The 144,179-nt window shown below is 42.6% G+C and overlaps 3 protein-coding genes and 1 long non-coding RNA gene across 4 annotated transcripts; 3 read left to right on the top strand and 1 right to left on the bottom strand.

The window, feature by feature from the left end:
- Window positions 1-27,334: 27,334 nt before the first annotated feature.
- DUSP5 (dual specificity phosphatase 5) lies at window positions 27,335-46,077 on the top strand. Its single transcript, XM_061162616.1, has 4 exons — window positions 27,335-27,886; window positions 32,515-32,663; window positions 35,703-35,922; window positions 38,655-46,077. The coding sequence occupies exons 1-4, from the start codon at window positions 27,508-27,510 to the stop codon at window positions 39,059-39,061; spliced, it is 1,155 nt and encodes a 384-aa protein (XP_061018599.1). The 5' UTR covers window positions 27,335-27,507; the 3' UTR covers window positions 39,062-46,077.
- Window positions 46,078-47,647: 1,570 nt separating this feature from the next.
- On the bottom strand, window positions 47,648-51,001 carry LOC133069898 (latexin-like). The gene is made up of 2 exons (XM_061161343.1): window positions 50,969-51,001; window positions 47,648-48,468 (listed from the first exon to the last, which is right to left on the bottom strand). The coding sequence occupies exons 1-2, from the start codon at window positions 50,999-51,001 to the stop codon at window positions 47,854-47,856; spliced, it is 648 nt and encodes a 215-aa protein (XP_061017326.1). The 3' UTR covers window positions 47,648-47,853.
- A 2,142-nt stretch (window positions 51,002-53,143) lies between these two features.
- LOC133070421 (uncharacterized) lies at window positions 53,144-77,449 on the top strand. The gene is made up of 3 exons (XR_009696145.1): window positions 53,144-55,859; window positions 56,870-56,972; window positions 61,614-77,449. It is a non-coding gene; the product is annotated as an uncharacterized LOC133070421 (long non-coding RNA).
- Window positions 77,450-81,134: 3,685 nt separating this feature from the next.
- Window positions 81,135-119,153, top strand: SMC3 (structural maintenance of chromosomes 3). The gene is made up of 29 exons (XM_061162617.1): window positions 81,135-81,289; window positions 82,272-82,347; window positions 88,067-88,105; window positions 89,605-89,672; window positions 93,957-94,028; window positions 94,629-94,708; window positions 94,975-95,053; window positions 96,185-96,302; window positions 97,284-97,459; window positions 97,973-98,053; window positions 98,277-98,441; window positions 98,742-98,863; window positions 99,984-100,197; window positions 106,175-106,278; window positions 106,743-106,842; window positions 107,465-107,625; window positions 107,951-108,092; window positions 109,687-109,837; window positions 111,605-111,757; window positions 113,004-113,155; window positions 113,886-114,044; window positions 114,661-114,768; window positions 115,278-115,386; window positions 116,025-116,272; window positions 116,358-116,570; window positions 116,842-117,033; window positions 117,206-117,383; window positions 118,002-118,108; window positions 118,746-119,153. Exons 1-29 carry the CDS (start codon window positions 81,275-81,277, stop codon window positions 118,815-118,817), a joined length of 3,654 nt encoding a protein of 1,217 aa, XP_061018600.1. The 5' UTR covers window positions 81,135-81,274; the 3' UTR covers window positions 118,818-119,153.
- The last annotated feature ends 25,026 nt before the right edge of the window (window positions 119,154-144,179 follow it).

The raw sequence follows: 144,179 nt of genomic DNA on the forward strand, positions 1-144,179 counted from the left end.
AGCAGAGGTGTTTCCTAAAACGTAATGGTCTTGTTAAAATGTACCTAATTCAGTTCCTTTTTTCCCTTGGGGATCCACCCCCTGTTCTTCAGGCCCTGACCCCGGGGCCAAATTCGGATCTGCTTCTCTAGTGTATTCCACCCTCATCTCATGTGCCACCCCCAACTCCTTGCAGCCTCTGGAATAGAATATTCACCCCACACACGCCCTTGTGTGGATAAATTCCCACCAAGGTGTTAGAGACTTCGTGTCACCTCCCTGCAATGGGCTTGACCCCAGTGTGTCTCCCAAAGGAACAGTGGTAATGGGGAGACTGGAGGTGTCATTCTGGGGGGTAAGGATGAGGGGCTGGACCTCGCCCAGCGCATCTTGGGAGAGGGCTCCTGGTCTGCTTCTGAGTCAGGAGCTCTTTACATGTGTGTTGTTTCCCCTCAAAGGGGCTTGGCCCCTGGAACTTGGCTCTGGAGGAAAAACCTGGAGGCTGGGCTTGTCCCACAGCTTGAAGATTGGGATTTGAGGCCTGGCTCCAACCCCCCGGAGGTGAGGATAGGCCTGGATCTCCAGCCCCAGAAGACCTGAGGTCCCAGTGCACAGGATCCTGCTTCACGCATCTGTCTCCGCTCACTCCTGCTGAGCCCCCTTCCCGAGGGTTCAGCCTCCTTCGGGGCCTCTTGGAGATTTAGCTGCCTTGCCTCAGTGCTGAACGGAGGTCCTCGGGATTCGGCCCTGGCTCCCCTCCTGACTTAGCGGCCCTCTGGCGTCCATCTCGGATTCTCCTACAGAACCAGGGAGTGGTGCCCTGTCTTCTTTTCCTAGCCCTGTTCCACCCCCCTAAGAAGCCCACAGCCTCTTTTCATTTCATAGTGGCTGTTTTACTGCTGATAACCGCAAGGAAACAGATAGGGGCGAGCAAAAGTAAAGAATCCTGGAAAACTCCAAGAAACCTCAGACTTGTAGCAGGAAGAGTCTGAATTATTTAATTCCTGGAGCTGCAGCCACGTGTGAATTTGAACAAGACACCCTTGTCTGCACCTTGGTGGCTTCAACTCCAAGTGGGGGGAAAACACGAGTGTCTGCCCCACAGGGCGGCTGTGAAGGTTAATTGGGGCAGAGGGAGGACTGCGAAAATACACCATCTGAGATTGTTGGTCTGGTTCTTCTGAAGCGTACACAGTCTACTAAACAGTAAAAATTAATCACAGTCACGTGCATTATTCATTTAGCACTTTCTGTGCTGACACAATGAGTGTCAGACATTGTCTGAGGATGTGCCTCCCATAAGTCTGTGTTCTTTTACCCCAGTCGTTCTTCCCACACTTTTTCAAGAGACAGTTCAATGCCTCCAGGGGGGCCCCCTCCCTCCCCCTGGGTACTGGGATATTTTCCAGGCTAACCCTCTCTGGAGGAGAGTCTCCCGGGCACACATGCTGCTTCCCAGAGCAGGAAGGTGGGCAGAAAACGGCCCCAGCTGGAAAAGCAGAGTTTGTGTTTCTGCACAACTTCTTCAGAATAATAGACTTGTAGAAAAAAAAAAAAAAAACAACACAAAAAGCTTCACTCAGAGAACAGCAACCTGTTTTGCCCAGGGTTCTCTAAGCCTGTCCCACTTCACAGCTACAGAAGTTGTGATATTTCCTGAGGCCACGCAGCAAGTAACCAGCAGATATTCCACCAACATTGAGCATCCGCGACATAGCAGGTATTGTATCCAACAGGGCAGCTACTGTATCCATCCACTTGGTAAAGACCCATGGCACCCACACCAGGCTCCAGGGAGGCAGGGATGGGAATGGCATTGATATTCTATGGAGAGGGATCAGACCTACACAAGTCAAAAAGGTCATTGCTGAGACGGATAAATTCTATGGAGAAAATAAATCTGGGTGCCAGATGGAATGGTGGGTGGATTTAGGAGAGGAGTCACTCTCTACCTACTGTAGTCAAGGAGGCCTCTGAAAAGTGACATTCTTTGACATTTTGAAAAGATGAGACACAGGTATGTGAAGGGCGAGAGGAAGAGGCATTCAGCTGAAAAGAAGAGCAGGTGCAAAGGCCCTGGGGCAGGAATGTGCTTGGGCTCTTCCAGGAACACAAAGGCCAGAGTGGCTGAAGCAGTGACAGAGAGGGGGCAGTCAGGGTGGCGAGGAGGAGAGGGAGTCAAGAGGCCCCACAGCCATGGAAATGAGCCTGAATTTTATTCTGAGGGCAACAAAAAGCCATAGGAAGCTCTCTAAGCAGGGCAATGACGGTCGTGATGTGTCATTTACAAAGATCACTCAGGAAGCTGTGTGAAGGATGGATGGAAGGGTGGCAAGGAGTTGTGAGGAAGCTCCAGTGGCCTGGACAACCACGCCCGTTGTGGGGGTGGAGCGAAGAGGAAAGCACATCAATGCCGGATACCAACACCTGTGAAGCACTGAGCATTGGCCTGGCACGCTCCAAGAGATATTCAACATAGAGCTGGGGGCCCCAGAAGAAGGGGTGCTGGTGGCTAGCTATGTGGTCAAGGTTAGGAGACTGGGGGCTGTTTTTCCTGGGCTTAAGGCCACAGGAGACCAGCAGCCCTGGGTGGGAGCCTGCAGGGACAAATTCTGGGGATCTCTCATCCTCCTTTCAGTTCCCTAACATGTATGATGTCTTTCTCTTCTTAAAAGGCCATTGTCAGAGGCACTACTTGTGACAGATCAGTGTTCCAGAAATAAGAACCTGGAAGCAATTAAAACAGGAGACAGCTTACTATATTTGTTTTTCTATTTCAAAATTGTGTTTAACTTGCACATACACATGATAAAAACCTTCAGAGTACAGAGCACATAGCAAGAGACAAATCTCCTTCCACCCTATCTCTATCCCTAGAACATATTCTCTGTTATCTATTCATTTTTAATTTTTCAGAAACATTCTCAGCATATAATACATATACATCACACATCCTATTTTTAAACATGGAAATCAATTCAGTTCAGTCGCTCAGTCGTGTCCAACTCTTTGCAACCCCACAGATTACAGCATGCCAAGCTTCCCTGTCCATCACCAACTCCAGAAGCTTGCTCAAACATGGAAATAGAATAGTAAATTGTTTCGTATCTTTTTCCCCCCCAAGCCATATGCTCAGAGGTAAAGAATCTGCCTACAATGCAGGAGACACAGGAGACCTGAGTTCGATCCCTGGGTTGGGAAAATCCCTTGGAGAAGGAAATGGCAACCCACTCCAATATTCTTGCCTGGGAAATCCCATGGACAGAGGAGATTCAGTCCATGGGCTCATGAAGAGTTGGATACAACTGATCACAGAGCATATGAATCACTATTTCATTCTTTTTTAGTGGCTGCATGTTACACCATCACAAAGCTGTATCATATAGGAAAGTGGGTATTTAGATGGTTTCTAGGTTTTGGCTAATACCAACAATATAGCATCAGACATCTTCATATGTAGGTCTTCAGTATTTCTACTGGATAAATTCATAGAAATGGTATTTTTAGCTCAAAGGATAATTACATATTTCCAGTTTGAATAAGTATTGGCAAATCGCTATTTAGAGCAGATGGACCAACTCACTCCCTACTCTTAGCTTCTGCTGACCCTAACAGTAACCCCCTTACAATGTCAATACAAGGCATCATCCAAAGGTTTCATTTTTGCCAATTTCATGACACCTGACAACTTGCATGTGTCAAGTGTGAGTCCACCTTCATTGGTGTGGTGGGTCTTATCACCCTCATTCTGCAGATCAGAGAGCATAATTCACTCACTCCAGGACAGAGCCAGTGTCCCAGCACTGCTGTGAACCAGAGGGATGACAGAAAGTCCAGCTGGGAACAGGATAGGCAAGACCAGGAGGGAGGAAGCTAAGGCCAGGCAAGGTTGTGGTTGCCTACGCAGACACTCAGGCTCTGGCGATCAAGATGGGGAAGGGAACCTGCAGGTCAGAAGCCAAGAGACCCTTCAATGATCAGGTTTATAAACCCATTCTTCCAGGACCTGGGACAAAATGCTCCCTCTTCTGTGCGCATGCCTGGGCCAGCCTGAGCCCTGGATGTGGGAGTCAAAGAGCCATATCAAGGCTATGGGAAGTAGGTCAGCCACTCTCTGAAGGAGTAGGGAATTTAGGAGCAGAGATAAGAGTGGATGTTGACATCTGGGACTAAAGCCCCAAGTTTCCTCTCTTCCCACCATGAAGGTTGGCGGTTGCAAAGCAGGAAGATGCAGCCTCCATTAAAACTGAGAAAGGTCCCTGTCAATAAGCCACAGTAGCCAAACGAACCTAAGTTTAGCATCACACTCTAAGCCTGTTTGGGAGCCTCTTGACTTTTCTAATGGGCTCCATTTCCGTGAACTCAAAGGTAATGGAATCAGCTTCAGAGAAAACAATGTTCTAAATAAAGAAATGCAATCAGAGCTGCTGACCTTCGACAAAAACTCTTCTCATAGGCCTTGGATTTGAAGTAAGGAATGTGCACTTTGAGAGGGTGTGTGTGTATGTGTGTGTATGTGTCTGTGAAGATTGTGAATTTCAGGTGTGACTGAAACCAGAGAGAAAGTCCCAACATGTAACTAAGATTGGCTTTTTTTTTTAAACAAAACAAAAACAAACCACAACAACAAAGAAAACAAAAAACTTTAAAGAAAAAATTAGAGTAAGGGGGCAGGGAAGTGTGACTGTTTTGAAACTGACATTAGGGCCCATCCAAGTGTAGTGGGTATTAGACAGAGGTAGGTTGCCCAAAGGAGTGGATTTCCAAAGATCACCCTCTCAGACTCACTGCACAGCAATTTGAAAACATGGAATGTTCCAAGATGGGAAGGGCTAGGCTCTTAAAGCAGGCTCATCCTTGAAGCTTGTGTGCATAAGGTGAGGGTTTGCTAAGCCATGAAGGTCAGACTCAGGCAACCATGAAGGCCTTCAAGGGAGTCCTAGGGCATCAACCCAGAGAAGCCCAGAGTGTGGTCTGTATCTAGCACTGACTCTCTGAGATACTAGAGTTTCCAGTTCATCTTTCTGGATGAAGATGGTCTCTACTCCTCCAATTTTCTGGAAATTTCCACCATTTTCCATACCATCTACCCATCCAGCCCATCCATTCCTCTGTCTCAAGCAGTCAGTAAATAAACCATTTTTTGAGCCCATGACAAATCAAAGACCACGCTAGGCGCCATGTGAGAATCAGAGCAGGGCTACTGGGTGCTGTTGGGACACTGGCAGTGGGGGGTCTTATACTGGTCATGGGGAGTAGAAGTAAGTGTGACCACTGTGGAAAATAACTTGGCACCATTTGCAAAAGCTGAACTTGCACACTAAGTTCCTCTCCTAGCTATGTACCTCCAAAATTCTTGCACCTGTGTGAGAGATGTGCATAATGATGTTTAAAGAAGCAATGTTCATAATAGTAAAGCTATGAAAAACTCAGATGTCCACTACCAGGAGAAGGAATACTTTGTGAGTTATGGGTTATTCCCACAATGTAATATTATGCAGTGCGAAATGGAATGAACTATATTTATATGCAAAAAGATGGATGAATCTTAGAGACAGCTGATGAGTTTTTAAATAGTTTCAAATTAACAAAACTATAAATCAGATATACTTTAATAAATTGTTTAAAAAGCAAGTTTCAGAAGACTACATATACTATGTCATTTTTTTCTAAAGCTTAAAAAGAAGCAGAGCTAAGTAATATTTTTTAAGGAAACAAAAAAATACATCTTAAAATTTTTTTAGAGTCAGGAAGACTGAGCATAAAATTTAGGATCGTTGTTACCACAGGGGGCAGACAGTTTACAAAAGAGGGGAGGAGCCCACAGGTAGGGCCAGTGATCTCAGTCATGTTTTAGTTCTTGGACCTCATAGCAGTTATCAAATGTTTGTTTTGTTATTATATTTTATTCACTGCGTATCAATGCATATTCTTTGATATTGAAAACATTTGAAGGCAATAACTCTTGGTCTGAAGGAGATTGCCAATCATATGAAAAAAACAGAAGCACAGACCCCTGAAAAGGTATTTTGTATGTCATAGTACAAGAAAGAACCTTATGAATGAATGACTGAACTCGTTGCAAGTGACCAAAACCAAATGCAAACTAGTTCAAGCAAAAGTAAGTAGTAAGTAAATAATACCTAAGTAAATCTGGCTCATTAATCCAGGTGAGGCCAGAACCAGGAACTCTAAAAACTCAAATAACGAGCAACTCACTTCCTCACTCTCCCTGCCTCTCTCTGTGTGTTGGCCTCTTTCTTGGGGCGCTTCCATCTGGTAAGAGGAAGAGAAGGGATGAGGACCGTGCCAGCCTGGCTTGCATCATGTCAGTTTGGCAAACCCAAAGGCAGAGGGGGATTTTCTTCTCCCTGTATATCCCATTCATAAAGTCCCAGGCAAGGATTCCAATTGACCTGTGTTGGGGTCATATGTCCACCCCTGGGCCAATCACAGTGGCCAGGAGAAAGGGTATTAACGTGATTGGAGGAAAACGCAGGTGGGGGGCGGGCGGGAATGGGAGGGTTAGCCAGAAAATATGGAGTCATGTCGTCAGAGGAAGCAGAAGAAGGTTACGACAGGACAGACAGCCATGACAGGTGTCCACTCCCAAGGCTCAGACAGCAAAGGGAATAAGAGTTGGGGTGTGGGGAACACAGTGAGGCTCTTTGGAAGAGAAAGTCCTAACCTGGAGGCTGCACAACGGGCAGAACTTGAGGCCTTAGGGAGGAAGGGAGGCTCCGCCAAGGCCCTGGAGGCAGGAGGCTGACTGTAAGGCAGCAATGGCTCCGGGGGATCCTGGGGGAGCCATTTTAATTGTTCTGTGGGCTAGTCGGCTCCAGGGTGTAAAAACAAACCCTGATGGGAGGGATTCCCTGGAAATGGGAAAAAAAGGTAGGTAGACGGCAGAACACAGGATATTGCGGAAGCCCAGCGGCCGCCCCCACACAAGGCTCGGGCTGAGTCAAGCGGACGTCTGGGGCCGTGGAGGGGGCAGGCTGGAGGCAGCTGGGAACAGAGCGCAGCGTGGGGCCAGGAGCTCTTCCCTCTAGAAGGAGTTGCCTAGAAGGATGTTTCCAGCCCAGCTGATCTGGCTCACCATCCCCAAGTCGTAGCTCTCAGGAATCCCACACTAGTTACATGGCAGAGGGGCGACCCTCAGTGTAGGACCAGGGTCTAGCAGGCCCAGAGCCCATGTTAGTGGCCTAAGAGGAGGGGGGCCTGCAGGCCCAAGAGTCCCTGCCTCAGAGGAAGTAGGAACAGGGGCAGGGGGGTCTAGTCACATCAACTCAGCAAGTGCCACATATCCACCATGAGTCCGGGGCTCTGGCGTTTGCCCAGGATACAAATCCTCATTCTGACATTTGACACATCCGGGACCTGGGCCACGTGCTTCACTCTCTGAGTCCCAGAGTCCCAGTCAGGAAAATGCCCATAACACAGTGTCATACCTACCTGAGAGGCACCCATCTGAGGGGCGAGTGTGAGGCCCATGTGAGAAAAGGTCATGATTGGCAGGAGGTTCTGCATCAGTGTTTGTCATAGTTACAGGCAGTGTGAGTCGGCTGTCCTTTCTTTTTGCGATCCCCATACACTGTAGTTCTCCAGGTTCCTTTGCCCATGTGATTCTCCAGGCAAGAATACTGGAGTGGGTTGCCAGTTCCTTCTCCAGGGGATAACGACATGATTTCATAACCTAGAGCCCCTGAGGTGAAAGCTGTGAGCGCCTGACAGTGCAGACGGTCACACAGAGGCTAAACGACCCCACGCTGAGGACACTGTAGAAGGCACAGCGCCCTGCATTTGAAGCAGTTTCCCACCTCATGGACTTGGCTTGGAATACGCTTCCCTTGGATCCAACATGGCTCACTCCTCTTGATCCAGGTTTTGGATAAATGTCATCTCCTCAAAAAAACCTTCTCTGATCACCCTACTAAAAATGTAACCTCCCTATTCTCCATCCAATTACTCTCATTTATGATCTCCCTTTCATTATTGTTGTTGTTCAGTCGCTGAATCATGTCTGACTCTGCGACTCCATGGACTGCAGCATGCCAAGCTTCTCTGTCCTTCACCAACTTCCGGAGTTTACTCAAATTCATGTCCATTGAGTCAGTGATGCTATCTAACCTTCTGTTCCTCTGCTACCCTCTTCTTTTGCCTTCATTATTACCCTTTTATATTAATTTATATATTTTATTTGCTTATATTAATAATCTGTTTCCCCTCTGGAACATAAGGTTACTGAGTACAGACACCTGTTTCGCCACTGTATGCCTACCCTAGCATGGCACACTGACAGGTACTTAAATATTTGTGGAATGAATAGATAAAGAACACCCTTAAAAAAACTCAGGCCATGCATTTCAACTAAGGATCAGAGAGGTTCGCTCTCTCTCATGGCCTTATTTACATCCTGCTTCTCAGAGTTCCTGGGCATGAGGTGCTGGTTCAAGTCAAGCCATGGAGTCACCAGAACTGGGTACCACCTCTTGTACCCCCATACCAACCTGGTCCTCCCTGGGGTTCTGTGGTTCACCCAGAACCTGTGTGGGGGACTGGAGTTAGCCAGTTGGAGTTTAGCTAGATAGACCATTGATAGACCATCATGGATAGGTCTATTGATAGACCATCAATAAACATTTGCAGAGTCCCTTGCTACCTGTCTTTGGGGAGTATCCTGGGCTGGCCTGGGGAGACAGAGCCTGTTGGATATCCTCCTTGGCTGCTGTCCTGAAGCCTTCTCCATGGCATCTACTGGGTGAATGACAATTCATGATTTTATACTGAAAAATGTCACTGACATACGAGTCTGACACTCCGGTTTGCTGATTGGCATGATCTCTGCCTGCAAGCCAGTGCTTTTCAAGACATGGTCTGTGACCCATCTATAATGAATCACGAGATGCTTGGGAAAACAAACAACCAACCAAAAAACTACACAGGCTCCTAGCCAGCCTGGACTTGTTAGATCAAAATCTCTGCAGCAGGTTTTGAAGTCAGCACTTTTCTTTAGAGTAAATAACTCAGGCATGATCACATAACTTGTGAGTAATGGAGGACCAACCCAGGCAGTGGGGCTCCAGAGCCTGTGTGTGCCTGAGTTTTGTCTGATGGTAGCTCTCTATTCCCCACAGGCCCACGTCTGCCTGTCACACCAGGGACTCAGCAACAACTGTCTCTAAACTCCATTTGCACACTTTCAACAAGCAGGTCCAGCCCCCCTGCTGATGGCCACCTCCTTCCTTTGATGAAGTCTGTTGTGAGCATGCAGGTCTGTCTGTCTACCCCATAAGTTTAGAGGGTAAACAGTTATTTAGATCATTTCTGTATCCCTGGAAGCCAGGACAAGGCCTTGCCCAGACCAACTCCAGTCTCTGTGGGTTGCAAATAGGATATATTCACCCACCTAACACTTCTATCAGTAATGCTGTGAGAGGCCCTGCTTTAGGGAGAACCTTGTGGGATGTTCACCAGGAGTGGATTAGAATTAGAAAGAGAAACCAGAGGAGGCTGTGAGAAGGTGCAGATCTGCAGGTTCTGCATCTGCTGATTCAACCAACTGCAGACTGGAAATATTTGGGAGAAGAAATTCCAGAATGGTCTTAAAAAGCAAAACAGGAATTTGCTACCCTCCAGCAGCTATTCACGTAGTATTTACATTGTATTTACAATTATTTACCTAGCATTTACATTGTATTAGGTATTATAAATAATCTAGAGATGATTTAAAGTCTACAGGAGGATTTCCTTAGGCTATGCAAACACATCACCATTTTATAAATAAAAAGGACTTGAACATCCACGGATTTTGCTATCCAGGGGTCCTGGAGCCAGTCCATTGTGGATACTGACAGATAATTATATTAACATGCCCTAGACTAACATGCGGAGAACGCAATGGCACTCCACTCCAGTACTCTTGCCTGGAAAATCCCATGGACGGAGGAGCCTGGTAGGCTGCAGTCCATGGGGTAATAAGAGTCGGACACGACTGAGCGACTTCACTTTCACTTTTCACTTTCATGCATTGGAGAAGGAAATGGCAACCCACTCCGGTGCTCTTGCCTGGAGAATCCCAGGGACAGGGGAGCCTGGTGGGCTGCCGTCTATGGGGTTGCACAGAGTCGGACACGACTAAAGCGATTTAGCCACAGCAATACTTCTGTGCCTACCCTGTGCCAGGCCTTTTGTGGTTGCTCAGGATGCAGCAGTGTAAAACCAAACAAAAACCCCTTCCCTCTAAGGAGTTTATATTCTATGTACAAGTGAAGTGATAATGACCTCTGCAAGGCCTGCCTGGAAGTGAATGAAATAAGCTGCAAGTTGGAAAGAAAAGTAAGAACTCTGGGGACTAATGCAATCAAGGGGGACTTCCTGTGAGAGGTTTCACTAGCATCACCTTCCTTGTGATTGAAGTCACCTAAGATAAGTCTGTTGAAGACTTGGATTTTCTCTGTAGAGCCTCACTCCCAGTGGCCAATGCTAAGGACGTGGTGTATCAGGCACAATTCCCACAGTTCAAAGCACCTTGATCAGGGTCTGCAGGGAAGGTGTGGGAGTAGGGGAAATGAGGATGGAGGGGCAGGGGGACGTTTATTAATAGTGATGTTATTTTGAGTGAAATCTTTGCGCTGGAATCCAATCCCAACTGCTTCTCTTGGGCTGCTGTGAGGATTAAATGTGTAACTCAGACAAAGGAGGAGAGGTCAATTAATGGATGGCATTGTTGCTGTTTTGGGTAGAAAACACTCTCAAGTAGTCCAAGCTCATCTATCTAAGTGGGCAAGAGGGAAAAACAAGAGATGGTCTGGAAGACTCCCAGATTATGTGTGGCCTTGCAGACCAAGGTGAGGAGAATGGATTTAATTCTGAGATGGGAAGCTACTGCAGGCTTTTAAGCAGGTGAAAGATCACCAGCTACTTAGGGAAAGGACTACTGGCTGGATAGAATGGAGACAGAGACCAGTTAGAAGGCTACTGCCAAAGTCTAAATGAGGGACAAAGGGGGCTTGGATGAGGGTAGCAGAACAGGAAACGTTTCTGTGGAAGTGAAAGTGTTAGTCGCTCAGTCATGTCCAAGTCTTTGCAATCCTATGGACTGTAGCCCACCAGGTTCCTCTGTCCATGGGATTCTCCAGGCAAGAATACTGAAGTGGGTAGCCATTCTCTTCTCCAGGGGATCTTCCCAAATCAGGGATAGAACCCAGATCTCTTGTATGGTAGAAGAGGAAACGTTTCTGTGAAAAGACACCTATTTTGGATATGTAAATGTGGCGGGGGTCGGGCACAAGAGAAAGAGGAATCAAGGAGGACCTCAGGTTTTGGGTTGGTAAATGGGGGTATCATATTCTTAAATGGGGAAAGTAGAGGAAGAGCAGGTTTAGGAGACAAAATCAAGTGTTGCTCGTGTTGGTGGGAGTAGCTGAGGAATGCCCCCCTCATGACAGAAACTGTGCAAGTATAACCTGATGTGGCAGAGACTTTGCAGATAGGATTAAGCTGAGAATTTTGAGGTGGGCAGATTGAATTATTTTGCTGCGTGTATGCATGCTCAGTTGCTCAGTCATGTCCAACTCTCTGCAAGCTCATGGACTGCAGTACCCAGGCTTCCCTCTCCTTCACCGTCTCCTGGAACTTGCTCAAACTCATGTCCATCGAGTTGGTGATGCCATCCAACCATCCTCATCCTCTGTCATCCCCTTCTCCTCCTGCCCTCAATCTTTCCCAGCATCGGGGTCTTTTCCAATGAGTTAGCTCTTCACATCAGGTGGCCAAAGCACTGGAGCTTCAGCTTCAGTTTTTCCAGTGAATATTCAGGGTTGATTTCCCGCAACTAATATAATATTGTAAATCAACTGTACTTTAATTTTAAAATAAATAAAAATGAAAAATGAATGTGAATTAGGAAAGAAAGAAAAAAAAAAAACAGTCCTTGGTATATGGCCACAAAAATCTAGAGTCTGAGTGCTATCAACCAGCTCCCCTTGAATTCACTAAGTCTACTATGTACTATTTCATGGGAGGCAAATGGGGAGAAGCCAGCCAGGAGCTAGCTCACAAACCAGGAGGAACTCATCGAAGGGAAGGGAAGAGAAGGCTGAAAACTCAAATACAAGGCCCCAAGCAGAGAGAGTTGAGTCCCAGGAGCTCAGGGAAGACGGGCTCTGCTTAGACAGAGGGAGGAGGAGGAGACACGATTACAGGGGCTAAGGGTTCAATAGCTGGGGAGAAAGGTAAGAGGATGCTCTTTTAGCTGCTTCTGAGAAGGAAAGCATGGTTAATTCAAGAAAATTCTGCCTGAGAAGTGCAGGCAGCCTAAGAGCCAACTTTTGCCCCAAGCAGTTTGCAATCTAGCTGTTGAGAGGAACTTCGGAAGTGACTAGCGGAGCCTCAGAGCGATGCAATGCAGCGAACAACTTCCGGACTCAGTTTAGCGTCAGGCAAGCCTAGGTCTTTGCCCCATTTCTGCCACTAACCACTGCGCCTGGGCTTCAGTGTCCTTATGGGAATTTTACCTCCTTCACCAAGTTGTTGTGAGGCTTAAAGGAAGATAGTAAATCTGAATTGCTCAGCAAAGAGCCCTGCACACAGTGAGTGCTCAATAAAATGCAGTCATTATTATTAAAATAAGTAGGTGGTTCACTGGGTGGGAATCTCAGTATTTTTAAGATTCCAGACTTCTGTCTGGGTCATAGATAATTCACCCACCTGTGTTTTTCCAGGTGGGGTCCCCAGCAGACCACCTCAGAGACTGTGGTAGGATCCAAACGCCACAGTTTAACAACCCTTGCCACGCCCACTCACTTCACCCCTGACATTCAGGCCACTCAAGGCCTGCTTCAGTGTGAATCATGCTCAGACCAGACTCCCCTGGTTTTCGCCTTTCAAAGCAGCGCGTGGATGGCTTTCTCCTGGGAGCATCATAGAGTCAGAGTGCCTGACCTGGCCTTCAGTTTTCCCCAAGCCAGGGCTTTCCACATACAATCAGAGAAATGCCTGGTTTGTGATCTCCGATGGGACTCAAGGAGACTCTGAATAAGGATGGGGTTCAGAAATCTGCAGAGACTTGAGCTCCCAAGAACACCAGCTCACTCACTCCCCATAGTTTACCTCCTGGGTAACTCTCCCAGGAACCCCTACCACTTTCCTTGTTCAATTTTTATCCATGGCATTTACAGCGGCTCCACAGGCTACAGGTCTTACTCATTTTGTTTCGTGTCTATCTATCTCCATTACAGTGTGAGCGCTCTGATGATGAGCTTTTGTTTGTTTGTTTGGTCTTTTGTTCTGCTTTGGTCTTCTCTGTACAGGCTCTATCCCTGGGCTTAGAACTACTGGCTGGCATACCACCAGCCCTCAGTAAATACTCACTGAACGAGCAAATGAGTTGGATAGCTCTACTTCCTTCCTGCCCCAGAAGCTCCCAGTTCAGGAGACAGGACAAACCTGTGTCTCTTCTGCAGCCCTGTCACCAGCTCGTCCCTGGGGCAGTGTTGGGGGTGGCCTGTAATCGTTTTGCTGGACTCCTATTAAACGTTACCTCCTCTCCCATGCCAGTGTTTTCTTTAACTGCTCCTCTTGTGAGAACAGAGAACATTGCGTGGGGTAGGGGGGCTTTCAGAGCTGGCTGGTTAACAGGCAGTCATTCCCTATTCTTTCTTCCTCTCTCACATTACTTTTTATGGGGCTGAGTGTATCATAGGAAGAAAGGGGCCGCCTCAGAATACCCCTGTCCTACATTTACATATATAAACATTTACATGTGTGTTGTTTTTGGTTATACAAGTAATAATAACAGCTGACCTTCCCTGAGTGTTTGCTGAATGCCAGGCATGGTGCTAAGCATGTGCATCTCCTGGTTTAACCCTCTCAACACTCCTGTGATGTTGGCTGTGTTACTGCTCTTGTCTCACCTTTACATATGTGCTGCAAGAGCTTCTGTCTGATCCACAGACACATATCTGAGTTTGAAGGCAAACCAGATGGTCTGATTCCAACCTATCCCTCATTCCTCACTGCTGCAATAACTGCCTTTCTCAAAAGATGTGTTCATTTTCAGAAAGTCAAACAATAAAGTGGTTAAGACTACATGCTTCCATGGCAGGGAGCATGGGTTCGATTGCTGGTCAGGGAACTAAGACCCAGCATGCAGTGCAGCACAGTCAAAACAATTTTTTTAAATACATTAAAAAAAAAAGTGAACAAGAAGAGTGTCCCCCAACCCCCTCAAAGAGGCTGCTGTTAGCTGATAATGCTTTTATACTAGGGAACTTCTTATACCAGCAGTATGTACGTGGGCTTTTTCTTTTCCTACAATAGTTGTCCCAAACCTTTTGTTTCACTTAATTTTTTCACTCTCTAATATTACAATACGTTTTGGACCAGATCTTCACTAAGTGATGCCTCCACTCTTAGAAGCTTTAGTTGATGTTCTGGCTGCAGGGGCTAAGGATGGAGTGATGTGATGAAGACAAATCTATGGATATAGTAGGAGATACACAGGATGCTGGCCAGACAGCAGCTGGATGAATTTGGACTCTTACAGCTTTAGGAACTGCCTTTAGAAGTGGGAGCTTATTTGTTTAGTTCTTGCTTTTTAGCTTAGTTAGTTCAGGGTACCATCCCATTGACTGGGAAATGAATAGGCTTCCCTTCCATTCCTTGGTAGCTCAGTCAGTAAAGAATCTGATTGCAATGCAGGGGAGTGGGGTTCGATCCCTGGGTCAGAAAGCTCCCCTGGAAAGGGAAACGGCAACCCCCTTCAGTATTCTTGCCTCGGAAATCCCATGGACAGGGGAGCCTGGCAGGCTACAGTCCGTGGGATCACAGAAGAGTCGGACACAAGTTAGCGATTAAACCACCAGCCCTGAATCAGAGGATCTCAAAGATAAGCTCTCCTGGACAGTCCTAGGTAATCTCAACGCAGGCTGGGCTAAAGGGAGCCAAAAGGCTTGCCTTCTTAGGATCCTTAAGGATTATTATGCCCATAACTCATTGCTGAGCTTCCAGGCATAGTCACTGTGCTAGATGCCAAACTCATGACAGTGTTCATTTAATCTGCACAACACTATCATGTAGGTCTCACTGCCCCCACCTGACAGATGAGAAACTGATACTCAGAGAAGTTGTTAACTTACCCAGGATCACACAGATAGTCAGAGTCAGCCCTGTGTTTTTCTCCCTAAGGCCTCAGAGAATCACCAGAGAAGGTTGGAGCTGATTGAAACTCTGGGCCCTGATTTCATGTAAATGAAGCACACAGCCCAGAGCCCTAACGCAGTTGGCTGCCGGCCACACAGCAGGTGTAAGGAACTGGCTGAGGTTCCGGTTTTTCAAACTCTATTTGTTATAAAAGACCTCCAGGGAAGTTGGTAGAAGTGAATGGAGTGGAGTCAGTCCTACATCCTGGTAGCCCAGAGGCATTGGAATAACTGACTTCCTGAAGAGGATTTGCCCACAGCCAAACAGAATGAAGCTGCATGTCAATATGAATCCAAGGCAGGAGGGATCTTAATCTATAACTTCCTCCAGAGACAAAACCCTACTTCTGCCAAGGGGGGTCAGCTGATAGAACTGCCCCGAGGGTAAGTGTCGGGATATTATTACTGGAAACCAAAGACTGCAGAGAAACTCATCCTTCAAATAGAACTGCTCACTCTAGCCAGTCATTTTTACCAACAGGGATTGTCCTCAAATCTGGAACCCCTAATTAAATCCCTCCAACTCCAATCTGCCAGAGCCACCTAGAAGTACTTTCCCCCCTAGTTTATTCTTTTCTGCTAAAAACAAACAAACCACCCTCTGTCCAAAAGGGTCTAGATTAGGATGGCCCTCAATAGGAAATACAGATAAGAAAAAGTATGCCAAATCTGTACCATGGAATGTTCTAAGACCCCTCCCCTCCCCACAAAAGAATAAAGGACATCTGAAAGATGTTAAGATCACTGAGATCTACTGGTAAATGGAAAAAAAAAAAAAAAAACGTTGCAAAATGATAAGCAGAACTGTTGCTTAGTAGCCAAGTCGTGTCTGACTCTTGCAGCCCCCTGGACTGTAACTCACCAGACTCCTCTGTCCATGGGATTTCCCAAGCAAGAATACTGGAGTGGGTTGCCATTTCCTATTCCAGGGTATCTTCCCGACCCAGAGTCTCCTGCATTGCAGGTGAATTTTTTACCGTTGAGCCTCTGGGGAAGCCCTGATAAGCAAAATGAGTAACTGAAAATATGGAAAAGATACAAAAAGCATATCATACCTACATAAGGAAAAATTTGGAAAATACAGAAAAGTAGGGAGGAATCACCCCCCCCCCAGACCTCCCACCCCCAAAAAAGAACCATTGTTAATATTTGATATATTGCTGTCAGGTTTCCTGGCTAGAAGCGGTCATGTTACATCAGGCAGTGGTCAGCACACACTCGAGTGTGACCACAGCTCCAATCCCAGCTCTTCCACCTCTCCCTGAGAGAGCCTCATGCAGCGAAACTGTTCCATGAAAGTCATTCCACCCCCCTGGAGTGGTGGTATTGATTAAATGAGGCCAAATATGGAAAGCTTGAGTGCCTAGGAAACAGCACTCAATAAACGCAGCCACTGTTATTATTTGTAACGGGCCATTTCCCTCAACATTGTAACATAATTGATTTTGAATGTTCAGAATCTTTGAAAACATCCCATGTAATGGCTGTTGGATATGCCGATTTCTTCACTAGCCTCTTGATTTCTTCACTATTTTCTTATGAGAAATGTTTTGGCTGCTTCCATTTTTACCTTCGTATAAATAGCTCTGTGATGAACACTGTTGTGAATATAGCTTTACCTCCCCCGTGTTTTGGAGATTTTAGTTAAGATCATTTCCCAGAAGTGGAATCACTAGGTCAAAGGGTAATCACCATTTTTAGACTTTATAGGCACAGGACCTGATTGCACAAAGCAGGCGTTATTTCCTAGACCTAACCTCCTTATCGTTCCCAAAGTCTTCCTGCCCCCGACTGGGATGGCCTCCTTCTCCCTGGAGAGGACACCTGGCTGCCTCCACCTGCCATTCCTGCCTCCTCCTCTCTTGTTCCTCCTGCAGTGGCGGAGCCTTTTCAACTCTGCCTGTGTAAATCCTCTATGGTTTCAGTTCTTACTTCTCCCTTCTCCCTGACCCACCCTAATGGCTGGCCCTCTGGATATACCAGCCCCTTGAATCTGTAATCAAACCTAGCCTGATTCAAGGACCCTCTTTCCCTTTCAAGATTTGGATTTGGGTCCATAACAACCAGACAATAAGCCCCTGAGGTCAGGAATAAAGTCCTGGGCTCTTCTTCCTTCCCCTCTCAGCCTCAGAATGAGCCCTAAAGTGCCAGGACCTGAGTTCCCATTTCAAGTATTCACTGAGTAAAAATGTCTTACTAGGGTCAGCTGTGGGTCAGGCTGGGCACTATGGCTACAGGGTCCTTAAGAGCTGGCTCATCGATCAAGGCGAGAAAAGAAAATGTCAATAATCAAGAGTAACCATGAAGGTCGGGGCTTCTGATACAGGTTCATAACAGAGGAAGGGAGGGTGTCAGGTTAACCTGGGCTCTGCCCAAGGTGTGAAACTTGTTGAATGTCTTGCTGTGTGGCCCTGGACCGAGTCACTTAACCTCTCTGAACCTGGATGCCCCTATCTGCATCAGGCTTTCTTCACTGGGATGCAATGAGGTTAAATTGGTTATTCAGGTGAACATGCTTAGCAGGTACTCAATAAATGTTTGCTCATGGTGAGGGCTTAATGTGGACTCATGGGTTAATAAAGGGGTTGCACTGGCAGGCTGCTTACAGCCTTGGAACTCAAGCATCTCTATTCTCGTTTAGGAACTAGGTTGCTGGATGCCCATTTCTTCCACTGAGGGGCAAGTTTCTTGTAGGTTCTGGCCCCCTGGTTTCCAGCCTGGAGTCTGGAGGGATATGAAGAAGGGCTGGAGTCTGCTGCGTGTGATATATGCTTGCAAGGAGCTTGCTCGTGAATTACCTTCGCCTCCAGTGCAGTGAAGCAGTGGGATGGAATGTTGAAATGCCTCCTTTTATATCCATTTTCTGAGCACGCAGCAAGCCTGCTCCCGTTCAGGCTGCAAATCATCGCCCCCCTCCCCGTTCCCCCTGACAAGCAGGCAACACCTTGCATGAGGCCCAAGGAACAGAGGCTTCCGGGGGTGATGTCACTCAGAGCTCAAGGAATGCCAAGCTGGGCTCTCCAGTTATTCATCCTCCCTGCAATCAAGGCAGGCTCAGAGCAGACCCATCCCTGTGACACATGTGGCTCAAGGTTACGGCCAAGGTCAAGCCTATTATGTGTCCTTTAGTGGTGGGGGTGTGCAGAAATTATTGGCCTCAAGTTTGGACTTAAAGCTGAGAGAATTCTTAGACACCATCTAATTCAGTCACCCTTCCCTTTGCAGAGGGGTATTTGGAGGCTCAGAAACGTCAAGAGATCTGGCCAAACTCACCTCACACAGCTATGGCAGAGGTCATAAAACTAGGGCTTCCTTTTTTCAAACCCACAGTTAAAAGAACTCTCATCATCCTCTGCTCTATCTGGGCTTCTCTTTTGGCTCAGACGGTAAAGAATCTGCCTGCGATGACAGAGACATGGGCTCGATCCCTGGGTCAAAAAGATCCTCTGGAGAAGGGAATGACTACCCACTCCAGTATTCTTGCCTGGAGAATTCCATAGACAGAGGAGCCTGGAGGGCTACAGTCCACGGGGTTGCAAAGAGTCAGACCCGACTGAGCGACTTTCACTTTCATTTTTTTTCCTGCTCTATCTGGGGTTACCTCTCAACACCCTCCCCCCCCAACCCCGCGCGCCATATACACCAATCACTATAATATTGACATCTATTGCATAAGTCCCTGAAGGAAGCACTGGGCTAAATGTTTAGGGTGTATTGTCTAATTTAAGCCTTTCAAAACCTCTAGGAGTTAAGTACAGTAACTCCTTGATATTCCAAGTGTGGGCTGTGGCCGGCAGCATCAGTATCACCTGGGAGCTGGTTGGAAATGAAGAATCTCCAGTCCTAGGAGGAGAATTTGCATTTCAATAGGCTCCCAGGCGACTGAACAACAGGTGATCTTATGCACAATCAAGTTTGAGAAGCACTGCCATAACTCTTCCCACTTTAAACAGGAAATGGAGCTTTGGGGCAGAGAAGGTGTGTGTGTGTTCAGGATGGGGTGGGGGTGGGGTTAGGAGTGACTCCCATAAAGTCCCACAGGAGGTCAGGTGCGGAGCGCTGGTAGAACCTTGGGCACTGCTCTTGCTCTGAAGTCTGTATGTTTTAGGAATGTTTTTCCACTAGTTCTAGCCCAGAGGAGGTAGGATACCAGGCCCCACCTTCCCCAGGAGCAAGGAAGTTACTGATAAAAGGAATAGCCCAAGCATTTTACAAGGTACTTGCACTTCTATTATTTTGTTTCTGCTTTACAACTTCTTAACTATCCCAACTTTACTCAAGAAGCAACTGTAGCTTGGAAGAGTTTAAGCCATTTGTACAAGGCTACACTGCTGGCCACTTCCAGAGTCTGGGCTCGACACCAGTCTCCTTTATTCCAGAACCCAATCACTGTTTCTCCATGCACAAGTTGGCATCCTGGTGGCAGGAGAGGAGACTGTTAGGTGGTATACAGATGAGAGTTTCCCATCTGAATTGTCATAGATTTTAATTTCTACTACAAAAAAAATTGAATTAGGTTATTAAACCTCAGGGACGATAATTTAAGACAAAATGTGGGCTGGTTTTTTTTGCTTATTGCTTTTAATGAGTCTCTGTAAAGTCGATTTCAGGATGATAGAGGAGGTTCACAATACTCAGGTATTGTGAAGTCCATGAAGGTGGTAAAAGACTGGAGTCTGGAAATCATCTTCAGGAACCACATTGAGAGGGAAGGGGGAGAAACCAGCAGCCAGAGATCTCTACCCAGAGGCTGTGGGCTTTTCACTTATAGGTGGTTTTCTCCCCACAGTTTTCCCATCTTCTTGCCCCCAGGGTCTTAGTATAGAGCATTTATGATGCTCACCTAAGGGTAAACACTCCCCATTTAAAAAAAAATAATAGTAAGTTTTACCAGTTATTTATCTTTCCAGCCAGAATCTTCATGGCAAAGCTGGAGAGACCACAAACTTGCTCCTTCTAACATCCTCTCACCTCCGACCCACTTCCTGTAGTTTCAAGAATGCACCCCCTCCCCACTCATTTAGACCAGACTTGAAATACTGCAAGGGGGAGGCTGGGAGTGGGGAGGAAAAATCCCCCTCCCATTCCTTCAGATGGGACGACAGAGGAATTGATGGTTGGATGGCATCACCGACTCGATGGACATGAGTTTGAGCAAGCTTCGGGAATTGATGATGGACTGGGACGCCTGGGGTGCTGCAGTCCATGGGGTTGCAGAGTCGGACATGACTGAGCGACTGAACTGAACTGAACTGATTCCTTCAGAAATAGTCTGTGGCTCCCCAATGGAGAGGACGACCCGCATCTTTGCTTTCAAGTATTGGCACTCTTCCATCTCTTCCTTTCTCTATCCATGTCCAGGGACGTTAATGGGTACTCTTTTTCAGTTGGACCTTTGATTTTGAGTAAATGAACATTCTCTGTTGCACCCCTGTTTCATTCAGGGATCACAAGTAAAGAGTTCTGGCAAATAAATGAAAAGTCTTCCAGGAATCTGGAAAACAGTTATGTAAAGAACAAGGACTGTTATCTTAGAAAAGATAAGGTGGGGAAGGGACAAGATAACCATCTTCAAATATTTCAGAGAGTCTAGATTTACACAATATTTCTCCAGACCTGGAAGCAAAGAGTAGGAGATACGGAAAAGTTGGCTTCAGTTCTTTGTCCTTAGAAAGTAAAGTCGCTCAGTCATGTCTGGTTCTTTGTGACCCCATGGACTGTAGCCTACCACACTCCTCCATTCATGGGATTTTCCAGGCAAGAGTACTGGAGTGGGTTGCCATTTCCTTCTCCAGGGGATCTTCCCAACCCAGGGATCAAACCTGGTCTCCCGCATTGCAGGCAAACGCTTTACAGTCTGAGCCACCAGGAAAGCCCTCTCTTTGTTCTTGGCCCTCTCTCTTTGTCCTTGACCAACTGTAAAATTGGGGCAATAGTACTTCATCATAGGGTGGCTGCGAGGATTTAGTGACGTGCTCAGAACATACCTGGCATCTCATAAAAACCCCAGGATATGCTTGTTTCCTTTTTTGGCCTTATTCAAAAATGCCTCATGAGGCAGTAAGCTCCCTCTCTGGAAAATTTCAAAATAGAATTACAATTCCATACTGCCAAGATTCTGTGCTTCCGTGCTGCCCGTGACTTTTCATAAAGAAAAATACTGGTTCACACGGAGCCTTCACCATGCTCCAGGCACGCAGAGAAGAGCTTTTCATAGGTACTCCGTTTAATCTTCTCATCAGCCCTCGGAGGTAGGTACTATTATTATCTCCCCCCAATCCACTTTTTTTTTTTTTCAGATGAGAGAACTGTGGCTTAGAGAAGTGAAGTAACTTGCCCAAGGTCACACAATCAGTAAGTAGCTGACCAGGGGCTTAACTGTTACACTCCAAAGTCCTTGCTCTTAGAACTGGAAGAGTTATTTACCCCTCTCCCAGACTCACCTGCTCTAATGCTCCTGGCTTTATTGATCTCTCTTCTACAAAGTTTCTTAGGGTCTCAATATCAAAACCATCCAATTTAGCACTTATTAACTGAATGGCTTCTTGTCACTTCTAGTTTACTGTAAGTTGGTCTGGAGATTTTTACTCTTAAAATATCCCCTCGAACTCAGTAAGCCTGGAGAACAAGTTCAAGGGCTTCCAATAATTCTTTCACTGCCAGCTGAATTAAACAGCAAGTACCCCTCTTCCTCCCTGCCATGCCTATTCCCATCTTATTTTTCCTGCACCATTAAAAAGTCTTTTCTTGGCTGGAACAAATATTACAGTCTGTTCAACTAGTTAATGTTTACTGAGTTCTTAACATGCACCAGGCATTCTAAGTAGCCGTCCATTCTAAGTAACTTAACCCACTGAATCCTGATAGTAACTTATGAGCTAAGTCCTATTTTCATTCCCATTTTACAGAGGAGGAAACAGTGTACCAGTGTATCGGGATTTGGCTGAGTAAATGCTTTGCTGATGGATATTATTATTATTAGCAACAACAACCATACAAATACCTTATGCTTACATCATGCTATAGCTTTATGTACATTATGTCATTGTCACTCACCATGTACAGATAGACGCCAATGCCCCTACTTTATAGAAAAGGAAACCATGACAGGAAACAAAGGGTGAGTGATTCTTAACAGTCACACACAAGTGCCTATACCCTGAAGTGACCTTTGTATTCACTCCACTCCAAGGTCCTGGGGGTGAGGGAGATGGGAGGGCCATGGGGAGAAAAAACACCTACACACACAGAAGGCGCTCTACAAATATTAAAGAAACAACAAAAGCTGGTCATAGCAGAGGCTGAACAAAAATCCAGCTCTTTGACTCCTAGTCCAGTGCTCTTTCCTTTTTGCCAAGATGGTGTGAAGCAAGTCTTGGGTCCAGACCCAATAGCAGTCTTGAAGAAACCAGAGAAAGTAGTGCTCTTAAAGAAAAAAAACCATCATTTTCACATCTCTGCTTTTCCCACATTTTCAATAATGAGCATGTGCTACTTTCATGATGAGAAACAAAAAAGTCAATGAAGTGAGGTGGCAAAATGCATCCACTGGAGGGCTGGGGCTACTAGTGGACCCTTGGGTTGTCTTCAGAATGACTCTGGGCCCCTGCCCTGGCATTCTGGGGTACCCTCTGATCCACTCCCACAGGCCACCTGGCCCCACTTTATGGGCAAAGGAAGGCAGCAGGGGCAGACATAGGTGTTCCCAGGTCTGTGAAACTTCCTAACACTGGAAGCTGAAAACTGTGTGTGCACTTTTCCAAGGAACAGGCCTACACTTTTTAGAAAGGGGCACTATGACCCTCCACCAGGTAATAACATCAGATCGCAATAATGAATCAGGGCCTGAGGGCTAAAATGACGGGTCAAAGGAGGGACAAGAAACACAAAAATTTTCTTGCCCAGCTCAAAGTAGAACTGGCATCGGAGAGAGAATGACAGATAGAGCAAGGTCTTGTCTCATATACTCATGATAATGTAAATTCTGCTTTTTTTCCTGAAACTCCGCCCCCCCCCCCCCCCCCCCCCCGCCCCGCCAGTTACTCCCATTCCCAAGCAGTGGTGAGGCTGGGGGTGGGGAGGGGTCAGACATCCTCCTCTTCCGAATTTTACTTCCTGATCCTAGGACCTGTGGGTCCACAGCTTCCTGTCTTGTCTCCTGATCCAGGGTGTAAGGCCCTTATTTATGTTGTGGCCAACTTTTTCCCCTGCATGCCTACTAAGAAGCCTGTTGCTTTTAAGTCTCAGCAAGCACCAGATTTCATTCCGCCAAAACTGCGTGAGCTCCTGCCATGTGCTGGGTGTTATGATGGGGTCACTGATAGTGGGAAAAGTCCTGAGTGTGGCCTGGGAGCCTTCAGACTAACAGCAGGACAGATAACACTCCTGTGATGGGCTGGGGGAGGGGCAAACTGCAAGAGCGTGAGAACCCCCAGGAGGGCAACTGATAAACAGGCTGGCGGATCAAGGGGTCACTTCTTGGAGGTGAAACCATAGCTCTGGAGCTGGTGTGTGAAGGTGGAGAAGGATTCCTAACAAAGGAGAGAGGGAGGCACTCAAGTCCTATAGGAAAGAGTGGAGGCAGCAAAATGCTGGGCAGGTTTAGGAAACAGGCAGTTCTGTGTGACTGGAGGCTGGAGCTGGGAAAGGGGGACAGAAGGAAAGAAACAAGGCTGGAGGTGGGTGATGACCAGTTGGTTAGAACATGGATCTTGGTGTTCCACTAAGGAATCTAGATTTTTATCAGACAGTGCGTAGGTGTCACTGAAGGTTTCTGAGCAGAGAAGGTGGGCTCTGTGCTCTGATCTACGCTTTGAAAGATCACATTGCAGAGGACAAGAGAGTAAGGGGAGAACCTCAAGATTGGGAAACAGGGTGCTACTGTAGGGCCCAGTGGCAGGGCTAAAGGGGCCCTTTAGCTAATACTGTGGATGGCATCACTGACTCAATGGACATGAGTTTGAACAAACTCCGGGAGATGGTGAAGGACAGGGAAGCCTGGCGTGCTGCAGTCCACAGGGTCGCAAAGAGTCAGACACGACGTAGAGACTGAACAACAACAAATGGGCAGCACCAGCTACATAACTCATAGGACCCGGTACCAAAGGAAAAGTCAGGGCTCCTTGTCCAAAAATTATTAAGAATATCAACAGAGTGACAGCAAGCATTAAAGCAAGCATTGTGCCCTTCTAAGTACGGCCTTGTGCAGCTACACAGGTCACACGCTCAGGAAGCTGGCCCTGGCCATGGGACTAGAAAGTGCAGGTGAGGAAGGAGATCTGAAAGGCAGGGTCCCGGGACTTGGTGAACTGTTGGGCATGGGAAGTGACAGATAAATCTGTTGACAGATGACCTTCCTGCACTGCTTGCCAGGTCACCCTACCACTATTCCCTTGGGTTGCCCACAATCAACTTCTACTTATTAATAATCTAAACTTCACCCCCAACTCCTCCTGCTACATACCCAGGCTTGTTCCTACAGGGTCCCTATCTAAAGGTGTCACCATTCACTCAGTCACCTTCTACCCCTCTCTCCCTCATCCCAGCCCTTCCGGCAATTTACTTCCTAACTGTCTCTCCCATCTGTGTGGCCTCTTCAATTGCTGCTATCACTGCCAAGTTCCGGCTGGGGCCTTATCAGCTCAGGCCTGGATTACCCACAAAAGCCTCCTATCTGTCTCCCTGAGTCCAGTCTGGACCCCACCCCCACCCTCAAATAAAACATCCTTCCTCCACAGGACGACCTAAATGAGGTCCCCAAATGCTCACCTGACCAGGTCCCTGAGTAACATTCTCATCTGGGGCTGTTCCAGCCAAAGGCTAAGATCAAAGGCCTTACACGACACACAAGTCCTTCTGTCACCTGACCTGCTTAATCTTCTAATAAATACCAGAAATGCCTTAGTCTCTTACATACTGCCAGCACACACCATGCTGGGTTCTTATTGTTTTGTTTTTTTTTTTCCTTTACCTTCCCTGGTGGCTCCAACGGTAAAGAGTGTGCCTTCAATGTGAGAGACCTGGGTTTGATTCCTGGTTTCGGGAAGATTCCCTGGAGGAGGGAATGGTTACCCACTCCAGGATTCTTGCCTGGAGAATCCCATGGACAGAAGAGCCTGGTGGGCTACAGTTCACAGGGTTGCAAAGAGTCAGACACAACTGAGTGGCTAACACTAAGCACTAAGCAACTAAGCAAGCAGTTACCTCTGCCTGGAACGCTTTCCACTCTCTCCCCACAGCCTGGCTCACCTCGATTCATTCCTGTAAGCTCACCTCAGCTCTCTTCTGCTCTAGGTGGCCTTCTCCAGAGCTCCATCCTACCCCACCTCATACACATGGGTGCTCTGTCACACTGACTATAGGTCTGTGGCTGGGCCGAGCCTCTTCTCTGAGCTGGGGGCAGTTGGAGCAGTCCTGATCACATTAGTGTCCAGCGACCAGTACAGAGCCTGGCCACGTGGGTGCTCCATACATGTGTGGTCGTAGGTTGAAATGTCTGGAGGTAAATAGTTCTGGTGACAGTAGAGGAGGGGCAGACTGCAGGGAAGGCTGGCATGGATAACCGCAAAGAGAAAGAAAACCTTCCACACCTTCATTAAGACTCCACTGGCAAGGCGAGGACAGTCCCTTTGACTGAAGGCAGCTGAGACTCAGGGGCAATGACCAGCTAGCTGGTGTCTGGTGTGATTGCATTTGATTTCAGAATTCAATTTCTGCTTCCTTCTAAAAACGTTATTCCCCTTTGTAGCAAACAAGCCCCTCCCTAGGGGAGGCAGCCCATTTTCCATCAGGCAGTCCCCTCTTCTCTCAGGCTCACAATAAAATGGTTAGTTCTGAGACTGAGGGGAGAAGCCTGTTTCTCTAAGAGTGTCTCTGCAGCTACCGGGACACAGAACTGCCCCTCAATAAATACTTGCTGAATGGGTGAGTATGTCCAGTTCCCCAAGACTTGGGATGGGAAGCCTAAAGCTGCTGGGGACTGGTGGGGGCAGACAGCCTGGGATTATACTTTATCCACAGATAATCCCCTAAATCCCAGAAGCCACCTGGACAGTTGGCTGGGCTGAGCTCCATCAACAGTGCATGCTGACGCTGCAGCTGAGTTCACCACAGATATTTTCTGGGTGACAGAAAATGGTTCCTCAAAAAACAACCATTCTAATTTTTTTTTCAGTGAAATTTTAGCTTTATTATTATTTTTTTATTTGGGGGGTATAGTCAATTAACAATGTTGTGGTGGTTTCAGGTGAGCAGCAAAGGAACTCAGCCATACATACACATATATCCATTCTTCCCCAAACGCCCCCCTCCCATCCAAGCTGTCACAAAACATTAAGTAGAGTTTCAAATGCTGTACAATAGGTCCTTACAACCATTCTAATTTTTATCTGGGAGTGTGACAAAGAAAAGGACCATGGATCCTTTAAGGGCAGAATCCATTTGGGGAGATTAATTGCAGGCTCGTCTCTTCCTATTTTTACTTTCAGGTACTTTTATGGTGGAAAATTTCAAAATATAAAGAAAGTAGAGAAAACAGTATAATGAACCCCCAGGTACCCATAACCAAGCTCCAATGATTACCAATACAAGCTCAAACTTGAGTCATCAATAACCCAGACCTCGAAGCAAATTCCAGCTATCATCTCATTTCCCGCGTAAAGACTTTCGTAACGCCTGAAATCTGCTTCTGATTAATCTGGGGGCACGGCCGAGGGCGCCCCTAGCTCTGCCTACCGCACTGTCAGGCACGGCCCCCAGAAGGTCCAGAACCTACGTCTATGAAACTCAAAGCCTATGGTGCGACGCTAGCTCTGCCTCCTCCGCTTCCTCCTCTTCCCGCACAGCGTGGGTCACCTCGGCCTCCTGGCATTCCTGACAACCCACCGGCAGTCCACGGTGATGCGCAAGTGAGTGTCTGCGCGCAGCACCGCAGAGAACACAGCGAGGCGCCTTCCACTTCCTCTTTCTCGGGCTGACTAACCCTGGGCGCCCGTCCCGCGCGTCCCGCCCCCTGGGGGCGTGACCGCAGCCCGAAGGGGCGGGGAAATACCCATATTCCGCCTTATATGGGCAGCCACGTCACAGGCCGCACACCCATTCACATAAAACGCTGCGCTGCCGGCGGAATCCCCGGCTTCTGCGGCAGCGAGTGGCCCGGCCGGGCGCCGAGCGTACGGGGCGGGAAAGAAGAGTTGCGCGTCCGCTCCGGCGCCGGGCTCGGTCGGCCGGCCGCAGCCCTGTGGGGTCGTCTTCCTGGGCCTCGCCGGCGGGCACCCTGGCTGTGGGCACCTGCGGCGCGCACGGCGCGGGGCCGCTGGGCGGCGGCATGAAGGTCACGTCGCTCGACGGGCGCCAGCTGCGCAAGATGCTTCGCAAGGAGGCGGCGGCGCGCTGTGTGGTGCTCGACTGCCGGCCCTACCTGGCCTTCGCCGCCTCGAGCGTGCGCGGCTCGCTGAACGTCAACCTCAACTCGGTGGTGTTGCGGCGGGCCCGCGGCGGCGCGGTGTCGGCGCGCTACGTGCTGCCCGACGAGGCGGCGCGCGCGCGGCTGCTGCAGGAGGGAGGCGGCGGCGTGGCTGCCGTGGTCGTGCTGGACCAGGGCAGCCGGCACTGGCAGAAGCTGCGCGAAGAGAGCGCCGCGCGCGTCGTGCTCACCTCACTGCTCGCCTGCCTGCCCGCCGGCCCGCGGGTCTACTTCCTCAAAGGTGAGCTGCGTCGGAGCCGCCGGTCCTCGGTCACCCCCCACCCACCCCGCGCCAGGATGGCCCCGGGCTCTGGGGTCCCCTGTTGGCGCCGGCGCCTTACTCGATCCTGGCGCCGGGGAAGTTCTGCACCCTGGGGCTTGACGTGCGCCGGGAAGGCCACGGCCGGTGTCAGCGCTCGCAGTTTCTCCGTCCCCACCTGCGTTCCTCGAAAGCGTTTGACGGCCTGGCTGCCCGGGCAGGGGGTGGGGGTGGGGGTTGCCACACGCTGCTGGGGGCGCTGCTTCTTAACAGTTGGGGAGCGCCCAGCACGAGCCGGGTTTCCCGGCGCCGGCTTCACGTCTTAAGGCCGACGGTCTGGAGCCTTCCTGATGGACAGATCTGAAGGGATCCGCGGGTCGCCATCACCCCCCCATGAGCGTGGCGCCTCGGTGTCCCCTTTCCTCCCGCCTGGGCAATTAACGTATGTTAGGCTGTGTCTTCATCGACCCTTTTGCCTTTTTGACCCTGGTGAGTCCCTCCCCCCTCTTCCTTTTCATTCCATTTTATTGCTTTTTATTGTTCCTCGGCTTCCCCTTCTCCCCTCCCAGGCCTTTCTAGCTCCATTTGGAGCTGACAGTCTTTAGTCTTCCCACTCTTTTTCACCTCCTCTCTCCCGCCCCGAGATCATCCCCTGGACTGGTCGTGGGCCAGAGCTGGGGCACCTAACGCGGTCTCCGGGGGGCGGGCGGCAGGCTGGCTGGAGAGCCAGGACCTAGGAGAGGGTACACAGGGTGCTTGTGAAGGGGACTGCGGCGCATTGGGTTTGAGACCCTCCAGTAGCTGCTTCACCAGTCTGCACGTTACACCTGCTGGGGGATATGACTGGAGGTGGGTGGGTAATTTACTGTCAAATTCCAGAGTATTGATTTCTGGATCACTTCCTGTGATTGCTGCCGCCTTTTATTTGAGTCCGTTTTAACCTCAAGTGTATGGAAAGCTTAGCCTGTAGGGAAGAGACGACGAGGACTCAGTCCAACCAGCTCTGGGAGGTCGCCTTGAGATGTAACATAGCTGGGATTCAGAACTCAGGTGCGGTGAGCTGAGAACGTGAGGGCGCTGTTTTAGAATCGTGCAACGTGTGGAGTTTTACATTTTTCAGGCTGGGAGATTCCAGAGGTACAGGGGCAGCTCCCACCTCAATTAGCACCTCTTGCAGGCTGGCTGTCCCCAGTTGATTCCTGTTAGGGAAACACCAGAGGCAGAAGATCTTTCTCTTGCGCCCAGCCTCAGCCCCCAGGAGATGGAGAGTGCCCTCTAAACTCTGCAGAGCTTTCACACAGGGCCCCTGATTTCTTTGTCTTCCTGATACCCTTTTTGGTCTCCTCTTCTTAGCCATGAGTACAGAAAAAGTTTCTGTCTCTCCAGCAGCATGAAAGATACCTTCCAGGAAACCCCAGGTAGGCAGCTCTGTAGACTCACATCTCAAGTAAAAATGTTTTTTAGAAAAGTTTTTTAATGAAAGTAACATGCTGTACAATGAAAAGTGGATCTTCTGCACACCCTAGAACCCAGTTCCACCCCCCCAGAGGCAACAGTCAACTATTTCTGGTTCATCTTTAGATAAATCAATTTTCCATGAAAATTAAAATCTTTAAAAAATATTAAAAATAGAATATTTTGTATATCTTTTAAAAATAGAATGATTTTGTATATTTCCTGTTCCTGCCTCTTTCACCTAACTAGATCTTGAGAGACTTGTCCATATCAGAGCATACATGTCCTATTCACTTTTTAAACTCATCCCCTGATGATAGCCAGTAAGTAGATTGCTTCATGCCTTAGTATTTGAAGCAGTGTGGGAGAGGATATCTCTGTCCAAATGCTTTTGTGTGTGCACTATCTTTTAGTAAAATTATAAGAATCGCCAGGTCACAGTTTATGTCCATTTTAAATTTCAGTAGAAATTGCTTGATACTTAGCCTTACAACAATGCTGAACTTTTAAGTTGTTGCCAAAGAAAATAATTTCTTCACCTAACTCACGTCCAGATAGGAACTCAGGTTTTTGATCTAGTGGCATCTCGGACCATGGGGGCAATGTCTTGTACACTTCTGTTAATGCCTTCTGCACACACGCACACACACAAACCCCACTAAAATGAATTGACCAAATGACATTGTCAGTGTGTATTTATAGACAGTGTCTGTCCTCTTTCTCTGCTCAACTCCCCTGGTATTGCGGTGGTGATCAAAAACAGAACCACTCTGAAGACAACTGAAGCAGCCAAGAGTTGCTACAGCTCTTGCATCTCAAGTAAGGCACCAGAGAGGAATGCTCCATCTCTCCACCCCTCTGGTGGGAGTGGGTGAAAGACAGAGACCATCTAATCTGGAGGACTCCTGACCCCAACTTGAAGAGGCAGGACACTGTTTATCTGTCCCTCGTCACACTAAGACTCTTTGTCTGCCTGCCATATTTTGTCAACAGGCAGGCAGGACCCAGCCCACACCTGCACCTCCTGTCTGTCCTCCTAACAGCCAGCTCTTTTAAGTGCTCTATTTAAAGCCAAGAGATGGGGTGACCTGAAGGCTTTTCTTTCCCAAGCTTCATTCTGAAGTTTGAGAGGGCCTGGGCTGCTTTACTTAAGATTCCTGTCCCCTATCGCTCATTGTGTCTCCTAGAAACGCAAGTGTTGAGGCGCAGGAAGTGCTTTGCTTACTAGGGACACCTCTTCGGAGGAGGCCGAGGGTCCGTGCAGGGGGCAGAGGCAGTGGTGGTGAAGGAGGGGAAACTGAGCCACAGATACCTCCAAACTTTCCACCTCTGCCCCCCTCTGGCATGACCTGTCATCATGACCGGGAAATTGGTCATTGTGGAGGTCCAGAAGCTCATCTGGGGAGGCCCGGGTGGCTGTTTGCTGCAGTGACCACAGGGGAGATTTGGGCGTGCTTGGTGGGGGCGGGGGCAGTTCCAGCACAACGAGAGGAAGCAGTAATGGTGAGATGACTCATTCTAGGAATTGGCCGAAGCTTCTGAAAGAGAGCTGGAGACTGCCGAGTAATCCATTAACCATTTGCCTATGGCAGGGGTTTTAAAAAGCCACCATGTGCTCCACTGTGGGGCTATCACAGCACCAAAAGACAGAAGGAAAAAAGGGGGGCCCGTTGGGGAAAAAAATACATGGTCTCAGAATGCTTCTTTAACTGATGATTGAAGGAATTCCTTGGCAGTCTAATGGTTAGGACTGGGCACTTTCATTGCCAGGGCCCAGGTTCAATCCCTGGTCTGGGAACTTAAGTTCAGTTGAGTTCATTTCAGTTCAGTCGCTCAGTTGTGTCCGACTCTTTGCGACCCCATGAATTGCAGCACGCCAGGCCTCCCTGTCCATCACCAACTCCCGGAGTTTAGTCAGACTCATGTCCATCGAGTTGGTGATGCCATCCAGCCATCTCATCCTCTCTCATCCCCTTCTCCTCCTGCCCCCAATCCCTCCAGATCCTGAAAGTCACAGAGTGTGGCAAAAAAATAGTGTTTTGACCCCAATTCTCTGGAAAAAGAAGCAGGTTTTCTGGAGGCTCTAGGAAATGCCGTAGGTCCCTTTGGAGTGGAAGCAGAGGGTTTCCCCACACAAGGCTGGCCTGTTCACCCAGCAGCACTTGGCATTCTCAGGCTTCAGGGCCAATTTTTTTGTTCAGTTCTTCCCCACTTCCTGCACGGGCCCAAGAATTCACATACTCAAGTTTCTATGATTTGGTCAGAGTAGTTCTTACCTTAAGTGATCCAATTGGAGAAGTTTAAATGTAGTTAGGATTTTTATAGAATCATACCTTGGGGTAGTTGACTTATCAGTTTGAGGGTGTGTATGCACACACAAGGGCGTGTGTAGCTGGGGAGAAAGGTCAGGAGGGGAGGGTAGTAAGGAGATAAAGGGAGAGTAGGTGGCCATCAAGGGGAAAGCAGCAGGGGTTGGGGGTGGAGATAAGAATTAAGTTCAGAAGGCCTCATTCCTCTAGTTTGGTTTAGAAGGTAATTAGCTAGATTGATTACACTGGACCTGTGGAGAGGACTGTCATCAGTGTTCTTAGCACCTTGGGAAGGAGAAAGGGCAGGGCTGTTTTATGGCCCTGAGGTTAAAACCTCATGTAAGCCCCCATTCCCTTATAGAGGGTGTTTCATGTATAATCCTGTTTAGAGCTGATTGGCTATGGATGAAACAGACCTGTTTAGGAGCTTCTTTCAAAAATTAATGAAATTCTGCACAATCACACCTGAATTTTAGATAAATGTGAGAAAATGGCTTTTGTTGTCTGGAGGGGTTTGGTTAATATTTGCCAGATGTCAGATATATTTCCTTTCACAGTTTAAGCTTCTTCTGATAGACATAAAAAGTTAATCATTGCCTTTGAACTGTAGCTTTTTAGGAGAGAGAGAGTGAGTGTGTGTGTGTCTGTGGAGCCCATTTCTATTCTAAAACTATTACTTGTTTTGGCTCAATTTTTTTATAAGACCAGAATGTATAGTAACTTAATACCTTTTTTTAGTATTCCACTCTCAGGGTATTGATCAATTCTAGGCATTTTCTGACAGACTGAAGAAAAAAAAACAATCAATGCTTATATCTCTCTTGCTTTTTTATTTTTGTCTTTTAGGGGGATATGAGACTTTCTACTCAGAATATCCTGAGTGTTGCGTGGATGTAAAACCCATTTCACAAGAGAAGGTTGAAACTGAGAGAGCCCTCATCAGCCAGTGTGGGAAATCAGTGCTCAACATCAGCTACAGGCCGGCCTATGACCAGGTACGTGGTGTGGAAGCGCCATCCGGGCCCCTGGCTCTGTTGCTTGCACAGCACCCTGGCTCTCCCTCTCCCCAATCACTAACGTTGGTTGGTTCTTCTGCGGATCAGGGAGCTGGCAGAGGCCTCTAGCTTTAGAGAACCTCTGTTGCTTGCCAACTCGAGTTTCCATCCAAGAGTACATGGGCTTCCTTCCAGCAAATAAGCTGTCAAGAGCGAACATGCTTCAGGATGCTCGATGGCTTCTGGAGGGAGAAAAGGGGAAGTGAAAGATGTATTATTGTTAGCTGGCCTGGGAGGTGCAGAGAAGCGTCGAAATAGCAGTTTAGGTTTCCCTGAAGACGTTTTCAGAGCTGACATTCAGGCTTCCTCTGTTGGTCTTCTGTGTAATTGTTCATGCTCTGCAGTTTCTGCAAACCAGCCTGGTACCTGTAAAGACGTGTCTTGGTATTTTTAACTGAAGGAGGAAGATTGGGGGAGGGTTGTAGAGAAACTGCTATTTGGATGGTTATGCAGCCTCCTTTAGGGGCTTCTGATGCTTATAATTCCATAAATTCTGAAGACAGAGATCAAGAGACACTAGAGGATTTCATGTGTCTACAAACGTGTGGTTTTTTTCCGTTCCTAGAATTGTACTTTCTGGCAACCCACTAAAGGCAAAAAAAAAAAGTGGACGGCTCAGCCAGGGGGTTACCTATGATGCAGGAGGATGGGGGGGAAAGCAAGCAAGGACCCAGATCTGCACAGATCTCTGCACAGAGACCAGAGAGCAAAACCCACTTTCCCGTTTTACAGAGGGAAAAACTGTCACAGCTGGTGGGTGGTTGATTTTTGCCAAGAATCCTGCAGCTCGGTTCATGGCAACACTAAGTTCAGAACTCCCTTCTCTTCATCCCTTGCTCTGGTCCTTTTCAGGACCCTGTTCTGTTTGCCACTTGCTTTCTTTGGAAGAGGGTCTTTCTAGTGGGTACCTGACTTGGTAGGAGGAACTTTTTAGGTTCTTCACACAAAATAAGAACATATCCAAATCATAAGAAGGAAGACTTCTAGATGCTGCTGCCTAAGATGCCAGCTGACTGCCATGAGCAGAGCTCTGCCCCTGGGGATAGACTTCCAAGTTTAGCCAGGTGGCTTTTCCTTGAATGGAATCTTTGGTCAGGAAACCTATTCGCTTGGCAAGGTGCCAAGGTTATTATTTTGTTTGTTTTCTTTGTTAAAATTACAGAGTATGACGAACCCTGGGTTTTCAAGCCGCGGGCATCCGGCTTAGCTGGATTTCCATTTGCGTTTGTTTGTTTGGGTGGTGTTTTCCCCCCTCCCTTTCTCAGAAAGTGAAAGAGAAACGAGAATTTGCAGGATGTTGTGAAAGCACAACAGCCCTTTGGCCAAGCAAGACCCGGGGGAGGCCCTGAAGTGTCTCTAAGACTCATCTGGGGAAGCCCCTAGTGTTACTTCTTAGAAGTGCTTCTGCCTTGAGAAAAGCTGGGGGAGGTCATGTTAACCTTTGAGGTTTCTAAAGGCCTTTGGTTTCTTCCTCTTGAGTCTAAGAAGAAGATTCAAAAAAGGAAAGAAATATGGTTTCAGGGGTGTTGGTTGGGCTAAGCTCCAGGAGAAACTGAGTAAGATCCCAGGTCTGGTGTGGCAGCATTTTCCAATCTCTAAAGAGAGGGAGACATCTATGTAGTTGCATCTTAAGTGTTAAGCCCAGGGGCCAGCTAACAAAAGTACTGGTTATTACTATTACTACCGTTTGTAAAATCTCTTTCAGTTTCTTTCAAGTGGTCAAACTGGCCTTTGCCTTAAACACCCGACATCTCAGGAAAGGAAAAGCAGACACCCATGTAGGGTTTTCTGAGAATTGCCGCCTTCTGCCGGCCCTCATCCGATGCCCCTTTCCCTATCATGGGTCTGGCAGAGAGTTTCCATTCCACTCTTATTCCAGGATAGGAAATGGAAACACAGGAAACGGATGGATGATATGAGAAAGGCTGCCAAAGACACAGCCACCGTCACCCCAGCTCTGTTTTGTCCTGTATATCTCCAAGGGTTCCCATTGTTCCAACTATGGAACGATACCTTTTCTGGCCACTCTGGAAATGCTGAGACTGCCAGAGTTTGATTAGCCAGCAGTTCTTTTTAGCTTTGCGTCAGGGTAGATGGTCTCTGGTTCTTTGGATCCTTTGTAACTAGAAACCTCAGGTATAGGTTGTCTCCCAAAAGAGTAAGGATGTAAGCATCTCTCAGCAAAACTCAGCTCTACTAAAGATCAGGCCTGGGACTTCCCCGATGGTCCACTGGTTAAGACTCCACACCTCTACTGCAGGGGGCATGGGTTTGATCCCTGGTCAGGGAACTAAGATCCTGTATCCCACATTCTGAGCAGCACAGCCAAGAAAAAATACAACAAAAAAAGGCCAAGCCTCTGCTCATGGCCTAACAACTTTTCCTTATCTGAGGATTTCGGATAGATAGTGGTTATTTTCACTTCTGAGAAGTATACTTTTTGGGATGGTGGGAGGGCACACTTTGATGTTGCTGAGATCCAAATGCCTCTTAGGATCAACAGTGTCCTAGGTTTGATGAAACACATTACATCCAAGGTCAAGATTGTAAAGGAAGGGGCTCACCTTGTTGGACCCTTTTCCATTTTATCTAGAAGGAAATCAAGGTTGCCCCCAAGGTTCAGGCCTTGGCCTGGCACTCATGGGGCAGCTAGAACTTCAACATGGTCTTCTCAAGTCTTCCATCACTCCACCCTGCTTCTCATCCTTGTCAGTCTAGAAGGGCTGCCGACATTTCCTGCCACCTCAATATATAAGGAAATGAAAATCTCAGCTGTGTGAGATTTGCTGTCCCTGAGTCCCAAGGCAGTGACGTAAGGTAGAGAGTTTACCAGGACAGAGGCTCTACCCAAACTCTTGGTTAAACTGCCCTGGTTCTCAACTCTTTCTACCTGGAAACCAGAGAGGGAACCTCCTACCTGAAAACCCCAAAGAGCAAGTTGATCAATATTTCCTGGTTGTCCTTTGCCCCTGCTACCAGGGCGGCCCAGTTGAAATCCTTCCGTTCCTTTACCTTGGAAGTGCCTACCACGCATCCAAGTGCGAGTTCCTTGCCAACCTGCACATCACAGCCCTGCTCAACGTCTCCCGGCGGACCTCCGAGGCCTGCACGACGCACCTACACTACAAATGGATCCCCGTGGAAGACAGCCATGCAGCTGACATCAGCTCCCACTTTCAAGAAGCAATAGACTTCATCGGTAGGTGCCGCTGTCCTCAGTTATTTAGGGGGGTGTGTTCTTGGATTTTGATGTGCTGATGGAGGTTACCCCATCGCTGAGAAGAAAAGCATCTTGTTTGTGCAACCACCACAAGTGGGAGCCAAGAAGAGATTCACCTACCAGAATGACAGAGGGGAGGATTTAAGTTGCTGTTTAATAGGAGCATTAATTTGCAGGGTAAATGTATTAGTTAATATCATCTTAAGGCAGTACTCACTACCGCTCTGTTAGGGTTTCTGGCTGGGTGGGAAGCAGAGTGCGTTCATGAGTGATGCTCCATGCCAGGGACGCAGGGGAGGGAAAGAACCACGCAGACTGTGCTTCTGCGTAGATTGGGATATTTTTAAAAGCAAACAGAAGGATCGAGAGAGCATTACTTACGCACTGAACCCCCGGGGCCCCAGCACCTTTCCAAGGTTTTTGGCAAACTGCTTTGGGGGCAATTTGTTTTGCATTTTCAGCTCATTTTGGATTAACGGTAACACTAGACTCAATCTCCGTGCTTTATGCACAGAGAAGTTGGCATCTTTTTGCATCCCTTGTATGTTCCGTAAGGTAGTTATCACTTACTCCATTGTGTAGGCCTGGGAACCTCTGGTCCCTCTGCCTAGAAAGGGCTTTTGGGCCTTGGGATTTCAGCTTCTCAGAGCAGACTGGACTGCTCTCTCGTTTGACATCTTTTTCTCCCATCCATCTCCCTTGGGGACTAGGCTGGACACCACTCCCTACTCTTGTGGACTTGCTTCCCTTTGCAGAGTCCTTTTTCCTCTTTAACGTGCACAGCTGTTGAAGCTGAGCAGTGGTCTTCCTGCTTCTGGCTGTGAGGGGATGTTGGAGGGGAAAGGCTGGTGTTGAGTGTAGCAGTGATTTCTTAGTGCAGGGAGCCATTAAAGGGCCCCCCTCTTCTGCCACGTGGTGGGCCCTCTGCTCATCACACACAATTTCTGCTCCATGGAAATCCACCAAGAAACTCACCGCGAGCAAAAGGCTGAGCCTGCCCTCCCTGGCCCCTGAGCCTCTGGGCTGAGACGGTTCCTCTGGAGCCTCCAAGGGGCAGCCGAAACGATGGGCTCAGGGTGGGAAATCCTTGACTTGTTCTCCCTGTCCCTGGGAATGCCTTGCCCTTCTCAGCCTGTTATTTAATTACCTAGATAGCTTCTTGGTGAGGTCATGAAACAGCCCCCATCACTTCTCAGAAGCCTCCCTCCCCATCCGGTTGTGCACTGTGTCTGTTGTGTACACAACCACACAAACCCACAGCATTCTGAAGGCACACGGGCTGCTTTTCCCTAGACCCCTCCTCTGCTGAGGGAGGGAGGGACTGAGGCCAAACCGCGCTCGCACTGACCCCTTCCAAGGGCCACATGGAAGGCGAGCCCCGAGGGGTGGAATGGAATCCAGAAGCAATGTACTGTAGGCTCTTTGGTTTCTGGGATTTGGCTCTGGGCCAACTAAAAGCTGGATGACAAGGAGGCCAGTGGAGGAGCAGAAGAAAATTGTGGAGTCACGACCCTGTAATCCTAGGAACTTGGAGTCCCCTTTGAAATAGTTTACAAGAACTTTTTTTTTTCTTTTGAGTCAGAGACTATATTGGGGGCACCTCTAAGGAGCTATCCTGGGGCATCCTTTGAGATTTTCATTCTGGAAACTCAAGGGATCCTTCCTGACTGCTCAGAAACCTGATCGTTTAGATTTTAGAGATGCATCTGCAAACCTTTTAAACATGAGGAAGGAGGTGGGTAAGGGGGCTGACTTTTTATTGGCCTTTCAAAATCTTAAATGTTTTTGCACTCGGTGGCCTGACATAGTGCCAGGTATGTCTAACTTCCTGTGATGTAATTGTTTCCTCACTAGCAAGAGGGAATTGGAAAGACTTTTTTGTGGTTTTTATTTGATATGTATGTATGTTTAACCTTTTACCCCTGCCCATTTTTAACAGTTAGAGCTCTTTTTGGGGTAGGAGTAGAACAGAAAAGGAGGGCACCCCCTCACTTTGTCATATTGAGCTAAACCATGCTAACTGACGGTGGTAGCTTTATAGCAGCAACTCCCATTGTTGTGCAAGATGAAGTTTGCCAAAGCCATTTATATCCTCCGTCTTGTAAGCGTCACTTAGCCAAGGCTATAATTAGCGGCTGCACACTATTTATTGTATGTTTCATTGGTGGGAACCCTGGGGGCTGAGCCAAGCCTCCTGCCCTGGCACAGCCAAGCAAGGAGCCCGGGGAGGCTGGAAGGCTTCTCCCAGGATGGGGACTAGGTCATCACCATTAGAATCAGACCCTGAGAGACAGGAATTGCTTTTCCAAGTCAATCTTTGAGCCTCTCAGAAAAATGTGAATGTGCAATAAAAACTTGCAGGCAGTTTGAAAGATTTTCCCAAAGCCTTCCTGAAACCCGTTTGTGGAACCCAAGTTAAGATGGCATCCCCAGGAAGGGGTTACTCCAGGTCTAGAGCCTCTCCAGTGGCAGAACCTGGGCAAGTGCCCTGACAAACTAAGGTTTGTGAAGGTCCTACAGAGGGATGGACATCAGTGGGACTCCAAGGTCTGTCCTCACCAGTGGGGATTAAAGATTAGCAGAAGCCTAGTGTGGGACCACTGCTGTTGAGCAGACATAATGAGACTTGATAACTCGGTCATGTTTTTTGAAACCCAATTGCCTTTGAGTCCCCATCCCAACTCAGTCCCACTGTCTCTTCTTTCTTCCAGACTGTGTCAGGGAAAAGGGAGGCAAGGTTCTGGTTCACTGTGAGGCTGGGATCTCCCGCTCGCCCACCATCTGCATGGCTTACCTCATGAAGACCAAGCAGTTCCACCTGAAGGATGCCTTTGATTACATCAAGCAGAGGAGGAGTGTGGTCTCGCCCAACTTTGGCTTCATGGGCCAGCTCCTACAATATGAGTCTGAGATCCTGCCTTCCACGCCCACCCCCCAGGCTCCCTCCTGCCAAGGAGAGGCCGCCGGCCCTTCGCTCCTCGCCCACTTGCAGACCCTGAGCCCTGACGTGCAGGCTTCCTACTGCACGTTCCCTACCTCGGTGCTGGCCCCGGTGCCCACCCGCTCGACAGCCTCAGAGCTCAGCCGGAGCCCCCTGGCCACAGCCACATCCTGCTAAACCCGAGCTGGGGGAGCCAGCCCAGCCCCAAGAACAACTGTGATTTTGTATTTTGACTCGTGGACATTTCATACCTGTGCAATACTGAAGACCTCACCCTGTCCTGCTGTCCTGGTGGGACAGTGAAGGGGTCACTAGGTTTGCAGACAAACTTCAGACTGACCTCGGGACTGAAGGAAGGCCAAGCCATCATGAGAGCACAGTGCGTGCTGACTACTGTACTTCCAGACCCCTGCCCTCAGGACTGCCCAATCTTTGCACCTCAAAATTCGCCTTTTCATTTCAAGCATAAGGCAATAAATACCTGCAGCAACATGGGAGAAAGCAGTTGCTAGACCAAGAGAAAAGGCAGTCATGAAGCCAATTCATTTTGAAGGAAGCACAATTTCCACCCTTTTTTTTTTTTAAATTTTGGCAGTCTCTGTATCTGTCTCTGTTGCTTCAGGGCATAAGCTGATCACCACCTAGTCAGGAAAGTAACCCTGCAGGGTTTTAGGGACATGATGTATATGCCGATTTGAACCCTCGGATGCTTTTGAGACTCCATCTCAGATCAGGTGGAGTCAGTTGGGTGAAGTAGTGAGACGGGAACACTTCCGGTTTCCTTCTCACTGTGGGTTCTTCCCTGACTTTGGACTTGGGCATGATTCTTATTCATACTTGAACCTTTCTTGTTGCACCTCTCCTCAAAGCAACTCTTGTGTCATTTGAAAAGAGTTCTTTAGACCATAGACCAAAAATCACCCATTTGAGGTAGTGGCAGTGGGTGCCACAAGAGAGAAAGGGTACCCACTTCCTGGGTCAGTGGCATTGAAATGGTCGTCACCCCAGCTTGCTGTCTTTATATGTGCTTGTCTCGTCTCTGGTTGGTGACACTTGTGTTCTTCCCTGCCCCTGGGGGTTGTCTTCGAGCTGTTGACTTCTGGGATTTGCAGATTTCTCAATGTGGTACTACTTCTTTTTGTCTGTAGGTTATTTCTCCAGGGGAAAAGGCAATAATTTCCTAAAATCCATATGAATGTGAAGAAAAGCAGTATGTTACTGGTCATTGCTGTCATTTTTTTTATAGTGCAAAATAAAAATAGTAAAAAGAACAAAAGTGCTTCTTCATGTTGATGAGTTCAGGCAGGGATACATTGAGGTGGGGACCCAGCCTACTTTTCTGGGCTCTATCCAAATGAACTGTTAAGGTGATGGTGGTGAGTGTGCCATTGCAGGCATGAGGCTGTCTACTCAATGCTTTCCAGTTGGGAGCCTTCCCTAAGCTCGCTCGCAAGAGAATTCCTTAGGCCCAGGCCATGTGGGGAGGTGGTCAGAGCATCTGTCCACCCTGAGCTCTTCACTTCCTTAAGTCTCAGGTAAAGACTTCAACTTGAATCTCAGCTTCTTCATCCATGAAATGAGTGAACTAAGCTAGATGGTCTCAAAAGTTCCTCAGAACTTGAGACCCTTGATTGCAGCAAACCTGAGTGGCAAGCTTGTGGTCAGCCTTCTCCCCGGTACCTGTGTATGGCAGACTCTGAGAAAAGTATGGAAAAATGACCAAGGGACAAATAAGCAAATGAAGTGAGGGTTTGCTTTAAATGCTTGTTCTTTTTCACCCTTGGGATTAATTCTTACAGATAATTCCCTGAGGAGTTCCTAGGTAAATCCTTCCATGAGTGGGTTTAAATCCAAGGCTGAATCAGCTTGCCTTCTGAGTAATGTCCTCTGTGTGGTGGAGGAGGGAAGGGACAGTGTTTGCTTATCCCCATGGCTTATGCCTCTGCTCCAGCCTACTCTTGGGGACTGTTTCCTAATCATGAGGAACAGGAAACTGACTGGGATTGATAACCACACATTCCTGACACAGCGATTCTAATCCACACTCCTTGACTATGGGGTATCCAAAAAGGCCTCCAGCTCCCCCAGCAGGTGCCATGTCAGCAAATAGCAAGATGGCGTCCGAGCCAAGGGTAGCCCAGCTCTTTCTAAATGTCTCACCTCAAAAGCTTTGCTTGAGGCCTTGCTCCCCGTAAAACTTCCCTTCCCCACAGATTCCTTGGAAAGACCTCAGGTAAAAATGTCACCCCTACTGGGAAAGCTGCTTTACCTTCAGCATTTACATAATCCAACCAGGGCTTTCAGGGGAAGCACCGCACAGGAAGGGAAATCCTGGCTTCTAGCCCTCACCCTGCCCTGAGTCTAGTGCTTTAGAGCTAATCTATAATCTTGCTGGACCAGACTTTAGGGCTTGGTCCACCTGAGGTCTCCCTGCTTTCGTATCTCTGAGCCTCCGTTCAGCCCTGGAATGTGTCCCATTGTGCAGGCCTGTCCAGGTGCTGAGTGGCTGGAGGGGCCTCGGGCAGGGAGAGGCAGGGAGGGGGAAGCTGGGCACAGGCTGGGGTGATACGCTAAGCCGCGTCCCACTTGCTGACATTTGCTTTATTGCATTAAGGTCTTTCTCTGAAGGGTGAGTAAGTCATCTAAATCAGGCATATGAGGATTGCTCATAAGCCCGTGAGTCACTGGCGGGTAAGCCAAGTGAAGCCCCACAGCTGGGGATGGCTCTGTAACTCTCACTCCCGTAACATTCTCCTTATTAATTACCCTTCCATTTTTGCAAAAGCCAACTATACACGGGCTTCCGATGCCAGATGTGGAATTAAAGCTGGTGTGGTCCAGTTCCTTCATCCCCAGGTTTTGAAGCAACACCTCTGCTGGTCTGCAGCAGTGCTCCAGGAGGAGATGTGTCTGGGAGAATAGAAATGTTCATTCTCTAAGCTGTTTCCCAGCTGACTCTGTCGGTAAGCCCCTCAGGTCTACCCTGGCTCCTGAGCCCGGCCTGACCTAGGGGCAGGAAGTGTAAGAGCAGTTCACACCAGTGTGCTCACTGGAGCCCCGTGTACCCATGGGCGCTCCTTTGTGTGAGGACCCAGGGAAAAAGTACCCCAGGTCTTAGCACCCTGGAAGGCTGCAACTCACTGAATTGTTGGTGGTTTATCTTCCCAACCCCATAAAGTTGGTGACTGCCCTTGTTTTCCTCCTTGCTCAGGCCACCAGGCTAGTCAGAACCAAATTTTTAGCCTACCTCTGGCAATTTTATAGGACTTTATGGCATATGTTTTGGGTATTGACTCCACTGGGTTTCCATTAAAATTTTCCAACTGTATTTTTCTTTGCTTCCATTGCCCCGCTGACTTTAAAAAAAGAACAACCCTTGAGTAATGAATGTTAAACATACCACAGTGCATTTATGGAATGAGGAGATATATAAATACACATGGAGAGAAGTCTATACATCCTCCATTGTTGCTACTCTCCATCTCTCTCTGAAGGATTCATCCAAGGGACTAGGTAAATCTTTGCCTTCTCAGTAAGTCTGACCAAATTCTGTATTCTTTTTGGAGTAAATCTTGTCCAGAACCCAAACCCCATGATGAGAGCCTGGCTCCAGGTCTTATCTTAGAATCTCAGGCACTGCCGCCTACTTTCAACACTGAATGCTGATGCTGGTGACCTTCTATGGGGTGGCGGGGAGCCTTGGCCCTGATGGAGAGGTTGCTCAAAGTCACAGTGCAGATGCTTCTGACCCCCACACACTGCCCGTGATGGATGTGACTCTGTGCCTAGATAACTATCATCCCTGCGTCCATTTCACACTGAGCACCTGCTAGAACCTGGGATTCAGTGGGGAATGAGGGCTTCATAAGTACTGATGACTGTTCACTGGGCTTTCTGTCCCAGAGTGGAGCTGGCCTCTCAAGGTGTGCTCATGGCCCCAGCCCCACACAGCCCCCTTCCCAGCTCCCCTCGTCTTGGCTCTAGCTCCATCCTCTCCCCTCTATCCCCAGCATGCAGAGCTCCTGGATATGCCAGCCTATGGACACATGGCTGTGTTTCCCTGTGCTTACCATCTGACCCCCGCCTTGGCTCATCCCTTAGGTTCTCCTGCATCATTTACTACCTTGTTATGAACACTGTATTAATCTTGCTCCCACCTCCACCCCCACCATAGTCCAAAAAAGTAGCGAGTTTTTGTTGAGCCCCGGTTCTTTCTCAGTCATTTGGCTAATATCAAAAGTGTCTATTAAGCACTATCGACTATATGCTGCAGTCTATAAATAATCCACCTGCAATGCAGGAGACCACCTGCAATTCCGGAAATGTGAGTTCCATCCCTGGGTTGGGAAGATCCCCTGGAGAAGGGAAAGGCTACCTACTCCAGTATTCTGGCCTGGAGAATGCCATGGATTCTATAGTCCCCAGGGTCACAAAGAGTCGGACACGACTGAGCAACTTTCAGTGATCTTGCCTGGGAAATCCCGTGGACAGGGGAGCCTGGCAGCCTACAGTCCCTGGACTTGCAAGAGCTGGACATGATTTAGCGACTAAACCACCATCATATGCCACAAGTCAAGTTAGGCATGCACATAGGCCTTGTCTCTTTAATACTCATCAAAACTCTGTACAATTGCTTTTTTTTTTTTTTTTTTAAAGAGATTATTTTCACATGGAAAATAATTTTAAAAGTCTTTATTTTTAAAGTCTTTATTGAATTCGTTACCATATTGCTTCTGTTTTATGTTTTGGTTTTTTGGCTATGAGTCATGTGGGACCTTAGCTCTCTGACCAGGGATCAAACCCACATCCCCTGCACTGGAAGGCGAAGTCTTAACCATTGGACCACCAGAGAAGTCCCTGTACAAATGCTTTTATTGTCTCTATTTCCAGATGCATAAACGGAGCCTCAGAGATACTAGGTAACCTGCCCTAGGTACCATAGCTAGTAAATGGTAGAGCCCAGGATGAAGCTATTTCATTGATCTTGTACCCCTCTCAGCATCTGGGGTATACAGTAGGTACTTTTGTTCATTGGACTTTTGTGTCCAAGGAAGAGTCTCCTTAGGCCACATTAAAAAAAAAAAAAAGACATTTTGTGTATAGCTACAAATGGCATTTAATGCCCAGATGCACTCTACTCCAACCAACCACAGTGGTTTTATGACAGTCCTTTCAATAAGCCATGCTTCCTCCTGCCTCTTTGTTCACACTCGCTCTTCTGCCAGGAACACATTTCTCCCCTAAATTCACCCTTCAATTAAATAACTCCTACTTGTCCTTCACGTCTCAGCTCAAACGTCATCTCTCCAGGCAAGAATTCTCAGACTTCCAAACTAGGTCAGACATTCCCATTCAGTCTCTCATAGCTTCCTACCTATAGCTTTTCTTCACCTTTTATCAAAGATTAAGAAATATTCGTTTATCTGTAATTATATTTTATTAATGTTTGTCTTCAGACTAGAAGCACCAGGAGAACAAAGATTATATTGAATTTCAAGAGGGATCTAGTGCAGGGCCTGATTTATAGTAGGTGTTCAATAAGTACTGGTTGAATGAAGGAGTGAATGAGTGACAAGCTGGGAAACAAATGCTGTCAGAACCAGAAGTTGCTCTTTCCATCTCTCTCAAAGCCCAAGCTATCCTCTGCACATAAGCTCATAAGCATGTTAACCCCAGGTGCCACTTTTGAATCCCTTACCAATTCTAAAGGAAACACGGTTCCTAGATTTAATTACTGCTCTCCTATTGGTCAGAGTCCATGTCACCACATCACCTCATTGGTCACTTGTCGGTCTGTGGGTGGGCTGCCCTTGGGTCAGGTGTCCACCCTGGCACTAGTCAGTTTCCTCTAAGTTCAGAGACCTGCCTACCTCAGACTCCCTGAGCAGGGTTTGGAGACAGAGCAGTCTCAGTCAGAAAGGGTGGAGATCCTGCCACACACTTGCCTAGCTTGCCACTAAAGGATTTAATTAATGCCCAAAGACTGAGTGTTGGATAAGAGGGCCTTGGAGATGACCAGATAGCCTGGGCACAATAAAACTCAACCCTACCCCTTTTGTCCCACCTCCAGTAAGTGACTTCATATTATCAATTGGGGTACCTAAATTTAAAATCTTGGTAGTATTTATTTATAGTGGCAGGTCTGATCCCTTCCTGCCCACACATTCACCCCCATTCGCTTATAAAGTTTATAGAAACCTAGAAGTTACTAGGTGGGAGTTTAAAATAGAACCTTGAAGCATCCCTTTGCTTACATTCTGGGCTTCCCCAGCAACCAGGAATGAAAGTGCTGCTTGAGAGAAATAAACCTCCCAGAGAGTGAAACCTCAGATATATCTCTAAGGTAGGAAGGTGAAAACAGTTTATCTCCAGCCCACGAGGAAAAGAACAGTAGACTTAAAATCAGGAAGTGTAGCTGCCAGACCCTGGGGAATCTAACAGTTTAGGACCTTTAAAATGACCTTTAAAAAAGCACTTACTATTGGCAGGCTGTATGCTGATCGTTTTGCATATGTTCTCTCACTTAAGATTCACAGAAATCCTGCAAGAGTAATATTGTTAGCCCTGTTTTACAGATAAGCAAACTGAGAGGTTATAAACTTAGCCCAAGGGTTACATAGCTAAAGCCTGTGAATGTCAAAGCCCGGATACCCAACTTGCATTGGACTCCCAAGAGCATACTCTCTCCCTACACAGCACTATTTTCCAGAAAAGAAAATTCAAAAGATTCTCAGTTATCTGTCTCCATGTCTATATCCCTTAAATAAGGCTATGAAATCTATTTGTTCTTCAGAACAGAGTTTCAAATGACCTCATTGTAATAATTCCTTAACTTTACAAAGCCTTCTCTTCCAACATTATTAAGTTTAGATTTGGGAGCTGAATTTTCAAGTGGGACATGGACAAACCAGCATGTTTACAGATGATGTTTACTGAAGGGTTTGGAGATTATGTTATATGAGGAGAGTTTGGGAAGGTAGTAGGGTTTGGTCTGGAGAGGAGAACCAATCAATTGTCTAACTGAAGTTATGTACAGCAGTTTCTTGGAACTCAAGGGCTGGAATTTCAAAAGCCTGAGTTTGAATTCCGGCTCTGCCACTTGCTAGCTATGTGGACGGGAACAAATTACTCCATCTCCTTAAGCCTCAAAGTTCCTATCCATAAAAAGAGTACTAATTGGATCTACCTTGTGGGTACAATTTTGAAGAGTAAATCTGATGAGGTATAATTGCCTTGTATGAGGTCAAAGACATAGTAAGTCCTCCATGAATAGTGGCCATGATGATTAATTACAATAATTACAATGGTGACCTACCCACTGGTGTGAGGGTTAGGCAAGCAGAAGTGGATTTTCTATTGGAAAGTCTGTTGCGAGCAGGACTTAGGACTCAGGGCCTTTGCACACCTCCCTCCCTCTGCTTCATCCCTTTCCTTCTTCACCTGGTCATTTATGGGCCTCCTTATGCCTCATTCGTGACTTCACTTGCTCAGGGAAGCCTTCTCAGATTTCAGGATTCCTTAGTAAATGCCCTTCTGGTACCTCTACCTTCCCTTCAGAGCACTATCACATGGAAATTAAATAACAATGCTCATAATTTTTAAAAATCAATTTTGTAGAGGTATAACTTACATAGTATAAAATTCACCCATTTGGGTTTTGAAAAATGTGTGTGTACAGTCATGTAACACTTCCATAATCAAGATATAGGACTATTTTATTCACCTCCCAAATTGCCTTGTGTTCCTTTGTGTTTACTCCTCCTTCCCCATCCCAGACTTCGGTAATCACTCATCTGTTTTCTTTCATTTTAATTGTGCCTTTTCTAGAATTTCATATAAATGGGAACATACAGTATGTAGGTTTTTGAGTCTGGATTATTTTACTAAGTATAATGCATTTAAGATTCATCCATGCGGCATGACTACTAATAATTCATCCCTTTTTATTGCGGTAATAGTACTGTATCATAGTGATATGCTGACCTTCGTTTATCAATTCACCCATTGATGGACATTTGGGTTGCTTCCAGCTATCGGCTATTACGGATAACGCTGCTATAAACATTCACAGGCAGCCTTGCAGTCAAATGGTAAGTATGTTTCTAAGTTTATAAGAAACAGCCAACTATTTTTCAAAATGGTTATACCATTTTGCATTTCAAGCATTAACGAATGAGAGTTCCAGTTTCTCTGTATCCTAGCTCATACCGGCTTTGTCAGTTTGTTTTTTTTTAAGGTTAGCCATTCTAGCGCATGTAGAGGTACGTCACTGGGTTTTTTAAATTTGCATTTTCACACTTATGATTTTGAGAATTGTCTCGTGCTTATTGGCCATTCATATATCTTTTTTGATAAAGTATCTGTTGAAAATTTTCTTCAAATAAGCTGTTTTATTATTGCATTTTCAGAGTTTTTTATGTAATCCATTGATCTACATGTCTATCCTTATACCAGTACCACACTATCGTGATTATTGCAGCATTGAAGTAAGTCTGAAAATCAGGAAGTCCTTCAATTCTTCATTCTTCTTCATGTGGCTTGAGGGATCTTAGTTTTCTGACCAGGGATTGAACTCAGGCTCTAGGCAATGAAAATGCAGAGTCCTAACCACTGGACCACCAGGGAATTCCCTATTATTCATTCACAACACTGTTTTGTCTATTTTGGGTTCCTTGAATTTTCACTGGGATTTTAGTATCAGTTTGTTGATTTCTTTTTTTTTTTTTTTTTTTTTAATTAAAAGCTTTTATTAGGGGTATACATGGCACTGTTACTGTTGATAAGACACTTTGACACTGTGATGCGCTTTATTATGGAAGCTACATAGTTCTGTACTGTAATCAGGCCATTTATACATAATGACACTTTTGGGATTTGTCTAACCCCTTAAGCTAGATATCAGTGAAGACTAGTATACAGGTCATCATTAACAAGCGTGTTTACACTTTATCCAGTGTTATGGTCCTTGTTTATTCCAATTGTGCTTCCTTTGGCAGACGGCTATTATGTTTTACTTTAGTACCATATTGTGGATGCCAGAGAACTTGCATTTGCCAAGGAATAATCTCCTGAGATGCATTGTCATGAAGGAGAATAGTGTAGTCTAACTCGATGAAGTCATCATTTCTTTGCACTTGCTTGACAGTTTGAATTTTTGCCATTTTATACCATGTATTTTCAGTAGAATTTTGCCATATTATATAACCACTGGCAACCCAGGCTAAATGTCGAACTGGCTTCATTTCTGGAGGTACATTTCCAAAACTGTCTGGAATATTTTGTGCTTCTAGTGGTTCCTTCATGGACTTGAGTCTTTGATAAAATGTGTTATCTTCTTCATCTGGGTTTTTTCCAATTTCTCCTTCAAATGTGAAGTTGACTTCTGGTGCAGTATCTTGTCCCATTGGAGGGTACAGTACTTCAGCTGTGCAGTTCACTGTAACTTCTTTTTGGATAATTTCTTCCACAGAAAATTTAAGACGATACTTATGTCCTCTTCCTGGAATATCCTCCAGGCTGGCTTGTGTGACCGTCTGCACCAGAAACACCTTGTGCGGGGTCCCCTGCTGGTAGTTGATGCAGCTCTAGTGGGTCGGAGGGATTTCCATTCTTGCGGAGTGTTGGCTGGGCTGGCGAGCATCTGCGTCCCCGTCCTGCCTGCTGCCGGGCAGCCCAGCCGGAAAAGTCCTCCCCCAGTTTGTCGATTTCTGCCACAGGATCAGCTGGGATTTTGGTAAAGAAAGTGAAAAGTGAAAGTGAAGTCGCTCAGTCGTGTCTGACTCTTTGCAACCCCATGAACTGTAGCCCACCAGGCTCCTCTGTCCATGGGATTCTCCAGGCAAGAATACTGGAGTGGGTTGCCAGATCCTGGTAGGACTTGTGTTAAATCTGTAGATTTGTTTGGTAAGTTCCTTAACAATGGTAGGTCTTCTGATCCATGAACACTGGTATCTTTTCATTTCTTTAGGTTTTATTTAATTTATTTCAACAATGTTTTGTAGTTTTCAGTGTACAAGTCTTGCACTTCTGTTGTTAAATGTATTCCTAAGATTTTTTCAAACCATTGTAAATCAAGTTCCTTTCTTAATTTCATTGGTGGTGGTGCTTTAGTTGCTCAGTCGTGTCCAACTCTTGTGAGTCCATGGACTGTAGCCCACCAGGCTCCTCTGTCCATGGGATTTTCCAGGCAAGAATCCTGGAGTGGATTGCCATTTCCTTCTCCAGGGGATCTTCCCAATCCAGGAATCAAACCCAGGTCTCCTGTATTGCAGGCAGATTCTTTACTGACTGAGCTATGAGGGAAGTTCATTACATGGATTAATTTGAGTGTTAATCAAACCTTGCATTCCTGGGATAAGCCTCACTTTATCATGATGTATTATCTTTCTTATATATTGCTGGGTTTAATTTCCTAGTATTTAAAGTATTTGTGTTAATGTTTATGGGGGATATTGTCTCTAGTTTCTTCTTGTCATGTATTTGTCTGATTTTGATATCAGAATAATTCTGCCCTCATTAAAAGAATGGGAACGAGTTTTTTGCTCTTCTGATTTCTGAAAGAGATTATATAGAATTGACATTCCTTAAATGTTTGGTAGAACTTATCAGTGAAGTCACTGGGGCCTGAGGTTTTCTCTGTCAAGCTTTTCAGCTATAAATTCCTTTTCTTTAGTAGATATAAAGCTATTCCACTTATTTGTTTCTTCTTGAATGAATTTTGGTGGTTTGTGTCTTTCAAATAATTTGTTTATTTTCATCAAAAGTGCTGAACTATGTAGCATAAAGTTGCTAATAATATTTCCTTATTATCACTTTAAGATTTTACAATATATAATAGTGTTCCCTCCCTCATTCCTGATATTAGTAGTTTTTGTCTTTTCTTGCTTTTTCCTGATCAGCCTTGTTAGAAATTTACAATTTTATTTATATTTTTAAAGAACTAGCCTTTCAGTTTCATTGATTTTTCTGTACTATTTGTCCATTTTCTACTTCATTGATTTCTACTCTTATCTTTATTTTTCCCTCTTCCTGTTTATTTTGCATTCAATTTACTCTTTCTAGTTTCTTAAGGTGAAAATCAATAATTGATTTTATACTTTCTTCTTTTTTTAAAATAAACCTTTAAAGATATGAATTTCCCTCTAAGCATCCTATACATTTTGATATGTTGTGTTTTCATTTTCATTCAGTTCAAAATATGTTTTAATTTATCTTGTAATTTCCATTTTGATCTATTTATTTTAAAAATTTGGGAGATTTTCTAGATATCATGAAGTTATTGATTTCTAGTTTAATTTTATGGTAGTCAGGAAACATACTTCATGTGATTTCAATTCCTCAAGTTTGTTGACACTTTGATTTTGTGGTCCCCAAATACAGTTTGTCTTGGTGAATGTTTCATGGCATTTGGAAAAACAAATGTGTATTTCTCTCTTTTGGGGTGGAGTGTTATGAACTGTCAAATAGGTCAAGTTGATTGCTAATGTTGTTCAAGTCTTCTGTATCCTTAGTGACTTCCTGTCTACTCTTCTGTCAGTTATTGAGAAAGGAGTATTAATGCTTTCACCCTCAATTGGAATTTGCCTGTCTCTCCTTTGAGTTCCACCAGTTTCCGCTTCATGTATTCTGAAATTCTTTTCAGTGCAGTAATGTTTAGATTAGTGTATCCTCTTGATTGTGGGCTTACCAGGTGGCACTAGTGCTAAAGAACCTGCCTGCCAATGCAGGAGACATAAGAGATCCGGGTTCGATCCCTGGCTTGGGAAGATCCCCTGGAGAAGGGTATGGCAACCCACTCCAGTATTCTTGCCTGGAGAATCCTGTGGACAGAGGAGCCTGGCAGGCTATGGTCCATAGGGTCCCACAGAGTCAGACTCAACTGAAGCAACTTAATACAGCACAGAACATCCTCTTGATCAATTGACCGCTTTATTGTTATGTAATGTTCCCCTTTGTCTGTTGTTCTCGTCCTTGTTCTGTTGTCTAGGTTGCCTCATACTGCTACCCTGTGGTTCAGTCGCCAAGGCATGTTCGACTCTTCGTGACCCCATGGACTGCAGCACGCCAGGCCTCCCTGTCCCTTACCATCTCCCAGAGTTTGCAGAAGTTCATGTACATTGCATTGGTGATGCCATTCAATCGTTTCATCTTCTCTTGCCCTCTTCTCCTCTTGCCATCAGTCTTTCCCAGCATCAGGATCTTTTCCAATGAGTCAGCTCTTCGCATCAGGTGGCCAAAGTATTGGAGCTTCAGCTTTGGCATTAGTCCTTCCAATGAATATTCAGGGTTGATTTCCTTTAAGATTGACTGGCTTGATTTCCTTGTTACTCTATGTATCTTTTGATTGTTTGCATGTTATATCTTTTTATTTTACTTTTAACCTATCTGTGTATATTTGGAGCTGTTTTTTTGTACACAGCATTTAGTAGGGTCTTGCTTTCCTTATTCAATCTGACCATCCCTGTCTTTTACATTACCTTTAATGTAATTATTAATATGATTAAGGTTAAATTCAGTATTTTTCTGTTTGTGTTCTATTTGTCCCCTCTGCTTTTAAATCTTTTTTTTCTCTTTTCCTGCCTTTTTTGGACAAATTGAGTATTTTCTATAGTTCCATGTTTTGCCCACTGTTGACTTATTGGTTATACTTATTTTGTTGTAGTTAATGGTCGTACTGAGGTTTAAAATATCCATCTTTAACTTATCACTACCTTCAAATAGTACTATTACTATTATGTGTAACTGGAAGAATTTCTAATTATATATTTACTTGTCCCTCTTTCCAATCTTTTTGCTACTTTGTGTTGTAATGAATTTAGTTCTACATTTGTTATAAACCTCATAATAACTTGCTATTCTTTTAGCTTTAAACAGTTGATTATGTTTTAAATAGATTGAAAAATGCAGAATAAATTTTTATGGACCCTTGATTTGCCCAATAATTGACTAGCTCAGGGAGTGTGAAGATGGACTCCCAGCTACATCCTGGGGTGATTTCCAATAAGAACACTAGACAGTCCCTGAGTCCCCAGCTGCCTACAGCTCCACTCCAAGCCACATGTCTTCCTTTGTATAATGGTCTCTCTTAGCTACAGCCCTCACAGTGGGGGACTCACAGAGCTCCAGAACTGGGCTTCTTTCTAAGTCCTCTGTCCCCACAGATGCCTTCAGCCAAGGATAGGCTGTGATGTGCCCTTAAGCTCTTTTTTAAAGTTTACAAGAACATTGAGCTTCATGCCAGAGCATCAATAATCATGACGGCTTACATTCATTGAGCTCTTTCTATATGTCAAACACCTTGATCAGCCCCTTGTGCTCATGATCTCTTAATTCTCACTGCAATCTGTTGAATTAGGTCCTGCTACCCTTTTTACAGCTGGAGAAATTGAAGCAAGAAGGTTTAAGTAAATTGCCCAAAGTCATACAACAAGATCAATAAGGGAACCACAGTTTGGTTCTCAGTGGCCTGATATCACAGCCAACCAGTCTCAGCTGCTGTGTTCTATGTCTCCCTAGTCACCTGCCTGGGGACACTTGGTGGCCTCTTAACACACACACACACACACACACACACACACACACACACACACACACACTTCCATTGGTATTATACACCTGGAGAACCACTGAGCTCGGGGCCTCATCTTCTCTGTTCCATTCTGCGTGTCAGTGCCCGTGGTGGAAGAGCATATGTGTGTGGTGTAGTGGCGAGAGCACTGGACTGGGAGTCAGGGCACTCCATACTCACTCCAGCTCTGTGGCTCACCAGTCATGTCTCTTTAGACAACTTAGTTCATGTCCCAGGGCTTAGAGTTTCTCAATACCTAAGGGAAGGGGGTTGAATTAGATCAGCTCGAAGGCTCCTTCAAGTATCAACATCCTGTGAGTCTATGACTGTGGCCTTGCTGATAGAGAGCTAATAATTACCTAAACTGGCAGGACATCTAAGATTTATTTACTTTTATAATATTTATCAAAACCCAGAGCTTAACCGCTCACTTTATACTCATATATCTTCTGTGGCTTCCTGTTTATCTCAAAGGTTATCTTTTCATACTGCCCTTTGGGCTTATAAAATCTCCTTTGTGTTCACTACATATTATTAAGTGAACAAAAATCAGGTTACACAACTGTATGTATATCATTTACTTTTTAAAGTATGTTCATACTTGTATATATAATATATATGGTATATAATAAAGTATATAAGTATGATTTATATAAATATTATATGTGCTTATATTTATAAGTAACATTTATGTAGTCTGAACAAATGTGCATCAAAACGTTAGAATGACTTTTTCTGGATGGTGAAATAACCGGTGATTTTCGTTTTCTTTTCTCTTGATATATTTTTGTCCTTTTTCAATTTTTGTCCAATGGAATTGCTTATATATTTAATTCTTACTGCTTACAAACACAGTAGTTCACAAACCAATAAGTTATATCTCTTTTGGACTCAGAATCCCTTGCTCCTTTAACTTTGTCTCTTGTTGTTTTCCCCCAGGTTTGCTATATGTCTTTCTGTTTTAAATAATAAAACAGAGGAGGAGGGTACATGACACATGAGACCAAGTCATCTAACATCTGGGGAATTAGCCATTTCCAGCCCCAGATTTTGGCTCTCCCCACTCATCCCAACGCCCACTCTCTCCTTTTGTGTCAATATGTTGGGGACTGACATGTTCCTCAACAGGTCTTCCATTTTAGTTTCTCCCTCTACAATTGCTCTTGAGCACTTCTAGCACTAATTTGCTCACTCACTCATTCATTCATTCACTCATCATAAATCATGCATGAATCAGAAAAACCGAATAAGCATGTGGTTTAGAGTTGAGGGCTGGGGTCTGAATCTGAACCTGCCCGAGGTATACCAGGATCATGTGAAAAGCATTTGAACAACTGTAAAGACTGGACCAGTGGGAACTGTCATCACTCAGGCCCTGTGCTGACCCCTCTGGGGGAAATGAAGGGGAGCGTCTGTCCTCAAGAAGCTTAGAATTGTCTGAGAGAGTCCGGGTGTAAATGCAAAGGGGAGGGGAGAGCAAGTAGGGATGCAGAGATAATGTCCATAGACATGGCAATGAATGACTGGATTCTGCAGAGCAGGAAGAAGCATGAGTCAAGAATCACCATGGGGCTTGGGGATGGCGTGACTGAGAAAATAGTGTGCCATTAATGTATTTATCAATCCATCTACTCATTCATTCCACAAATACACGCTGAGCATCTGACAGCAGCCTGATACTGTCATAGCTGCTAGAAATGAAACAGCAAAGAAAACAGATAACAATCCCCCAACCACCCCATTCTGCTTATATTCCATGAACAGCAGAGAAAGAGGAAGAAAACAAGTACATAAACAAGATCATTTCCAAAGGTGATAAGTGTTATGAAGAAAATAATACTTGGTAGTGTGTCAAAGAGCAACCAGGGGAGGTGACATTTGTTCTTGTGTGTCATCGGCTGAAATAGAATTTGGGGTCTGGACTGAGGAGGGAGATGGTGAATTTCATGGTGGGGCTGCTGACTCAGAGATGCTAAGATTCGCCTCCTGGTGAAAATGTTTTACCTCTTATTCAACTCTGCATTGTATTATCCTCTGGCTCAGAAACTCAGTGGGTTCCGACTGTCCTCTGGATAAAATTCTAATTCTTTAGCTTGACATTCAAGGGCCTTCACAATCTCCCCCAGCCTGCCTGTCTGCCTGCCCACATCCTCTCGTAAACCTTGCATTTGGCCTCGATGGGCTCTTCACTATCTCCACTTAGGCTGGGTCCCTTTGTAGCTCCATACTTGGATCCTGGCAGTCTCCCAAGTTCTCTATGCCACAGCTATCCTGCTCTTCTTGGGGATCTGGCCTTTTCTCTGCCTCCCTGCTCTCTGAGATTGTTAAATGTCTCATAAACGAAGACCCTCCTCTCCTGTGAGAATGCAGTCTCCTTAAGAGAGGGGCTGGCCCCTTCATGACCCTCTCTCCATTGGATTTGCTGTGTACATCTGCTCAGAAGCACATTAAGCAGCTTTACAGATCAATTATCTTCTTGTATAAAATAAGAAAAGACAGAATGAGAAGAGTCCAGAAAACCAAAGAGTTTCCCGCCCAAATTCACAGAGCCAGGAGATGACAGAATTTGGCCATGGTCAAGGGTTCAGAAACAATCAACAAAGAAGTGATTCAGTTTGCTAGTGGAATCAGAAGTTGGAATTGTGTATCTAGGGATGGACCTGCTCTGTGTTGCATTTTCTGAGCCAGAGAGCTCTGGGATTCTTCCCATCCTTTGAGGGGCAGTTCACACAAGGGGCAGAATCTGGACTCAGGTCCAGAGGAATCCATAGCTCCTCTCTCCAAGGAAATCAATCCTGAATATTCATTGGAAGGACTGATGCTGTAGCAGAAGTTCCAATAATTTGGTCACCTGATGCGAACAGCCGACTCATTAGAAAAGCCCCTGATGCTGGGAAAGATTGAAGGCAGGAGAAGAAAGGGGCGACAGAGGACGAGATGGTTGGATGGCATCACTAACTCAATGGACATGTGTTTGAGCAAGCTCCGGGAGATGGTGAAGGACGGGGAAGCTTGGCGTGCTGCAGTCCATGGGGTCGCAGAGTCAGACACAGCTGATCCACTGAACAATAGCAACCAAGGCTTCCTTCCTCAGTTTCCTTGGCTTCATCCTAATTTCCTCCTTTTAAGCTGTGGGGGAATGGAGCAGTCAGTTTACCCATCTGAAATGCAGGATCATGGGGGATGAGCTGCCCCTGCGCTTCCTACCTCCCCTTCAGCATCATTTGATACTGATGCTCACCTTCTCTGCTTTGAGGCTGTGACGTCAGGGCGATGGAAGGTTAGGAGAGAGACACATGATTGTCATGACGGATGTTTGGGATGAAAGTCAATACCATAAACAGATTCATCGTGACACTCCTTCTGGTGCATCTTTCATCTAGGGAGTCTCAAAGCCCTGGACAAATGGTAATTAGTATTCACAGCAGCTTCCAGGGGAGGATGCGGTCTGTCTGCTAAACGCCAGAGGGCCATTCTTTCCGTACCCCTCCCCAACCCTCCCAGCTCGCTCCCAGCTGCTGCCTGCCCAAGGTGATAGTGCCAGGTGGATATGATGCCCAGGTCTTAGACCCCTTCAGGGCATCTCTCTGCCTAGAAGGCTCCAGGGGGCAGAAGGAGACTCCCAACTCACCTCCTGCCCCCACCCCTACCCTGCTTTCCCAGAGGATGACTAAGCGCAAACCAGGGCAAGAGTGGGAGCATTTCCTGCCTCCACTGGCAGGCTGGGGCCAAACAACTAGTTAGTTGACTCAGCAGGAACCACATGGCTCCAAAAATACAACTACCTCTGCCCAGATACACCTCATGCTCCCTTGGCCCTTTAGACCCTGTCATCTGCTCATCCTTCCTCCTCCCCCTACCCCAGGGGAGAGACTCCAAGTGGTGTTTGCCTTCCCTCTGATTCTAGAGGAACTATATGCTCATCACAGAACACCTGGAAAACACAGAAAAATATAACAGGGAGAATTATTTTAGTCATCCCATAATTCCACAGCTCCCCAAATAACCACAGTTGAAATCTTATGTTTCCTTTCTGTTTTTTCTACATTTGGGAGGGTTTATTTAAAAATTAATACATGATCATGGCAAATATATATCTAATATATGTAATATTAGATATATCTAATATATATAAATAATAATTATTATATATAACATAATAATTGATATAAATATATCTAATATATACCTAATATTACATGCTGCATATATGTTACTTTATATATTACATACTTATTGTATTATATATAATTAATATATATTAATATATATAATATATTATATATTACTTTATATGTTGTATATTACTTTATACATATCAAATAGGACAGAATGTTATAAAGTGAAAAGTCCTCTCCAACTTTCTCTTCCTACCCAAGGGGAAAACACTGTTAAGAGTTTCTTGTGTATCATTCCAGAAATTGCTATTGCACGTCCCGGCATGCATCCGCACACTCATTTTACATGGCTGAGGTCATACAGTATGAATAATTTAGCCTTATCTGCACTTCACATGAACATGTGAGTATTTTCTATTCTGTTAAAAATTATTGGTTAAACGCCTTTTTTATTGATTGCCTGACATTTTGTCTTTCTGGTGTTCCATAGTTTATTTAACCTTTTCCCTATTATTGGGCATGTACCCAGGTGAGGTTCAGCGGGAGAAGGAAATGAGCCAGAATGAAATCTTGGGAGGAGGAAGCAGATTTGGAGAGTCTGAGGGCCTACTGTGTGCCACCTACTTTTCTTATCTGCCCAATCACTCAGTGTGAGAGTGATTGCACTGTTCCCATCCTGCAGATGAAGGGCTTCCCTGATAGCTCAGTTGGTAAAGAATTCGCCTCCAATGCAGGAGACCCCGGTTTGATTCCTGGGTTGGGAAGATCCCTTGGAGAAGGGATAGGCTGGCTACCCACTCCAGTATTCTTGGACTTCTCTGGCAGCTCAAATGGTAAAGAATGTGCCTGTAATGCAGGAGACCTGGGTTTGACCCTTGGGTTGGGAAGATCCCTGGAGGAGAGCATGGCAACCCGCTCCAGTATTCTTGCCTGGAGAATCCTCATGGACAGAGAAGCCTGGTGGGCCCCAGTCCACGGGGTCCCAGAGTCGGACATGACTGAGCGACAAAGAACAGCACACATCCTGCAGATGAGGAAGCTGAGGTTCAGAGCAGTTAAAAAAGAATCTTTTTATAGGTAGGAGACCCGGGTTTTGATGTTTTGTTTTGTTTTGTTTGCCACACTGAATGACCTGCAGGATCTTAGTTCCCCAACCAGGGATTGAACCTGTATCCTCTGCGTTGGAAGTGCAGTCTTAACTACTGGCCTGCCAGGGAAGTCCCAAGAGTCATGTTCTGAAACAAAATTGTCAGCTCCAAAGTCCATGGCTGTTCTAGTTCACCACGATGCCTTGGAAAAGTCCAGGGTTTAAGATTTCCCACCGCTTAGCACGGGAATGGGGAAAGCCATTCATGCGCTTATTCTCTCATTCACTCCAACAACAGGGATGCACCAGGCGAGAGGAATTCAGGGTGGGAAAGACTCTGTCCCTGACCTCTAGAAGTCCACACTTGCATGGGGGTGGACGTGTAAACAAGTTATCAACCTGGCGTGGGAGAGGAGGATGTAAGGTGCCATGAGAGTCAAACTCCTCTCCCAGCCTCCCAAGGTCAAAGGCCTCCCGGCTGAGGACACTGGATGCTGAGTCAGTCCTCAGGCACCGGCCAGGAAGTGCCAGTGAGGCCTGAGACGCCTGTTTCCTCTCCTCCCCAGGCCCACGCACCCCAGTCACTGGAAGCTGGAGTTGGCTCCGCCCTGACCTGGCTTTTGTGTCAGGCTTCCTGCCCTTTAGTTGATCAGCTTGCCAGGCTCCCACGCAACAGAGTGGGCGGGGGGCTGCTAGTTTCGGAGAAAAACTTCAAGCTGGTGTTTCCGGTTTGTTTTCTAGGAGTTCAGGAAATGTTTATCACACTCTGGGGAAGCTCGGAGTATTAGTGACAAAAGGTTTGGTTGAGGGCTTCCGCCCTGGATGGACAGGTCAGAATTGGGGTCCTGCTTCCATCCTTTGCTCTGAGACTGCAGGAGAATCACCAACACCAGTCAGAACTCTTAGTAACAAGCCACAGAGATGGACCCAATGATCTCAAAAATTGTTTTTTAAAAAAAGGAATCCAATGCAATAGAATGGGCAGGGATTCAAAAGGGTCAGACTTGGGAAAGGAGCAGAAATTAAGGTCACGTTCAAGTCCCGGAGCAGCAGAAGGCACAAAACCATCCCTTGGCCAGGAAGTACTTAGTCAGGACACTAATGATGCCATTGCAGCCAGCTATCAAAGCAGACAGAGTTCTAACTCTCTAGCGCTCCGGGTCCAGGGCCCAAGCCTCAGGTCACGTGCCCACACCCGTTACCAGAAAGCTGGAAGCAGGAGGATTTGCCCTTGGACTTCAATGATAGTTAACATATAAAGGCAAGTCTTGCACACAGGCCAGGGGGGCTTTGGAGACTGGACTGCCCAAAACTCAACATTGTGGACATGCTCTAACATCTCAGAGCTTTTGTAAAATAGACACATTAATAATGTCCACCTCATAGGATAGTTATGAGGATTTAAAACAAAAATAGGTGAAGTGCTTGCTTAATACAGATACCCAGTAAATGCTCAGTAGATGTTAGTTTACTATTATTGTTGTTGCTATTGTTTATTATTATTACTATTATAATCCACTTTCTCTCTTTTAAAGTAAAACATGGATAGTTTTCACTATAAAGTAATATATGCCATAGATAGATTAAAAAATACTGAAAAGTTGAAAGAAGAAAATGAAATTACCCACCACCCACTGAAAACCACTGTCAACAATTTGGTGTTTCCTGCCACCCTGTTTTCTATGTATCGGTTTGGGTTCTTTCTTCCCTTTTTTCCTTTCGAACAGCTGTGATCACCCTGTGGGTATAGTTGTGTATCCTACTTTACAGCCTCTGCATTTCCTTATGTTATTAAAGACTCTTTGTGATCATCATTCTTAGAAACTGTGAACTATCCCGTGGAGTGAATAGGCTCATTCCCCAAGTATTGTTTCCAGTTTTTAGAGGGGTAGGGGGGACATGCATTTACAAATTATGAGTGTTTTTTTTCAGAAACTTTCTGATTCTGGAATGCTTCTTTGGAGTATCAACTGATACTTAATTGACATCAATTAAGCAATTTGTCCCAAGAAACTTTCAAGAGACCATTTCCTAAAATTCCCACAAATCTGATGCAGGTCAGGGGACAAGACCCTACAGGACCTGTACCACCTCACTGAATTTTGACGGGGCATTTTCACTGCCACCAAGAGTATGAGCTCCACAGTCCCACAGTCACCTGGAATGGGCTGGCCTGCCCACTGCTTTCTCACGTTCCCAATATGCTCAACCACTGATTAGACTGGGGTGGTTCATCCTGCCTGTGAAATTACCTGCCATTAGTGCAGTGGGAAGTGCCTCCACTCTGCCTTTTGGCAGCTTGGGACTCAGGGCGATTTTCTTACATCTTCTGGAAAAAAAGAGAATCCTAGATAAGTTCACTTAGACCGTGTTTATTCTCTTTTCCTGGAAACTTTCCTATTCTTCTCGTCTTCACCTTACATTTCCCACCTACATACACACCCCAACTCTGCCCCAGCCCCCACCAGCCTCCGGGCACCTGTGGGTCCCAGGCTGGGTTCCAGGAAGTGGCTCTCATCTAAGGAGGGGACGGGGATCACACGACCGACCCGGCTCTCCAACGGGGGGTGACTAAAATGCCAGAGACGCTGATTGTTTGAACTTCCTGGGCAGGGCCCGGCATCTGCCGGTAGTGGGGCTTTGGAAGCAACAATAATTAATATTTTGCCGAGTGTGATTCTGATCGTCCGGCCGAGGAGAGGGTCCCACCCAGAGCTGGGAGCCCCGTGGGAACTGCCCCAGCTGCATTCCTGAGCAGTGATTGCGCAGATGGGCACCCTCGCCCCACCTGGGAGGGCTCCGAGGGTGCGGCGGCAGGCAGAGGATGTGCCCCAACCTACCCTGGCTCTGCCCTGGCCACCGGTGTGGGAGTGAAGTGACCAGAAAGGGTGACTGAGGAGGGCAAAGGGAAATAAAATCGTCCTTTGCCGTCCCAGCCACACCTCCCGCCCTTCCGAAATACCATTAGAACCTAGTAGTAGCAGGGGCTCAGAGGCCTCCTTGCCCAACTTCCTCCTGTCACGTGGCTGGGAGCTGAGGTCCAAGCAGAAGTGAATTGCTTGCTCTACTTGAATTTTCTGTGAGAAATGACTGAATGACAGTGGCGGGAGATTTCAGAAGCACTCTCCGTGACATTGTTTATTGCCTGCGATTTCAGTGACTCAGAAAGGCTCTCAGGCCCCCCAAACTCTCCTCCTACCCCTCCCCAGCACCTGAAATGCCACATCACTTCTTCTACTTTCAGACTTTGATGCCAATTAAAAATTAAGCTTCCCCTAGCGGGGATCACATCCCATGTCAGTCAGTGGTATTTTCTATTCCCTTTCAGAGAGCAGGTGATGGAGGGAGGGTAGGAGGGCATAAAACCTCATCATGGCAGAAGTCCTCCGATCACTTCCCAAATGTGGCGTTTTCAGTTTTTAATTCACTCGAGATGGGGCAATTTCTGGTCACCTTCGCAACCATGCTGTGAGGTGGGAGAACACTTAACTGTCACTTCCATTCATCAGATGAGGAAATGGAGGTTCTGAGAGATTCAGTAACTTGCCCAAGGACATGCAGTTAGTAAGTACCCAGGTAGGGTTGAAATCTTGACACTCAGCTGCTCCCCAAAGCCAGAATAAGGGTGTGATGTTAGTGTTTTTGTTGACTGGTTTATAGAAAAGTGTGAAACAAGTCATAGCGCTCAAGACTTGAGAGGGCTTGGAGTAATATAATGCAGAATGCCTGCCTTCTCTCACTTGAGCCTCATGACAGCTCCAGGCAAGCATCATCCCATTTTCCAGAGGAAAAGCCTGAGGCTCAGAGATTTACTATTAATAAATTAATTCAGCTCTAAGTACCTCCAGGGAAATGAACTGGGTCACATCCCCCTTTTTACATCTGAGCCATATTTATCAATGAATGTTTGTTGAATGTTTGCAGAAGGAATCCTAACACAGCCTATACATTTTACAGATGAGAAAACAGCTCTGCAGCATAAAGGAATATTCCTGGGTCACATAGTGAGTGGCAGAGCCTGGACCTCAGAGCTTTCGATCCCCACGCCAGTGTCCTTTCTACTTCGTTCATCCATTCATCCATTCATTCATCCAACTGTGAGAACTGAGCTGACCTCCAGGTACTGTGCTGGGCTCTGATGATACAAACAAACAGGACAGGGAACAGTGCGAGGAGAGCTGTGTACTTGCTTTGAGTCCTAAAACCTAAGGGAAGGGTGGAGTGCCAAAAAGATAATATTTTAATGCAATGTTTTTAAAAACTCACATGCTAAACTATGGCCCATAGGCCTGCAGTTTATTTTTGTGAATCAAGTTTTGTTAAGATTAAATCTCAGCCTCTGTTTTGAGGAGCCCACAGTTTGATCAGAGGAGAGAAGCCCACATGGAATATTTATTTAATTCTCTGTGAGTGTCCTCAGGAAGCCAGCCAGGGGGTGCGGGGGAGAGTCGGGCAGCGAAGGAAATGTGCAGAGGTACGGCTGTATGAGAGCTGGGGTCATGGAGGGGAAGGACAGCAGAGTTCTCTGGTGCAGGAGAGACAGGGTGAGGAGGCAGGGGAAGGAGTGGTGGGTGAGCAAATCGCAGAGATAAGGGAGAGGAGAGAGCAGTGCAGGGTGCACTGGGCTGAGAAGAGTCCTCAAAGGATCCGGGGCTGGTGAACTACCCTCCGGCCGACACGAGAACAGGAGAATAAGACCCAAGCCAGAGTGGGCAGCATGCGTGGGTGCTAAGTTGCTTCAGTGGTGTCTGACTCTGTGCGAACCCATGGACTGCAGCCTGCCAGGCTCCTTTGTCCATGGAATTCTCCAGGCAAGAATACTGGAGTGGGTTGCCATGCCCTGTACCAGAGGACCTTCCCAAGCCCGGGATCGTACCCATGTCTCTCATGTCTAACCTGCATTGGCAGGCAGGTTCTTTACTACTAGTGCCTCCTGGGAAACCCAGAGGGGTCAGATCTTCCCTCAGAAATACGTTCACAACACAATGAATATATTTGGCCAGTTGTCCCTGGATGTGCCTAGGGTATCTGCCCCCCTCTATTCTGTGTCCCCCACCCTGGGACTCTCCCAAGGGCGGAAGATGCCCACAAGCTGAAGCTGCCTCAGCAGAGCTGCTCAGAGCCAAGGAACGCCTTGGAAGAAAAGGAACTTCCAAGGAATTCTTCTCGTTTGCTGAGAATATTATAAATGCACACCTAAAGATATTCTATGTGGGAACCTCCCTGGGGGTCCACTGGTTATGATTTCATCTTCCAGTGCAGAGGGTGTGGGTTCCACCCCTGGTCTGGGAGCTGAGATCCCACATGCTTTGCAGCCAAAAAACCAAAACAAAAAACAGAAGCAGTTTTGTAACAAATTCAATAAAGACTTTAAAAATGGTCCACATCATAAAAACCAAAATCGTAAAAGATATTCCATGTGAATCACTCAGAAGAGAGTCTGGCATAAAATAAATACTAAAAAAAAATGATGGCTATTACTTTATGTTTACGATAAGAGTATTTTAAATAGTTTTTTAAAGTTATAATTTGTAAGACCCATGTTTGAAGGACGTTGTCCTTCATATGCTTGTCCTTCCACATATGTTTACATTGGTTGTTGATGATTGCAAGATGAATCTGCTAAATCAGACTGTCAGCTAATAGTTGGGAGGGCAGGGTTGTTTGGGAGGGAGTAGAATCCTGGGGAAGATTTAATCAAAGACGACTTCCTGGAGGGAGTGCTGGGCGAAGAGTTTTAAAGGAATTGATGAGAAGATGGATGGAAGCATGCTAAGTGACATGGTATCTGAAAGATGGAACAATTTTGCCTACCTTCTCTGAGACTTAATTGATATCATATACATTAAATGGGTGGCATGTAACAGGAACCCAGTTAGTGGCAGATGATGAAGAAGGAGGGATGCAGGGGGCAGGGGGCGAGAGAGAAAGAGGGAAAGGGGCCAAGAAGCAGGAGACCTCAGTTCCAGACATAGGTGTGCCTCTGGTTAGCAATGTAAGACTTTGGAAACATCACTACCTTCTTAACACCTCAGATTTCTTTTCTTCAAAATGGATTATTCAGGTTAAGATGTCCACCTCTGGGAGTCCTTGATTATAATAAATACAAAATTATAACAGCTATTGTTTATTACTGCCTACAATATACCAATCACCTTTTTAAATGATAAACATAACATCTTATTTGATTTTCACAACAAGGCTGTTCAGTTCAGTCACTTAGTCGTGTCCAACTCTTTGTGACCCCGTGGACTACAGCACGCCAGGCCTCCCTGTCCATCACCAGCTCCCGGAGTTTACTCAAACTCACGTCCATTGAGTGGGTGATGCCATTCAACCTTCTCATCCTCAGTTGTCCCCTTCTCCTCCTGCCTTCAATCTTTCCCAGCGTCAGGGTCTTTTCAAATGAGTCAGTTCTGCACATCAGGTGGCCAAAGTATTGGAGTTTCAGCTTCAGCATCAGTCCTTCCAATGAATATTCAGGACTGATTTCCTTTAGAATGGTCTGGTTGGATTTCCTTGCAGTCCCAGGACAAAGCTGTTAGTGGTAACAAGTAACAAAGCTTAGTGGACTTCATTATTATTCCCATTATTTGTTAAGGAAATAGAGGCTCAGAGAAGTCAAGTAACCTGTACCAATGGTAGCTTTAGTAAATAGGGTCTCTGACTCCAGGAAGGCAGAGAGATGCTGTCTCCTGGGAGCCATCCCCTCTACAGAGAAACTTTTCCCCACATGGCTGGGATTGGTGTTGGCTGGCTCACTGGAGGCAACAATGCTACAGGAAGGAGTCTGCTGTCCTCCCGGGTTTCACCACCCAGTTTCTGTGGCAGCCCTGGCCCATACCTTGAACATCCCCCTACCCACCCACACCGCCCACCTCAGCATAGTGACTTTTCCCCAAAGCTGTGTCACTCCCAACAGATGAGACTCAGGAAAAAGCTCCCTGGTTGAATCACAGTGACCACTTCCTGTTTCATTCAGGGTCCCCTGTGCTCCGGAGCCCTCTCTCTGCCATGCCCTGTTTAGTAATAAGAGTCATGGTATGTATGACCCCCACCACCACTCCCCACTGCTAGGGAGACTTAGTCACCCTTTCCTATGCCCTTAGCCTACCAGGCTGAGGGGCGCAAGCTCTCAGCTTCCGCCCTGTTCCACACCCCGGCTACAGAGAGCCCAATGGGACCCTGGTTGTCCTGGGGCTGGGTAAGGAGGCAAACCAGGACCCCATCCCTCCAGACGGGTGATGTAAGACTGATGGGGACAGGTGGGCGGACGTTCAAGCCTCAGCCATGAAGCAAGGAGTAGTCACTGACCCCGTGGGCACCTCGTGGGCACCCACTCAAGGCATACTGCTGTCTCTAAGCCCAGGGGTCAGGACTCTGTGTGGAAAGATAAACACAGATGGGGTTGTGTGTCTCGGGGGAAACCCCAGTCCTCTCCCAGTTGCTCAGAACAGGCATCCTGGAGGTTGACAAACTGCAAGGAAGATTGAGTGTGAGAGAGGAAGAAGTCATCAGATATTTGAGAGGGTGTCTGGTGGGGGACACTTCCTCTGGGTAGAGGAATCCAGGAACATTGTTTAAGATCTTTTGAAGTCTTAAGCCTCTAAAGGTATTTCTTGCCCACCCTCCCCCCAAAGGTAATACAAAATTAAGCATCTAATTCCTAAAAACAAGTATAATGAAGTCCAATAAAGTTCTGAGTTTTCTCATGAACCACCTTAGTGCTTTTTTTCCCTTCTCTTTTTAATAATAGTTATCACATATCAGTGTCCCTTGAAATTGTTTTTATGCTTTCAGATGCCCCCACTTTGCTGTTCCAATAGCCCTGATGGTCGGCCTGTTGGATAATCCTGCCCTGGGAACAGAGGATGGGTGTCCCTGGGCCACATGTGTCGTCAAGTAGAGGGGAGGGCTTTCTCACCATGTGTGTTGTATGACCACTGAGTGGGCCGCCCAGGAAAGGAGCGCCTGGTCCTTTGTGTGTTCACACCCCGACGAGGTCAGAAGTCCCCATGACTAGGATGGGTGGTGTGGGAGAGGGAGTCTGGAAAGGGTACTCTAAGGTCCCTCCCAGTCCAGTGATGCTAGGGTGGGAATTCCAAGCACCTTGGAAAGAAAGCATTCATGAGACTTGTTTCAGGCTAGTGGTCAACCCAGCTGTGGGTTGGCCTCTGGGGTCCTACTGGGGACTTTGAGGAGAAGAATTTCTCTTCCCACAAGGAAGACAAGCTGAGACTTGCCTTGGAAGCTTTGGGACCAACCCTGCAGGAGCACCTGGAAAACCAACCACTGCCGCCAGATGGCACTGGTGGGGGGTGTGCCAGGACCAAATAGGCGGGACTACGGGGCATCTGGGCCACCAATCCAAGCTCTCTGTGTTTAATGTAGGCAAATGCTGCCCCAAGTCCTTCTGATTCATAAGATCTCCTTGAAAGTCACAGCTGCTTTATTGGGTCCTTGTATGCCTGGCACCAAGGCTTCCCTGGTGGCTCAGACAGTAAAGAATCTGCAATGGGGGAGACCCAGCTTCAATCTCTGGGTCAGGAAAGTCCCCTGGAGAAGAGCATGGCAACCCACTCCAGTATTCTTGCCTGGAGAATCTCATGGACAGAGGAGCCTAGCAGGCAGCAGTCCATAGGGTGGCAAAGAGTCGGACACAACTGAACAACTTTCACTTTCACTACATGCCTGGTACCAGCTTCCAGTTAAATTAATTGAATGACTAGAGTCAGGAGAAATGGGGTGGCATATTTCTTTTAGGCTGTACATAAATGCACATTCTACAGACAATAGCCTTCTGATTGTTTAGTGACTTTGCAAAGGATACACAGAAAACTTGTCATGGCATTTGCCCCTGGAATGGGAGACCAAGGGGTGAGGTCTGGGGGTGGGAGGGAGACTCTTGGTCACTTAATATTATTTTTATCATGTGCAATTATTAGTTACATAAACTAACATAGAAACACTTGCTTAAAAATTTTCCAAAGTGCTTTCAGCAACTACGGCAGGTGGTTTAAGAGGTGGAAAGACATATTGAATGTTGTAGGTGTGCGACCCTCCCTAGAAGGGGCGCTCGACCTTTTACTCAACTTTATTGACTTTCAATTTATAATTTTCACAACACTGAAATGTTTCTTGTCCAGGATAGAGCTCATTAAACCCATCGAGTTAAAAGTGGGTTTGTGGTGAGGGCAGGCTACTTTCCCCAAGAGAGAAGTCTGAACAAGGGTACCTCAATCAACAGCCACCAAAATGACCAGGAGTTACTGGCAAAAGATTACATTGTAGTAAAAAAAAGTTGGGGGGCCACACCCCATGGCATGTGGGGCCTTAGTTCCCCAACCAGTAATGGAACCTACCCCCTGCAGTGGAAGCACTGAGTCTTAACTGCTGAACCGCCAGGTAAGTCCCTGTAGTCTCTGTTTAAAGTGAGTCATAATACTTTCTTGTTAAAATCAGTTATTCCAGACAAGCTGTGCCTTGAGAGTAAACTGGTGAACCCAGGTAAATTCTAAATTCTCAGAAGGCTTCCTTAAAGTCTACAGAGTTTATTTCACTGCACCAAGAAGATTTTCACTGACATCGTCCATGAAAAAGGGGATTTCCACCTCAAGGACCAATGCTGGCCATAGAGCCCTTCCTTGACCTCCAGCTTACTCCAAGGTGAAAATCTGCATTTTCTTCTATCATCTGTGTAGATAAGCACTGGACACCTTGACCTTGGAGAATTGCTCAAACTCTCTGGGACGCAATTGCACAACATCCAATTTTAGAAATTAAAATTCCTACCCTACATTCTGTGTTCTGATTGTGATGCTATCAGCATGGATCTAAATGTTTTTAAAATGCATAGAACTGTATACTAGCAGAATCTACTGTACAATAATTTTAAACCAAACAAGAAAACTTAATTCTATGCTTTAAGTAAGAAACTCCTTATATGGCATTCTTTTTACCTGTTTATTCCTGGCAAGGTCTACTTGTTATTTGTCGAATGAATAAATACTGGAAAGAGCAGAATACTGATGGCAGGCAGGCACTCAATAGTTTGTTCCCGCCACCTTCCCTTTAGTCATTTCAGATAACAGGACACAGTGCAGGTCTCCAGAAAATACTAATGCCTTGATCGTTTCTCAGTCACTTGGGCAATGTTTGACCCAACAGGAGAGGAAAGGCAGCTGCTGGCACAGAGAGTGACCTGGGTGGTTCCTTGTGGCCATGGATACATTCTGTATCAACAAAATGACTTCTTCCTACCAAGCACGTGGCAGAATAGAATAGAATTAAAAATAAAATCAATTTAGGCACATCCCTTTCCTTGATCTACTTACATGATGGAAACTGAGCATTTATCTCAATGCCCCGGGTTAACATATACTGGGGAGTTGCCCAGTTAAGAACTTCACTTACTTTATGTGGTTTCAACCTCACAACATCTTCCGAGGAGTGACTAGTATTATTAAGTGAGGAAGTGAGAGCTCAGACACAAAGATAAATGTCCAAAGATGCGCAGCTACTACGGGGTCCAGCCTGAGTTCCAACGGAGGCTTGTTTGTCTCTTAATTCAGGCTCTTACCCACATGCCATACTGCCTCCAGCAGTTCCAGACAGCCTTTGGAATGAGAACATCCTGTGTCCCTACAGAATCGAAACAAGCCTAAGGTAGGCGTGGGGTGAGTTCCTTGATGTGTGGGCCCCTCTTCCTATGGATTTCAAAGGCTCACTTCAGTGAAGTTCTGTTAAAGTCAAAAGGTGACATCCTTCCACAGACAGTTGGCCAAGTCTGAGTCCAGCTCTGGCACCTCAACGGCTGGTTATTAAGGCAACTCTGGATCACTCTGTGGTTCTATAGCTATCCCTTCTTTTTCTTTCTTGTTTTTCCACCTTTTCAAGAGAATACTTGAGAGATGGCAGCTCTAAGTGGCCCACTTGTTACTGATTGAAGGAGATGCTGACTTGAAATAAAAACAGTTCCCAGGACCTTCAAGGCCTCAAATAGAAAGAGCTGTATTCTTTACACACTTTCATTGCAGAAGCTGATTCACAGCTGTACCCAGAGCCTTACAAGGTGCCAGGAACAAGGTGGTACTCAGCAAATGTTGAAGGAACTAATAATGAAAAGTGAAAGTGAAAGTTGCTCAGTCGTGTTCAACTCTTTGCAACCCCATGGACTACATAGTCCATGGAGTTCTCTGGGCCAGAATACTGGAGTGGTAGCCTTTCCCTTCACCATGGGATCTTCCAAACCCAGGGATCGAACCCAGGCCTCCTACATTGCAGGCAGATTCTTCACCAGCTGAGCCACAACAGAAGCCCATTTATGAAAAGAATTTCCTAAAGAAGTCAGCTAGAAAACTGGGATAGAGAGATGGGCTAAGAGTTGTAGCGACGATTGGAATAAAAGTACAGGAGTGTATGTGCATGTACCCCAGAGCAACGGTTCAGCAACCCCTGTGATGAGGGGAGACACCACCGTGTCTGTCCACTTCTCCTCCATATCTTGTGAACTAGAGCTGTCAGTGTAGACACTTCCTGCCCACCCAGGCTTCTGACCTGAGGAATGAATCAACCTCTCTCTCTCTAAAATACACTAAAATACACTATGTGTACATTAAAATACACATAGTGTAGAACAACATACAGCATCTTCCAATCTGTCCCTTTAGCCTTGAGTTGTTCCATTTTTACGTACTATCTTGGGATTTGGGCTTCCGTGGTAGCTCAGCTGGTAAAGAATCCACCTGCAATGCAGGAGACCCTGGTTCAATTCCTGGGTCTGGAGGTTCCCCTGGAGAAGGGATAGGCTACCCACTCCAGCATTCTTGGGCTTCCCTGGTGGCCCAGATGGTAAAGAATCTGCCTGCAATGTGGGAGACCTGGGTTCAATCCCTGGGTTGGGAAGATCCTTAGAGGAGGGCATGGCAACTCACTCCAGTATTCTTGCCTGGAGAATCCCCATGGACTGAGGAGCCTGGAGGGTTACAGTCGACGGGGTCACAAAGAGTCAGACATGGCTGAGCAACTAAGCACATACACACACATCTTGGGTTTCAGCTGTGAATACAAAGACACTGGGCTTCAAACTCTTCATTGAGTCTTACTGTGGTACAGTAGAGTATTGGTACCAATAAATGTTCACCCAGTAATTGATCTTGCTCTGCTTTATTTTTTTGCTATACTTCATTCTTGTAGTTTAAGAGCAAGTTTGGCTTTTTGACACACCCAACAATTATATGTGAAATGCCAGGCTGGATGAAGCACAAGCTGGAATCAAGATTGCTGGGAGAGATCCCAATAACCTCAGATATGCAGATGACACCAACTTTATGGCAGAAAGCTAAAAAGAACTAAAGAGCCTCTTGATGAAAGTGAAAGAGGAGAGTGAAAAAGTTGGCTTAAAACTCAACATTCGAAAAACTAAGATCATGGCATCTGGTTGCATCACTTCATGGCTAATAGATGGGGAAACAATGGAAACTTTATTTTCTTGGGCTCCAAAATCACTGCAGATGGTAACTGCAGCCATGAAATTAAAAGATGCTTGCTCCTTGTAAGAAAAGCTATGACTAACCTAGACAGCATATTAAAAAGCAGAGACATTACTTTGCCAACAAAGGTCCATCTATTCAAAGCTATGGTTTTTCCAGCAGTCATGTATGGATGCAAGAATTGGACTATAAAGAAAGCTGAGCACTGAAGAATTGATGCTTTTGAAGTGTGGTATTGGAGAAGACCCTTGAGAGTCCCTTGGACTGCAAGGAGATCCAACTAGTCAATCCTAAAGGAAATAGGTCCTGAATATTCATTGGAAGGACTGATACTGAAGTTGAAGCGCCAGTACTTTGGCCACCTGATGCGAAGAACTGACTCCTTAGAAAAGACCCTGACGCTAGGCAAGATTGAAGGCAGAAGGAGAAGGGGACGACTGAGGATGAGATGGTTGGATGGCATCACCGATTCGATGGAGATGAGTTTGAGTAAGCTTTGGGAGTTGGTGATGGACAGGGAAGCCTGGCTGTGCTGCAGTCTATGGGGTTTCAGAGTCGGACTCGACAGAGGCACAGAACTGAACTGAACAACTATAAGTACTTCTTGACTGCCCTCTAGTGGTAATGGTGAAGAAGTGAAACTCAGAACAATGAACATCTTTCCTGCTAGAAAAAAGTGGCCCTTCTTTTCCTTAATTCACAGGACTTCACATTACTCAAAACTGTAATCAATCCTACACACCACCCAATGTGTAAAAGTGATAAACAACAAGGATTTAGATAAGCACAGGGAACTATATTAAATATATTGTATAACCTATAATGGAAAAGAATCTGAAAAAAAAACATGTATATATTTATAACTGACCAATCCCTGGATCGGGAAGATCCTCCGGAGTAGGAGATGGCAACCTGCTCCATGTTCTTGTCTGGAAAATTTCATGGACAGAGGAGTCTGGCAAGCTATAGTTCTGACTGAGCAACAAAGCGCATAACTTAATGACTTTGCTGTACGTCTGAAACTAACTCAATATTGTAAATCACCAATACTTCAGCAAAAAAATAATAGTGGGATGAATGATTCTGACTCGGCCAAAGTCCTGCATCTTGATGACATCAGTAGTAATCAAATCAAAGATGAGCTCATGGACTGACATACTCCAATCAGAGTGGACCCCAGAATGTTTTCTGGAAATGCTAGGATAAAGATGCTCACTATTTTTCACTGAATTTCAGCATAGAAGGATGCTACTCCAGGAGCTGATGACTTCATCTTTCACACTTAAGAAGGGAACTGCCAAGAATGGAGACAACGTCAAGGCAACACAGCTGAGAAATGTAAAGAGAAACTAAATTTTGGAAATATGGTTTGGGCCCTGAGTCAAGTCATATCTGAAGCTGATGTCTTTGAATTGCTTGATTTACAAGAGCCAATAAATACTTCTCCATGCTTAAGCCAAAAGAAAAACAAAATTGTGATCTATCCAAAGTTAGTAGTTTATCCTCATGTTATATATGAATCTGATGCGTAGAATGGTGCTTCTCAAACTAAATGTGGTGAAGGGCCAGTTTTCATGTTTTCTTGATCTGTTGTGAATCATTCCATTTGTAAAATTCAATAAAAATGAATTACAGAATAAATTACATTAAAAACCAAAGACATACAAAATAAAAACCTAATTGTTATTATCAGATTCAACAGACAATATTACATTTCAATAAACATAATCAGAACAAACATAACATAGGGAAAAAGTAAAATATTTGCAAAATCTGTATGTGTTGTTCATTGAATGTACATGTTATGAGAGATGAATAGAGAGAACTACTTTTATACTAATAATTTTTTGTCATTCTTCAGGCATAACTAAACAAAAATTGTAAGTAAAATATAATATTATTTTACTTATAAAATTATAATTAAAATATAAATGAATACTATTCATATCAATATTGTTTTTAGTGGACCAATATGCTTATAAGGGCTTGTTAAGTTTAGATAAAGCAGGCAGAATGGAATATAATGCTACTTACAAGGTACAATGACTATTGAAACTGTTTTTATGTTTTGTTTTAATAAAAGCTCTAGTGGAGAGACCAGTATTACAGAGGTTTGTTAACAAGAATAGAAGAAGAAATTTTAAAGCCATTCCAGGAAGCTCAAGATTTTCATCTTTCACTTTTATCGAAAATAAAACAAGTGATTCTGATGTTCAAAATCCACAATCCATTGGCATTTCCACCAATTTATTCTTTAAGTTTATAAAGTTGAAAAGTTACCTTTCAAGGAAAGCAATGGTTTCTGGATCTGTAAATTTCCCATGCATGGATCTTCTTTTGATGGATATAAAATGTAAACAGTTTTGTCAAGTTTGTAAGGCATTTGGCCATAACACTTCCCACATGTGCAATATCAAGATCATCACCTACTTTACTGATAATTGTTGTTAAATTAAGGAGCATGTTATATAGCCTGTGGAAACCCTCTTTTTCCAAGCTTCTCACTTTCATTTTTGCTGTTCGATCCTACCTGCCATTTTAATCATATCACAGTCTTTCCTTGCTTAGAAGTAGAAAGATCATCAACAATGCCCAAAATATCACACAAATAAACAAATCTGTCATCCAAACCACATTTTTAAAAGGCAGAGACCTTATGAAAGTGTTTTTCACTTTCAAGGAACACTGCAAATTTGTTTCACATTAAGACATTGCTAATAGAACGTTCCACTTCAGTCACCGCTTCAGTCAGCTTGGAATCTCATGTCTCCTACCATATGCAACAATAGGTGTTTGCCTGTTATCACATAATAAAGAGAAAATCTCAAACCTAATACAGTGGTTTTTGCATAATTCACAATTTTTTACTGTGTAACTTAACACTGTTTAGTTCAGGTAAAATTTTTTCAGTGCGAAGCTATCTTGATGAAGGAAGCTGTATGTTGATTTATATGCTCATGCAAGCTCTTTAATTTGGGTAATGACTTCAGAATGTTTTTCTGTCAACGCAGCTGCACCATTAGAACATATTCCTATACTAAATTTAAACCACATTCCTTAAGAGTGTAATCCTTCACAGTTTTATGTGGTTCAGATTTAGTTGTGTTTGTCATCAATGAAGCTGAAAAAAATTCTTCCTCGTATCTCTACTGTGTTCAAATTGCATATGCATGCATGCTAAGTTGCTTCAGTTGTGTCTGACTCTTTGTGACCTATGAACTGTGGCCCACAAGGCTCCTCTGTCTAAGAGATTCTCCAGGCAAGATTACTGGAGTGGATTGCCATTCCTTCCTCCAGGAGATCTTCACCTAGGGATTAAACCCTAGTCTTTTGCATTGACAGGTATGTTCTTTACTACTGGTGCCACCTGGGAAGCCCCAAATTGCATATACATATTTCAAATTAATTATCATGTTAGCAGTATGTGTACATTCAACAATTTGAAATGAAGAAAAAACAAAAATACCTTGCTACCTGTATTTTTGTGTGTGAGTTAATCTGTCACTGTCTTGAGCTAGTTGTTGAATTTGTCCAACTATGAAGAATGATATTTGATCTACCTACTTAGACACAATTCACCCAGAATTTCCAAGATTCTTGAGAGTTTTGCACTATTTTTTAAATCTTAGCATCCCGAAGTGCTACTTTATTAGGCACAAGGAACAATGCTTATATGGGAAATTTTCAACCTCCACGTCTATCAACTTTTAAAAATTCAATAATCTTTCAGAGTGCTCTTTAAGTTTTGAACTTAATCTTTTGTCTTCTTTGTAAATGCTACCTAAATTTGATGTTTATTTATTTACACAATTTTTACAGGCTACACTTCACTTATATTATTACAAAACACTGGCTACATTCCCCATGTTGTACAATATAGCTTGTAGCCTATTTTGCACCCTGTACCTTCTACTACCCCACCTTTATATTGCCCTTTCCTCATTTCCTCAACAGTAAACACTAGTTTGTTCTCTTTATTTGTGAATCTGTTTCCTTTTTATTACATTCACTAGTTTGTTGTATTTTTTAGATCTCACACATAAGTCATATCATGCATTGTCTTTGTCTAACGTTTCACTTAGTATGTTGTGTGTGTCGTGTGTGTGTGTGTGTTTAGTTGTTAAGTCCTGACTCTTCTGAGACCCTATGGACCATAGCCTGCCAGGCTCCTCTGTCCATGGGATTTCCCAGGCAAGCACACTGGAGTGGTTTGCAGTTTCCTCCTCCAGGGGATTTTGCCAACCAAACCTACATCTTTGGTACTGGCAGGCAATAATGCCCTCAAAGTCCCTGAATATTGCGGCATATGGCAAAGTTTCATTCTTTTTTACGGCTGAGTAGTATTCCATTGTGTATGTGTGTGTACCCACATATACATACATATAAACACACCACATCTTTAGCTGTTCATTTGTTGTTGGACACTTAGGTTGCTTATAATGATGCTATGTACATTGTAGTGCACATGTATTTTTGATTTGGTGTTTTTGGTGGGATTTTTTTACATACATCTATATAGCCCGGAGTGGACCTTCTGGGTCATACAGTAGTTCCAATTTTAGTATTTTGAGATACCTTCATACTTTCTTCCACAGTGGCTGCACCAATTTACATCCCCACCGAACAGTGTTGGAGGGTTCCCTTTTCTCTGCATCCTTGCCAACATTTGTTCTTTGTGCTCTTTTTGATGATAGCCATTCTGACAGGTGTGATGTGGTTTTTGATTCACATTTCCCTGATGATTTAATGATGTTGAGTATCTTTTCATGTCCTTGTTAGCCACCTGCATTTCTTCTCTGGAAAAATGTCTATTCAGTTCTTCTGCCCAGTTTTTAATAAAGTTGTTTATGTTTTGATATTGCATTGCAAGAGCTGTTTACATATGTTGGATAATAATTCCTTATTTGTCAAACCATTTGCAAATATTTTCTCCCATTCAGTATGCTGTCTTTTTGTTTTGTTGATGGTTTCCTATGCTGTGCAAAAACTTTTAAGTTTATTTAGGTCCTATTTGTTTATTTTTGCTTTTTTTTCCCTTTATGAGACAGATCAAAAAAAGAAAAAAACTTTCCTCAAATCTACTTCCCAATCTTCCCACCCAATCTGTAACCCCAGGCAACTACTAATCTATTTGATGTGTCTATGAATTTGTCTGTTTTGGAAATTTCATATAAATGGAATCATACAATATGTGCTCTTTTGTGACTAGATTCTTTCACTTAGCTTATGTTTGAAAGATTCACCTTTTTTTTTTTTTCCTTTGGCTGCATTGCATGAGTTCCCTGCAGGGCTTGAATCCAGGCCACAGCAGTGAAAGCCCAGAATCCTAACCACTAGGCCACCAGGGAACTCCCTTGGTACTCTTAAGTGTATGCGTCAGTACAGTCTTCAGCGTGTATCAGTATTACTCTTTATTGCTGAAACATACTTTATTGTATGGATTGAGCACATTTTACCCATCTGTCAGTTGATGGACATTTATTTCTACCTTTTAGCTGTTAAGAATAATGCTGCTATGGACATTCATATACACATTTTTGTGTGGAAGTTTTCTTTACTCTTGCATATATACCTAGAAATGAAATTGTGAGTCATGTGGTAATTATATATCTAACTTTTCGAGGAACAAAGTGGCTGCATCATTTGACATTCCCAGCAGCAGTAAGACAGTTCCAATTTCTCCATATCCAAGCTAACACCTGTCATTGTCTGTCTTTTTTATTTTAGCTATCCTAGTGCACATGAAGTGGTAGCTGACTGTAGCTAATGATGGTGAGCATCTTTTTATAAGTTTACTGACCACTTGGGAAAGCTTGTATTCAAATCTTTTACCCATTTTTAAACCAAGTTGTCTTTTTATTGTTATTGTAAGAGTTCTTATATATTTCAGAAACAAGTCCCTTTTCAAATATATCAATAAAATTCACAAATATTTTCTTCTTGTTTTATTTCTTTAGATGCATAAAAGTTTTTTAATTTTATTTATTTATTTTCAGCTGTGCTGAGTCTTTGTTGCTGTGCATAGCTTTTCGCTTTTTTCTCCAGTTGCAGAGGGCGGTGGTGGCCGGGGATTGGGGAAAGTCGCTACTCTTCCTTGCAGTACAAGGGCTTCTCATTGTGGTGGCTTCTTTTGTTGAGAAGCACGGGCCCTAGAGTGCTCAGGTTTCAGTAGCTATGGCTTGCAGGCTCTAGAATACAGGCTCAGTAGTTGTGGCATATGGGCTTAATTGCTCCACGACATGTGGGATCTTCCCAGACCAGGGATGGAACTGGTGTCCTGCACTGGCAGACAGATTCTTAACCACTGGACCATCAGGGAAATCCCTGCACAAATGTTTTGATAGAGTATAAATTATGTTTCTTTCATCACATGTGCTTTTAGTGTCATGTTTAAGAAACCATTGCCAAATCTATAGTCACAAAGGTTTACTCCTATATTATCATCTAAGATTTTCTATTTTTAGCCCTTACATTTAAGAAGTCTATGGCTACAGCTAAGACCACGTTGTTCCTAGGAGTGAAACAGGCAGCCAGTTGTGGTAGAGGTTCATTTACATACCACATTAGATTAGGCTTGGGTGAGTGGAGGCTGATGTCAGTCACACAGCAGAAAAATCACAACCCCTCATCCAATTTCTAGACTTTGGCCAGATCCCACACCACAGCCCATAAGTTGAATAGAAGGCTGGGTCCTGAGCAAGGCATATTCCTCCTGCAAGTATATTCAGTATATTTATTCCTCCAATCTGACCCTGAAACCTATCAGAGTAACTGACCCATGGGAGAAAGGAAGCAGTCAGATTTTTGAGCATTACTGAACCCAGGCAGGACCCTGGGGGCCCTGCCATATATCAAAAGCCTTTCTGTGTCGACCATTTCTTGTTTGTAGGAAAAAGGCTTCAGCCTCCTAGACTTTCCCTGAATTCCAAAGGGCATATTCAAAGTTACTAACTAGGGGAGTGAGGGAATGTAGAAAGAAATTAAAAGGAGGCAAGAGCCAATAGAGCAGTGACGGGAAGGGGTCCCGGTTCTTTCTCAAGGTCCACACACTACAATCTGATAGACATCTCTTGAGTTCTTCTACAGGCACTAAGTCCCCCAAGCAGGTCAAGAACGCTAACTGAAGGCTGAGCACACGCATGTGGACCCCAGACTGGCTGGAACAAGAGGACTGATCATTGAAATTCCTGGAATACCACCCTGTTACTGTACCAGAAGGTCACACACCTCTGTAGCCCTTCCTCCAAAATTTGCCTATAAAAACTCTTCCCAGAAAACCATTGGGTAGTTTGAGCTTTTTGAGCACAAGCTGCCCCATTCTCCTCGCAATAAACCTTTCTCTGCTTCAAACTAAAACATTTCAGTTTGGCCTCACTGTGCATCAGGCACACGAACTTGGGTTCAACAGCACTATATTCAACAACACTATTCAACAAGACAAGATCTGACACTGATGCCAGGGGAGCTCAAACATGTTTCTGGGTCCTGAGAGACTGGAAGTGTGCAGAGGCCAGCTGAAAAATGAAGTCCTGGTCCTTATTTGTTTCATATGGGTTGCAATGGATCCAAAAACTCACTGCTGTGGTCACTTTCCTGGTCCATGCATGCACAATCACAATAGATGTTATTAACAATTGACAAATACTGTAAGCAACTAGGGTAGGGGGTCCCTGGAGGGAAAGAACTGGATATAGCTTTTGGACATCAGACAAGCCATTTTAGTCCTAAACCATTTTGTGACCTAAGCCTGACCACAATGCTTGCCCTTGAACAGGTCTTAGTAATAATGATCTTAAGGGAACGAAAGAACAAACTGCTAACATGCAAGAGAAGTAACAATAGCAAAGACAATAAATCAGTTGTAAACCCTCAGTTCTGTTTCCACAGTAAAGATTAGCCTGAAGAAATTTCTTGAACTGTTTTGCAAAATGTAAATCCTCCTTGCAGGGCTCAGGGCTTCCCAGATGGCGCTATTCGTGAAGAATCCACTTGCCAATGCAGGAGACATAAGAGACATGGGTTCGATCCCTGGGTTGGGAAGATCCCCTGGAGGAGGGCATGGCAATCCACTCCAGTATTCATGCCTGAAGAATCTCCATGGACAGAGGAGTCCTGGAAGGCTACAGTCCACAGGGTTGCAATGAGTCAAATATGACTGAAGTGACTTAGCATGCATGCATGCAAAGCGCTCAACCACCAGATCAACTGGAACCTAAGGGATGATGATGTTGACTTTTCCTGACCCTCGTGACTTCAACCAACCAAAGCTTTGACTCTGTCTCCCTTACCCTAGTTCTACGCTAAATTCTCCCCTGCTCAAGCCTCTTAATGAATATGCATCCACCACCCAACTCCTTCATGAATATACATATACCCTCAGCTTCAGTTCAGTCGCTCATTTGTGTCCGGCACTTTTTGTGACCCCCATGGACTGCAGCACGCCAGGCTACCCTGCCCATCACCAACCCCCAGAGCTTGCTCAAACTCATGTCCATCAAATCAGTGATACCATCCTACCATCTCACCTTCTGTCATCCCCTTCTCCTCCTGCCTTCAATCTTTCCCAGCATCAGGGGCTTTTCCAATGAGTCAGTTCTTCACATCAGGTGGCCAAAGTATTGGAGTTTCAGTTTCAGCATCAGTCCTTCCAGTGAATATTCAGGACCGATTTCCTTTAGGATGGACTGGTTTGATCTCCTTGCAGTCCAAGGGACTCCCAAGAGTCTTTTCCAACACCACAGTTTAATTCGTCATCACTCAGTCTTCTTTATGGTCCACCTCTCACATCTACATATGACTATTGGAAAAACCATAGCTTTGACTAGATGGACTTTTGTAGGCAAAGGAATGTCTCTGCTTTTTAATATACTGTCTAAATTTGTCATAGCTTTTCTTCCAAGGAGCAAGGGTCTTTTGATTTCATTTTAATTAAGCAGTGTTTTGGAGCCCAAGAAAATAAAGTCCGTCACTGTTTCCATTGTTTCCCCATCTATTTGTCATGAAGTGATGAGACCAGATGCTACAATCTTCGTTTTTTGCATGTTGAGTTTTAAGCCAGCTTTTTCACTCTCCTCTTCACCTTCATCAAGAGGCTGTTTATTTCCTCTTCCCTCTCTGCCAAAGGGTGATGTCATATCTGAGGTTATTGATATTTCTTCCGGCAATATTGACTCCCAACTTGCCTTTCATCCAGTCCAGCATTTCGCATGATGTACTCTGTATATAAGTTAAATAAGCAGGGTGACAATATACAGCCTTGAGTACTCCTTTCCCAATTTTAAACCAGTCTGACTACGTAACCTTTCCATACTCAGGGTGGGTGGGTTGAGGGGTAGGGAGAGTGTCACAGTTCTTGAGGCACTAGCCTATTGTGTTCCTTCTTTGCCTGGCAAGTAATAAAGCCACTCTTTCTTTCTCCTCCATAATTCTGTCTCATATTTCTCTTTGGCATTGGTGCACAAAGAGCCAAGATTTTGGCAACAGAGTGGGTAGCCATTTCCTTCTCCAGGGGATCTTCTTCACCCAGGGAACCGGGGACTCCTGCATTACAGGTGGTTTCCTGCATTACAAGTGTATTCTTTACTGCTGAGCCAACAGAGCTCTCATAATATAGTCTGGAGTCGTTAATTCTCTTATCACTGAGCAGATTATGATGCTGGTCCCCTATATTGATATCAAGCTTCTCATACCTGGGAAGGAGCACCTGACAGGTATACTCTGGATACTCTCTGGAAAGGATCCAGAATCCACTATTGTGGCATAAACATTATTTAAGGCTGAAAGTATGAGTTTCTGAAATCTCTTATCTGCCTCTCAAAAGAGCTTAAAATAACACACTTGCCATAAATCCTCTCCCTGGGAACACACGGGGAAGTCTGACTCATCACTGAAGTAATACTCAAAGTATTACTACTAGCGACTTCCATCTCTTCTCCTAAGGGCCGGTTTGACTTTCCTAAAAGTCGTATGTTTTCCCTGAAGTGCTTTCTCTTTCCCTTGCCCCCTTCTAATAAGTCATTTGTTTTCCCTTAAGTGTCCTTGTCCTTTTCATCTATTTAAAAGGTACATAAAGTCTTCTTCCAGCACCAAGAGGTGTTGACAGGGATGAAGTTAGTCATTTGAAATAGTTCAACGTAGAAATAATCAGCGTTAGAACTGCCCGCCGTAGCGGGACGGGTTGCGAGGACCGACCAATTTGAGTGACTGCTGAGTGGCAGGTAATTTTACAGCGGCCCAGAGATCCGAGTTTTTCTCCTGCGATTGAGGCAGATCAGATACGCCCAGGGTTGCCACTAGTACCTCCAAGCTTTTAGGCTCTCAGGAAAAAAGGCGGGGGAGGGGTTTTAATCTTAACTAAATCTTTGCGTTGCAGTCGTCCAGTCTGCCTAGATTTATAGCAACTGGCAGAGCAGTAACAGCTCCGGGATATTAATAACTCTGACAATATTAAAATTAATTTTCTAGCGTCAAGTCCATTTGGGGCTGTCCTGAGAGTGGGGAGTCCAGAGCCAGTGGGAGCCATTCTAAACTTTTACAAAAGAGAGAATAATAGAGGACCAGGGATTCTGCCCACCGAGTTTCTCCCCCGGTCCAGTACTCTATAGGTTCGGGCAGCCGCGCCGCCCGCCCCAGCTCGCTATTTCCAAACAGCGCGAGACCACGGGGCCATCAACTCGCACCGCTACTGGCGCTTGGACACCCTCTCAGCTTTGGCGCCGAACCTTTCTCCACCTTGTGGCCGCAACCATTGGCTGCGCGCTCGGAGGGAATACAGGTCAATCTCACGACCAAGGCTTTTCCGAATGAAGTTTCCGACTAATTCTCAGGAAAAATTCACCTAAAAATTGAGGAGTCAAATGAAATTCAGCTAACGACATCGTAGAAGGATCTTTTGCTGAAAAGATAGAGCAGATCTGACTCTGATTCCCCCACGCTCCGAGGGAAGCTGCGAGGGTGGTTCCGTCCAAGGCGGGGACTCCGCCTCCCTGGGTGCCGCCATTTTGTTTGGCTAGAGGGGTGCAAGCGGCGCTTTGGGGGGAGGGGTCTCTCAGGCGCCTCACCTAACCCCGCGGCCGAGTTGTTGCTTCTTGTGGGGGAGCGCTTCTCCCCGGCTAGGGGCGCGGAACCATGTACATAAAGCAGGTGAGGCCTGTGCGTTCCTCCCGCCCCTCAGGCGCTCGTGGGGACCGCTCCTTCTGTCGGGGGTGTTGCTTCTTGCAGGGTGGCGCGGGGCTGGACAGGGACTGTGGGGGAGGGGTGCAGCTCGGGGCGCCCGCGGAGAATCGGGGCGCCCCTTTGCAGCCTGAGCCTCTCCGCAGGGCGCTTGCCTGAGGGAGGCGGGCTCTCGCGGAGAGAGCTGGAGGGGCTGGCGAGGCGGGCCTTTTGGAGGGAACCGGGCCCTCCCGGGTGGAGGAGAAGCAGCTTGGTCCTGCGGGGCTGGCCAGCCCCCTCGCGAGCTTTTTGCGTGGCGTGTGTGGAGAGAGGGTGTCCCCGGCCTGTGGGGTCCAAGCTGGGATGTCAGCTTAGCCAGGGGCCTCGCTTCTCCCCGAGTTACCGGAGACGTGAAAGGGTCCCTTCTTGCAGAATGTGTAGCGCCTTCTCATTCCGTTGTTTACTTTCTGTCAAAATGGTCTTCCCGCGCTGGAGGCCACCCCGAAAATGAGCCCATTCACACGCCTTAGGAGAAATTTTTCGGCTGGATGTGATGGACTCTGAGCAGCCCTGTCCTGGATGGGCGGCTCTGTTTTGGCCAGAGTGTGACTGAAAGGGGCGCCCAGGACCGCTGAGCCCCCCTGCATGCTTGATAGACTTTTATCCGGTCCTGTGATGGTTAGTGTTCCAGCCAGCCTTATACAGTGTATTTGATTTTGAGCGCTCGCTGATAGGCTACTAATTATAACTTCTAAAGAACACTGGCAATGATTACTGATATACGGGCAGTTTTGAGATTTTTAAATCATTTTCCAAAATAAATTTTTCTTCTCTGACATGGAAGTTTTTCTGTTTGGCATTAAATGGGAAACCAGAAAGGGAAGGAGGGCTACAGGAAAATATTAGCTTAGAAGTTATTTCTTTTGGGGTGTGTTATTTCTTTCTGAAAAAAAATCTCTCTTCTGTTTGTTAGGTTATTATCCAGGGTTTTCGAAGTTATAGAGATCAAACAATTGTAGATCCGTTCAGTTCAAAACATAATGTTATTGGTAAGTGTTCATGGTTTACTCCGTCAGTTTTATGTCTATATAGTCGTTTAAATTTGCCTATGTTAGGCTTAAGGAGACAGGAATTGTCTTGAATATCACATAAATTTATATGGTTTTTTTCTGTATTAATACTTTGCTTTTATCTGCACTGATGAAGTTGCTTCCTTTTTATGTTTAAAATACTTGGAAAAGACAGTCAAAGTATTAATTTTATTTGGTAGCCTTGTATTTATGTCTTTTAATAGATTCAAGTTTATAGTGAACAGCACTAAATTTAGCATTTCAGCTATTCTTGGTATGTCATTTCCTACTTTTAAAATGGTCACTATTACCTTATTTCAAAGATGACCATTCTTTATTCACAAATTAGGTTGTTCTAAGATTTTTTTTTTCATATTATAATGTCCAAGGACAGACCATGCAGCTGGGTGGGAAAAGCATAAACTTTGGATCATGGCAGAATGGGATTTAAATCCCAGTTCTGCCATGTATTCTTCAGACTTCCTGATGCTTCAGTTTTCTCACTTGTAAAGTGGAAATAATGATACATGTTTCTTAGGGCTGTTGGGAAGATTAAATGACAAAGCAATTATGTGAGTATAAGGGGGCTAATGATGATTGTCCTTCAATATAATAGTTAATATATAGGTTCTACAGATGATAGTGATACAGACAGCAGTGTTTTCTGACCATCTGCTGAGTTTTTAAAGACTAGATCAAATGAGTGCTTCTAGACACCAGAAAAGCATAGAACTGCTATCAACATAGATTTCAGCTATACACTGTCCTAGTTGGTTTGGTCTGCCACAACAAAATATTGTAGACTAGATGGCTTAAACAACAGGGATTTATTTTTTCACTGCTCTGGAGAACCTTTGTTTGAACCTCTCCCTCTTGAAAGAGCAGTAGTCCTGCCATAAAGGCCTCACTCCTAACCTCATGTAAATTACCTCCCAAAGACCCCCCCTCATCTCCAAAAAGCTTCATATAGTGGGGTTAGGGCTTTAACATATGAATTGGGGGTCAGGGAGAGTGTGTACCATGGAGTCCATAGCTTGAGGTGAGGTAAGATTCATACTGTTGACTGAAAAAAAAAAGCACGAGTTGGGAGTTAAGTTTTATTTGGGGCAAAATGAGGACTGCAGCCCAGGAGACAGCACCTCAGATAACTCTGAGAGACTGCTCCACAGAGGCAGTGGGAGAAGGTCAGTCTATAAGATTTTGGTGAAGGGGAAGTTCCGTGCATTCAAGCCCTTTGGTTGTTACTCAGTCACTAAGTTGTGTCTAACTTTTTGTGACCCCATGGACTGCAGCATACCAGCCTTCCCTGTCCTTCACCGTCTCCCGGAGTTTGCTCCGACTCATGTCCATCGAGTTGGTGCTGTGATCCAACCATCTCATCTCTGTCACCCCATTCTCCTCCTGCCTTCAATCTTTCCCAGCATTGGGGTCTTGTATAATAAGTTGGCCGTTTGCATCATGTGGCCAAAGTGTTGAGCTTCAGCTTCAACTTCAGTCCTTAAAGTGAATATGAATATTCACTGGAATATGAATTCAGTGGATTGATTTTCTTTAGGATTGACTGGTTTGATCTTGCAGTACAAGGGACTCTCGAGTCTTCTCCAACACCACAGTTCAAAGGATCAATTCTTTGGTGCTCAGCCTTCTTTATGGTCCAACTCTCAGATCCATACATGACTACTGGAAAAACCATAGCTTTGACTAGGCAGACCTTTGTAGGCAAAGTAATGTCTGCTTTTTAATATGCTGTCTAGGTTGGTCATAGCTTTTCTTCCAAGAAGCAAACGTCTTTTAATTTCATGACTGAAGTCACCATCTGCAGTGATATTGGAGCCCCCCAAAATAAAGTCTGTCACTGTTTCCATTGTTTCCCCATCTATTTGCCATGAAAAGATGGGACCGGATGCCATGGTCATCGTTTTTTGAATGTTGAGTATTAAGCCAGCTTTTTCACTCTCCTCTTTCACCTTCAGCAAGAGGCTCTTCAGTTCCTCTTCACTTTCTGCCATAGGGTGTCACATGCATATCTGAGGTTATTGATAGTTCTCCCAGCAATCTTGATTCCAGCTTGTGCTTCATCCAGCCGGGCATTTCGCTTGATGTACTCTGCATATAAATTAAATAAGCAGGGTGACAATATACAGCCTTGACACACTACTTTCCCTATTGAACCAGTCCATTGTTCCATGTTGAGTTCTAACTGTTCTAACAGGTTTCTCTGGAGTCAGGTAAGGTGGTCTGGTATTCTCAACTCTTGAAGAATTTTCCACAGTTTGTTGTGATCCACACAGTCAAAGGCTTTAGCTTAGCCTGTGAAACAGAGGTGGATATTTTTCTGGAACTCTTGCTTTTCTTTGATCCAGTGGATGTTGGCAATTTGATCTCTGGTTCCTCTGCCTTTTCTAAATCCAGCTTGAACATCTGGGAGTTATCCGTTCAGGAGAACTGAAGCCTCTCTTGGAGAATTTTGAACATTACTTTGCTAGCGCTTATTTGACACAAAGTTTTCTGCTAGTCAAGAGGAGCGGATGTCATCATGAAGGGATTTAGCTATTTTCTAGATATGAAGAGATGCAGGGATTGGGATCGTGAAATCAGTTCCTGAAAATATCCATCTGAAGACCAACTGTTGCACCAGTTTCCCTAGTGGGAAAGTGAGAGTGAGCAGAGAGTGCCTGACTCTCCACCCTGAATTCAGCTCAGGGTGTTGAAGGTCAGCAGCTGCAGCAGCATAGGGTTCCATCTTTGCAGAGGCAAATGGCAAATGCCCTTGTTCTGTTGCTGGCAAATGCTCTTGGCAAGTGCCAGTTTAGTTGACAATACAGAAATAAGTTAAGGGTGAACAGTGAATACTGATGTTCCCAGAGAAACTTTTGAGAATCATATTTTATTTTGAAATACATAATAAAATTTAAAAATTGAGGGCAAGAGAAGGCCTGCCGTTGAAGCGTGAGTTGCAGCTTTGTAGTTGGTAATAAAAACATACTTTTCCTTCTGCCTTAACCTACTGAAAAATCATTAATTGGTGTGCTATAAGAACAGATTGATTGTACTGGAGTTTTACTTGCATTTTGATTATAAGTATCTTCTGATTTTCATCAATCAGAAAATCTTTAGAAATGGAGAAAAGTGAGTAATTACTAGATACAGATTATTTCCTTAACTTATAAATTAAAAGTGGTTAAATATCTTAATATCAGTTTTATACAGTTATAGTATTTCCTTGGTATCTTGGATGCATGACTAAAACTTGTTATCAAATCATAGTCTTGTTATCAAATCTATGCATATAACCTAAGCATATCCCTAGATTACTTGTAATACAATGTAAATGCTATGTAAATAGGTGTAAATATAGTGTACATCATGTGTAAATAGTTGCCAGCTTGTGGCAAATTATGGCTTGTTTTTAGAACTTTCTGAAACCACCCCACCCCCTGTCTGGTTGATTAAATCCTTAGGTTTGGAACCCAGCAATTTGGAATTTGGAGGACTGACTGTAATTTTATAAATGAACTGTAAGATGATGGCCATCATTACCTAGAATGATTAAATTATATCTGTAGGGCCTCATATCAGGTAGCTATTTTACTACTTTGGTTGCAACATTAGGATTGTTAATAGTCACAGTTACAAAGGAAATTATCTAAATGTTCTTTTGTTTAACTGAAAAAAAAAACCATGATATTGTTTAATGTATTTTAAAAACAAGTCCCTTAATCATGTAAGAAAGACCAAAAGTAATATACACTGAGATTGATCCTAAACATATCTTTTGAAAGCTTTGTTTAATGATTTTTGACCCTTGGAAAAATAATGATTTGAAGGCAGGGAGATAACCCGTGTGCTGATACTTATTTGATGTTTAAATGTAATAACCATAAACCTTTTTGAGGTTATCTTTTTTCCTATCCTTCTAACAAAAGAAATATACATGACTTTGTAGAACATAAAGAGCATAGAAGATAAAAGGAAAAAAAATTAAACTGTAGTCATTCTACCCAGAGATAGCTATTCTTACTGTTAATGATCTATACTTGAATTAGTCTGGCTTTCCTGGAAAACAGAGCTCTAGGCCTGCTTAGCTGCCGAGGCCTTAATGGGAGAGTGCAGTTTGAGGGTAAGAGTGAGGGGAGAAGTGGTCATACCTTTATAAACAAGATAAATCTGGTTTGCGGTCACATTGGATAACTTCCAGACAGATATTGTGTAGCCATCTTATATAATCACAGTATAGTTATCAATGTCAGTAAATTTAGCATCAATACAGTAATCTTTTATTTTCTAGTTATGTAGATTGACCCAGAAATGTTCTTTATAGCATTCCCCCCCTCTAGCATTCCCTCCCTCTAGTACAGGATTTAATTTACGATCAGGCATTGCATTTAGCTGTCATGTCTCTTAATTCTCATTTAATCTGGGTCATTTCCACAGCCTTTGTGTTTTACATTGTTAGTTTTGAGAAATATTATGTAAATGATGTGTCCTTTTCAGGGTATTCCATGTGGAGGCACAGGATATCCATCTGCTTCTTATTGATGATGATACTTTTGATCAGTAAAGGTTGTGTCATTTTCCCACTATAGTTAGGGTTTTTTTCCTTTGCAACTGATAATGTGGAGAGATTTTGAGACCATGCAAATACTATATTCCTTATCAAAATTCCCCCTTAGATTTAGTATTCATCAATAATTCTTGCCTTTATTCTGATAGTTACAGGATGATGATCTATTTCCAGCACTCCTTTCACATTTACCCTTTGTTGTTCTGCTGTAATCAAGCATCCTTTCTCCTTATCTGTTTATCTTTTTATTTTCAGTATGGACTTACGAATTATTCTCCTCCACTTCCACCCAAGCCCTAATTTATAATTCATCTAATTATTTTGGTGCTCAAATTGTCCTAGATTTCCTTAGTAGAAGCCCCCTCCCTTCAAGGTGGCCTGTGTCTTGTTACATGCCTTTTTTTTTTAAAGCACTTCATTACTTTCTGATCTCTTTAGAATTTACTTTGGATTAAAGATGATGACTTTGGGGCTAATTTGTTCAGGATATTGGTCAAGATTGAGAGAGAGTGACAGTTATTCATGACTCTTAACAATGAAAATTCTGCTGAACAGAAAAGTTCAAATGAATTCATATCTGATGCATTTGATTTTCTCTTATGTATAGAATTGCTTATTTCTGAATTCAGGTAGTAAAACAAGTGCCTTATAGTTGTCTGTATTTTTGGGATTCTGAGACTATACTTGATGTATAAGGCTGATCAGAAAACTGTTTAACATGGAAATGGTTTGTGAAATTTTAGTGACTGTTTAAGTATTTTAAAATTTTAGCATGTGAATCTTTAAATTGTTAAAAGTATTATATACAATTAAAATAAAATTACATGTCCATTGTAATGATTATAAATTATGAAGACCAGGTAGTATGTTTAGTTATTCCTGTTAATTTTAAACTATGGAGAAAGAGCAAAAAAGTAAACAAATAAATTGCTTTAAGAAAAAAACTGAACAGTATATAAAAACTGTACTTATTTGGTAATTAAAGCTGTTTTATTATTTGCTGTTCACTGTTCTGTTGTATTTAAGTTTTAAGATGTTTTGTTAGAAAATAAGATTTTATATCTTTGAATACTTTCAGTATAAAATTTTACTGTTTTTTATACAAAATAACATATACTTTTTGAAATTTTATAGTGGGCAGAAATGGATCTGGAAAAAGTAACTTTTTTTATGGTAGGTATTGTATTTTTAATTCTAAATATAATAAGACCTAGGTATCTTAAGGTAGTTTATCTGAGGTTATGTCTGCATGAAACAGAAGAAATACTTCTTCAAACACGATTGCAATTTAATGTAGAGGGTTTAGAGTGTAAGAATCTGTGCTCTATGCTAGTGGCTAATTAGCCATGTGAGATTACGCAGAACAACTTCTCAAAGTAGTCTTTCACTTTAAAAACAGGTATTTACCCTGCCTACCTTAGATGAGTTGTGAGAATCAAATGAGATTATAGGAGTGCTTTCTAAACTTCAGTGCCATATATAAATGTTGTAAATGCAGAGAGAGAGAGAAAGAATATAAGTGCAGTAGAATAGTTAATATTGTTATGGGAAATAGCTTATCTGTTTCATCTAAATCAATTATTTTAATAAAAGATGGAGGAGTATAAAAAACTGTATAGACTCAACAAAAGAGTTGTCAGAAGGTAGTAAATAGAGCTTTGAAAACTATCTCTGAAGATAAAATGCATTTAAGAATAGTACTGCCTGTGTTAAATTCTTTGGGGAGAAAAATATTTTAACAGATTTGGACTATATAAGGAGTAGGTTGAAAAATTTTTAAACATCTTAGTTGAGGGGTGCTTGAGGAAAAGGGAGCATTAGTAATAGCAGAAGTTTTGTCCCTTCTCTGCTCACGCTTTAAAGGGCACTCTGTATCCCATCAGTAGTTTTAATTTGGGGATGGTGAGAAGGGTAGGATTGGAGTGGAAGTATTTCTCTAGGAGTTTGAATTTGTCCCCTCCAAGGTGATTATAAAAGAAAACCAATCCCCACCATCACCCCCAGCATACACATTCATATACACACACTCACTCTTTTAGAGTGTCAAAAGTCTCTCAGATGGACTGGGAATACAACAGTTGAGTGAAGAGTTGCATTTCTAGGAGAGGGTGGTCCAGTTATGCATTCTGTGGAAGTGGCATGAATGATACCTTATTTATAGACGACAAAGGGCACGTAAGTACTGCAACAGAGAGTAGAAATCTGAAGCATTTCCCAGTATTTCCTACATAGTTCTGTTTCTTTTGACAAAGTATCCAATTAAGGATATTATAGGAATATATCCTATTTTGTTAAGTATTTTAAATTATATCATTTATATGTAGTGGATAAAAGCAAATATAGCATGAAACCTAAACACGTATACTTTGATCAAGAGTTATACCTTAGTTCCACTTGTCTTTTTGTGTATTTCAGTGTTTTCTTTTTATTTTCTTACCTTAAATGTTTCCGTGAAAGCTTGTTAATATTTTTCTAATATCGTCATTTTGTAGCTGATTAGTCTCTACAGGCAAATTTTCTGCATTCCTTTTGTCTATATGAAACAGTTAATCTACTTTATCTGTATTGTTCAATACCTGATAGATACACTGTATTCTCTGAAGGTATGGGAGATTATAACTAAAGCACAAATCTTTTTTAGATTGTACTAATAGTTGTTTTTATGTTTCTAGCAATTCAGTTTGTTCTCAGTGATGAGTTTAGTCATCTTCGTCCGGAACAGCGATTGGCTTTGTTACATGTGAGTGAGACTGCTTTAAAACATTACAGGTTTTAAGTACTTCTAAAAATACATTGTCAGTGCTGCTAAACAAAATTATTTTTTCAAGTTTCAGATCTTTTGTGAACATGACGCAATATGTTTCTTGTGTATATGTTCTGCTATGAAATTTAGTGTACTATATTAATGCAGGATGAAGGCTTAATTTTTATATAATGGTTAAAAAAAAATGTAGGAGTTCCCTATGGATGGATATATGTTCCATATAAATATAAATTCTTTATACTTTAAATAAAGAATCTGGAATCTGGCTTGCTGAGGAGAAAAAAGAGTTGGGTTGGGAATTAGAAACTTTAAGACTCAGAAAGTGAAGTTGCTCAGTCGTGTCCGACTTTTTGCGACCCCATGGGCTATAGCCTACCAGGTTCCACCATCCATGGAATTTTCCAGTCAAGAATACTGGAGTGGGTTGCCATTTCCTTCTCCAGGAGATCTTCCCAACCCAGGGATTAGACCCGGGTCTCCCGCATTGTAGGCAGACGCTCTACCGTCTGAGCCACCAGGGAAGTCAGAAGTTAACATGGAGCCGCAGAAAAGCAACCATTACAAACTTAACCACATAAAATTATTTTTAGCCATATTGGTACTTAAATGGTAACATTTTCCAATAAGAAAGTGTGTTTATAGTAATGAAAATTGTTAGAATGTTTTCATTAAATTATAAATAATAAACACTTCTAGGTTAAGAAAGTATAAAGGTCTATGATAAAATGATGTACCTCATCTGTCTTATTTAAATATGGCTTATAATTACTTTTAAGACCAGAAAGCAGGATTCTTCAGTGTATCTACCCAGTGTCTCTCAGACTTAAAGTTTTTTTCTAACCATTATCCCCCACCCCCCCGCCACCCCTGCCCTCTGTTTTTTTTCCGGTTGTGCCATGTGGCTTGCGGGATCTTAATTCCTCAACCAGGGATCGAACCAAGGCCACGGTAGTGAAAGCACTACGTCCTAACCACTGGACTGGCAAGGAATTCCTTCTTCCCACTCTTAAATTTTAATTAAAAATTTTTTTTTTAATTTGAATTTTTAGTCTGTACTCAGGATTGATTCCGTATAAGAAAATCTCTGTTTAGGTTTCTCAGATTAGCATTAAAAGAATAATTTCTTTAGATATTATTCTTTATTGTATTGAACAAACTTCGTAACAGTTTTCACAATCTAGAAATTATCTGGGCTTGTTAAGTAGCTGGGTCACAAACTGATCGAAACGTGACGTTTTAAATGCGAATGTTTTTGTAGCAGATTTAAAACTATATAGAATATCTCAAATGTTTAAAAAGACAGTTCCAGTAATTATATGCTTTGTTAGGGTTCCTTTCTAACATTAAGGTGAATCTATAAGAGAAAAGCCTCAAGGTGTTTTATATATTAGCAAATAGGTAAAATTGGGTGGCTCTGGGGTCTTGTGCTCAAATGAAGTGGTATGTAGAACAAAGCCTATGTATATCTAACTTTGACATCTTTTGCATAGTTCTCATTTTTTAAATTCAGAGTCAAAGTCTATTTGGGGGAGGGAAAAAAAGGTTTGTGGCTGAGTATTGTTATCCTAATCCAGCGTCTGCTGCTTTGGCAAGAGGATTTTCTCAGTACAGTTAAGTTGCTCAGTCATGTCCAGCTCTTTGCAAGCCCATGGACTGCAGCACACCAGGCTTCCCTGTCCATCACCAACTCCCGGAACTTGCTCAAACTCAGGTCCATCGAGATGGTGATGCCATCCAACCATCTCATCCTCTGTCATCCCCTTCTCCTGCCTTCAATCTTGCCCAGCATCAGGGCCTTTTCTAAAGAGTGAGTTCTTTGCATCAGGTGATCAAAGTATTGGTATTTCAGCTTCAGTATCAGTCCTTCCAGTGAATATTTAGGACTGATTTCCTTTAGGATTGACTGGTTTGATATCCTTGCAGTCCAAGGGACTCTCAAGAGTCTTCTCCAACACCACAGTTCAAAAGCATAAATTCTTCAGCGGTCAGCTTTCTTGGTAGTCCAACTCTCACATCCATACATGACTACTGGAAAAACTATAGCTTTGACTAGGTGGACCTTTGTTATCAAACATCTGTCTCTGCTTTTTAATATGCTGTCTAGGTTGGTCATAGCTTTTCTTCCAAGGAGCAAGTGTCTTTTAATTTCATGGCCGCAGTCACCATCTGCAGTGATTTTGGAACCCAAGAAAATAAAGTCTCTCACTGTTTCCATTGTTTTCCCATCTATTTCCCATGAAGTGATGGGACTGGATGCCATGATCTTAGTTTTTTGAATGTTGAGTTTAAGCCAACTTTTTCACTCTCCTCTTTCACTTTCATCATGAGGCTCTTTAGCTCTTCTTCGTTTTCTGCTATAAGCGTGGTGTCATCTGTGTGTCTGAGGTTATTGATATTTCTCCCAGCAATCTTGAGATTCCAGCTTGTGCTTCATCCAGTCCAGCATTACACATGATGTACTCTGCACACAAGTAAAATAAGTAGGGTGACAATATACAGCCTTGACATACTCCTTTCCTGATTTGGAACCAATTTGTTGTTCCGTGTCCCGTTCTAACTGTTGCTTCTTGACCTGCATACAGATTCCTCAGGAGGCAGGTCAGGTGGTCTGGTATTCCCATCTCTTTAAGAATTTTCCACAGTTTGTTGTGATCCACACAGTTAAAGGCTTTGGAGTAATGAATAAAGCAGAAGTAGAATGTTTTTCTGGAGCTCTCTTGCTTTTTCTATGATCCAGTGGATGTTGGCAATATGATCTCTGATTTCTCTGCCTTTTCTAAATCCAACTTGAACATTTGGAAGTTCATGGTTCACGTACTGTTGAAGCCTCGCTTGGAGAATTTTGAGCATTGCTTTGCTAGCATGTGAGATGAGTGCAGTTGTACAGTAATTTGAACATTCTTTAGCATTGCCTTTCTTTGGGACTGGAATAAAAACTGACCTTTTCCAGTCCTGTGGCCAGTGCTGAGTTTTCCAAATTTGCTGACATATTGAGTGCAGCACTTTCACAGCATCATCTTTTAGGATTTGAAATAGCTCAACTGGAATTCCATCACCTCCACTAGCTTTGTTCATAGTGATGCTTCCTAAGGCTCACTTGAGTTTGCACTCCAGGATGTCTGGCTCTGGGTGAGTGAGCACACCATCATGGTTATCTGGCTCATGAAAATCTTTTTTGTATAGTTCTTTGGTGTATTCTTGCCACCTCTTATATCTTCTGCTTCTGTTAGGTCCGTACCATTTCTGTCCTTAATGTGCCCATCTTTGCATGAAAAGTTCCCTTGGTATCTCTAATTTTCTTGACAAGATCTCTAGTCTTTCCCATTCTATTGTTTTCCTTTATTTCTTTGCATTGATCACTTAGGAAGATTTTCTTATCTCTCCTTGCTATTTTTAGAACTCTACATTCAGATGGGTATATATTTCCTTTTCTCCTTTGCCTTTCACTTCTCTTCTTTTCTTTTCTCAGCTATTTGTAAGGCCTCCGCAGACAATTATTTTTGCCTTTTTGCATTTCTTCTTGGGGATGATCTTGATCCCTGCCTCCTGTACAATGTCATGAACCTCCATAGTTCTTAAGGCACTCTGTCTATCAAATCTAATCCCTTGAATCTATTTGTCTCTTCCGCTGTATAATTGTAAGGGATTTGATTTAAGTCAGACATGAATGGTCTGGTGGTTTTCCCTACTTTCGTCAATTTAAGTCTGGATTTTCAATAAGGAGTTCATGATCTGAGCCACAGTCAGCTCCCGGTCTTGTTTTTGCTGACTGTATAGAGCTTCTCCATCTTCTGTTGCAAAAAATATAATCCATCTGATTTTGGTGTTGACCATCTGATGATGTCCATGTGTAGAGTCTTCTCTTGTGTTGTTGGAAGAGGGTATTTGCTATGACCAGTGTGTTCTCTTGGCAAAACTCTGTTAGTCTTTGCCCAGCTTCATTTTGTACTCGCAAGGTCAAACTTTTCTGTTACTTCAGGTATCTCTTGACTTCCTACCTTTGCATTCCAGTCCCCTGTAATGAAACGGACATCTCTTTTGGGTGTTAGTTCTAGAAGGTCTTGTAGGTCTTCATAGAATCATATAACTTCAGCTTCTTTGGCATGAGTGGTTGGGGCATAGACTGGATTGCTGTTATATTCTAGTCTGATAGAAATTTTCCTCCATTGAATCGGGCTTATTACCTGCACTAAACTTTAAAAATATTTAAAGAATGTGAAAATACCACTTAAATGACATTAACTTTTTCTTGTGTTTTAGGAGGGTACTGGTCCTCGTGTTATTTCTGCTTTTGTGGAGATTATTTTTGACAATTCAGACAACCGGTTACCCGTGAGTAACTGTTTTTTTCTTTTCAGTAATAATGCTGAGAATTTTATTGATGCAGCTGACTTTTGTCATGCTTTGAAACTTTTATTTATAGCTGTACTTAGGCTTTTATGATTTGTATGTGTTAGTCACTCAGTCGTGTCCAACTCTTTGTGAGTCCCTGGACTGTAGCCCTCCAGGCTCCTCTGTCCATGGAATTCTCCAGGCAAGAATATTGGAGTGGTTGCCATGCCCTTCTCCAGGGGATCTTTCCAACACAGGGATCAAACCCAGGTTTCTTGCATTGCAGGCAGATTCTTTACTGTTTTAGCTACCCAGGAAGGCTTTTATGATTTAGTTTATACTAAAATAATTATAGCTTACATACTAATTTTATTTTAAAATTTTGAATATTCTGGTAAACAAGTGGGAATGTGCAAGCTGTTGTAAAAAAAAAAGGTCTTTGTTGTAGAATTGAGTATTCAATAGCATATCTTTAGTGAGATAATTGAAGTTTCAAAATAACTGCTATGGTGAGGGACTCTAAAATGACCCTATTAACTGAAATGTTTCCAAAACATTTACTATTAGATTTATGTTTGAGCTTTTATGTTTTTTTCTTAGATCGACAAAGAGGAAGTTTCACTTCGAAGAGTTATCGGTGCCAAAAAGGATCAGTATTTCTTAGACAAGAAAATGGTCACGTAAGCATTTTTATGCTTATAATTTTTATACAAAAGAGTAAAAGTATTTTACTTGGCTCGTATATGAGGTGCTTTTGCCTCAGGTTCAGCAAATCATTATTTAGAGCTCAAGCATAAGAATCAGAAGATTCCCTGAGGCTGATATAAAAGATAATTTAATGACTGTTCTATACTTCTTCATGCTCCTTAACTCAAGGGTTAGTGTATTCTTTGCTTATTGTTAGATTGTTACATATTTGAAAAATTTTTTAATTGTTTATCAACAGGAAAAATGATGTGATGAACCTCCTTGAAAGTGCTGGTTTTTCTCGAAGCAATCCTTATTATATTGTTAAACAAGGAAAGGTAAAAAATGTGTATCTTTTTAAATGGAATTTGTTTTCTGATTATATTCATTGAATGATGAATTTGATTTCATTCTAATGGTTAAATTCGGGTGAAAATGGACCTTACTGTCTTCTGTTTTCATTGATTTATTTTGCACTGAAGTTTGTATTAAAGTACCTTTTTTGTGGCCATAAAGTGCAAAATAGATCCATTGCACAGTGTGATAAAAGTATTTCAGCAGAATTATTTAAGTGGATCGTGTTTTCTTAGTGATCCGAAGATACTTTTGGTTTGTAGAAGTTAAGAGTATTGTAGAAACTTTATAAAACTCACATTTGAAAAAAGTTACTTTCTGAAATTAATACTGTTAGTATAACACACTAGAAAGCTTACATTACCAGAAATCTGCCATAATGCTACATATTATTTTCCCTTAATCAAAATGGGATTTTTTACAGTTTTTAGGAGTTATATACTTTCGCTGATTGTTCTGCTATTTCCTCATATATTTTAACTATATATATCTAAAATAATTTATTTTTCTTACAACATATCCTGCAGGGTCCTAATAGTTTTCTGTTGTGCTATTTTGGACTAGGGGAGAATCCTTTTAAGATGTCCACTTCTTATTTCATGTTGGAGGTGTTTTTAGCTATGTGTTGGAAAGCTAGCATTCAGAAAAAGGGATTAGGAAGAATATGTGTTTCACTTTTAAGAGCAAGATTTTTGAAAAGACTATCTTTATAAGAAGTTTCTTTAAAAGGAGGCTGATTTGAAAGCAATTACCTGAGACTTCCTGCATGCATGCAGCATAGGTTCCTTTGTATTATTTCAGTGTCCGCTCATAGGTCATTTCACAGAAGCCATCTATGTTGTCTGCCTCTTTTATTAGAGCACTGCCATCACCCTAACTCTTTATGCTATAATTTCTTATTTTTTGTTTTTGGCATTTATAGTGTAATGGTATGTATACTTCCTGGTTTTTTTCTCACTAGAATGTAGGTTTTTTGAGGGTAAGATCTTTTCTGTTCATTGCTGTTCTCCCATTGTGAACTCAGTACTTAAAACTTGGCATGTGAATACCTTTCAAGGTAGAGTTCTTAAAGAGCAATCTATCTCTGTAAATAATTACTATTCTAAAATTTTTAGATTAACCAGATGGCAACAGCACCAGATTCTCAGAGACTAAAACTATTAAGAGAAGTGGCTGGTACTAGAGTGTATGATGAACGAAAAGAAGAAAGCATATCTTTAATGAAGGAAACAGGTAAAATAAATGTTATTCTGCCTTATTTCTTCTATTCCGTGAATGCTTTTTCATTGTGTTATACTTGAGAGAAGTTGTCTATTCTCAGGAGAATATTGTATAATAATTTGCCTGTGGACGGATTGGAAAGAAAATTAGTGTTAGGCAGTTGAAAGTTTGAGAATTCTAACAATTTGTCTCTTTGAATAAAGAATTGTTACTGTGAGATAATAGTGCCATTCTAGGTCAGCTGCTTTGTGCCTTTAAAGTCTTTCTCATTATTAGTGAGGATAAGACATTTGGATGTATTCCTCAGGGGAAAAAAATGCTGAAATATTAGTTGGCGTTAGGTTTTAATTTATTCAGAAGCAAGTAAATGTAAAACTTAAACTTTGAACTTGGACTCTTTCTTAATATGTTCATTATGGAAACTCAACTTTGCCTTTCAAGTGCTGTGCCCTTTCATGGCTTGAGTCAGAAACCCTTACATTCAAAATCTAAATAATAGTTACCTGATATTGAGACTTTAGACTTGACCTCTCTGGTCCAAAGCTTTCCCATTTGTGAAGTCCTTTTTTATAGTTTGTAGTGGCGCATAGAGGAGCAAAGTAGCACCATGATTGGAATATAGTAAGTATTCAGTATATGGCAACTATATAGATAATGCTGTTATAAGAATTGAGAATCAGTGACACCAGTGATATTAAGGTTTTGTTTTTGTTTTTCCTAATGTCATGGGGAGGCACATTAACTTTTAAAGGAAGCTTAAACAGAGGCCTGTACCACATGTAATATAAGAATCAGTGTCACCATGTATAAGTTTATTGTCTTATACTTTCCATAATAAAACATTTTAATTGCCATTTTAGTATCTTAGATTTGGTTATCAATTAACATCAAAGAAATAATGCTAACGTGCTTAAGATTAACACAGTATATTTGAGAATTGATACTAATACAAATTTTATTCAACTCCTTCACCCTTCTCCCATTTTTTTTAAGAGGGAAAACGGGAAAAAATCAATGAGTTGTTAAAATACATTGAAGAGAGATTACATACATTAGAGGAAGAAAAGGAAGAACTAGCTCAGTATCAAAAGTGGGATAAGATGAGACGAGCCCTGGAATATACCATTTACAATCAGGAACTTAACGAAACTCGTGCTAAACTTGATGAGGTAAAATACTTACCTTTGTCACTTGTTTAATTTTATTTTTATGAATATATTTAAACTCATATTTATACTTTTCAATGATTTTTAAATACAGGCCTCAAAATTTTAAAATATCTTAGTGAATTCATTACTCAGCAGATTTATTCTTTGAGTTTACTCCAAGGAAAATGACCCATGAGGTCCTTGCTGTAGTTGTATCTGACATATAATTAGGTGGTGGTGTCAGGCAGACCAGGATGAGAAGAAAACAACTTTTACGGTTTCACGAATTTCTTTCTTGGCTTTTTAAAGTGTATTTTGTAATTAGTATTGCTGACATTTTGTACAAAAATGAGTTTTAGGTAATGCTGAAAACTCCAGGCATTTTCTGTTTAAAACCACTACAGTTATTTTTGGGGAAAAAATTTTGTAAGTGAATGCTTGTTTTAAGGGATATTTAAAGATTTTTGCTAGATGTTATAAAATATTGAACAAACTCAAAATGGGTTAGAAATCATAGCTTGTTTTTTTTCCCAGCTTTCTGCTAAGCGAGAGACAAGTGGAGAAAAATCCCGACAATTAAGAGATGCTCAGCAGGATGCAAGAGATAAAATGGAGGTAAGGTTATAAACTTGGGTTCGGTTAATTTGTAAGTTAAACTTTTTATACCAGAATTATGGAATGGTAACTTCAAGTAGGGGTGTCACTGGGATTGAGTATTGGAAAGAGTAGTACTGAAAGTTTAAATGAGAGAAAAAGAAGAGACAAACCAATGGTGTCCTGATTTTGCTTTTGTATTTCTAGTTGTCTAACTTGTTTCTATTTGATACTTTTTGAATAGGATATTGAGCGCCAAGTTAGAGAACTGAAAACAAAAATTTCAGCTATGAAAGAAGAAAAGGAACAGCTCAGTGCTGAAAGACAGGAACAAATTAAGCAGAGAACTAAGTTGGAGCTTAAAGCCAAGGATTTACAAGATGAATTGGCAGGCAATAGTGAACAGAGGGTAAGTTAAAATGCTGAAAATGAAAGACACAAGTGTTCAGGTGAGTGGGAACTGCAGAGGACAGTCCCTTCTGTGACAGGGGTGCATGCTTGAATTTTTGTAAAAATTTGGCACATTAAAATAATTTTCATTCAAGTTGCAACTGACTACTATCAGTTACTTACATTTAAAAATTAGTTTTATGTTGCAGGGTCAGTTTTTTCATGAATTCTTTTCATGAGAAAGTATCTTATGCTAGACTTATAAATAAGAAAAGTTTTTAAACAGATTGCATTTTTACTTATCTTGCTTTATTTACAGAAACGCTTATTAAAAGAAAGGCAGAAGCTGCTTGAAAAAATAGAAGAAAAGCAGAAAGAACTGGCAGAAACAGAACCTAAATTCAACAGTGTAAAAGAAAAAGAAGAGCGAGGAATTGCTAGGTCTGGGACTTTTTTCACCAATTCTAATTTTCTACATGGTTCCTCTATAGAACCTTATATAAAGAATTATAGGTTAGGAAGTTAGTAATTAAAGGCAAAAAGTAATTGAGGGCAAAAAGTTAAATGCCCATTTCAAAGTAACAGCCAATACTGTGGGCCAGTATTAGTGTATGCATATTGCCTGTTTAGAAGCCCTAGGAGATCCACAGTATCCTCACTATAAATTTGACAGATGTAAGGCTCTGGGAAGTTCAGTAACTTGCCCATAATAATTTAGCTAAATTTTGGACTTTTAAAAACATGAATGATGATTGTTCTTTTTTTTACCCAAATTGTATCCTGCTGTGTGTTCATTCTGCCACTTTCTTTTCATACTTGATGTCTTTTAACATCTAGACATTTTAGTTTCTGTCTGTAGATTAGACTTGCCAGTGTTTGCTGACTTCACAATTTAGTACATTATCGTGTTTTTATGCCACATATGTTCATTTTAGTGAATTTCCTGTTTATATTCTTTTCTCCATTTTTTTCCTGATTTTTTTTTTCTTACTGTTTGATAGCATTGTTTTATATTATCTGGGCATTAATATTTGTCCTGTATGTTGTATGTGTTTTCTCTTGCCTTTTAACTTTTATAATGTCTTTCATTGTAAGGTGTTGAAAATATTTAAATAGTTAAATATAGTTGGAGCATTTTTGAAAATCCCTGAGGTAGGGTGCTAGATTTGTCTAGGTTTACTGATTAACCCAGACCAGGAAGGACCTTAAATCCTTAGAGGATGGGCTGTTTTACCTGAATTTCACTGTGATTTTGAAGTTAAATTAATGTTATATAGAGCTAGTCTTAGAAGCTCTATTAGATAACAGTTGCTTTTTATACTTAATTCTTTTTTTTTTCCCCCATGTGTCTTATGGGGTCTTAGTTCCCTGACTGTCAAAGCCAGGCCCTCAGCAGTGAGAGCACGGAGTCCTAATCAGTGGACCACCTTCCCCTTCTTTCCTTCTTTTATGGAATTATAAAAATGGTTATTGTCTCTCTCTACTCTTGAGGTATTGATTGCAATTAAACTTGGTTCTTTTCTGTTCCCCCCTTCAATCCATTCTCTTCTATCTTGTGTAGATTGGCCCAAGCTACCCAGGAAAGAACAGACCTTTATGCAAAGCAAGGTCGAGGAAGCCAGTTTACATCAAAAGAAGAAAGGGATAAGTGGATTAAAAAGGAACTCAAGTCTTTGGATCAAGCTATTAATGACAAGAAAAGACAGATTGCTGCTATACATAAGGATTTGGAGGACACTGAGGCAAATAAAGAGAAAAATTTGGAGCAATATAATGTAAGAACTTTCATAGCTGCTTTGTGAAATTGTTGAGTGTGAACATGTGCAGGTTTACCTGTTTCTTTAGGTTTTGTTTGTAAATAGTTTATCATAAAATACACAAGACAGATACTTAATTAGATAAGACCAGCACAGTTTAATATTATACATACAGTAGTTCTTTTTTTAAAGATTTTTTTTACCATATCAGTGAGTGTCCATATAGATTAAATATATTTTAAAATATATTTTTTATGAGTCAGTAACATGTACTTGGACTGTACACTTAACTGTAAGTGATACCACACAAATCTAAAATGACTAGTAATTTAAAATTTTTCCATTTTTATATAATAATATTCTATCAATGTAATAACTTACTGCAGAATATATTTTGTTAACACATTGTTGATTTTATAACACTTTCTAAATGAATTAAACATTCACTCTACATGTTTAGTTAGCATTTTCTTACAAATTGAAGTAGAAGATGAAATCATTACTTTGAATAAGAAAGATTTTAAATTACTTAAAATTAGAGAGAAAAATGCTTTCTTAAATGCTACTTGTGGATATAGTGATTGGAAGATGATCGAAGTGGTAAGAAGGGAGTGTGTAGGACAGGTGTAGGTTAAGAATATATATATATATATATATATATATTTATTTATTTATATATACACATGCCTAGAAGGAACCTTTTTACCTTATAAGGTCTTCACCTTTGTTATGGTCAGTTTATCAGAAAAGTCACTGAAAACATAAAGTCTTAAATATGTATATATATATGCATTTCATGTATAATATTTACATGTATTTATATATAAATATTTAAAGATAAGTGTATGCTTATGTACCAGTCTTTATTTTTAGACATTTTTTAAAGAGCATCTTTGGGTTCACAGCAAAATTGAGAGGAAGGTATAGAGATTTCCCATATATTACCTACCCCCACACCTGAATAGCCTTCTTTATCAACATTCTCCACCAGAGTGTATACCAATCTTGATGTAGAACCCAAGGTATTTCTTATGAATATGAGTAGTGATTGGCATTCTGAGGGGACTTTTGTGTTATGAGCCACACATGTAAATACAGTTCTCCTTAAAGTCGGATGAAAACAATTCAGGATTCAGTATAAGATCATATATTGCATTTAGTTGTCATGTTTCTGTTATCTGCTTTAATCTGCATCAGCTCCTCAGTCTTTCCTTGAATTTGTGACTTGACATTTTGAATTACTGTTATAAAGTATGTGCTTGTGTGCTCAGTCGCTCAGTTGTGTCCAAATCTGCAACCCCATGGACTATGGCCCACCAGACTCCTCTGTTCATGGGATTTTTCAGGCAAGAGTGCCGGAGTCAGTTAACATTTCCTCCTCCAGGGGATCTTCCCCGACCAGGGGTCGAACCGTGGTCTCCTACCTTCATAGGCAGATTCTTTACCACTGAGCCATCAGTTCAGTTCAGTCGCTCAGTCATGTCCAACTCTTTGCGACTGCATGGAGCGCAGTACGCCAGGCTTCCCTGTCCATTACCAACTCCTCAAACTCAGGTCCACTGAGTCGGTGATGCCGTCCAACCATCTCATCTTCTGTCGTCCCCTTCTCCCACATTGAATCTTTCCCAGCATCAGGGTCTTTTTAAATGAGTCAGTTCTACGCATCAGGTGGCCAAAGTGTTGGAGTTTCAGTTTCAGCATCAGTCCTTCCAGTGAATATTCAGGACTGATTTCCTTTAGAATGGACAGGTTGGATCTCCTAACTGTCCAAGGGACTCTCAAGAGTCTTCTCTAACACCACAGTTCAAAAGCATCAATTCTTCAGCACTCAGCTTTCTTTATAGTCCAACTCTCATTTTCATGCATGACTACTGGAAAACCATAGCCTTGACTAGATGGACCTTTGTTAGCAAGGTAATGTCTCTGCTTTTTAATATGCTGTCTAGGTTGATCATAACTTTCCTTCCAAGGAGCAAGTGTCTTTTAATTTCATGGCTGCAGTCATCATCTGCAGTGATTTTGGAGCCCCCAAAAATAAAGTCAGCCACTGTTTCCCCATCTGTTTGCCATGAAGTGATGAGGCCAGATGCCATGATCTTAGTTTACTGAATGTTGAGTTTAAAGCCAACTTTTTCACTCTCCTCTTTCACTTTCATCAAGAGGCTCTTTAGTTCCTCTTCGCTTTCTGCTATAAGGGTGGTGTCATCTCCATATCTGAGGTTATTGATATTTCTCCTAACAATCTTGATTCTAGCTTGTGCTTCATCCAGCCCAGCGTTTCTCATGATGTACTCTGCATACAAGTTAAATAAGCAGGATAACAATATACAGCCTTGACGTATTCGTTTTCCTATTTGGAACCAGTCTGTTGTTCCATGTCCAGTTCTAACTGTTGCTTCTTGACCTGCATACAGAATTCTCAGGAGGCAGGTAAGGTGGTCTGGTATTCCCATCTCTCTAAGAATTTTCCAGTTTGTTGTGATCCACATAATCAAAGGCTTTGGCATAGTCAGTAAAGCAGAAATGGATATTTTTCTGGAACTCTCTTGCTTTTTCAGCAATCCAACGGATGTTGCCAATTTGATCTTTGGTTCCTCTGCCCTTTCTAAATCCAGCAGAACATCTGGAAGTTCATGGTTCATGTACTGTTGAAGCCTCCCTTGGAGAATATTGAGCATTACTTTGCTAGCGTGTGAGATGACTGCAATTGTGTTGTAGTTTGAACATTCTTTGGCATTGCCTTTCTTTGGGATTGGAATGAAAACTGACCTTTTCTAGTCCTGTGGCCACTGCTGAGTTTTCCAAATTTGCTGACATACTGAGTGCAGCACTTTCACAGCATCATCTTTTAGGATTTGAAATAGCTCAACTGGAATTCCATCACCTCCACTAGCTTTGTTCATAGTGATGCTTCCTAAGGCTCACTTGAGTTTACATTCCAGGATGTCTGGCTTTAGGTGAGTGATCACACCATCGTGATTATATGGGTTGTGAAGATCTTTATTATATAGTTCTTCTGTGTATTCTTACCACCTCTTCTTAATATTTTCTGCTTCTGTTAGGTCTGTACCATTTCTGTCATTTATATAGTTCTTAAGGCACTCTATCAGATCTAATCCCTTGAATCTATTTGTCACTTCCACTGTATAAATTCTCCAAGCCAGGCTTCAGCAATATGTGAACTTTGAACTTCCAGATGTTCAAGCTGGTTTTAGAAAAGGCAGAGGAACCAGAGATCAAATTGCCAGCATCCTCTGAATCATCGAAAAAGCAAGAGAGTTCCAGAAAAACATCTATTTCTGCTTTATTGACTATGCCAAAGCCTTTGACTGTGTGGATCACAATAAACTGTGGAAAATTCTGAAAGAGATGGGAATACTAGACCACCTGACCTGCCTCTTGAGAAACCTGTATACAGGTCAGGAAGCAACAGTTAGAACTGCACCTGGAACAACAGACTGGTTCTAAATAGGAAAAGGAGTATGTCAAAGCTCTATATTGTCACCCTGCTTATTTAACTTATATGCAGAGTACATCATGAGAAATGGTGGGCTGGAGGAAGCACAAGCTGGAATCAAGATTGCTGGGAGAAATATCAATAACTTCAGACATACAGATGACACCACCCTTATGGCAGAAAGTGAAAGTGAAAGAGGAGAGTGAACAAGTTGGTTTAAAGCTCAACATTTCAGAAAACTAAGATCATGGCATCCGGTCCCATCACTTCATGGGAAATAGATGGGGAAACAGTGTCTGACTTTATCTTTCTGGGCTCCAAAATCACTGCGGATGGTGACTGCAGCCATGAAATTAAAAGACACACTTGCTCCTTGGAAGGAAAGTTATGACCAACCTAGCCAGCATATTAAAAAGCAGACATTACTTTGCCAACAAAGGTCTATCTAGTCAAGGCTGTGGTTTTTCCAGTAGTCATGTGTGGATGTGAGAGTTGGACTATAAAGAAAGCTGAGCACAGAAGAATTGATGCTTTTGAACTGTGATGTTGAAGACTCTTGTGAGTCCCTTGGACTGCAAGGAGATCCAACCAGTCCATCTTAAAGGAGATCAGTCCTGGGTGCTCATTGGAGGGATTGATGCTGAAGCTGAAACTCCAATAATTTGGCCACCTGATGCTGCGTCAGATTGAGGGCAGGAGGAGAAGGGGACGACAGAGGATGAGATGGTTGGATGGCATCACCAACACAATGGACATGTGTTTGGGTGGACTCTGGGAATTGGTGATGGACAGGGAGGCCTGGCATGCTGCAGTCCATGGGGTTGCAAAGAGTCAGACACGACTGAGCGACTGAACTGAACTGAACTGTATAATCATAAGGGATTTGATTCAGGTCAGACCTGAATGGTCTAGTGGTTTTCCCTACTTTCTTCAATTTAAGTCTGAATTTTCAATAAGGAGTTCATGATCTGGCCACAGATCCCAGTCTTGTTTTTGCTGACTGTATAGAGCTTCTCCATCTTTGGCTGCAAAGAATGTAATCTGATTTCTGTATTGACCATCTGGTGATGTCCATGTGTAGAGTCTTCTCTTATGTTGTTGGAAGAGGGTGTTTGCTATGACCAGTGTGTTCTCTTGGCAAAACTTTATTAGCCTCTGCCCTGCTTCATTCTGTACTCCAAGGCCAAATTTGCCTGTTTTTCAAGGTATTTCTTGACTTCCTACTTTTGCATTCTAGTCCCCTGTAATGAAAAGGACATCTTTTTTGGGTGTTAGTTCTAGAAGGCCTTGTAGATCTTCATAGAACCGTTCAACTTCAGCTTCTTCAGCGTTACTGGTCAGGGCATAGACTTGGATTACCGTGATACTGAATGGTTTGCCTTGAAAACGAACAGAGGTCATTCTGTCGTTTTGAGATTGCATCCAAGTACTGCTTTTAGGACTCTTTGTTGACTATGATGGCTACTCCATTTCTACGGAGCTACCTGAGAAATCCATTATAAAGTACATATTATCTATTACCATATGCACTTATGTATTATATATTAGAGTTGTTTTGCCCATTTAATCCAATTTTTAGTGACTCATCTTTGGGTGTGTTCAACACTAAATCAGTTTTGTAAAGAAACAACTTTTCCTTGTACTCATCATCAGTTTATCTAATGTTTAATGTAATCAGTCACCTAAAAACAAAAACATACCGGGGAGCAAACAGAACTGATTCTGTAACCATAAACAGCTCAGCTGGTAGGACAAGTGACCAGGAGTAATAGACTACTGGCCAATGTGCTTTGGACTTTGGTCAGGAATGGAAAACAGGTTGAATGAGGTAGTCAGTTATTTGGGAATTTGTTAGTATTGTTTCAGTTGAGGTAGCTACAGTCCTGTCTTGAAATAAAAGGCATTTTTGTCTTGAGTTCATGGAAATATCAACCTCAACAGATGCCCTTTTTGAAAAAGCTTGGTGCTAAAACAGGACCTTGCAGTGAGAGGTTTTATTCATTCTTTTTTAAGTTTGAAATTATTTTTCAATATTTCAGTCACATTTAAGTGTATCAAAATGACCACTTGTGAGGGTGAACTCTGTTCTTTATTCTGGATAGAGATGATTTTACAGTGCTAATTACATTGTACAAAAGAGCCTTTTGCTTCTTAGTATGTTCCTAAATCTCTTGTGTTCTAGTGTGTTTGTGTGTGGGTAGAGGGGGCCATGTGAAAAGTATGTATTTCAGTGTTTTGAGAATTTATTAATAAATTTTTTTCTTCTAAAATTCTAGAGTATACATTATAGAAGTAGTAAGGTTATTAATGAACAAATTAATTGTTTTGATACATGTATGTGCTTGTTAAACCATCACCACAATTAAGATAACAAGCCTATTGATCACCCCAAAATTTTTCCCATACCCGTTGGTAATTCCTCTCTTCCTCCTTTCCTGGCCACTTCCATCCCCTGATAACAACTGACCTGCTTTCTATTACTAGGGATTAGTTTGTATGAAATTATATTTTAAATTTGAATTATTTTTATTTCCATAGAAACTGGATCAGGATCTTAATGAAGTCAAAGCTCGAGTTGAAGAACTGGACAGAAAATACTATGAAGTAAAAAATAAGAAAGATGAATTACAAAGTGAAAGAAAGTTAGTATAGACTAAAGTATGCCTTAATATTTTTGAGTAATGCTAGTTACTGGCTGTTAAATGGTCTTTAAGTGTTCATTGGAAGGACTGATACTGAAGCTGAAACTCCAATACTTTGGCCACCTCACGCGAAGAGTTGTCTCATTGGAAAAGACCCTGATGCTGGGAGGGATTGGGGCCAGGAGGAGAAGGGGACGACAGAGGATGAGATGGCTGGATGGCATCACCGACTCGATGGGCATGAGTTTGAGTAAACTCCAGGAGTTTGTGATGGACAGGGAGGCCTGGCGTGCTGCGATTCTTGGGGTCGCAAATAGTCGGACACGACTGAGTGACTGAACTGAACTGAATTGAAATTATAAATTAACTACAGAAGTTTAATTTCAGTCTTCCCGAAAAATTGTATACTGTTAGCATATTGGCTTAATTTTAAAATTAAAGACAGTCTATTTTTTATTGATTAGTTACTTGTGGAGAGAAGAGAATGCAGAACAGCAGGCACTTGCTGCTAAAAGAGAAGATCTTGAAAAGAAACAGCAACTTCTTAGAGCTGCAACAGGAAAGGTGGGTAGGTTCTTTTCATTACCTCAGCTTGCATTGAGTCAGTTATTACTGCACAAGAATTTATTAGCTTTCAAGAGAAGAGTGCAAATTACTTATCTTATAAATATGAAATACTGGATATCATTTAAGCACCCATGCTATTAAAAATAGCACTTGTGATTTCTAGATGAAGGGTCCATTTTTAATGCTAATATCATGGAACAGAATCCATAATACAAGGTGTTGCACATAGTTGGCATATTTCAAGGGAGTTGACCTATTGTTGGAGAGGGTGTTTAATCTGTGGTATATTTTTTATTTTTTAAAATTTTTATTGGCATATAGTTTATTTACAGAGTTGTATTAGTTTCAGGTGTTCAGCAAAGTGAATCAGTTACACATATAAGTATATCCACTCTTTTTTTTAGATTCTTTTTTCATATAGGGCGTTACTGAGTATTGAGTAGAGTTCCTTGTACTGTACAGTAGGTTGTTATTAGTTGTTTGTTTTATAGATAGTTGTGTATATGTCAATCCCAGTCTCCCAATTTGGTATATTTTTTTAATGTATAGAGTAATGGGGGCATTTTATATCAGCAGCAGTGCCACTAGTAGTATTTTACTATTTTTTGCTTTTGAACAGGCCATTTTAAATGGAATAGATAGCATAAATAAAGTGCTAGACCACTTCCGTCGAAAAGGAATAAACCAGCATGTTCAAAATGGCTATCATGGTATTGTGATGAATAACTTTGAATGTGAGCCTGCCTTCTACACATGTGTGGAAGTCACTGCTGGAAACAGGTGAGATTTTTTTTGCTTAATGTTTTGAGTTTTTAAAGAAAAAAGGAAATAAGAATAACCTAAGAAACAACTTTTTGTAGTTTAAATATATCCTCTTGTATTTAATATTCCAATCCTTTTATTTAACGTTCCAATTAAAGACGTCAATGCTAAGTGTTTGTTCCTAGTTGTAGAAACTAGGACTTCTCCTTTTTGTACTTCCTCTTCCTCCATTGGAATTTTCTGAGTAACCCTCCCGATACAAATTGGATTGCATAGAAAAAAGTAACTTGTTTGCTTAAATGTTTAAAGCACTTTGGACCTATTTCGTTCTCTTTACATGTAGGTTATTTTATCACATTGTTGATTCAGATGAAGTCAGCACGAAGATTTTGATGGAGTTTAATAAAATGAATCTTCCTGGAGAGGTTACTTTCCTGCCTCTTAACAAGTTAGATGTAAGGGATACTGCCTATCCTGAAACCAATGTGAGTTGATGTGTGTTAAAGTCTGACTTTCAGTAAGTTTTTTTCTTGATTTAGCACATGTTAGTGCACAACAAGCACTATACATTGTGGTTCACATGGTCTGTGAGGTAAGCTTTCCTTTCTTACCGTAGAGGATAGTTAATGCTGGATGAGGAAAGGAAGGAAGACAGAGGTCACAGCCATGACATAACCATTGCAAAATGTGCAAAGTGTTAACATACATCAGTACAGGATATTCTGAGAATGTAACTCAAGGAGACAAAAATTAAGATTTAATAATTGGAGAATTCCCTGAGGAAGTATCATTTCAAGTAAATAAGATTTCTGAATATTCTTTTAAATGGCTTATAAATTAGATTAAAAATATCTAACAATATGATAGGCTCTGAAAGCATAACATTGCTCTTGTTATTAGCTGGTATGCTTTTTAACAGATTAAAAATATTACCTAGACATCATCCTTGATAAAAATGTAATTGCTTTGAGGTGTTTGGCTTCAGAATGTTGATGGTAGTAGCAGTTATTTCACTGTTTTTTAAGGTTAAAGCTAAAACCCTGGGAGAATGATCTACAGTTGAAGAGGAACAGTGAGAATCTTACAAGCTATTTAAGTGGTCTAGCTTTTTCTTTTAAATCTACAAATTATCTCTGAAGTTTTGAGGAGGAGAAATTGAGTCATAAATGTGATGTGTGAGTGAAGCAAGTCACAAAAGAATGCATATGGTGTTGTTCCCTTTACAATACCTGAACAAAAGTAATCTTAGATGATAGAACTACAAGTGCAAGGAAGTGATTACCACAGAATTATAATAGTAGTCATCACCAGCAGGTAACCAATGGAGATAACCACTATGATTAGAAGAGGGCTACACTTACGACTTCTGGGTTTTATGGTAGTGTTTTGTTTCTTTTCCTACATGGTGGTTATATTGGTGTTTGCTTTGTAATTATTAATTTAAGCTTAACATATTTATTGCTTTTTTCTGTATTAGGATGTATTTCCTAATTAAAAATTCAATTATGCCAGTTGAGAGAAAAAAGGGAAAATAAATTTTATCTGAAAATAAATTTTATCTAAAAGGTTATATGTGTGTAGATTATTAGATGTAAATAAAGTGAAAATATTTTGAGAATATACTACTAGTTTATATTTGTCCCTTCTGTGTGACAGATGCTACACTAAATGTTTCACATTTATAACTTGCCTAGTCTTACCTTTGTGAGGAAGGTACTGTTGTTATTGTAGTTCTATAGATGAGTACAGAAGTTAAGCAACTTGTCCAGAGCACACATCTGAGAAGCAAAACTGAGACTTGAACTTGAGCAGTCAGGCTCCGGAGCCACTGAGCTCTTTATCACTGTACTCTGAAAACCTCTATACTATAGAAAACCTGGATGACTTACATGAGTACAATTTCCAGGATATTTCAGTAGAATGAATTTTCTCACTTGTTCAGTATAAAAATCAATAGTTTTGAAACGTTAAGGCATTTTGTTTATTTGTATTTCAGAAAAATGTAATTTACAATTATGATAATATTTTAACTAATTGTGTTGTGAATTCTTTGCTTGCTAACAACATACTCATTTTTAGGATGCTATTCCTATGATAAGTAAATTGAGGTACAATCCCAGATTTGACAAAGCTTTCAAACATGTATTTGGAAAAACACTTATTTGCCGTAGTATGGAAGTTTCAACCCAGCTGGCCCGTGCTTTCACTATGGACTGCATTACCTTGGAAGGTTTGTAATAGTAATTATTTGCTTTGAACAAATAAATTCCTTTAAAAGTGTTTGAAAATTCATGTGCAGTTACTTCTCATTTTTAAATCCTGTTGGTTTATTCAAGTCAGAATTTCAACAAAGTCAACACTTTATGTTTAATTGATGTCTCATAAGTATAATCATTTAATGCATAGTAGAATTTCTTAACCTTTTTGGCACCATGGACTTGGTTTAGTGAAGCCTCTGGCACCTTTCTCAAAGATTTTTTAAATGTATAAAACAAAATACTTTGGATCAGCAAAGAAACCAGTTGGCATGGTTATCGCAGTATTTCTAGAAATATGACATAGTAATTTATTCTTTAAGATATTAAAAAATGAGATTTAGCAGTGGACCTCCTGAGTTTTATTTTGAATGAAGGTTAAGAACCTCTGGTATATGGGTTCACTTGTCCTCATTTTCTGTTGTTTTTTTCCCCCCTATATGTTTGCAGGGAAGCATAAACAGTTTCAGTATAGCACAGTTCTGTTTTCCTCCCACCCCCAGAAATTTACTTTTTCAAAGAAATTCTTGTGTTCTGTCATCATTTTTTTTTTTCATTCTTTTTTCTATTCTATTTGCAGCAGTGATTTCCAACATCCTGTCCTCCAGGTCACTTATTCATTCTTCTGCATCAGTTATTCTGCTGTTGATTCCTTTTTAGTGTATTGTTCATCTCGTTTGTTCTTTAGTTTTTCTACGTCTCTGGTAAACATTTCTGCATCTTCTCAATCTTTGCCTCTGTTCTGTTTCTGAGATTCTGGATCACCTTGACTATCATTCTGAGTTCTTCTGGAAGATTGCCTCTCTCCATTTCATTTGGTTGTTTTTCTGGGGTTTTATCTTGCCCCTTCCTCTGAGACAAAACCCTCTGCTTTTTTCATCCTGGTTAACTTTCTGTGATGTGGTTTTGGTTTTAGCTGCTGCGAGACTGTGGTTCTTCTTGCTGCTTCTGTCTGCCCTCTCAAAAATCTTTAGTGTTCTGGATTTGTCTTACTGCTTCCTCTTTACTAGGTTAGGTCAAGCATTCTTGGCATGAGTGATGTGTACATCTTACTGCATCACTTTGTGTCCCACTGTAGTGACACCAGGTTTGACCACTAGCATATCTTGGTTGTAAAGGTACCTTTTTCCCTTTGTAAGTAATAACTGATATGTGGGGTTATCCTTTAAGGCCACGTGAGTATCAGGTTCCCCCAAAAGTTTCTTTGCCAGTGTCTTAGCGTCCTTTGGGGACCCTTGCCTGACTTGGTTTAATACATTGAGGGTTTCAAAATGATCATTCTAAAATGCTGTGATTGCTTCTATATTTATTAGCTGTCACTTCTCTGTAAAGAAAAGCCCCTTCCTTTTTTCCTTTTTGTGTATTGCTGTGATTCATGGATTTTTTTTTTTTTATTCAATGTGTAACCAAATTGCCATTGCTATTTTTGATTTTCATATTTCCCCAGTTATGGCCATTGGGAATTTCAAGCTAGGTTCTGTGTCCTGTTGACATGTTCCTGTTAGTCTTTAACACTTCTTTCCTTTCTGGCAAATGTTCAGGTTTACCTGGAAGGTATATTTCTTAAGTGCAAGTGTTAATATTGTAAAACAACATTTTTTCCGAGGTGGCTTAAACTCTTAAGTTCTTATTAAATAGGTAAAACCTTTAGATTAATCTAGTTGTTTGATTATGAATCAATTTATTGTTGAATAAAGAAGTTGTTATACAGAATTACTAATTTTCTTATGTTTTATTAACAGGTGACCAAGTTAGTCATCGAGGTGCTTTGACTGGAGGCTATTATGATACAAGGAAGTCTAGACTTGAATTACAAAAAGATGTTAGAAAAGCAGAAGAAGAACTTGGTGAGCTTGAAGCGAAGCTCAATGAAAATCTGCGCAGAAATATTGAAAATATCTTTTAGTCTTGTGTTGCTGTAGAGAAAAAGCTGTTTTGATTGGAAAATAGAATCTTTTGAGTGTTAGATGTATTTTCATATATAAGTGGGGGAAAATATCCCATGTGTTTTAGTTTGACTTTTATTTAAGCTTGTGTAGTATGTCCGTTTAACTTCCGAAAACAGGGAGAAAACTAAAAACCATTGTAATAGCCTTTGCTTAGCTGTTACATAGTTAATGGCAATGAATGTATTTCTGAGAGAAAAGAACCTGAGGAACACGGAAATTTAAGATTGTAAAGGAAGCTGAGGAGGGTTTGTCCGACAATTATAGGAAGAAAACCAGGATAGGGTTTCAGTGGAAGAAGAGTGGGCAGTATCAGGAATGTCACATATTACATAGAAGTTAAATATATAAGGATTGAAAAATGTCTATTAGGGGTTATTATCTTGAGTTTCAGATTTAGTATTAGTGAAGGAAATGTCCATCAAAATGCGAGTCTTAGTAACCATAGTTCTTTCCGTTCTTTCAGATAAAAATGGTGTTCTGTGAAAAGTGACTAGTTCGGCTCACAACTAAAACAGTTGTGCATGTCCATTTTCTTAAAATAACCACGGTATAAGGCAAAAGTGCTTTGTGTATATACCTTGCATTATGTCACACAGTATTAAATACAGGTGCTCAAGCAGTGAAAGTAATTATTTTTACTGCTTCGTTAGGATATTTTTAGTGAAACTGGCATTTGAAAAATCGTGAGTATATAGCTTCTTTGTCATCAGTTGGAAGCAAGAGCACAGAGAAGAAGGCAAATAAACATCTTAGCTTTGACTTTGCATACTTTGAGATCTGCCCAAATTTGGCAAGATTTGAGCACAGAGCCTGGGAAAATACATGAAGCCTCCTCTTCACGTCTAACTCTTATATAGTGCTTTAAGCATAATAGCTTATATAGTAAATACTTGTTGAATGAAAAAAATATATATTTTAAAATGTGTATCATTTAGCTTCCTTTAGGACTTTCCCCTGGTTCTGTTTATTTATTTATTTTGTATAGCAGTTGGTAAAATTGTATGTTATTTTGAGAGAGAAGTGGGTTAAAATGTTTAAAGCTTCTTTTATGACTAAACACAGTTGACATTGTATTTAATTCTGTGTTGTTATGGTACTTAAATTTGGGGAAATAGCTTAACCTAGGGATAAAGAAAAGGAAGGGGATACAAGTTAATAGGCACTGAAGAGAATTTTCCTTAGCCTTGTATATGGATTAATAATGAAATTGATCAGCTGATGAACCAAATGCAGCAAATAGAGACTCAGCAAAGGAAATTTAAAGCATCTCGAGATAGCATATTATCAGAAATGAAGATGTTAAAAGAGAAGAGGCAGCAGTCAGAGAAAACCTTTATGCCCAAGGTTCGTAAGTATGCTTTTTTAAAATATAATTATATAGATTTGGGCTAGACTATATATTGTGTAAGTTATATAACATATACATTATGTTCCATTTTCATTTAGGCCCATACTTTGGGTATCTGCATGTATCTTTATCACTTATTCATGAGTACTTAAGAGTCTACTTTTGTAGGCCAAATTCAGATTTTCCAACTTCATTAAGCAAGTAGGCATTTTGAGCCATGGCATAAAAGTATTGTCCAATAGTCAGCCAGGTACCATTTGTGTCTGTAAATGCTACTTATGGATTTATTTGATTGCATTTTGTCCAAGTTATATTGAAATGAGTTAGAAAGTGAACTGTTACTGCTATTACAAATGATAATATCCATTGGTCTAATAAACATGAGTTTTGACAAAAACTACTAATTTTGTACATCAATTATACTAAAACAACAAAGTTAAAAATGTAGTGTATATACCCACAATTAGACCACCCTAACATTCTAGCAACTTCTATATAGTTTGACCATGGAATATGATGTATTCCACACATCCTGCATAACATTGCATCATAAACGTTTTTCTTGTTGCTGCATAGTTCTAATTATCAAATGTAATGGGCATCTATTTAATTGAGATAATATTATTTAAGCTCACTTTAATATCAAATAAAGATGGTCTTTAATTTTTCACTACTCTAAGTGATACACTAATACCGTTACTAATAAATGGAAAATCTGTCATATAGCAACGTAGCTTACAAAGTTTGGAGGCAAGTTTGCATGCTATGGAGTCCACCAGAGAATCACTGAAAGCAGAACTGGGAACTGATTTGCTTTCTCAACTTAGTCTGGAAGATCAGAAGAGAGTAGATGCACTGAACGATGAAATTCGTCAGCTTCAGCAGGCAAGTACAGTTGACAGAAGAAAAAATGTGGTAATCAGCTGTTGTGCAGAGGGTCTTTCTTGCTAGTAAAGGAGTGTGAAAGAGATTATTGAGATAATATAAGACTTATTAGACTTCCAGTATCCATTAAAGTAAATGAGATTTTAGTAAGTTTTTTGAAACCTTATGATAGGATTGTATAAGAAATCTTTATTTTCTTTCATCTTATTTAATGCGTGTTTGTCATTAGTAAAATCGATCTTGTTAACTTTGCTGTATTTATTGATCTGACCACCTTTACATATTTAAAAATATTGTTTTGATTAAATATTTTAATAACATTTGATTCTTAAATATAGATGTAAATAATTAACACGAAATTCAAAAAGTGAAAAGCAGAAAAGAAAAATATTTTTGGTAGTATGCCTTATGAAAAGAACCAGGCACAAAAATAGCCTTCTGGATAGATAAGAGAGTAGATGAAGAAAATAAAGGTGTTTTTGGAAAGGTATAAAACCTCTTGTTTCAGCTTATTTGAACACAAGTAATGAAGACAACAACAGGTTAACTGCATTCCTGTATGTGAAATGAGCATGCCTATGTAGACGAACAATTTTGTTTTTCTTTTTTCTTCTAGGAAAACAGACAACTACTGAATGAAAGAATTAAATTAGAAGGTATTATTACTCGAGTAGAGACTTACCTCAATGAGAATTTGAGAAAACGCTTGGACCAAGTAGAACAGGTATGTTCTCTTTTGATGGTTTCTTGATGAGCACAGCCTTTTGAAAATGCTAATGTGAGAGGCTCTGACTTAAGAGTATGGACTCTGGGGACAGAAAGACTAGCAGTCTGACTACCTGCCTTGGCTTGGAGATCTCACACTGCCATCTAGTGTGCTGTGTTGGTCAAGTCATGTGATGTTTCTAAGCTCCAGTTTCCTCTTGTGTAAAATAAGCTTAGCAGTATGTTTTGTGTGATTATCTGGCATATTCTAGGTACTCAGTAAATATTAATTACGAATATTTTCTCAGTAGTGGTCAGATGCTAAGAAATTTTTTAGTCAATCATTTTTTTCCTGCTTAATGGGTGCCTTAAGTATTTGCTATACTATTTGAAGTATTTTTTTGGTTTCCTTAAGTGTTTATTCAAACATATCAACAGCTATGTAAACACTGGCAGTCATAACATTCTGAAACTAACAAAATTTATATTTTTATGGCTTAATGCTCCTGTGTTCCTTTTGTGTTACAGGAACTCAATGAACTGAGAGAGACAGAAGGGGGTACCGTTCTCACCGCTACAACCTCAGAACTTGAAGCCATCAATAAAAGGGTGAAAGATACCATGGCACGATCAGAAGGTGAATTTTTACTTTGTAAAAATGTTTTTGGTATCTAGTTAAATTTAGCTTATTCATTTTATAAGACTGTGTATTAAAAAATGAAATACCCAAATAGGCAAAAGCATGTACCAGAAGTTTTCATCATAAACAGTTTCTAGTGAACAGTTTAGGGTGTTGATTATAAATAGTCGCCTTCATTTTATTGAAATGTTTGTGACAGTTTTTAAGAGACCATACATTATTAGTTTCATTGACAAAAACATGGACTAGCTGAATCAAGTAAATGACACTTAATTGCTGAGAAGAAAATTATTTTAGGTTTTTATAAACATGAATAATAAAAACTTTATATATGAATCGAACGGCTTGTGTACACTCCCAATTTTATTCTGAATTCTTTCATAAATTTTCACAGGAAAATTTAAACCTGTTTATTTTGATAGATTTGACTATTAAATCATTGATCAGATAACAGTCTGGCCTTAAAAATAGGTGTTATGGAGAATTCCCTGGCGATCCAGTGGTTAGGACTCCCTGCTTTCATGCCAAGGATCTAGGTTCAATCCCTGGTCAGGGAACTAAGATCCAGCAAGCCGCATGGCTCAGCCAAAATAAAATAAGTATTATGGCCTAATTTGGTGTTCCCCCCATTTTAGATTTGGACAATTCCATTGATAAAACAGAAGCTGGGATTAAGGAGTTGCAGAAGAGTATGGAGCGCTGGAAAAATATGGAAAAAGAACACATGGATGCTATAAATCATGATACTAAAGAACTAGAAAAGATGACAAATAGACAAGGCATGCTGCTGAAGAAGAAAGAAGAGTGTATGAAGAAAATTCGAGAACTTGGATCACTTCCTCAGGAAGCGTTTGAAAAATACCAGACACTGAGCCTCAAACAGGTAAATCTAGCTGATTTTAAGTATGAAATCTCATTGCAAATTTCCCTACATGTGAGCTTATCTATGTTTTTTTTCCTCTTTATAGTTGTTTCGAAAACTTGAACAGTGCAACACAGAATTGAAGAAGTACAGCCATGTTAACAAAAAAGCTTTAGATCAGTTTGTAAATTTCTCAGAGCAGAAAGAAAAGTTAATAAAGCGACAAGAAGAGTTGGACAGGGGGTACAAATCAATCATGGAACTGATGAACGTACTTGAACTTCGAAAATATGAAGCTATTCAGTTAACTTTCAAACAGGTATGTTTCTGTTTGTAGTTAATACACAAGCTAAAATATTCAGATACTCAGTTTATCATTCAATTTGTAAAGGTTTTAAAGCTTTTTTTCCACTGATAATTGTTCTAATACTTACAGATATCCAGTGTATACACAACTCTTAAAAGGATCCAATCTGTTATTCTTTGATTAAAAAATAAAAATATTTTTGATGGCTTTTAAATAATTTTTGTCTTTGTTTTAAAAAGTACATATTCCATTTGACACTTATTTATATATTATTCATTTTAAGGTATCCAAAAACTTTAGTGAAGTATTCCAGAAGTTGGTCCCTGGTGGCAAAGCTACTTTGGTGATGAAGAAAGGAGATGTGGAAGGCAGTCAGTCTCAGGATGAAGGAGAAGGGAGCGGTGAAAGTGAGAGGGGCTCTGGATCACAAAGCAGCGTTCCATCAGTTGACCAGTTCACTGGAGTTGGAATTAGGGTAAAATAACTTTATAGCCAGTTTTCCCGAGAACATTGTCATAGTGGAATATTTTGCATATCTTAAATTGGTGTACTGTATGCAATTTAATTTTAAGAGACGATGGTGATTTTTAACTCTATTTAAATATTTAACTCTAATAAAATATTTAACTAATTAAATATTTTCTCAGGTGTCATTTACAGGAAAACAAGGTGAAATGAGAGAAATGCAACAGCTTTCAGGTGGACAGAAATCCTTGGTAGCTCTTGCTCTGATTTTTGCCATTCAGAAATGTGACCCAGCTCCTTTTTACTTGTTTGATGAGATTGACCAGGCTCTGGATGCTCAGCACAGAAAGGCTGTGTCAGGTACAGTTTTGGTATCATAGCTTCATAGTAAATTACTAGAAATGATAGCTTGCCTCTTTTATCATATATTTCTTGCTGCCTGAGGTACCTGGGGAGACTAGACAGGGTGTTATTTAATAAACAAAATAATTTCTCTTTTAACAAAGTTTTTTAAATTTAATACTAGACTACAAAGTTTGGTTCTATGAGAAACATGAAATAATTGAAAATCCAACCCCAGTTAAGCTTTTATACAAACGTCTCTACTTTTAAAACTTGTTTGTCATAAACAGATTTGATTCTGTGTTTAAATAATCTATACCTGATCTTTAGTAGTTCAGAAGATCTTGGGGGAGTGGGTAGCCAGGAAAAGGTTGCTTTTGGTTTTTCTGGATGAGAAAAATTTACTTTGCTCTGACATTATTTCTAATCCTGTGTTAGAAAATGCTGCTTTTATATTCTGTAACTAAGATATTGGTGTTAAAGATTTATCCCTAGCTTAAGAAACAAGTTAATGCTTTCTGTAGATGTATGCAAACAGGTAGTTTTAAATTTTAGGTAAGAGTAAAGATCGTTGTTTTTAAACTTTTTAGTTCTGCTGAGAAAACGGTTTTATTAAATTACTCTTTCTTTTTACAGATATGATTATGGAGCTTGCTGTACATGCTCAATTCATTACAACTACTTTTAGGCCTGAGCTGCTTGAGTCAGCTGACAAATTCTATGGTGTGAAGTTCAGAAATAAGGTAAGATTTTTTTACATGAAGTTTTAAGTTCATATAGTATTTAATCCATTGTATCTGTTGAATTCTTTTTTTGTTGTTACTTAAGTCATGAGAAAAAAATTCAGAAACTTATTGCTTATCTGATGATGATGTCTTTGTGAAGAAAAACTTAAAATGTGTATGAAGCTTATCAGGGTTTTTTTTTTTTTGCATTTATTGCAGTTTTATTTTCATTGGCATTAAGAGACATTATCCTCCTCTCTAGTCTATTTAGTGCTTATTTAATGCACAGTCTTTAACATTTACATACATTGATTTATATTTGGTTAGAGCACACAGCTCTTCCAGATGTTTTCAGCCTTAAAATTCTTTGAAATAGCAAAGTAATAAAAACTGAACAAGAATGTGGTTAAGATATTTAGATGTTAGTACTTATCTGTATTTCAGAGCATTAAAATGCAGAATATTTTTTAAACTCATGTGTTGAACAAACAGCATTAAAATAAGGGTTTTATCAGTCAGTGTTTTAGTCAGTTGACTTGAAATATGAAATTTATAGGTAATTGGCTGTATTTTTAAAATATTACCATATCCAGTGGGAACACTGATAAATTTCTTTACAATTTAACAGATTGTGTTTTTAATGTATATTCTTCAGGTTAGTCATATTGATGTGATCACAGCAGAGATGGCCAAAGACTTTGTAGAAGATGATACCACTCATGGTTAATTGGAAAATACTGCCCATTGGTCTGGAAGATGTGTATAGTAATATGATCCTTTTACCCAGGAACTGTAAATTTAAACCTAAATATCTGGTCATTATTAATAGTTTTCAGACTTAGAGTATACATAGTCCTTTTATATTTCTGTCATTGTATTTTATAACATACTCTGTAATGTTACATTTCTATTCATAGTTTAAGGATTTTATTTCCCACACAACTTTTTGTAAAGTGTTCTCCTGTTTTAAATCTTTTAAAATGTGCTAAATGTTCTTTCCTAATTATTTTATCAAGTGTATTGCCTCTTTTTATAGCTTCAATTAAATTGGTTTTATGACTAACTGTTTTATGTGGCTTTTTATTTATAGTTGTATGATTGGAAACAAATTTTTCTTAAATATCTGCTTTTTGTTTTGCTTAAGAAAAGGTCTGCCTTCACCTAAAAGAAGATTTTTTAAATATGGCTTAATATTCTGTTGAATTGCAACATGATTCCCAATCCTGGCTTTAAATCCATGGAGGGAGCTTTTAAAAATGTAACACGACTTGATTCTTTCCCTAGACCACTTGAACCCAAATCTCTAAGGGATAGAGTCTTGGTCAATGTTAATTCTAAAGTTCCGTAAGGTGATCCTGACCCTCGGTGAGGATTAGAAACCCTGCTGTAACTCAATGTAACTGTCCTTTAAAAAGTATTTTTAATTTAAAATGGCAGTGTGTTTAATAGAAGTTAGGAAGAGTATCCAAGAAATTGACCTGTAAAAGTTGTTCCTCCAGATAAGTAAATAGTTTGGAAAACCTTGTTATTGGAACGTCGGTCTTTTCCCAAAGGAGAGCTTTGTTGTTTATTGTGTTTTTAAATTGCTTATTGAGGTAATTCACACAACATAACATTCAGCCTTCAAAACAGTATAGAGCAATTCAGTGCATTTTAGTTTATTCACAGAATTGTGCAGCCATCTGTACAATCAAATTTTAGAGCATTTCAAATCAAAACCACAATGAGGTACCATTACACGCCAGTCAGGATGGCTGCTATCCAAAAATCTACCAGCAATCAATGCTCGAGAGGGGGTAGAGAAAAGGGAACCCTCTTACCCTGTTGGTGGGAATGCAAACTAGTACAGCCACTATGGAGAACAGTGTGGAGATTCCTTAAAAAACTGGAAATAGAACTGCCATATGACCCAGCAATCCCACTGCTGGGCATACACACCGAGGAAACCAGATCTGAAAGAGACACGTGCACCCCAATGTTCATCGCAGCACTGTTTATAATAGCCAGGACATGGAAGCAACCTAGATGCCCATCAGCAGACGGATGGATAGGAAAGCTGTGGTACATATACACCATGGAATATTACTCAGCCATTAAAAAGAATTCATTTGAATCAGTTCTAATGAGATGGATGAAACTGGAGCCTATTATACAGAGTGAAATAAGCCAGAAAGAAAAACACCAATACAGTATACTAACGCATATATATGGTATTTAGAAAGATGGTAACGATAACCCTATATGCAAGACAAAAAGACACAGATGTATAGAACAGATTTTTGGACTCTATGGGAGAAGGCGAGGGTGGGATGATCTGAGAGAACAGCATCAAAACATGTATGGGTGAAACAGATCGCCAGTCCAGGTTGGATGCATGAGACAAGTGCTCGGGGCTGGTGCACTGGGATGACCCAGAGGGATGGGATGGGGAGGGAGGTGGGAGGGGGGATCAGGGTGGGGAACACATGTAAATCCATGGCTGATTCATGTCAATGTATGGCAAAACCCACTACAAAATGTTGTAAAGTGATTAGCCTCCAACTAATAAAAATAAATGAAAAATTTAAAAAAACAACTTTGACATAGTTACTATTACTAGCTATTACTTGGGAAAATGGAGTGAAATTTGTTTTTGTGGTGAGGAAGGAGGCAAAATTTATTAGATTAAAAACTCTAATGAGAAAGATCTGCTTATTTGGTTGGTGTTTCACACTTTTATAAAATAAATTATTGCTTTGGATGAAAAAAAAAATTTAGAGCATTTCCGTTACCCCAAAAGTAACACTGTACCAATAAGCAGTCACTCTACATCTCCCTTTCCTCTTATTATTCCCCTGGCAACCACAGATTTATGTTTCATACTATGGATTTGCCTATTCTGGACATTTCATGTAAATGGAATTATACAATATAGGACCTTTTGTGACTAGCTGCCTTTATTTAGCATGTTTTCAAGGTTCATTTATGGTGTAGCACATACCAGTATTTGATTCCATTTTATTGCTGAATAATATTTACCCATTGTATGATTATACAGTTTGACTCAGAAACAACATTTGTTTGAACTGGTCAGGTCCGCTTATACTTCGGTATTTTTTCAATATAATTACCTGTATTTTCATTTTATGGATTTTTAAGTATGAGGATAAAGTTTGTGTTCATAATATATGGAATCAAAAGATCTAGAGTTTAAGTCCTCATTCTATCCAAACTTTCAGTTTCCTGCCCTTGGGTGAGTCATTTATCATTTCCTTTGTTTTTGAGGCAAAGATAGCATTACTTGAATTTTCAGCTCTAAGGGGAAGTCAGCACCCCTAACCTTTATGTTGTTCAGAGGTCAACTGTATACTGTGTTGTTTAATCATTCATTAGTTGGACATTTGGGTTGTTTCTACATTTTGGCTATTATAAATAATGCCTCTTTGAACATCTATGAACAAGTTTTTATGTGTTTTCATTTTGGGTATTTACCTAGGATTGGAATTGTTGGTCATGTGGTATGTTTAATATTTTGAGGAACTTCCAAACTTTTCCAAAGGAACTGTACCATTTTATACTTCTACCAGTAATTTATGAGGGTTCTGATTTTTCCATATCGTCACCAACATTTAATCTCTCTTTTTGTTATAGTCATTCTTGTGTGAAGTGGTATACTTACTGTGGTTTTAATTTGCATTTTCCTGATGACTAATGATGTTAAGCACCTTTTTATGTACTTACTGGTCATTTATGTGTCATCTTTGGTGAAATGTCTGTTCACATATTTTGCCCATGTTTAAATTCTGTTAACTCGTATTCTTCTTATAGGTTACATTATTATAGGATACTAATAACAGAAGGTCACCTTACCAGCCAGACTTCCACAATTAACATTTTCAGGCATTTCCTTCAAATTTTCATGCAAAATTTTACAGTTAGGTTTATACTGGGTATATAATTTTATATCCTGAACTTTTCAGTTAGTAATACAATATGAAATATTCCTCTTTAATCTCTTCAGAAACAAAATTTAAATAGCCACAAAATTCTGTCAGAAGTAGCCTAATTTACTTAAGTATCTCCTTTTGGATGCTTAGATTGTTTCAGTAACAGTGCCAAAAACAAAACCCCCTAAATGAGCATTTTTACCCAGAACCCTACAAATTAATTTTCTCAAGAGAGAAAGTTTTTTGTTTAATTTTTGCACCTTTTTTTAAACACATGAACTATGGAATGATTAGCTCTTTGTGCTCCCTGGTTAACTGAAAATAGGGGAGCTATTTTATACAATGTTGGTGGGTCCTCCACGTTACACCCACTAACAGATTTCAAAGGGTGAGTCACCACCATCTTTTGTTTAATCAAAACCTTTTCCCTCCCTACCCTTCTCCCCTTTTCTTTAGCCCTCACCTATTTAGGTACACTCTGATCTCTGTCTCCCTGAATGTCCTAGGGGGCTGGGTTACTCCTGGCTGCCAGTCTTCTGCATGAAAGATGCCAGCGTTGCTCCATAAATCTGCCACCTTGTGGCACTTGGTCTCCCCTTCCTAGAGACAGAGAGTCTCCTGGGTGTAAGGGCCCTTGTAGCAGCCAGTAACTGCACAGGGACATGAGGCGGCATAGAGACTAGGTTTTCAAGGAGAACGTGGATATATTTACTCTCCCAAGTCATCACATTGGCTGGTATAAGTCTGTTAGCATTTGAATGTTATCTTTTATGGATTCTGTATGGTTCAGACCAGTGCCTGACATGTTGCTTATATAATACACAGTCAAGTGTGTGGTGATATCAAATCCAGCCCTAGTCTCCTAAGTACGAAATTTTTCATTCATTAAAAACAATGGTTATATAGACTGGTTAGAGAGAAGTACATATAGGTGAGAGAGAAAAAAAGAACATTAGAAAGTTGAACATGAAGAATATGGATGTGAGACCAAATCATTTGGAACTAAGGCCACCTGATGCAAGGAGCTGACTCGTTTGAAAACACCCTGATGCTGGGAAAGATTGAGGGCAGGAGGAGAAGGAGATAATAGGATGAGATGGTGGCATCACTGACTCAATGGACATGAGTTTGGGTAGGCTCCGGGAGTTGGAGATGGACAGGGAGGCCTGGCGTGCTGCAGTTCACGGGGTCACAGAGAGTCGGACACGACTGAGCAACTGAACTGAAGGCCATAGAAGCGGTTATTGTGTAACATAGTGAAAGGATCATGTTGCTTCTAAGGCAGAAACCTGCTAGGAGAGGTTTTCTTTTTAAAATAGGAATCTGTCATGCCACCTCAGAATTAGAAATAAATGATTGCGTAAGATTTTTGGTAAGATTGAGGTTTGCTGCAGCTGTGCTTTGCTCCTGATATACTAAATCCCAAATTAGTTCATTTATTTGCAGAACCACTAGAGGGGGCCCTTCCCACATGCCAACCCCTCCTTTTTTCATTCTATAGTTTTCCAACTAGTTTCCTCTCTAGTTCCTTATTAGTAGAGTTTCAGGAGCAATGAGAAGGTTGAGGTGTGATATTTTTGAGATCTCCCTGTTGCAGAAGTTCAAGCTAAGTGTTCACTGCTTGCAGGTCAGTCATAAATTGGATGCCTTCAGCCAAGGTGGGCAGTGCTTGCAACAGGTTGTATTGTTGCTATTTAGACAGCTATGCCGCAGCTGTTTAATAGAATCTTGTTAACAAAACGGCAACCCCTTCTTGCAATAGCCCTACTTGTTTCTCCTCAGAGCAGCTTTTTTTTTTTTTTCTGCCTGTGACTTCTGAATCCTGTGGACCCAGAAGAGATGGTCTTCGTTTCCCCTGTTTTCTCTTCCTGACTTTTTACCTTGCATCCCTGAATGTAAACAGCTTCACCTGTGACATTGCATTTCAGTTCGCCATTTCATCATCTCTCCAACACAACTCTGGGTCAGAGTCAGGGCCTCTTACATTCTCTCACAGAATGATGACAATACTTGCTGGTTGGTTTCCTAAGAAACCTTCTTAGCACTCCGGTAGCCTTGGAGAAAGTACTGTTATCCCTCTTAAGGATTTTCCCAGAAGCCCAGTTTCCATACTGCTGAAGAATAAAGTGTTCATCCTCTTGGGAAGCAGGTGTGAAGGAGCATGTGTGTCTGCTTGTGCACACACACGGCCCTGCCTTCTGTTCCTCAGCTGGAGTCAGGGACCTTAATCTTGGCCCCCCTAAGGCTACATCTATGCCCCTGATGCAAATAACCAGCACTGAGTGTGGCCTTAGAATGGCCTGGAGTGTTTAAGGTACACGTAGAGGAATAAGCAACACGGTCGTTCAATTCTGAGGTAAGAATGTCTTGTCTTTCATCTCAGGTGTGAGATTAAAGCTCTGGAACCTTCAAGAAAGAGAAGCTACTGAAGCTGCATGCCAACAAGGTCTTTCCAGTGACCTTTTGCTTTTTTTTTTTTTTTGTGGGCACACTCCTGGAGTGTCTGTTGTCTAACCTCTGTGCTTGGCTGGATATTAAAAAGAAATGTTTGGGGACTTACCAGGAGGTCCAGTAGTTAGGACTCGGTACTTTCACTGCCAGGGCCCTGGGTTCAATCTCTGGTCAGGGAACTAAGATCCTGCAAGCAATGCAGGGGGCGGGGGGGTTGATTTCAGGTGGTCATCTTGATCCTTTGGGACAGAAGCATCTTTGCCATGTATCGAATTTATACAGTTTAACTTTGTGTGAGTTAATAGTTACTAATTCCTACTAAATACTAGACAGGGGTTTCCCTGGTAGCTCAGTGGTAAAGAATTCACCTGCCAATGCAGGAGACACGGGTTCGATCCGTGGGTCTGGAAGATCCCCAGGAGGAAGAAATACAAGAACACCCCAGTATTCTTGCCTGGGAAGTCGCATGGACAGAGGAGCCTGGTGGGCTACAGTTCATGAGGTTGCAAAAAAGAGGCAGACACGACTTAGCAACTAAATAACAACAAATACCAAACAGACCCTTTTATCATCTCACTTAAGGGCAACAAATTTGAGGTGGGTGGTGTTAACTAGTCTGCACAAAAGGAAGCTTCCATGAGGGTGAAATAACTTGCTGAGAAATTCCTGTTAGAAAGAGGTGGGGGGAGTTCTCTGGTGGTCTAGCGGCCAAGACTCTGCTTTCAAAGCAGGGGGCCTAGGTTCAGTCTGTGGTCAGGGAACTAGATTCCACATGTCGAAATTAAGAGTTTGCAAGCTGCAACTAAGACCTGATACAGCCAAATAAATAAATATTTTAAAAAAAAAGAGAGAAAGTGGTAAGGCTGAGAGTAGAGAGCCCTGCTCTCTCCTATTTCACTAGATCTCTCTGACTCCCTTTTTAAAACACAAAGTTGGTACCAACACTGGCAGAATGACCTGCCACAAAGCAGTGTGAAAGCACCTCTGGACCAGTTGGTTTCTGAACTGTCTACAAATCTGAGGTGTATTCCTGGAGCTTTTTTTTTTTTTTTTTCCCTGCAACTACGTTCCCCACCCCCAACCCATCCCCCAGGGAGGCCAGGACACAAAAGCAAAAAGCTTTGCTGAAACGCAGTCCTGGGTTCTGCAGCCCTAGCTTCAGATGGTCCCCGGGAAGCAATTGCAGATCCAAAACCAGATCCAAAACTCTTCCCCCGCAATCTGTATCACATACGCATCTTTTGCAGAGGAGCATACTGGCTGAGTACTTTTAATTCTGGAATTCTCTAGCAGTTAACTGTCAATTCCTCTCAAGTCCCCCAACCCTATTCTCAGCTCCCAGTATTAAAAAGGCAAAGATTGCACATTGAGTTCTGCCACCACCACTAGCCCTCTTCCCTGCCCATGCCTCTGAGAGCTCAGCTTTCCTGGAGGAGAGCCTGGGTTCAACCTCATGCATCTCAAAAAGTAGGACTGTGATTCCACGCCCCTCCCCACACTGTCCCTTTTCTCTTTTGGTTCTCAAATCCACCTAGTTATTCTTTACTTTGTAATAAGAGGGTTTTTAAAGCAGTAATATGAGATATTTGAGGTAGAGGTCGTCTTGGAAGTGGAGGGAACTAAGAATAGTTCTAGATCACCAAGATTTTACACACACTAGTGCAAGGGCAGGGTATGGGGGTAACAGTTTTATCTGTTCTTCAAGGCTGAAAAGATTCTCTAGTCAGGAAGTCAGGCCACATTTCTGGGATCTCCACAATCTACTCTTGCACCAATAGACTGAATCTGAAGCAGCAGCCAGGGCAGAACTCTCATCTGAGTTGAACCTGTGCTTTTCCCCTAAGTTCTTCTCTTCTGTCACTTGGAAAACAGAAACCTTTTGTTTGTATGAATTTAGAGTAAAATCCCTTGAAAACCCTCCATCCCGTATACACTATGAGCATTGACACCACATCTAGTTCTCTGTTTTGCTGTTTATTTTTGCCATTTTTATCCAGAAAGTGTTTGTGGAATGAATGAATGATCAATAATAGCGGCTGGCACTTACTGATCATTTACTAAGTGCCAGGCTCTGTGCTCAGCAACTTATATTCTCTATGGCAAGGGCAGACAAGCCTTACCACCACCCTGAGAAGGGAACTGTTGTCCAAAAAACGTGACTGAGCCTCAAAGAGGTTATTTCCCCACCCCAACCCCCGGCCACACAGCTCTAAGCGGGGGCGGCAGACCCAGCTCAGGTCAGTCCTCCTCTGAGGTCCACATGCCTGTGTGGTGCCTCCTTGTCCACGAATCTTCCACCTGCCCGCGGGCCGTGACCTGGGACACCCCAGGGTGCTGCTCCCCTCTGAATTCTCCCATGGTCTATTTCTATCGTTGCCATGATTCCCTTTGACTGGGTTCCCCCATACAGAAGGGGGCGTGGATGCACAGGCACACGAGATAGCTATGTTCTGTGTGGCCACCCTGGCCCACTCTAGGGCTGAACTTGGTAGCTAGGGAAGAATCAGGAATAATTCAGCTAGAAGTTTGATGAGAAATGTACAAATACCCCATATCCTGGAGGAGTTCTAATCTAAACCTGTGTCACCCAGCCTTGCCTCACCATCATAGTCACTTAGAGTGTTGTTTATTTTGTTTTTAGTCCTCTTTTGGGGCCATGCTGCTCAGCTTGCAGGATCTCAGTTCCCCGGCCAAGGACTGAACCTGGGCCACGGCAGTGAAAGCCCGCCATCCTAACCACTAGACCACCAGGGAACTCCCCACTTGGCGTGGTGTTTAAGTATTTATTTACTTATTTAGCTATGTCGGGGCTTAGGTGTGCAGGCTCAGTAGTTGTGGCACGTGGGCTTAGTTGCCCTGAGGCATGTGGGATCTTAGTTCCCTGACTAGGGATCAAACCCATGTCCCTTGTGTTGCAGGGCAGATTCTTAACCACTGGTCCACCAGGGAGGTGCCCTGGAGTGGTTTTCATATTTATTTATTTATTTTTGGACTTGCTGGGTCTTCATCGCTTCAAAGCCTTAACAGGCTTTCTCTAGTTAAGGCCAGCGGGGGCTTTCTCTTAACAAGAGAAAGCCTGTTAAGGCCAGCGGGGGCTACTCTCTAGCAGTGGTGTGCGGGCTTCTCACTGCGGCGGCCTCTCGTGTTGCAGAGCACGGGCTCTAGGGCACATGGGCTTCAGTAGCTGTGGCTCGAGGCATCCAGAGCGAGGGCTCAATAGTGTGGCACACGGGCGTAGTTGTTCCATGGCATGCGGGATCTTCCCAGACCAGGGACTGAACCCATGTCCTCTGCACTGCAAGGCGGATTCTTAACTACTAGACCACCAAAGAAGCCCCTGAAGTCATTTTTAAAGCTGGCGTTTCACCAGCCTTTCCCCCTGGAGATTTTAAATCAGCAGGTCTGGGGCAGGGCCCAGGAAGGTCACAGGCCCTGCCTGTTAACTGGGAAAATCTATGGGCCTTAAAGAGAAGGCTCAGGCTGTTGAAGCTCTTCACCTTTGGAACAAAGAGTGGCCCATGAACTTGGGAGGAATCCTTTCTGAGACATCTAGGCAAAGAAAAGAAGCAGGCTTTTTTGGTTTGCTTTATCTGAAGGAGAGAGTGGAACTTTCATTTGAACCAATGTAAACAGTGGGCGGCAGCTGGATGCAGTGGGGTGGGAGGGAGGGTGGTCCCTGTGACTGGCAGAACTTTCCCAAGGCCTCCAGACTGGAGAGCTGGGATGACAGAAGTGAGCCAACCAGAGCTGCCGCTGTCCCACCAGCCAGAGGACTGGGCCACTCCCCCGTTTAACTTGGGGGCTTTAAGCTAATTCTTATCTTGAGGGGAGAGTAGTTCAAACTCACCAGCTTGACTTCGGGGCCTCCTCAGTAGACGGGACCTGGCGGCTCCCAGCTGAGGGTCTGTGCCTGCCGCCAGCAGTTCTGAGCAGAGATTCGGAGCATAATCACAGGCCCAGTGTCACAGTGTGGGCAACTGGAGAGCCTGACAGCGGCTCCCTGTCACCCCAATACCTCCCTTGCACACCTGAAGTTTCTGGGAAGCTTCTGTTGGAAGCTAAGAGCTCAGTGTGACCAGCTCAGGGTTTCCTCGCGCCCAGCCAGGGAGTCTGGCCAAGGGGAAAACCCCCAAAGCTCCAAAACTTGGAGCATTTCTGACCCCAGAGCTGCACCAGGCCCTGCTCTGGTTGAAGCCCCCAGCCTGCCCAGCCCGTCACGGGCATCACTATGACCCTGCTTCCTTCGACGGCCCTCCTGCTGCGCTCATGCCTGGGCCAGCCAGCCATCTTCCTTCCACACCTGGCCCACCTTCTCCCCACCCTCTTATATCACGAAGGCTTCTGAACCCTTCAGCCTCAGTCTTAACACCTGAAACCTTCCATTACCTCCTGATGACTCCCACTGAGGTCTCTCATTGTTGAAGTCATTTTGATGGAGAGGGATTTTCTCATCTACCTCTTCTTTCAGGCTTAGGAAGAGGGTCCAGTGAGCTGTCCCTCTGCGCCACTGTCCATGGGATTCTCCAGGCAACAACCTTGGAGTGGGTTGCTATGCCCTCCTCCAGGGGATCTTCCCGACCTGGGATCGAATTCAGGTCTCCTGAATCTCCTGCTCTGGCAGGTGGGTTGTTTACCACGAGCACCATTATCTCATTAATGACAGAACCTACAGGATGACAGAAGCTTGATAGGTCAATAAAACCATAATCTTTTGGGGTTATTTTTCTAGCTGACAAGAATCACTTCCAACTTCCCAACTGGGGGAAGTTTCATTTCTCTGTAAGTTAACATTCTAACTTAGCAGAATCTATTTCTTTGTAAGTTAACTTCTTCCATTTCTCTGTAAGTTAACATCTAACTTAGCAGAATCTATTTCTTTGTAAGTTAACTTCTTCCATTTCTCTGTAAGTTAACATCTAAGTTAGAATCTATGCCCTGATCCGTGGAAGACAGTGCGTCAAACAAATGACTTCCCTTAGGAAGTTGGATGGCCCGAGGGGGGCCTGCTGGCCCCCCTGCTCTAGTGTGACTTTGAAAGGGCATTCAGTAGGCTTGTCGCTGTATCCCCAAGAACTGGATACATTTGCTAAACGCCTGAAGCTTCTCAGAATACAGACTTCAGCCCTCAGAGGTGTGACCCAGAGGAGAGGAGCTCACCATCTTGCAGGATTGGCAGGGGGAGGCCTAGTTAAGAGCCTTGGGTCAAGCCCAGTTGAGCAAGGGTGGGGCTGACAGGAAGGCAGGCAGTGAGGAGGAGGGGAGAGTCTGGGACCTGCACCACAGGGAATGGATGGATGCATGGATGTGGGGTTGTTGGTTTTGTAGTTGCTTGTTGGTTTTACTCAACAAGCCTTTGGTGAGGACCTGGGATATAAAACCTATGAGTTACGTGCTAAATGAACCCACTTTACAGGTGAGAAACTGAAGCTTAGATGAGCAACCGGTGCAGCCCAGAGTTAATCCAGGCCTGGGCCTTCTGTGGGAGCCACTGGGTGGGAGGCGGCTTCCTCTGTGTGCATGCGTGTGCACTTGCACGCACTCTGGGGCAAGGTAGGAGGGGACTTCCTCCGGCAGCAGGTGCGGAGCCCGGGCCCTGTGCGGCATCACCCGTCTCAACAAAGCCAACTGCAGGATTCCTCACAGCCCACCGCAGGGCGCGCACTCCTGTCCGTCTTCAGCACCAGCCGCCGAAGACCCCAGAGAATGAGCTCAGCGGGCGGGGGCGCGGCGGTGACGGCAGCTGGCAGCGCCTTGGACGGTTTGGTCTTCCGCCTTCAGCGCTGTTCCCAGGCCGGACGGGGCTCTGCCTTCCGTCCTGCGCACGCGCAGGAGGAGGAGGGGGCTCTGGGGTCTGTAACCCGATCGGAGGCCGCGATGGTGACAGCTGAGCCAGGGGCCTGAGGAGGGGGCGTGGGCAGGTGGCGCGAGGCTGGGCCTGGGGTTTGTGCTCCTTCGTCAGCCTGAAGGCAGCTTTCCTGGGGCCCCGGGGCCCCCGCTCCAGCGTCCGCCCGCGGCCCCTCGTGTCACCAACACGGCGTATCAGGTGTGTCCTCTCAGACGTCGGGAGGGCCCCTGGGAAGCACCCTCCGTGGAGAGAGGCTCTCTGAATCCCAGCCTTGGTATTTGCGAGTTGTATGGTCTTAGGCAAGCTCCTTAACCTCTGTTTCCACGTCCTCTCTGGTAAAAATGGCGATACTGCATGAAACTACCCTAAAAGGTGGTTCTTGAATTAAATGAGAACAGAGGGCTGTGCACACAGTCATTGCACCAGAAGAATTCGGTTTAATTTTTTTATGCCGGTTGGTTTCCAAGTTACATTTATAATATTTGGGGCCCAGATCAGCTTTATGAAATCTCGAAAGACATCTGAGCTTAAATGGTGTATACAGTGTAGGGGTGTGTGTACTTGCTTTAGAAAGGAGTCTGCAGCCAGCTGCTCTGTTCTCTGGTATGTTCAAGATGGAAAGTTACCGTATAGTTATCTATTGCTGTGTTAAGAGATGACACCAAAACTCAGTAGATGAAAACAACCACCATTTTATTATATCTCATGGTTTTGTGGGTTAAGAATCCCGGCAGGGCTCAGCGAGGTGACTCTTTGCTCCACGTAGCATCACTGGCAGTCACCTGAGTGGGATTCAGCTGGAAGATGGGCTCACCTGGGTGACTTCAAGGCTGCTTCATTCCTGTATCCGGTAGGAGGTTAAGAGAAACTAGCCATGGATGTCCCAGAGCATCACTCTCACATCATTCATTTGTCAAGCAAGTCATGAATCCACGAAGCCCAGCTCAGTTCCAAGGTGAGGGGAATTGGGCCCCATCTTTCCATGGAGGGATCACCAAGATTTTGTGGCCATCTGTAATCTGCTGCAGTTACCCTTTTGTAAGTAGGCGCTTACAGAATGTTTCTTTATGCGGAACTCTAGCAGTAGCCCCTTGGGGGAGCAGGCAGAGTCTCGCCACCAGGAACCCTAGGCTGGAGTCCAGCCCACCATCACTTTGAACCCCTATTACCCATGGGGCCTCAGATCTGGCTCTGGGAGCACAGAGGTGGATGGGAGAGTACTCCTGGGTTCTAGCGCTCAGCCAGCACCTGCTTGTACTGTGGGTGATCTCAGGCCAGTCCTGTCCCCGACCTTCCTGTCCAGGGGAATGCGAAGGAGGCTAGTCTTGCTGCCCACTGACTGAACACTTCCCCAGAACCCCCACTCCCACCAACACTCCCAGGGCTAACTGGAATGACTGGGGTGGGGGGGACAGGCCTGCTGGCTTCACACTGACCTTCCAGAGCCATCTGTGTGCCTCTCAACCTTCTGCAAAGTCACAGAAAAACAGCTTTATGGAGTTCAACAGGGAGGAGGCAGCCTTCGGTTTATAAAGAGTCCCAGCAGGAGTCCTTCGATGGCCAGCTCCCCCGAAGCTCCAGAACAGGAAAGGGATTCCTGGTTCCTCCTCAGAGACATGGAGGCCAGCGTGCCCCACCTGCTTGGCCGGCTCCCAGGCGGGAGGGACTGAGGACTCGCACCCCTGGCGGAGCCAAATTGTAAGGGGGAGAGGTCCAGGCTGTGCATCGCTCCCTTCCCTGGTTCTAGATGGATCTCCTCACCTGGAGAGGTCCCTGGAGAGTCCAGGGTCTCCAAAAAGTCCAGCAGACCCCCACCCCGGACCCTTCAGGACCACCCTGGATGGCTCCTCTGATGCCCCATGGCTTCCCGGGGCCTTGGGGCACGCATGGACCAGGCCATCTGGGGAGAGAGGAAGGCAGCAGAGCTCTGGCCACCAGCGGAGGAGGTGGGGTAGGGTGGGCTAGCACTGTTCTGGCCTGGGGCCAGGGCTGTGGGATTTACAATCATCCTGGGGCCTATAATTGCTTGGAGCAGCTTTTTTATTTTGAGGCCATGAGTAATTGAGCCAACTGTGTGCTGTATCCCCCAGCCGGCCCTGCCTCCTCCCACTCACACGCACACACATGTATTTAACACCTGTTACACACACACCTGCACACACGTCATTTGGAGAGAGAGCAGAAGTACGTTGAATGGAGGGTTTGTCCTCTGCGCTAGGCAGGTGCCAGGCGCTTTGCATATGCTCTCTTACTTAATTCTGACAACTCTTTAAGCTGGACCTCATGTATTCCCATTTTGCAGAGAAGTGAACTGGCTGAGCCAAGGCCAGGGAAGGTAGCTAGCCTAAGAATCCACAGCTAAGCAGCAGAGAAAGGATTTGAGTCCCTGTCTGCTCCCCACCAGCTCTAGCCCTTCCCAGGTTCAGTTCAAGGCTGCTGTATTTATTCATCTATTGATAGGAACTTAGGCTGCTTCCATATCTTGGCTATTGTAAACAATGCCGCAGTGAACACAGGGGTGTATATGTCTTCTAATTCGTGTTTTTGTTTTCTTTGGATAAGTACCCATGAGTGGAAGTGCTGGATCATATGGTAGCTTGTTTCAATTTTTTGAGGAATCCTCATATTGTCTTCTTTAGTGGCTGCACCAATTTACATTCCCACCAACGCTATACAATAGTTCCCTCTTCTTCACATCCGCTGTACAGTAGAGAAGCCTGGAGAATCAAGTGACCAAAGTGAACATCATTGTTAATAAGGCAAAATGAAACCATGCACCACTTGTTAAGATGCAATGAGAAAAATACAATCTAAATGTATCCTTTGAAATTTTGTGTCAGAAAATCCTATTATTTTCATTTAATCTGTATGAAAATTTCATTTCTATTATTTGATTTTGTTAGCTTTCTTTCTTAGTGTTAGATTTCTTGATGTGCTTAAAATTTTTTGTTTTCAGGCTCATTTTGAGTAGCCCACAGAGATGTTCATTGGACTTTCGAGCAGGATTAATGTTTTTCATATTTTATCCATTATTCTTGTGTGCTCAGAGCAGGAGTAGTACCTTAAAGTATGAACTTACAGAGCAAATTGTAGAAATCAAACATTCTGTCTATACCCTGTGTGTGTCCTAAATCGTCACAGTCATATCTGACTCTTTGTGACCCCATGGACTGTAGCCTGCCAGGCTCCACTGTCCAGAGGATTCTCCAGGCAAGAATACGGGAGTGGGATGCTATGCCCTCGATGCAGGGATTGAACCCACATCTCTTATGTCTCCTGCATTGACAGGTGGGCTGTCTTAGGAAGCCCTGTCTATACCCTGGTATAGTGCAGTAGAAAGAGCCAGGCCTCAGCAGGCCAGAGCCCTACTTTTGACTCCCAGCTCTGCTGTGTGATCTTGTTCATGCTCCTGAACTCTGAGACCCAGTTCTCTCATCCACAAATGGGAATAATAACGCCTACCTTGCAGAGATTTTTGTGAGGATTAAATGAAAAATGCCTGGCTCGTCTTTCCAAATGTTGACTTTGTAGTTGAAATTGTGATTGACTCTCCCATACAGCATGAGTGAAACAGCAATTTGATATTCTGCCAACAGGTGCAAAGGAGGCTGCTGGATTTTTAAAAACAAAGGGCTCCAAATACACGTGAACTGTTGACACTGACATTGAGTGGTCCCTTAATTTACTCCGTGTGCGTGTGTGTGCCCAATCATGTCTGACTCTTTGCAGCTCCATGGACTGTAGCTCGCCAGGCTCCTCTGTCCATGGGATTCTCTAGGCAAGAATCCTGGAGTGGGTTGCCATTTCTTTCTCCAGGGGATCTTCCCAACCCAGGGATCAAACTTGCTTCACTTGCATCTCCTGCATTGGCAGGCAGGTTCTTTACCAGCCCAGGCACCAGGGAAGCCCAATTTATATTGAGTGGTCCCTTAATCCAGTTTCTGTCAGGGGAGTTCTCAGAGACAGTAAGGAGAACACAAAGAAGCCAGAACATGTGATATTTCTGGAGCCTGAAAATGAAAAATCCAGTAGCAGAATAACCTTTCTGGTGCTAACCAGTTTCTGGAGCTCTGGTAACTTGCAAAAATTAATGAGGCAAGACCTCTGTCTTTCTCAGGGACAGACTCAAGAGTCCTGTCATTCAGATCCAAACAGCCAGTAGTAATAATAGGCTGGAGGATATTGGATGTTTAGGTATGGGAGGTGGGAACTAGAGCTGAGGTTGTTGTTGTTGTTGTTTTAATTGAAATATAGTTGATTTCCAATGTTATGCTACCTGCTGGGGTTCAGAAAAGTGATTCAGTTATACATATATGTGTAAATATATGGGAACTAGTTTTGAGTGAAACATACCACAGATGAGCCCTGGTATGGATCTGAGGCTGCCTTCCTTTGACATTTTTTAAAATTAAATTCCTGAGTCTTGACAGCATTTCTCTGGAGCTCTTCCAAACCCAGGATCCAGCCTGGGGGATGCAGTCCACTTCCCAGATAGTCTACAGTTCTTTTTGTGGGTCCTCTATCCCCTGGAGGTACTCACCAGAGCCCCTCAAGCTGACACCGTGGCCAGCCACATGCGGATTTTCACTTGAATTACTGACTCTCCCTTCTTGTTCAGGGTATGTGTCATAGCCAGTACATCCTTCACCAGGACACCAGAGAGGGAGATTCAGGCAAGAGAGAAAGAATTGGGAAAGGTATGTGACTACATCCAAGGCATTTTCACATTTGGAAATTAACTTAATTTACTGGAACCTTATGAAGCCAGGAGGACATAATACTTATTTTTACTTTGTTAATGAATTTCAGTGTGCTGGTAATAAATCCTGGTTACTTTTACTTTAATTACAAATTTTTTGAAATTATAGAAAGGAATTACATGATTTTGCTACATGAAAAGAAATGATTAAAATTTGTTGTTTTATTAGCATCAGCCTAAAAGAGTTATTTTTGTTCTTTGTTTCTTTCACCATTACTGTAAATGATAATGACAACAAAATAACTATCATTTATCAAACACAGGTTCATAATAAGTAGAAGTGAAAATGAAAGTGTTCATTGCTCAGTTGTGTCCTGCTCTTTGTGAACCCTCTACAAGGCTCCTTTGCCCATGGAATTCTCCAGACAAGAGTATTGGAGTGGGTAGCCATGGCCTTCTCCAGGGGATCTTTCCCACCCGGAGACCAAACCCAGGTCTCCCTCATTGCAGGCAGATTCCTTACTTTCTGAGCCACCAGGGAAACCCCTCATAGTAAGTGGATACTATGATCAACCTATTTTGTCTCATTTGATCATCACAATATACCAACATAGTAGATGTTAGTAAGCCCATTTTCCAGGTGAGGCCAAAAGAATTTAAGTTATCCATTGCTTAACATTCTTACACAATTATTTTCCTAAGTTCCCATATAATGTTTGTGATTGTGGTTGTTAGTTGCTAATAATGTTTCCTCATTCATCCAGTTCCATTTCCCTTGTTAGCGACGATGATTAAAAGAGCTGGTTACTCACCAGCTCACTCACTCATGGTTGTCCACGAGTCTATGCATATTCTTGTCTTGGGATCCTTCTGTGTCCATGCAAAGTAAATGACCAAGTGTACCATTTGAACTTCTCCCCACTGGGAGGACTTCCTCTCTACACTCTCACAGAGCTACGCCAGAGGAGGGTTGCATGGGCAGCGGTTCATTTTTGGCTCCGTGTATCAAATGATTCACCTGTGAGGGCTTTCCCTCTGTCGCTGGTCCTAAAGGACTTCCCTTGTGAACATAGATCCGGGCTGAGGGAGAGACACTGGTGCAACGATGATGGATGACAAGCAGTCTCAGTCCCCTGTTGGTACAGCTTGCTTGTGAGTATGTGTGTTGCTTGTGCCCAGACCTGCCATTCTACTTCTATCTTTCAGTGGGCTGCTGGTGGACCAACCTCAGCTTTTGACTTAGTGTGTCTAAGATAATCCAGTTCATGATGGACAGCTGTGGTAGAGACCATTTCTAAAGTGGCCCCCCAAATGTCGTATCCTAATCCTTGTAACTTGTGAATATGAGAAGCTATCCCTCATGTGATGAGAACTGCATGTGCGTGCTCAGTCGTGTCCTACTTTTTGTGACCCCATGGACTGTAGCCCACCAGGTTCCTCTGTCCATGGGATTTCCCAGGCAAGAATACTAGAGTGGGTTGCCATTTCCTCCTCCAGGGTAACTTCCTTGCTCAGGGATAGAACCCCTGTCTCCTGTGTCTCCTGCATTTACAGACGGATTCTTTACCACTGAGCCTTTGGGGAAGCCTCCCTTCCCTGGTTCTGTTATGATCTCCAGCACATTTAACTTTAAGAAGCTTATCCAGGTGGGCCTAATCTAATCACACGAACCTTTGAAAGTGAGAACTTTCTCTGGCTGGTAGCAAAAGAGGAAGCCAGAGATTTGAAGTGAGAAGGGAATTAGGTGCACTGTTGCTGGCTTGAGGAGGAGGAGGAACACATTAGAAGGAATGAGGAGGCCTTAGGAGCTGAGAAAGGCCCTCAGTTGGCAGCCAACAAGAACAGTCCTACAGCCACAAGGAGCTGAATTTGGCCAACAACCTGAATGAGGTTGAAAGCAGATTCTTATCTCGAGCCTCCAACAATTTGATCTTGGCCTTGTGATTTGTTAAGCAGAGAACCCATTTGAGCAATTCTGGACTTCTGACCTATGTAACTAAGTTAGTAAATGTGTATTCCCTTAAACCATTATATTTGTAGTGATTTATTACACAGCAATAAAAATATAATGCAGTGTCTCAGCCCACATGTGCTATGCTTAGTGGTTCAGTCATGTCCAACTCTTTGGGACCACTATGGACTGTAGCCTGTCAGGCTCCTCTGTCCATGGAGATTCTCCAGGCAAGAATACTAGAGTGGATTGCCATGCCCTCCTCCAGGAGATCTTCCCAACCTAGGGATCGAACCCAGGTCTCCCTCATTGTAGGTGGATTCTCTACCAGCAGAGCTACCAGGGAAGCCCCCTCTGGCCACATAGCCACTTGTTATTCCATGGTCAGCAAGGTCAGAGATACTGTCTCTACCAGGGCCCAGCTATTTTTCATATGTATATAATTCTCTGCTGCACTTGTCATGGCTTATTCTGGAACTCAGGTGTGTACATTGTGATTCTCCTGCTAGGGCTTGTAATGAATTCTGCACAGCATCTTCTTACAGAAGCCCCCAGAGGGCTTCTACAGACACCATAAGGTCTTCTGTATCACATGGCCCAGGCAGCAGCTTGGACCTGACTGCAGAGTCTGTTCCTAGTATCAGAGCCTTGGTCAAAGCTGGCAGCCTTCTGTGTCACTTGACAGATGGGTCGGGGCACTATCACAAGTGTGAAATAAATATGCTGCCTCCAGAACAGAAAGAGGTCAAGCAAGTGTTGTGTTTCCTTTTTGGTGGTGGATGATGCAAGATGCAATAACTTGTCTGTTACTTTGAGAGGATGTCCTGGCAGGCTTCAGACCACCGGATCCTTATCAATTCACTACTGTAGCAGGTCCCTGAGTCTTTATAGGGTTTACTATCTCACCAATTGGACTCCAGTACATTTCTCGCTCATCTACTATTATTAATATGATTATGAAAATAAAGGACTATTGCAATATCCTGCAGAATTTGCAGCTTTTTGGACTATTTTACAACAGATGACAGGAGAGTTAACTGAGTTCTGTGCATGGCCATTGATGTATACTGCTGATGGCCCCATGTGAATGAAAACTACTTTTAAGAGTCTACATAGGCTATAGTGGACTTAGGCCACCACACTAAAAGTGGAACAATTAAAGCAGAAATTAATGAGTTTAAAAAGTAGAAAGACAGCAGAAATAGCAACCATATTCAAATGCTTGTTCTCTGAAAAATCAACAAAATATGTAAACTAATATTTAAGCTAATAAATATTGCTTATTATTTAAGCTTATTTCAGATAATAAAAAGAAGCAAGGCCAAATTCACAAAAGAAATGACAGGAACAAAATAACCATGGAAAAGAGGAAATTTTCTAAAAATAAGGCTATTTTGCACAACTCTTTATGAATAGACCTGATGATATAGATGAAACCCATAATTTCTTAGAAAATACAGTTTATCAAAATTGTCCGTAATAAAGATAAAAAGTTAAACAACACAATTCCCATAAAATAGCAGTTCTCATTATTGCTGGTCTCAGGACACTTTTATATTCTTAAAAAATTTTGATGACATCTCAAGAGCTTTTGTTTATGTGGGTTGTGTATCACTATCTACTATATCAGACATTAAAAGTGAGACCATTGAAATAATATTTAAGAAACAAGCCTATTACATGTTAACATAAATAGCACTATTTTATGTAAAACAATTATATTTTCCTCAAAAAAAATTTAGTGGGAATAATGGTAGTTTTACATTTTTGCAATTGTTTTCGTTTGGCTTAATCTAAGACAGCTGGATCCTTGTGTTGACTTCTTTTTTAAAAAATATTTTATTTATTTACTTGTTTATGTGTTTTTGGCTGTGCTGGGTCTTTGTTGCTGTGTGTGGACTTTTGTCTGGTTGTGGCGAGCAGGGGTTGCTCTCTAGTTGTAGTTGGGCAGGCTTTTCATTGCCGTGGCTTCTCTTGTTGCGGTACACACACTCTAGGTGTGTGGGCTTCAGTAGTTGCGACTCCCGGGCTCTAGAACACAGGCTCAAGAGTTGCGGTGCGCAAGCTTAGTTGCTCCATGGCATGTGGGATCTTTTCAGACTGGGATCAGACCCATATTTCCTCCATTGGCCGGCCAATTCTTCACCACGGAGCCGCCAAGGAAACCCCTCATGTTTGCCTCTTCATTCAGTGTCTTGTTATATATTTGGACTGAAGAATATAAAGATAATTTAGCTTCATGCAGATATTTAGTTGAAAGGAGAACTTTGCTATCACCTTGAAAGGCTTATAGGGACCCTTTAGTGTCCTTTGTTCACTTAGTTGAGAATCAATTCCATAGAAGAAACAGAAAAAGTTATCCAAAATTCTGTCTCCCTTTCTCTCTCACACACACAGCATTAAGGTCACATGATTTACAGGAGAATTCTTCCAGCCCTTCAGAGACCAGATAATCCTAATGTTAGAGCCTAGAAAAAGAAAGAAAATTCCCAAACTCTTCCTCTGAAGTAAACACTGATACCTAAATCCAATAAACAAACAAAAAAGAAGATGTATAAATAATTTTTACTTATAAAGATTCATGCAAACATCTCAAAAAGCCAGAAAATATTCTAAGAGTACATTCAAAACAATATACCATGAATAAGTGGGATTTATTCTGGGATTACAAAGATGGTTTGATATTATTCATTAAGGTAATATGTAAACAGGTGGCTCAATGGTAAAGAATCCACCTGCCAAGGCAGGAGGTACAAGAGACGTGGGTTTGATCCCCCAGTGGGGAAGATTCTCTGGAGAAAGAAATGGCCACCCACTCCAATATTCTTGCCTGGGAAATCTCATGGACAGAGGAGCCTGGTAGGCTACAGTCCATGGGGCTGCAAAGTGTCGGATATAACTTAGTGACTGGGCATGGCTTCCCTGATAGCTCAGTTGGTAAAGAATCCTCTTGCAATGCAGGAGACCCCAGTTTGATTTCTGGGCCAGGAAGACCCACTGGAGAAGAGATAGGCAACCCACTCCAGTATTATTGGGCTTCCCTTGTGGCTCAGCTGGTAAAGAATCCACCTGCAATGCAGGAGGCCTGGGTTCATTCCCTGGGTTGGGGAGATACCCTGGAAAAAGCAAAGACTACCCACTCCAGTATTCTGGCCTGGAGAATTCCATGTACTGTATAGTCCATGGGGTCCCAAAGAGTTGTACACAACTGAGTGACTTTCACTTTCATGCATGCAGAATGAAATTCAGCATTAAATTTAAATTTAATAAATTTAACATTTATTAAAAAATTAAATGAGTATTTCTATAGATACTGCAAATCTTTTGATAAAAGTAATTATTCACTCATGATCAAAACATTAATTAAACATAGGAATTAGTGAATTCATTTTGACATAATAAGTATATAGGTATATTATACAATACATGTATATATTAGAAATGTATAATTCATTCCTAAAGTCAGAATCTTATTTAATAAATGAATACACAAAGTCAGGAACAAGGCAAGGATATCTAGCAAGTCCACTACCATTTAACATGATATTGGAGATAATATAATTGGGTATAGTTGATTTACAATATTATATAAGTTTCAGGTATACAGTATAGTGATTTAATTTTTAAAGAGTATACTCCATTTATGGTTATTGTAAAATATTGGCTGTATTCTCTGTGCTTTACAATATATCCTTGTAGCTTATTTATTTTAATATGTAGTAGTTTGTACCTCTTAATCTCCTACCCCATCTTGTCCCTTCCCCCTTTCCTTTCTCCATTAGTAACCATTAGTTTGTTCTCTATACCTGTGAGTCTGTTTCTTCTTTTTTGTTATATTCACTAGTTTGTTTTATTTTTATTTTTTAGATTCTACATATTAGTGATATCATATAGTATCGGTGTCTTTGTCTGGCTTACTTCACCAAGCATAATACTCTCACAGTCCATCCATGTTGTTGCTGATATTGGAGATTTTAATCAATGCAACCAGGCAAGAGAAAACTATTAGAGGGATAAGAATTGAAAATGAGAAAATTAAACTATCTCTGTTCATAGATAATATGATAGTATAGCTGGAAAATTCAAAAGTTTTAATGACAAATCTAATGCAAGCAAAGCAATTCTATAAGAAGTACATATAAATGCATAATTTTAGATAAATAACATATAAATATTAAAATATATGTATATTTATATAAGCAAAACCACTTACAGGAGATAATGAAAGAGAAAACCCCTATTTTTTAATAAGGTATATACAATTCTTATCTTTTTTAATATTTTTATTGAAGTATAGTTGATTTATAATATTGTGTTAATTTCTGCTATGATTCAGACTGTACATATATATACATTCTCTTTTTTAATATTTCCCATCATGATTAATCATAGGATATTGAATATAGTTCCCTGTGCTATACAGTAGAACCTTGCTGTTTACCCATCCTATTTATAAAAGCCTGTATCTACTAACCCCAACCTCCAACTCCATCCCTTCCCCAATACCCTCCCTCTTGGCAACCACCAGTTTGTTCTCTATGTCAAGATCCTGTTTCTGTTTCATAGATAGGTTCAGGTGTGCTATATTTTAGATTCACATACAGGTGATATCATGTGGCGCAGAAACAAAAAAACAAAATATTTAGGAATAGACAAACAAATATGTGTGAACTATGTGGAAATTCTAACACAATCTGTTATATGAAGTTCTTACCTAATATTTCAGCATTAGACATCTAGAAAATGAGTTACATGGTCAGAAATAAGAAAACAGGCAGGCTTATAATAGGCAAAAGTTTTAATGACAAAATTAACACAAGCAAAACAATTCTATAAGAAGTACATATAAATGCACAATTTTAGACAGATAAGTAACATATGAATGTGCAAAAATGTTTGTATTTAAAAAAACAATAACCAGTTACAGGAGATAATGAAAGAAAAAAACCCTATTTTCTTAAATGAGGTATATACAATTCTTTATTTCATTATTTTCAATCAATATTTTTTTATTGAAGTATAGTTGATTTACAATGTTGTAGTAATTTCTGCTGTGATTCGGATTATACATGTATATAGATACACACATTCTTTTTTTTTTAATATATTTTCCATGTTTTATAGGCAGGCTTGGCTCTGAGAGTAGCCCCCTGTGTGAGTCATTTTGAATCCCTAGGTTATCACAAGTCCATATATCAGCAGGTGGTGTCTAGCCTCCAGGGAGGGGCTATGGCTGCACTTTCTGCTTTCGCTGGTTATCTGTCTGGCTCCAGGTCTCTTGTGCCTCTGGGCTATAAGACTGGCATCTGGTATCAATGTGGTGATTTTGTTTGGCTTTGTCCTCTCTTCTGGTATCACTTTTTGTAATAAAACTTTTGTTTGATCTTCTGGAGTGTTGTTTTATTTGCTACAACTAGAATAATCAAAGGGTTTCCCTTGTGGCTCAGCTGATAAAGAATCTACCTGCAATGCGGGAAACCTGGGTTCAATCCCTGGGTTGGGAAGATCCCCTGGAGAAGGGAATGGCAACCCACTCCAGTATTCTGGCCTGGAGAATTTCATGGATAGTATAGTCCATGGGGTTGCAAAGAGTCAGACACGACTGAACAACTTGCACTTCACTTCAAAATCATCAAAGCCTGAGGAAAACTTTAAAATACTCCCAAAAGGCTTGAAAGGAGATTTGAACAAAGCAAGAGACCTCCCTTGTTCTCTGACAGGACCACTCAACATCATAAAGTTCTAATTCTCCTGAAGCTAATATATAATCTTAACACAATCATAATAAAAATACCACATTCTTTTCTAGAGGAGTCAACTCTGAAAGTCATGTAGAAAAATAAGCATGCAAGAATAGCCATAAACTCCCCCAAAGAAGAGCTATGAGAAGCGACTAGGCTTGTCAAATAGTAAATGATATTATAAAGGATCTATAATTAAAACTGGTAAATGAATAGACAGACTATTAGAATAAAATAGCAAGTCCAGGAATAGATCTAAGGCACATGGGAATTTAGCATATGATAAAGATAATATCTCAAATCACTAAGAAAAGCTGGTTCTTTTAATAAGTGGTGTGGGAGCAACTGGATGGCCATTTGGAGGTGGATAAAATTGGATCAACGCCTTACACTGTACACCAGAATAAACTCCAAGTGGATCAGAGGTCTAAGTGTAAAAAATAAAATCACACAGGTACTAGAAGAAAACATAATTTAAAAGATTATTTCAGCATGGAGAAATTTGTCTGTCTCAAAATCCAGACGTAGCAACAACAGCAGATTGATGAATTTTTCTACGTAAAAATAAAGCAATGTTAGCATGACAAAACTATAAACAAAAATCAAAAGACATATAATCTAGGAGGAAATATGTGTCACTTACATCAGAGATAAAGATATAATTTTCCTAATACATGAAGGTGACCTAAAATTCTAGGGTGGAGGGGGAGATGAAAAACCCAATATAAAAATGAGCAAAAGAGACAGTTTATTAAAAGAAGTATACAATGTTTCTGAAATACCTTTTGTGAAAGAAAGGGAAATAAGACTATGTGTATATAATAAAAACGCATATGCTTGAAAGAGAGGACAGGAAGGGAGGAGGAGAGGAGAGAAAAGAAAGGAGAGAGAAGAGAACAGGGTATGTTCTTTTTTACAAAAGACATCAACAAATGTAGAAGGAATGATTCAACTAGAAAAGCTTCATTTATAACAGCTTCTGGAAAGGATCATCAGTGGATGCTAAAAGTATTGGGTGAATGACTATTGGTGACCAGAGCACTTACATAGTCTCAAATTGTCAGCCCAAAGATGATTTCTAAGCACAAAGGGAAAGAGACCACAAGACCTGCTTTAACCAAGCCAGACCACTGAGTATCACTAATAATGGAACAATCTGACAAAGTGGGCCTCTTGTGTGAGGAAGGGAAATTATATTTCACATGCAAGTCTTCTTGCTAAAAAATCTTAACCTGAATCACGTAATGAGAAAGTGATAGGACAAATTCAGAATATAGAGAATGAATTCTACAAATCAATTCACCTAGATTCTAAATATGTCAATGTTGTGAATGATTCCCCCCAAAAAAGGTGTGGAAACTGTTTTAGGGTAAAGCAGGATAAAGAGAAGAACAAATAAATACAATGCAAAATATTTTGGTTGAAGCTTCGATTTAAACAAAAAGGCAAGTATAAGGGACATTATTTAGATGACTG

Source organism: Dama dama, chromosome 15 (assembly GCF_033118175.1).
Source record: "Dama dama isolate Ldn47 chromosome 15, ASM3311817v1, whole genome shotgun sequence".
Taxonomy (NCBI): Eukaryota; Metazoa; Chordata; class Mammalia; order Artiodactyla; family Cervidae; genus Dama; species Dama dama.

Bases quoted from the DNA above. Each gene is read 5' to 3' on its own strand.
- SMC3 (XM_061162617.1), top strand. The intron at 89,673-93,956 runs GTGAGTGAGACT...CTTGTGTTTTAG, and splicing joins AGCGATTGGCTTTGTTACAT to GAGGGTACTGGTCCTCGTGT. The intron at 118,109-118,745 runs GTAAGATTTTTT...TATATTCTTCAG, and splicing joins GTGTGAAGTTCAGAAATAAG to GTTAGTCATATTGATGTGAT.
- LOC133069898 (XM_061161343.1), bottom strand. From the start codon at position 51,001: ATGTACATGAACTTCTGCAAACTCTGGGAGATG. The intron at 48,469-50,968 runs GTAAGGGACAGG...CCGACCCACTAG, and splicing joins TCTGCAAACTCTGGGAGATG to AGCTGCATCAACTACCAGCA.
- DUSP5 (XM_061162616.1), top strand. From the start codon at position 27,508: ATGAAGGTCACGTCGCTCGACGGGCGCCAGCTGCGCAAGATGCTTCGC. The intron at 27,887-32,514 runs GTGAGCTGCGTC...TTTGTCTTTTAG, and splicing joins GCGGGTCTACTTCCTCAAAG to GGGGATATGAGACTTTCTAC. The intron at 35,923-38,654 runs GTAGGTGCCGCT...TCTTTCTTCCAG, and splicing joins AGAAGCAATAGACTTCATCG to ACTGTGTCAGGGAAAAGGGA.